The sequence below is a fragment of the Leopardus geoffroyi genome, chromosome C1 (genome assembly GCF_018350155.1).
Source record: "Leopardus geoffroyi isolate Oge1 chromosome C1, O.geoffroyi_Oge1_pat1.0, whole genome shotgun sequence".
Taxonomy (NCBI): domain Eukaryota; kingdom Metazoa; phylum Chordata; class Mammalia; order Carnivora; family Felidae; genus Leopardus; species Leopardus geoffroyi.
In genome coordinates, this window is record NC_059328.1 from 18,133,298 (window position 1) to 18,252,743 (window position 119,446).

Below are 119,446 nucleotides of genomic sequence, written 5' to 3' on the forward strand. Positions count from 1 at the left end.
TGTGTTGTTTTTTTTTTTTTTTTAAATAAAGGCAAAAAAGAAAAAAAAATCCATGATGAACAAGATATCAAAATTTTGAAGCCAGGATCAGCATCACTGATGTTTCCTTTGGCCTCAGCCACCAATATGGCCTGCACGGCACCGCTCAGGGGACCCTGTGGGCATCCGGAGATGCCGTGTCCACTCCCAGCCTCGCCGCTGCTCTGACACCTCCTGAGAAGTGAGAGCAGGATGACGCGTGAGGATGGAAGGACAGAGCGTGTGCGGAGTGCCGGCACATCCACGCATGCCAGAGGTGCTCGGCATCTGTTTGTGTCCTTCCTTCAGAGCTTCCTGCCGGCTCCCCGCCCCCCTCCCAGAAGCAGGCTGGGAAGCAGGCAGGTGGTGCTTCTCGACCTTGGTTTGCACCCTGGAATCACCTGGGCAGCTTTTATCCCTCTCCCCACCGGCCAGACCCCACCCTGGAGCACTTAAATCAGAATTTCTGGGGGTGGACCCAGACCTCAGAACTCGTTAAAGCACCACTCCACCCACCCCCGTGATTACAATGTGCAGTCAAGGTCCAGAACCACTGCTCTAGAGAGGCCATAATTATACAGGCCTTGAACTTGAAGCCTTTGTCATCCTGCAGTGTCTGGCCGAATTAGCACCCGCAAGGAATCAGTACCCGTGCATAGCTTGCTGCAACGTTCGGGAAGGGAGCCGGGCAGCTCCATACCCGCACGTTGGTCAGCAGCCACCAGGGCTCAGTTCTCCTCAGCAAAGCCACCACGTGATGAGACCAGGGCCGTTGGTGCCTAGAAAGGCCGTGGGGACCTCAAAGAGAGCCCTGCAGGGCTTGAGGAAATTCAGCCCTGCCCTCAGAGAAGTCAGGGGGCAAGGGCAGCCCCTGAGCCTGACAGCTGCCATATTCTAGGACTGTCTCTTGCTCCAAAGAGTAAAAGAGGGAAAAGGAGTGAAGGAAAGTCCTTTGCAAACAGGAGTCACTTTGGAAAGGTGGCTGTCAGCCGGTGGGGAGGGCATCCCCTGCCTGGTAGCTCTCCCCTAGATGGCAAGTTGCCAGTGATGGGGGGAAAGGGAATGAATGAATAAGTGACGGAATGAGAAGAAAGGAGGGAGGGAGGGCGCAGGGAGGGAGGAGGGAAAATAGGCAAACAGCGGACGGGCCAACAAATGGCCAGAGTTAAGCAATTAAGTGTATTTAAGACACCCTCGCTACCCTAAGTGTGGTCCACGGGCCAGCAACATCCGCATTACCCGACAGCTTGTTAGAAATGTTTACACCTAAAACGAATACAGTGTGATAAGGTCAATTATATCTCAATTAAAAAAAAAATAAAGAAAATGAAATGCAGGCTCTCAGGCCCCACCCCAGACAGAATCTGCCCTTTAACGAGATATCCAAATGATACGCGTGCCCACTAAAATTTGGAAAATACTTTATTCAGCTATCAGTGTATCCTAGCCCGAACTACACACATTATAATCACGCTGAGAACTTTAAGATTTTAATAATCCCTACACACAATGTGGGGCTCGGACATGCAACCCTGAGATCAAGAGTTGCACGCTCTACCGACTGAGCCGGCCAGGTGCCCCTACTAAGAACTTGAATAAAGATACCAATGCTCAGGGGGCGCCTGGGTGGCTCAGTCAGTTGAGCCTCTGACTGCGGCTCGGGTCACGATCTTGCAGTTGATGAATTCGAGCCCCGCGTCAGGCTCTGTGCCAACAGCCTAGAGCCTGAAGCCTGCTTCAGATTCTGTGTCTCCCTCTCTCTCTGCCCCTCCCCCGCTTGTTCGCACACTCTCTCTCTCTCACTCTCTCTCAAAAATTATACATAAACATTAAAACAGAAAAAAAAGATACCAATGCCCAGGCCCAGACCCTACCTCAGATCAGTTAAATCAGAGCTCTGAGGGTTGGGGCCTGGGCAAGGCTATCTCTGTAACAGCTCCCAAGTGATCCTAACAGCCAGGGTTTGAGAATCCCTGGGCTGGATGGAGCTGTGAGCAGCAAACGACACCTTTAGAGGGACTAGACATGGTCAGGACAGACCCTCTGAGCTCAGGGCCTCACCTCCAGTTGTGTCTTTGACAGAACACAGATTCAGACTGGCCACGAGCAGCCCTGCCACTCTTTTTCCCAGAGTCCCCTCTTCCCTGACCCCACTTGGAGGGGTCTCCTCTGGAGAGACGGTATTCACCTGCCGGTGCTCGGCCCAGCTGCCCAGAGGGAGGAGAGGCCTGTCTCATTTTCCCATACATGTCCCCACGGAGACCCCCGGGCCCACAGAGACCAGACCCCAAGGCCGGCTGCTTCTAGCCCAGCGGTCTGCTAAAAACCAAGGCGCGGGGATCTGGCCCCGTTGTCAAGAGTCTGGGGTCAAAGAAAGGTACAACTTTGAAAGGGTCTTCCAGAACTTCTAGCACCCAAGTGGGCAACTGACGGCCTGCAGAAGTCTCCTTTAGCCCCGGCAAGCAATTCGAAGTTGTCAGTGTGGTTGTCCGTGTCTCAAATCAGGAGATCTGGCATTTAAAAAAAATTTTTTTTCAACGTTTATTTATTTTTTGGGGGGGACAGAGAGAGACAGAGCATGAATGGGGGGAGGGGCAGAGAGAGAGGGAGACACAGAATCGGAAACAGGCTCCAGGCTCCGAGCCATCAGCCCAGAGCCCGACGCGGGGCTCGAACTCCCGGACCGCAGATCGTGACCTGGCTGAAGTCGGACGCTTCACCGACTGCGCCACCCAGGCGCCCCAGACCTGGCATTTTAAATATTCCCCAGACTGTGTCGAAAGTGGGCCGATCTGGCACCAGTGATCTGGAGCCGTGTCGGACGCCCCTTCAGCCCAGCAGCCTCAGCTCCCACACCCCATCCCTGCCCCTCACCGTTTTGCCCCATGTGCCGCCTACCCGGCCCCTGCAAGTGTTGACCTTGAGCCCCGGAATTCGAACCTGACTCTTTACCTTCGAGAAGGAGCTCCGGACCTGACAGGATGGGAGCACGGGGCGTCCCGCCTCGAGGTCCAGGTGGCATCACTCTTAACGAGGTGCCCCAGGCCACCTCCCGCCCGTCCCAACGCAGCGGGCACTTGAGGGAATCTGAGGTTCACAAAAAGGCCAGCTTTGGCGAGACGCAAGAAGTCGGTTTAATTGGATATGGTATTCCACCCTTCTCCCTCCCTCTTCCTCACCCACCCCTCCCCACGGGGGGAGGGGGTGCCAGTCAGCGGCCATTCTGACGGGAAGGCCACTCACCCTCTGGTCACAGAGCAAAGTCAGGGGAGGGGCCCCGGGAGTGAGGGGCCTGGACTCCATGGGGAGCGGGGAGGGGGCTGCATAAGTGCCTTCCGCTTGCAGAAGTGAACGACATCAATATTTGGGAAAGGAGGGGACGTGTGGTTTCTTCTATTCCCCCTTGGTTCTTTGGGAATCTCTCCCTCTTGCCGGGGGAAACGGACGTGGCAGGCCAGAAAAGATTCATCAAAGGCTGTGTCAAACTTGAGCAGGAGGCCTGGGAGGAGACGGAGGCCAGGCCCGGGGATAGGAAAGTCCCAGTAAAAGAAAGAACCCGCAGGGACCAAGCGGTGCCTCCCTGCCCCCTTGCCCCCTCAGAATGCTGTTTCCAGGGCTCTGGCTCCAGCAGCGACCTGCCCACGTGTGCTGTTGAATGCCGGGCCACTCAACGGATGTGGTGGTCTTCTCCTGAAGGTGGGTACCGAGCACAAGTGACCACGGTGACTGGGGCCATGCTCTTCCTGAAGGTGAGGTGCGTAGGCTTAGCTGGGGGCCTGGGCCCAGGCAACCCCCTTGAGTCTGTCACAAGCACCTCTGGGCCTTCCCGGCTCCTGGAAGTCAAGGGTGAAGGATGGGAGTTGTGCCCGGGCCGCAGTCCTGTGCGGTCCACCCAGCAGGTAAAGTCTGGACCTCGAGCCCTGGCCCAGTGTCAGGCTTCTCCCTCGAGCCTGAGCTTCAGGAACCTCTTACATCTGCGGGGAGGACTGCACGTCCCAGCACGGGCAGGTGCATGGCAGGTAACCAAGGAGGGCTCGGTCCACCCCTCATTTCTGCTCAGGGAACCACTGGAGTCAGTGGAGGCGGGTGTCCAATCTCCAGGAGGCAGTTCAAGACAATGACAAACGCAGCCTCCCAGCTCCACGCCAGCCACGGGGACGGGGGGGCAGGGGCAGATCTGCCCTCCAAGTCGTCGTCTGTCACACACGAGATGGGCATTCTCTGAATGAACGTCCTGGGGAGCCTGGGTGAGGTGGCTGGTGGCCAGGGTTCTCCCCGAGCTTGTGTGAGGTCCCTACAACACTGGGATCCATTTGTTGTCCTCGTTGTAGAGAAAGGACTGTTTTCCAGGGAATTCTGGCTTGTACGTGGCTGTGAGGGGAGAGAGAGAAAAAGACGGTATTAAGAGGGAAAAAGCCGGTTGCCCAAGCCCCTGGCATTCTACATCAGAGCTGGCAATGTCGGGGCACCCCTGCCCTGGTCCCTGCAACTTACAAGTGGGGAGGCAGAGAGGGGAAGGGATTGGCCCAGCCGAGGCAGGACTTGAACCCCGGCTTCCAGCCTTTAACTCCCTAACAGGAGAACATTTACAAAAGAGTTTTCGATCAGATTTGATACAAAAAAAAAAAAAAAAAAAGGAGTAAAACAATACTCTTAAAGAAGCAAGGTGTCAGCTTGATAGGGTTTTGTTTTTCTTTAGTCCAGAAATTTCCAGAAGGGCGCCTGGCTGGCTCAGTTCGTAGAGCATGTGACTCTTGGTCTCAGGGTTGTGAGTTCAAGCCCCACACTGGGTGTGGAGCCTAGTTTTAAAAAGGAAAGAAAAAAAAAAAAAAAGAAATTTCCAGAAAAGTGAAAGCCTTGACAACTGCAAGCACTTTCCGTAGGAGACCAGCTGCCAGGACCACACAGGGGTGACTGGAAACTCGCATACTGATGCCGATTCGGCCGACGAGGGTCCAGGCAGATCCGCACCCACGGGAGGCCAAGCAGGCATGTGGCTCACTCCCAGGCCAGTCCTCCGGGAAACCCACCTAGATGCAGGTGGTCACAGCAGCAGGAAGTGGCCTGCACCTGTGTGCCAGGTGCCCCACACCACGTGCAGCGTGGAGCAGACACTCAGAAAAAGCTCCTAGATGCCTGGACCAAACAGGGTCAGACAAGGCTCCTCACCGGTCCCCAGGCCTTCTGGAGCCCGCTGCTTGATTGGAGCGTGAGTACATTTGCCCCACCCTGCTGGGTCCTGCCTGGACTGACCAGGTGACCCCAAGGTCAAACCGCTGCAGTCTTCTTGACTTGGTTATCGTTCCATTTCCAAGGCTGGAGCCATAAGGATGACTCTCCCTGTCCCGTCCACCTTACGATTTACTCACCGGTATGTTTGGAGGGGAAGGTGTCTCTCCTACCAGACTGACACCTCCGGGGGTAACACCAGGCTAAGTCACCGTTGTCCCCCAGGGGAGGAGCGTCATCAGCGCTCCCTGGACGACTGATTTGGACAGACCCAGCAGCCACCCCGGCTCTGCCTTCCTCCTCCCCCACCGCCTGCCCACCAGCACACGCTGTCTAGTCCCCAGCGCCACCAGCTCCGGCCAATGTCAGGGAGGGGCAAAGAGCTAAGGGGCTGCGAGAGAGCTACAAAGAGGTCAGGGAGTCTAGAGACCACGCACTGGAATAGGTCCCTCAGGCTATTAGCTCTCACGAAGGTCCCAGAGGCGACAGGGTCCCACGGCTTCAGCCATCTGCAAAGAGGGCTCGGAACCCGACAGCTCACGGGAGCTGCTCCAGTGAACAGTCCCCGGCTTGTTTCACGACAACAGGGCACAGAGGGGAAACGGCGCGGCGCTCTGCCCTGCCACTCTCTCACTGTGGCTCAGTGCACAACTTGCTCTCCAGGTCTTCCCCAGCTATAAGGTGACTCTGCCAGATCAGGCCAGTGATTTAAGTACTTTCAAGAACGGTGAAATTGTTGACCCATCTGACAAAGTGCTATGGCCCCTTTCTCCAAAATAGTAGTAATAATGACAATAACAATAATGTCTTCATGCTCCAAATCTGCAGGCAGTCTCAGGGTCACAGACCCCTCTGGGGGTCCGGATCCCATCTCCGAGCCTCTCGGACATTCACGGTCATTGGTTGTGAACCCCTGGACGGGACTAACTCCAAGGGTCCTTTCACCTCAAAGAAAATCCTTTCATACTCCAAAAGCGCAGGCCTAAAAGTCTTCTGGATCGACTCTAACCTCTGTAACCTTCTTGGCAAACATCCCATAAATCAGTGACATTTGATGGCCCAGGAATGACAAACACTTCCAGATTTGGTTTTTACAATCATTTAAAACAATCCTCTGACCTGGGCCGGGCAGGCCTGGCTGGGACGGGGCTGCTGTCCACCGGCTGGTGTTGGACGCAAACGATGCGCTGGAGGTGAAGTGTCTGGGGGGCCCCTCGTAGTCCACGATCTCGTACTGACCGGGGCCTGGAAGAGGCGGCTTCGGGGGCAGGGGCGAAGGCTGGGCAGAGAAGTTCAGGAGGGGGTTTCTCCTTCAAAAAGAGACAAAATGTGAAGACAGTGCTCAAGCAGTCTGCTGGGGAAACGGTTGTTTTTAGACGTGGCCAAGACCTGCCCAGCACCGAGTCGTCGGGGCGGCTGGGCAGGGCCGTGGCTCCACTGCCGGGGAGCCGGGGGCCCCCGGGCCTCAGTGTTCTCTTCTGCGCAGTGGCGGTTCTCACAGTACTTTCCTCATAGGCTTACCGCCAGGGTTCAATGGGATGAGGCATCTGTAACACAGAAGTCGGGGCAGCGCCCAGCACAGTGAGAGCGCGGCACGCAGTGTTGCAGATGATGTCGTTGAACTAACCAGAGAGGGCAGACATGTGCCAATTCTGATCACCTGGTGGCGCCCGGCTGGGGCTCCGTGTAGAGAACTCCGGCCTCGCGTGGGCTCTAAGGAAAGAGCATGGGTGATCCCCTTGTGATATCTGCCATGGCCAGGAAGTGGGACGAGCCACCCTGAATTCCAAGGATTTGCCATCCTAAGACTAGTAGATCTCAAGAGACCATTCCAGCACGGACATGCCGAATCCTACTAAGTATCTTCCTGGCGAGGCAGGACGTGGGAGTGGAAATCAAGAGACCTCTGCACAACACTTACCTTTTGCTGACACCTTTGGAAGCAAGGGTATTTAAAAAAAAAAGTTTTTTTTTTAATGTTTGTTCTTGAGAGAGAGAGAGACACACACACACACACACACACACACACAGAGCGTGAGTGGGGGAGGGTCAGAGAGAGAGAAAGAGGGAGATGCAGAAATGAAAGCAGGCTCCAGGCTCTGAGCTGTCAGCACAGAGCCCGACGCGGGGCTCGAACTCACAAGCTGCGAGATCATGACCTGAGCCGAAGTCGGACGCTTGACCGACTGAGCCACCCAGGCGCCCTGGAAGCAAGGGCATTTTAAAACTTGGAGAGCTAGAGGGGACCTAGAGATGTCTTATCCACCCTCCTTACTGTGCTAAAGAAACTGGCACTCAGAGAAAGTATGTCACCCAAAGTCACCGAGCAAATGAGCGGTAACGACAACACCAGAACTTGAGTCTCCGGGGCCTAGCAATTTGGGGAAGGCATCATGGCAGAGGGGGCTTTTTGAGCTTTAGAGTCACGCAGACCTACGTCTGAATTCCTGTCATCCCACTTACTGGCTGTGGGACCTCAGACAAGCCCCTGGACTTCTCTATGCCTGCAGGAGGGAGAAATCGCACCCTCTCTTTATAAGGGAGGTCAAGAATGGAGGAAAGGTATGGAAGGACCGAGCAGAGCCCACAGTAAGTGCTCAATAAAAGTGGCCACTCTTATGATGATGCTCCTGAAAGCCACTGCCTCCTGCTTGGTCTTAGAGGACGAACCAGCCTCAGGAAAGAGACACCAGGGTCCCCTCCACCCCCCACAGACTCACCTGAGGCAGGCCAGCCGGCCAGGGGAGGCCCCTGAAAGTCATGGTAAATCTGCCGGAGGCTCACATCTAATAATGGAGGAACAGCTGGCGTGGATGCTTATATTTAGAACAAAGGCGCCCACAGAAAAAGGAGAGAAAACATTGCCTCTTTCTTCGCCTCCAGCTGACATGGGCGAACTGGTTATAGTGTGTGATCAACCACTTCTCCCCTCGGAGATAAAAGCTGGCTTCTCCTTGTTCTGGCTTCTGTCGCCCCTTCAAAGCACCCCCAGAAATTGGATGAGTGTGTCACTGGCATCCCTGAGAGACAGGCTGGATTCCTGACCGCCGCAGCTGGAACGAGCCAACCATTGCATGAGGTCACCCCATCGGTCTGGCTCACCCCCTCGCCCCGATCTTCGAGAAGGCCGTGAGGTGTGTACGTTCCTAACCAGGAACAGCCTGTAGGAGGCTGGGCCCGTGTCTCATCAGGATTCTTGGCCAGAGGGGTTAGAGCGGTCCCGTGCCCTCCACTCCGTCAGCGTGCCCAGGAGAGGCTCAGCTGTGACAGCTCAGCTGCCCGGACCTTTAAAGAGGGCCAGGGGCACCTGGGTGGCTCAGTCGGTTAAGTGTCCGACTCTTGGTTTCACCTCTGGTCATGATCTCACAGTTCGTGGGTTCGAGCCCCGCCTCGGGCTCTGTGCTGGCAGCATGGAGCCTGCTTGGTTTTCTGTCTCCCTCTCTCTCTCTCTCTCTGCCCCTCCCATACTCTCTCTCTCTCTCCCTCTGTCTCAAAATACATCAATAAACTTAAAAAATAAATAAAGAGTGCCAGCCACGTGTGCAGCTCTGTGCCAGGCACTCTGTGCTAAGACACAGACCCTGAATGCTCCCAAGGGCTTGACAATTCACGGCTAGCGACAGTCGTGACTGGTGACAACTTAAGGAAGTACAGGCTTTGCACCCAAACTTGGGTTTGAATCTGCACTTCCCCACTCACCAGCTGTGTGTCCTTAGAGACGTCTCCTAGCCTCCCTGAGGCTCAGTTTCTTCATCTGTAAAGTGGGGGATAATAATACCTTCCATCCAGGATTGTTATGAAGTTTAACTGGTGCTTTCTTTACTTGTATTATTATGTGTTTTTTTTTTTTTTTAAGCATGAAATGTTAGAATAGAGGTAAAAACACTGCATTGAGAGAGAGAGAGATTCCCACTAAGTGAACCCAGAAATCTACCCTAGAAGAGATAACCTTTGCCCTGAAAAGTAAGCAGGGAATTCTTCAGGTAGAAAAGGTGGGGGAGGGGGCATTTCTAGCAGAGGAAACAGGAGGGGCAAAGGCACGGACAAGGCACGAGCTGTGGCTGCACGTGGCAGGAATTGGGACAGGGAGGCAGAGGCCGAGCCTCCCAGACTGCCTTCAGCCCTCAACGCACCCAGGACTTCTAGGCTGTTCACCTGCTTCTGGCCATCCACCCTCAGAGACCCCGAGAGAAGCCGAAGGAAAAACTCCTAATCCAGCCTAATCCCCTAGGCCCCTTGCTCCCATTTGACCTTCCAGAAACACCCAACACAGATTCAGTCTTCAGCCACTCCACGCCTTGGCCCGTGCTATTCCTTCTGCCAGGAGCACCTACTGTCCCTGCAAACTCTGATCATTCTTCCCTTCTCATGTCCTTCTGGGAAACTTCTGTGGCCACTGCCCTCCCCCTCCCCCTCCCCCTCCCCCACCTCTCTTCCTGTGGCTCCACAGAGGAGCATGGGATCTGGAGGCAGCCGGACCTGCATGCCACTCCCTGCCCCACCAGCTTCATCTGTATTCTACGTGACAGTAGTTAGTGCCCTGCAGGGGCGCCGGGATGGCACTAAGGGACATCCGTCAACGCTCTTAGCTCGGTGTGGCTGAGCCCTCGCGACGTTCTAGCCATTCTTCTTTTCTCCGCACAGAACGTGCTGGGTTTCCTACGCTCCTTATGTGCCCAGCTCTTTATGGCAGGGGACTGCGTGTGACTCATCTCTGAGGCCCCCTCCCTACTCCCAGGACATGTGCTGAACGGTAGGGAAAACAGAGAGGTTGCACCAAGTAGGGGAGCCCAGACATCTGAGCCCCACCTGACAGTTTTATCATCGTCCAGGGCTGCTCCCTCCACGGCGAGGTGGGGCTGGGCAGATCACAAAGGTCCGGCTGGATCAAACCCAGGCCAGCCCTCAGTGCATTGTGACCGGAGCTTTTATGAGCCTCATTGCTCAGTTATAAAAGCCAACTGGGTCCTGCCCCGTAGAAAGAAAACATTTATCAAAGGCTCTGAGTTGGCCACAACTGGATTAAGTATGTTTGCAGCTTCCAATGTGAGCTGTTTGCAAATCGCCCGAGAATAATGAATGTCGCAGAGGACTCAGCAGGTCACTGGGGGAAGGCATCCGAGACCCCTCGGGACACTCCCAGGCACCGGCACGATTCACTCTGCCTCGGGGATTCCCAGGGTCGGGGAGGGATAAAGGGGCAATTTTTTCTCATCATTAAAGGGCAGCTGGTTGCCTCTGGGGTGGAATGCACTCTCTGTTTAACAGGGTAGAGGGTGACAGATTACAGCCGCTTGGGAAGAAGCATCCCATATCTAATTGAAAATCCCAGGGGAACGTTAGGTGGGTCATCGTAATTACCCAGATTGGAGCGGGGCCAACAGGGTTTGATTCTTCAGCTCTGGCTGTGGCAGGACAGCGTGTCTGTGCAAAACCAGTGGCTTAAAAATTCCAGGAAGTAGATCAAGGGTTAGGAAGATGTCAGTGGGCGTTTCCCCTCGTTGCTGACGACAGCACCCGGGAGGGACCGTTTTGATCTCCAAAATAGCCCTTCGCCTGACTCACCCTGATTCACTGAGCCATCACTGTGACACTTCTCTTCTCTCCTAAAGACCCCCCTGGGAGCTGATAAATGCCCTTAGCTTTGAGTCGGCAAGGTGGCCACGGCAAAGAGACACCTGTGCCCTGTTCTTCAGTTAGGGAGCCCAGAAACGGTCATCCTAACACCCTGCCAGCCCTTAGCACAGCATCTGCCTTCCGAGGGCCACCCAAGAAGCACCAGGTGAGCGCAGAGGACCCTCTCACAGACCTCAGTAAAAATGCAAGTTACATGTATGGAAAGCTTACCGTGTGCCAGACCCAGTGAGTTATGTGAGTTATTTTAGCCTTGCAAGCACATTATGAAGTGTTCATTTCACGATCTGCAGGGTTGAATTTGAATTCCTGGGAGTGAGGTGACCCCCTCCCTGCCCCCAGGCCCCCAGAGCTGGCAAGTCGGGAGGCTCGGCGCTGGCCTGACTTGGAGCCTGTGCTTTCCACCAGGCCACATTGCCTCCGCAGCCCATTCTCAGCTCTGCAGGCCGGGCCAGGGGAGTGGAGACAAGACAGGCCCATGCCTGGCCCCCTGCCGGCCTCCCGACCATTCCCAGGACATCACCCAACCCTCCCCTCCCTGGGCTTCACTTTTGTTGGTGGGGAACACGGGACTAACAACTGTAGGGATAAGTAACATCTCCCGATTCTGCGTCCTCAAGAAAGCAGAGCCGAAAGATTATTTTTGCGGTCTAGGACCCTCCCCTCCAGATAGGGAGCCAAGTGTTCGCAATTGTAGACAAATAAGGACAGGCCTCAAATCACGTCACATGGGTGTGACGCCTGTGTTTGTCCAAAAGAAACACGCGAGGTTTCTCAGATGCCCCACGCAGCCCCGGAGAGCTAAATGTGCTCAGGCTTAGCGCAGATAAAGTCCCAACGAAGTCACATAGAGATGGGGAGGAAGCAACGCAGACCTTCTCAGGGCCCTGATGATCCCAGCAGGTGGCCCCCAGTTCCTGTCCCTCTCTTCCCTCCAGGGACACAGGAGAGGAAACAGAACACCAGTTTGAGAGACAGGAGTCTGGGTTCTCCCTCCATACCACGACATCCAGCTGTATCTTTTCCTTATATTAACCCATTTCTTCAGTATTCAACATAAGCAGTTGGACGTTTATTTAGGCTAACCCAAAGCACACTTGAGTTTTATCTTTTTGTTTTTTAAATACAATTACAGATTGTCAGCTTCATCCTTTCCATGTCAATTAAAAATTTATATATTTTGGGGGCGCCTGGGTGGCTCAGGTGGTTAAGCATCCAACTTCGGCTCAGGTCACGATCTCATGGTTCATGAGTTCGAGCCCTGCCTCGTGCTTTGTGCTGACAGCTCAGAGCCTGGAGCCGCTTCGGATTCTGTGTCTCCCTCTCTAGCTCTCTGCCCCTCCCCCACCTGCATGCGCACACACACACACACTCTCTCTCTGTCAAAAATAAACAAACATTAAAAATTTTCATTTTTTAATGTTTATATATTTTGGGCCTCCTTTGGGAGTCCAGGCTGGTTCTACGTTCACTGCCCCCAATATGCTCTCCTGAATGCCATGGTGAGCAAACACAGGGTCGTGGAGTGTTGGAAACGAAGAGACTTCCCCTCTTTTCCCACATGATGAAACGAAGGCCGAGGGAGGTGCTGAGAGCCACCTAGACCATAGGGGCTGTTAACCAAATGTCCTACCCAGGGTACCATCCACTCACCAGGGTGAACCCAAGTTTAAGAGACACTGGGTTTAGTAGGGGTTTGGGTTTTTTTGTTGTTGTTTTTTTTTTTTTAATTTTTTTTTTTTAACATTTATTTATTTTTGAGACAGAGAGAGACAGAGCATGAACGGGGGAGGGTCAGAGAGAGAGGGAGACACAGAATCTGAAACAGGCTCCAGGCTCTGAGCGGTCAGCACAGAGCCCGATGCAGGGCTCGAACTCACGGACCGCGAGATCGTGACCTGAGCCGAAGTCGGACGCTTAACCGGCTGAGCCACCCAGGCGCCCCTGTTGTTGTTGTTGTTTTACGTCGGGACATCTCAGAGCCTTTAATTAGGCCATGCACACAGTGATGCTCCCAGAGGTACAGGGTTCATATGCAGGGCTTCCTAGACGTATTAACCAAAGATCTGTCACTCGCAAAGCCCCAGAGAGAGCCAGTGATCCCCAGACACCCCCAGACACACCAGCACCACTGCACTGCACCTGCTAGAAAGACTGCTCTCGGGATCTGTGTGGCCACACAACCTTGGGGCCATATGCTCCAGCATTCTGCTACCCCTCCTGTGCCTTGCTCTGGAGTTGTTCCCAGGTGAGCCTAGCTAAAGGCGTGTACAGTGCCCTGTTCACCCGAGCACCCCCACAGCCTCCGGCACAGACCCAGAAACCTACAGGGCCTGTTGACTAACAGATGCAAATGCCGTGAGATGGGAATTATCCCGAACCGCTCAAACTTCAGCAAAGGCCACACGGCACTTCTCTGGGGCAAGCGGTTCAACGCTGAGTATTCTCCACTCTCCTTCTCGCCATTTCCTCAAAGAAGCTTCCAGATTCGAGCTAGGAGCCTGAGCGGCTCGCGCCAAGCAACAGCCGTCCCCTGTACGCTCATATGCCTATAGGATACGGAACAGCAGCAGCTCTAACGATAACATTTCTCGTCTAACCCTCACAGAAGCCCTATGAGACGAGACTCTTATCCCCGCTTCATAACAGGGAGACAGGCTCGGAGAGAAGAAAGGGACAGAGCCGTGACTCACGCCCAGGTCTGCTGACTCCGAAGCCTGTCCTCTTACCCACTCTCTTCGTCGGGACAGTAAGGGAAGGTGTGCAGGGGTGCCCTGAGCCAGCCTGGAGGCGGTAAGTCCCTGGTGTTCAGAGAGAGCGTGTTCCTAGAGACTATCCTGCCCTGGTTTTGAGCCCTGGAGCCTGTGAAGGGTCAACCTGCAGAACCCAAGAAGCGAAGGGCAGAAGGGACTTCTCCAGTGGATTCCATCTGAGGTCTGGATCCCTTCTCCAGATCCTAAGTCTGGCACAGAAGGTTCATCTCCTGCTCCTCTCCCCCCACCCCATCTCCTTGTCCTGGACTGATGGTCAGAGTATATGCCCAATGTTGTCAGTCTCCCGGGTTGCCTGGACGTCTGACCCACTGTGGGTATGAGCCTGACCACCTGCCTGACCTCTTTGGAGGGGTCTTCTGCAGGTCAGCCCGCCCAGTGGCCAATCCTGCCTGCAGAGGACTATACCCGGGTGAGGCCTCAGATGGCGACAGGCAGACTGACCTGGCAGTTAGTTCCAGAAGTTCTAGAACCATCTGAGGAATAAGTAAGCCCTGTGAGCCTTCGAACCTGTTAGGTGAAAGTAATATTAAATGCACCGGATATTAAACATGTTAACACAGGGGGGCCTGGGTGGCGCAGTCGGTTAAGCGTCCGACTTCAGCCAGGTCACGATCTCGCGGTCCGTGAGTTCGAGCCCCACGTCAGGCTCTGGGCTGATGGCTCAGAGCCTGGAGCCTGTTTCCGATTCTGTGTCTCCCTCTCTCTGCCCCTCCCCCATTCATGCTCTGTCTCTCTCTGTCCCAAAAATAAATAAACGTTGAAAAAAAAAATTAAACATGTTAACACAAATCCTGGTCTTCACTTTTTAAATTTGTGTGAATATTGTCACCTTCTGCACCTGCTACATGCCAAACATATATTATAAAATCTGAAAGCAACACTATGAGGCATGGACTGTCCCCACTTTGCTTCACAGATGAGGCCTTGGAGGTTCAGAGGGCTTAGTACCATGGCCAAGGTCACACAGCATGAAAACAGCATAGCTGAAGTTCAAATCCAGCAGGTCTGACCAACTCCAAAGTCCGGACTTCCAGCTTATCAGTGCAAAACTCGAACGGCCCCGTGCTGCTGTGTATCCTGCTACCCCAGTAGAGATTTTATGTTATAGAAGTAGAATCATGTCGGGGCGCCTGGGTGGCTCAGTTGGATGAGTGCCCGACTTCGGCTCAGGTCATGATCTCGTGGTTCGTGAGTTCGAGCCCCGCGTCAGGCTCTGTGATGACAGCTCAGAGCCTGGATCCTACTTCCAATTCTGTGTATCCCCCCCTCTCTCTCTCTGCCCCTCTCCCGCTCATACTTTGTCTCTCTCTCTCTCTCTCTCTCTCAAAAATAAATAAGCATCAAAAAATTTTTAAAAAAAATATAGAATAATGTCAGCACCAGGATAAACACAACATCATGAGGAATGCGGAAAGATCCAGACAGTCCTGAGCCTGATTCCTAGCGGCATTTCAAGTTAGCTGTGTGGACTTAGGCAGCTCCTTAGCTGCCCTGAAGCCTAGCTATGAAGTAAGAATAATAATTCTTGTAACCGGGGTACTACGATGGTTGAATAGGATGCTAAGTTCCTGGTGCATAGTAGTTGCTCAATAAATATCATGCATTCAGCAAGTATTTCCTGAGCACCTACTATGTCACAAGGGCCCCTGGAGATGACCTGGCGCCATGTTCTGCCAAGCAGTGACACCCCTTCCTTTTCTGCTCATGTTGGGTCCTTTCCCAGAACCGCCTTTCAAACGAAAGATCAGAATAATCAGGACTCACGGGAAAAGAGCCTTTTTCAGAATTTTGATGTGGTCATTGGGGTTGTAATAAGCAGGTCCTGGGCCTGTTGATGTCAGTTTTAATCCACGTCCAGTTTTTGACTTAAAACAAGATGTCAATACCTTTGGCGACTGCTTCACGAGGGATTCGTTGATATTATAATGCCCTAAGAAGAAAGACATTTTAAAACAGAGTAAGGAACTCGTCCCAAATAAATAAAAAGCAGTACCTTACACCTAAGAATACATTTAATGACTATAAGGTGGTATCACTCCAAGATGGTCAAATGGGAGGGCTGCCTGAAAAATAATACCCTTTATTTTTTATTTTTTTTTTAATGTTTTCATTTATTTTTGAGACAGAGAGAGACAGAGCTTGAGCGGGGGAGGGGCAGAGGAAGACAAAGAATCTGAAGCAGGCTCCAGGCTCCGAGCTGTCAGCACAGAGCCTGACGCAGAGCTCGAACTCACAGAGCGTGAGATCGTGACCTGAGCTGAAGTCAGATGCTTAACCTACTGAGCCACCCAGGCGCCCCGAAAAATAATACCCTTTGGAGAACTTGGGCCATGTGCATCACATACTTAGCTCATTGAATCCTCACAGAAGCCCAGCTACATGGGTAATTGTCACCTCCATTCCAAAAAGGAGGAAATGGAGACTCGGAGATAGTGAATAATTTGCCCCCCACATTTCATTTAACTAGGAAGTAGGCCCAGTTTCCTCCGCTATAAGGTAAGAATAATTCTTCCAACAACAGTAATATTTTAATTCCAGGCGTATAGTCGTTGTTTAGTAACTATTATGCAATCAACAAATATTTATTGAGCACCTACTACATGGGCCCAGGGCCACCTGTCTCCAAAGTCCATGCTTTCCCACTATGCCCTGCGACCCACCACTCAGAAATTAAGGGAATTATTCAACATGCAGGAAAAGCTCTAAGTGTAGAGACTCACGTAACAGCAGTACCTGCAGTGTGAGAAGGGCTAAGTGGCCTGAATGTCCAAGGCCAGGGGTACTGTCGTGGGAACAGCAGCCGGACCCGGTGGAATGTGAGCCTGGACACAACAAATACGGAGACCAGAAGCCACACGGCAATGTTTTGGAAAAATAAAGGTGAGTGAAAAAAAAGTAAAATAATGCCTAAAATTTCCCATACTATGATGATGTCTAGGTACAAATGGATACATCTGGATAAAAATAGGTGGGGGACACCTGGGTGGCTCAGTCAGTCGAGTGTCGTGTCGGAATTCAACTCAGGTCATGATCTCACGGTTCATGGGTTTGAGCCCCACATCGGGCTCGCTGCCGTAAGCAAGGAGCCTGCTTCAGGGATCCTCTCTCTCTGCCTCTCCCCTGCTCTCTCTCTCTCAAAAATAAATAAACCTTAAAAAAAAAAAACGGATGGGAACCCAGAAAAGTGGAAGCGATTACATTAGTGTAATTAGTAATTACAATTACACTATGGGCGGGAAAAATATTTCAAATTTTCTAAACATGGTGAAGTTGACTTTGTTTTCAATAAAAATGTACTTTTCCATTGCAAAAGTACTGAAAACAATATGGTATGTATTAGAAAGATTTTATTTAAATGATAATACCCAGTGGTGGCAAAGGTGAGGAAAAACAGTTACCTCACAGCAGCAGGAGGAAACTAATCCCTCTGCTAAAGAACAATTTGGCCACCAATGTATTAAAAAAAAAAAAAACCTTAACTATTCTACATGCTTCTGACTTAGCAATTCCACTTTAAGTAATTAATATAAGGAAATACTCTTGATTTTACACAAGCTGTGAGCTACAAGGATGTTTGCTGCCTCTCTACTTATATTGGTGATCGGTTTAAAACAACCTAAATTTCCAGTAAGAGGCCATTTGTTCCTTAACTTATGGTACTGCCATGGGATGGAATACCAAACAGCCATTTCAAAACATGATATTCTTAGAAGGGTTTTTAATAGTGTGAAAAGATGTTCCCAATATATGCTAAAGTTTTAAAAAAGTTGCTTCAGATTCTGTCTCACTCTCTCTGGCCCTCCCCTGTTCTCTCTCTCTCTCTCTCTCTCTCTTTCTCTCTAGAAAAATAAACATTAGGGGCCCCTGGGTGGCTCAGTCAGTTAAGCGTCCGACTTCGGCTCAGGTCATGATCTCACAGTCCATGAGTTCGAGCCCCGCGTCGGGCTCTGTGCTGACCGCTCAGAGCCTGGAGCCTGTTTCAGATTCTGTGTCTCCCCCTCTCTCTGCCCCTCCCCCATTCATGCTCTGTCTCTCTCTATCTCAAAAATAAGTAAACGTTAAAAAAAATTTTTTTAAAGAAAAATAAACATTAAAAAAAAATTTTTTTTTTCAACGTTTATTTATTTTTGGGACAGAGAGAGACAGAGCATGAACGGGGGAGGGGCAGAGAGAGAGGGAGACACAGAATCAGAAACAGGCTCCAGGCTCCAAGCCATCAGCCCAGAGCCCGACGCGGGGCTGGAACTCACGGACCGCGAGATCGTGACCTGGCCAAAGTCGGACGCCCAACCGACTGCGCCACCCAGGCGCCCCTAAAAAATTTTTTTTTAAAAAGCAGGGGGGCGCCTGGGTGCTCAGTCGGTTAAGCGCCTGGCTTCTGCTCAGGTCATGATCTCCTGGTTCGTGAGTTTGAGCCCTGCATGGGGCTCTGTGCTGACAGCTCAGAGCCTGGAGCCTGCTTCACATTCTGTGTCTCCTTCTCTGTCTGCCCTGCCCAACTTGAACTTGCTCTCTCTCTCTCTCTCTCTCTCTCAAAAAATAAACATTAAAAGTTGAACCATCGGGGCGCCTGAGTGGCTCAGTGGGTTGAGCGTCCAACTTCAACTCAGGTCATGATCTCACAGTTTGTGAGTTCAAGCCCCGCGTCGGGCTCTGTGCTGACAGCTCGGAGCCTGGAGCCTGCTTCAAATTCTGTGTCCCCCCCTGTCTGCCCCTCTGCCTGCCCCTCTGCCACTCGTGCTCTGCCTCTCACATTGTGTCAAAAATAAATAAACATTAAAAAAAAAAAATTGAAAAAAAAAAAAAAGTTGAACCATCAAAGTCAGGAACCATCTGGGCGCCTGGGTGGCTCAGACAGTTAAGTGTCTGACTTCGGCTCAGGTCATGAACTCACGGTTTGTGAGTCTGAGTCCTGCACCGGGCTCTATGCTAAGAGCTCAGAGCCTGAAGCCCGCTTCAGATTCTGTGCGTGTCTCTCTCTGCCCCTGCCCCACTAATGCTCTGTCTCTGTCTCTCTCTCAAGAATAAACAAACATTAAAAAAAATTTTTTTAAGTAAATGTCCAGTTTGCAGCCTTTATAATATTGGGATATATCTCTCGTATTAGGTTTATTTTTCTCTCATTCATGTGTAAATATGTATACATTTGTATATATGTTGTATAAAATATGTTTTCCCCTCCCACAGAAAGGTTAAAGCAACGCTTGATTATCAAATGCTGAAAAGCAGAAGCAAGAAAAAACAGGTGCCCGTGATCTTACGGCCCAGAGAGAACCCAGTATAAGCTCTGGTGCATTTCCTTGTGGTCTTTTCGTGGTCTTTTCCGGAGTGTGGTTGGAAAACCACTTGCTGCTGAGCCCACTGTGCACGTTCGATTCTGCAACCCCCGTTTTTCAAGTGACGCTTTAACACAGGTGTTTCCCTTAACTGTAAGAAGCTTCTTCTATTTTGAGGAAAAAGAGAGAGGAGGACATTCCTGATGAGCTTGGCAGATGTGAACTTTAGAAAACCCAAGCAGCAAACGTGTGGAGGTGAGCATTTGGCTCAGAATTGAAGGCGGGCGGGTCCTGGCCCTCCGCCCCTGAGGTAGGGGCCCTCAGAGCTGCTGGGACAGGGGCCCGGGCCGGGCCGGGCCGCCAGTCACAGCTCCGCATCTGTTTTCCCCCAGCGGGGGAAGAAGAAACAACCAGAGTTATTTCTGAGAGGTCAGGGCTGATTGTTTCTCCCAGGAGGGCAGCTCCCCCCAGCAGGTTTCTGAGGCAGCAGGCGTCAATCGGGATGGGCCTGGATTCAGATCACCGACGGCCCCTGGGCCTGCTTTCGAGGTGTCATTTTTTTGTCTATAAAACGGGGGTCGATGATCGCAGTGGCTCACACCTTCTGAGCACGTGACGGCATGCTGGCCGAACACCCCGCGGCATCTGGACATCATTGGCTGAGAAATGGAGAACCTGTGGCACCCGGTAGGAGCTTCACAGACATTGGTGCCCACCTCTCCCTCTCCTGCTGGGTTGTGGGCTCATGCGGCTGGCTGAGAAGGTGCCCACGGTGGGGGGGGGGGGCACAATTTGCTGGCAGGGCCTCTGGCCAAACTCCAGGGCTGCCGGCTTTGTTCTGTATAAACAAACAAGGTGGGGCTTTGCCTGTGATGATGCAAGGCCGGGAGCTTTAGCGGGGCTTAGCCTCCTAATTAGGGCTGGTTTTGTTATTCAGCTTCGGACTGATCTTCTCAGCTTTAATCTGGATTTGGTGAAATCTGAAGTGTGCTGCAACTTTATCCACACCCCCCTCCTCCCTGTTCCTCCCCTCAGCTCTGGGGCTCACAGCTCCCTCGGGGCGGGGCGGGGGGGGGGGGGGCAAGTGACAAGGGCTCCCGGAATACCAGTGGCAGCATCACCAGACCTCTCTGTGGAAACCTCTGGCTGAGGCTGGAAGCGGGGAGCGGGTCTGAGAGAACAGACCTCTCCCAGCCCAGGGAGGAAGGCCTGCAGGCCCCGTCTTGGGGCAGTTCCAGAAGTCACGAGGGGCTCACAGGGGCAGCAGCCTCCTCAGTCAGACACCTCTGGACTTAGGCCTGCCATGTGTTAGCTGCGTGACACCAAGCAGGTCACTTCCACTCTCGGAGCCCCCTCTCCTCACCTGAAATGCGGGCCCACGAGGAAGACAGGTGTGTGAGGGCTGCACAGAAAATACTTAGCACCGAGTAGGTGCTCAGTAAACGGAGCTACTGTCCATCAGTCAGTGACTAGTTGATGTCAGCTCTAGGCTCAGGAGGAAAGGAAGGATCTGGACACTCAGTGCATTGAGGGCCCCGTTGGCCCGGGATGGCACCTGGGGCGTGTGAGCGTGCACACTTCTGAGGCGAGAAGCCGCTTCCCCGGCTGGCTGCCCAGGGAAGCTGTGCCCGGTCCTGAAAGCGGAGGCCAGCGAAGCTGCTCTGGGGGTCATTTCTGGAGCAGCCCTTCTCCCCGGAAGGGGGAGACCCCGCCTTCTCCCCAGCCTTCTCCTTTTTGTTCAACACCCGCTCAACATCCCCTTTCCCCCAAAGCCTAACACCTTCCGAAGAGACTCCCTCCGGAGCAGTGGTGCCCTGCGGAGCAGATCTGGTCCATTAACCCTTAGGTCAAGGCCAGTGCAAGGTGGCTGCTTACCTGGGGCAGGTCCTGTGTCAGTGATAGTGAAAAATCCTCTCTGGGTTTTGGACATAAACCCGGCTCGGGCACAGACGTTGTTTCTTTGCTTGCAGCAAGAGACAGAGGCCTGGGGACAGGGGAGAAAACAAGCATGGTGTGCCCAATGCCTTCCCTTTCTTTCTCTTTGTCATCAAGCCCAGACAAGGGGCACACTGGGGTAAAAAAAAAAAAAAAAGAAAAAAAGAAAAGAAAAAGAAAAAAAAATCTGATTTAAGCCTCTCCTCACAAAATGAACTGACGTGAATGGAAAAGGTCCCAGCGCCTTTTCCGTCGCCTCAGCTAGAGTGGTCCGCGAGTTTGTGACCACCCTCAGATGTCTGGTCACCCAACATGGCGCAGAGGACCATGCCTGGAAGAGAACCCGAAGACCTGGCTGCCAGACCCGCGTCTGCCCCACACGGGGTGTGATTCTGCACAAGGTGTTCAATTTCTCTGAACTTGGGTTTTCTCACCTGTAAAGCAGACCCGATAATCCCTGCTCTACTCGATGGAGTTTATGCTGGTGACAGACTTCGTCTATAGGACGGGGATTTTTCTGTAAGTCTGCGACACCACATGCACGTTATTTTCATAATTTTTTCTATGCCTTTCGTTCCTTTCAATACACTTAGTCCTACATATCTCCACCCTGATTCCGTACTGTTCAAACAGCCCTTCTATAAACGCAGGATTTGGGGCACACCAGGGCGTCATGTAATTTAAGATTACGATCAGATTTACAACGCTCCCTTGTCCTGACTTTTCTGGACCGACCAGAAATCAAGCATTTTGACTGATCCATGCAATATACAGTGTGCACAGCACTCTAAAAATAACGGGGGGGGGGAGGGGGGGGAAGAACACTGAGATCATTCTTCTGTGATACGTGAATCATAAATATTTTAAATGCCAATTGGCAGTCAGTCCCCTGTATTCATTAGATAAAGGTGCCATAAAAATTGGATATGCCATGACCGGGCCTATTTACTGAACAAGTGAAACTATTTGCTGGGGCCCCGATGGTTTGATTTTCCGAGATACTCCTTTGTCAAAAAAATGTTTCTCGAGAAATGCAGATGGCATTTTGATTTTGTGTTTACAAAGGCGGAGGAATTTAGCTTTTCCCGGGGTCCTAATGGCTAGAATGCATGCAGGGAGGACAAACAAAAACATCGGGTGGAGAGGCTAATTACTGGACAGAGGGCCAGGAGCCAGGCTGCCTGGAGAGGAAGTAATCACACGGTACCACGAAAAAGGAGTCGAATAGAGAGGTGGGGGGATCGTGGTAAGCAGAGGGGAAGAGAGGCCCCGACAGCCCTCACTGCACCGTGTGGCTAACAGGATTAGTGCATTTCTGCTTCTTGCCAGTTGACTCAACCATTGTTCTCCGGGTCTGAAAAAAGCCTCCTGTAGACAAAACACGATCTCGGCCTTATTCCTCACCCAGACAGAAAAACAACTGAAAAGGGGAGCATTTTTGTCTACCCTGAGTGTGTGTCCCTAGAAGATTTCACCATTAGACGAGGAAAACAGTCCACTCCACTAGCAGGTTGTGGGGGGGCAGGGGGAGGTGGAAATGAAACAGGTTTATTGTATTACCAGGGGGAAAAAAATCCAAGATACAGTGGAGTAGAAAATGCACGTGTACTGTGGACAACGTAATCCTAATGCTGGAAGTCGGGATGGGGGAGGAAGAGAATATGAACGAAACTGCACCCGTTTTGAATGGCGGTTTGCTTCAGAGAGCGGAATCACAAGAGACTTCTACTTTCCTAGCTCAAGCATTTCTATAATGCTCGAATATGTTTCATGAGGAGCATGGATGCTTTTCACAGTCACATTAAAACCATAATCAACAAAAAAACATGCACTTGAAATGGATCCATTGGCAGAAGGTCCGAGCTCTGTCTTGGGAAGCGGTCTTTTCTAGATGAGCAGCTATACGCTACTGGGGGTAATTCCTTCAATGTCATAAACACTTATCGCCAAGTGCTTGGCATGCCAGGCCCTGCACGGGGCACCGGAGATGTGAAGTGAAGGAGCACCCAGTGGGCTGGGGAGGCGGGTGTGTGAAACACTAAGTACCCGTCTCAGGAATGGCAAAGGCATTTTGCGGTGGCCAAGAACCTTTATTACCACTTTCTTGGACCGGGCCTTGACCTCTCTCCTGTTAGTATAAGAGCCTTCTAACTGGTTTTTCAAAAGCCACTCCTCACCCACACCATGGTCCCTTCTCCATATGGCTGCTGGAGGGAGCTTTTTAAAAAAGTACATCAGATGATGTCATCTCACACCCCCTCACCGCCCCCCCTCCAAAGTCTTCCCACAGACAATAAAATTAAAGATCCCTCCCAGGGTCTTTAGGGTCCTGAGTGAACTGGCCCCTGCCTATCTGTCTGGCTTCCCCTTCTCCCCTCTCCTCCTAGCTAATGCTACTCTAGCCACCTTCTTGTAGTTCCCAGAGCTAAGCTGCTTGCTGTCTCAGGACCTTTGCCCATGCTGTTCCCTCAACTCTGTCTCTCCCTTCGGTCCTCGGGTCAGCCTCAGAGCCTTCTCTGACCACCCAATCCAACCCAATCTGAAGTACATGATACTGCCAACCCCTTATATTCTCTACATATTCTCTCCCTCAGGCTCTGTTTGTCTTTCTCAAAGCTGGCCACAATGTGTCATTATTTTGCTTCCCTGTTTCCTAGTTTTGTCTCGAGTTCCCCCACCAGAATCTGAGCTGGATCACTGGTCTGGCACGGAGGAGCCACAGAACCCATGAAGGGAGACCCAGCAGGGCTGGACCATGCTGACTGATCGCCCTCCAGCTGTATACCTCAGTCCTCTCCCTGTGCTCACTGATGTGCAAATGGTCCCTTTCGAGTGGGGTGACTTTGGGCAAATCCCTTCCCCTCTCCGAGCACCAGCTTCCTCTTCTGTGAATTGAAGATAACCCACTTCATGGATTCTTGTGAATATTAAATAAGAATGCATCCATAATGCTTAGAATGGCACATGGGCCTTGAAAAGGATTTCATCATCATCATCATCATTATCATCATTTTCAGGCTCTGATTAACCCAAGGGAAGACTGTCCAGAGCCATACCACCCAACTGGGTAGCCACTGGCTATCAGCACCAAAAACATGGCTGGTCTGGATTAAGATGTGCTGAAAATATAAAATACACACTGAATTATAAAGACTTAGATGGAAAGAATGTAAAACATTAATTATTTTTACTTATAATTATATGTAATTATAATAAAATTTATAATCAGGGATGCCTGGGTGGCTCAGTCGGTTAAGCGTCCGACTTCGGCTCAGGTCATGATCTCGCGGTCCGTGAGTTCGAGCCCCGCGTCGGGCTCTGTGCTGACAGCTCAGAGCCTGGAGCCTGTTTCCGTTTCTGTGTCTCCCTCTCTCTCTGCCCCTCCCCCATTCATGCTCTGTCTCTCTCTGTCTCAAAAATAAATAAACATTAAAAAAATTTTTTTAAATATTTATAAAAAATAAAAATAAAACTTATAATCAATAATTTTATATTGATTTGATGTTGAAATAATGTTTTGAATATACGGAGTTAAATAGAATATGCTATTAAAATTTTTTCACCTATGCCTTTTTACTTTTCAATGCAGCTACTGGGAAAATTTAAATGATGTATGTGGCTCCCATTATATTTCTATTGAACAGTGCTGGCCTCACAGGCATATATTGCTTTGAGCACATTACAATTGATTTGACCACTCACAGAAGGTGGGCAGGGGCCTTGTAGTCAGAAAAACAAATATTACTTGAAAGTGTTATAAAAAAAAAGGAAGGGCGCCTGGGTGGCTCAGTCGGTTAAGCATCGGGCTCTCGATTTCCGCTGAGGTCATGATCTCACCATTTGTGAGACAGAGCCCCTTGGTCAGGCTCTGTGCTGACAGTGGAGAGGAATTCTCTCTCCCTCTCTTTCTGCCCCTCCCTTGCTCTCACTCTCTCTCTCTCTCTCTCTCCCAAAATAAATAAATATTTTAAAAAGGACATTAAAGATGAAGTATTCTAAGACCAAAACATTTTGCAGCATGGCATAGTGATATTAATACCTTACGTGCAATTCACGTCTTATGTTTTCACACTTGCTGTCTCATTTGCTTTTTATAATAACCCCGTAGGGCAAGTATAATTGATTCCATTTTACAGCTGAGGCTCAAGAAGTGATGTGACTTCCCCAGAGACAGTTCTGCTGATCTCTACGTATAGTGGAACCCTGTGCGCCCAGGGCTGTGCCAAGCACTGAGCATCCACGACCTAATTTAACATTTGCATTAATACTATGAAGTGGACATGTGTCCCCATTTTACAGATCAACAAACTGAGTCCCGAAAGCTGAAGGGACTTGCCCAGAGCCACACAGAAAGTGGCAGAGGGGACATTTGAACCTGGTTCCATCTCTGAACCATTAATCATACCGTTCTGCCTCCGTGACTACATAGTGGGGCGTTACTGTTAAAAAAAAAACAATTTCTGATACAGAAATATTAGGTGGAAAATAAGGTGGTAAGTACCCATTGTCACAGATGAGAAAACTGCCCCAGAAAGATTCTAGGGCAGGAGTGATGACCGTGTTTTCCAGGGACTGGTCTTCCCACTGCTCCGCCCTGACCCCCAGGGTTGCTCACATCTTTCTCCAGGTTCTGCAAATTCTCTCTAAAGGCCTTGCCCAGCCTCATGTACCCACTGGGCAGTCACAAATACTAACTGATTTACTAATTGCATTAAAATGATATTTCCCAAAGCGTCGTCCCCCTCCCCTCCCCCCCGCCTTCATTTATTTTAGTAAAGCATTCATTCGATACATATTTAACAAGCATACCCAACATCTTACATTGTAATGGTTTGGTGCAGGAGTTTCAGATTTGAGGGCTTTCGCAAAACTTGGCAACTGAAACATGCTGGAACAGGAATTACTGAAGTCTTTCTTCGAAACAAAATGTGATGGGATAGTGTACGCGTTAGCTGCAGGGTATTTAGAAATGATGGTGTCCAGTCGGGCACGCTGTAAGGGGAAAGCCAAAGGCATCAGCAGTCTTACATACTCTGGGGGCCCCAAAGGACAGACGTCAAGGGGATGATGCCCAGCACTACGTCCAAAAGCAGTTTGTAAAAGCTGAAACTCTAGGCGGTAACAACGATAAACTGACCTCAGGCTTTGAGGATTTGCTCTTGGAGGATGCGAGTTCTGGCCTGTTTTAACTTCTGTAAACTAACTCAAGTTATTCATCTTATATTTGGGACTTGGCAAAAATAATGTTGCCATAAATGCATTGCCACCCAATCCCATTTGAGGCCACTTATACTTGACTCATCAGCTGTTGGGTAATTTATATGATGGGAAGCTTTAGACTTTCTTCCTCCAGCCAAGGCTTTCCTTCTGAGTAAAACCCCACGTCTTACTTCTAAGATTAAGTAATCTGAATTGCTCAAACAACAAGTTTGCTTCTAATGTCTTAAAGGCACAAGGGTCCATGGGACTTGCTGTCCACCTGTGGCCTCCGATCCCTCACCTAATGGCTGATTTCAAAAAACCCTACAATATCTTTCTGTTTCAGTAGAACTGATTCTACTCCTTCCAGGAAGCCACAATAAACTATTTTCAGTTATAAAAAAAAAAAAAAAAAAAAAAAAAAAAAACACAAAAACAAACAGAATCAATGTTTGCCAAATGAAAAGGGGCAAAAGCCATAGAAACTAGGTGATAACATCACTTTACCCTAGGATGGTATGGCAAATATTGGAGTCTGATAAAACAAACGAAAAAATTCTCATTATTTTATGGTTAAAAGCTTGAGAACACTGCTCTGGGTTTTCCTCAGCGGGATAGGGGTCACTACCTATACAAGCACAGCGAGTAGGTGAGGCTGTGGGAAGGCACGAGCCCCCACCCCCACCAACTTCTCGCCCTTGCTCGGTTGCAGTGGGTCCCAACATTCAGTCTATGGACCACCGATGGTACGTGGGTGGATGTGCTCCCAGGGGCAAGAATGTTCTTGTCCAGAGTCCCAGCTGTTCAGAGTCGAGCCTGGGTCCAAGTCCCAAGTCGGCCTCCCCCTGTGTCCGGATTCACTGATGTTCCCAGAAGGAAGGTCACCCCAGCCCTGTATACACTTTGCCTTTGAGTTTTGGGCAATAGTTAACTGAGTACTTTCCACGGGTTGTTGCATTTAATCCTCATGAAAAACCTGGGGAGTGGTTATTGTGATTATCCCGAATTTACAGATGAGGAGACTGGATTTTCTCCATCAGATGAGGAGTGGAACCAACATTATCACCCAGGCAGTCTGCCCCTACTATATGGTATGGATTAGATACCTCATTCTTTTTTTTTTTTTTTTTTTAATGTTTATTTATTTTTTTTTATTTTTATTATTTTTTTTAATGTTTATTTTTGAGACAGAGAGAGACAGAGCATGAACGGGGGAGGGGCAGAGAGAGAGGGAGACACAGAATCTGAAACAGGCTCCAGGCTCTGAGCCGTCAGCCCAGAGCCTGACGCGGGGCTCGAACTCACGGACTGTGAGATCGTGACCTGAGCTGAAGTCGGACGCTTAACCGACTGAGCCACCCAGGCGCCCCACTGTTTATTTATTTTTGAGAAAGAGCAAGTGGGGGAGGGGCAGAGAGAGAGGGAGACAGAGGATCCAAAGTGGACTCTGCGCTGACAGCAAGTCCTACGTGGGGCTCGAACTCACAAACCGTGAGATCATGACCTGCGCCAAAGTCGGACACCCAACCGACAGAGCCACCCAGGCGCCCCTAGATGTCTCATTTTAAAGAGGAATGGGTCAAAAGGAATAAAGCAATACACGTTTTCATTTACAAGCTGGCCGGCTGATAAATGACTGTGGAAGGTTCTAGTTCAAGAAGAATCGCTATGCTCTCTCTCCTCTGCCCACTAGGCTAGACCCATCTTTCCTCTTTCCTCTTCACTCCAAAGGAAGAGGGTGGGAAGGTGAAACCCTCCCTGGTGGTACTGTCTGTAGCATTTCCATCCTGAGTCACTCAACAGATTAGGCAAGAGCGTTTTTCTAAAGCACTATTTCCCAAAGTGTTTCTTGGCATGCGAGGTGCATAAGGTAAGTGAGTGTTGGCGGTCGCAGCAGCAGGGGGAGAGTCCCAGAGCCAAATAAACTTGAGAGGGTCTCACAGCATCTTCCCATTTTGAAGATTCATAATACCCACCGCCATATTAAGTGCCCTGAGAAGTCCTACAATAAAGAAGCCTAACTATATTTAACTAGGCCTTCCAGAACCACTCCTGCCACCATGCAAATACAGAAAGGCCATGGAAGTCTCCTCCCACCAGACTGACTGCTGTGTCATGAATAATTCTGGAACAAAGATTTAGAATATGCTAATGAAGCTCTTTAAATTACTTGGACTTAGAGAGAGCACAGGTCCCCTCCAAAGGTTGGGTGTAGTGGTTCCAACAACCATCAGGAAGTTTCTAGAATTTATAGATCCACAGAGTGTTTTGGTCAGCCTCACCTACAATCCCGCTCCTCCTGGCCAGACCGGGGTCAGTCAGGCAGATCTTTCTCTGACAAGGGCTGCTTTTAATTCCTCCAGAGTCTTCAGATCCGGAAAAGGAGGAGGTAACTAACGAATGTGAAAGTTACCAAGTGGGGGGCAGAGGCACGAAATTGCATCTGTGCAGAAAGCTAGGTGAGATGTGAGATCTCCTAATAGATCTCCCCCAGCCACTGCCGGCTGCTTCCAGGAACCCAAATGTCTATAAAAAGAAATCCCCATATCCATCAAATCGGGGAGGGGAAGCCAGCACCACTCAACGGCCTGCGTTCTTTTTGGGTTTGGTCTGAATGTTTTAAAGACCCGACAGGCGTGATTCGATTCTGTAACACTCCGACCTTCCCTTGGGCCTCTTCTCCTCCAGACGGCCCAGCCTCGTCGTTTGGAAAGTTACCGCACGCAAAGCCTAGTCGGGAGGAATTGACCGGCCACGAATGTCTCAGAGAAAACCTAGGTGTTGCAGGAGCTATTGTTTGTGACTCAGGTGGTAACACTCATGATATTTAGCATGTTTACAATGCTCCCAGTTTCAAAGAGTATTTTGCTCATTGCAATTTGCCCAGCGCCTCCAGGGAGTCTCCACTTTTATGAGGCAACTGGGACACAGAATGGTGACGTGCTTGAGGCCACGTCGAGCATCCACAGCTGAGTCAGGATCAGGTCTTCAGTCTTGTCTCCGGTGCCAGAGCCTCGTGAGGTGGCATTTCTGTTGCAGATTACTTTCAGGTCTCTTTGTTTGCAGGGCGTGGTTCCTCTGTAAGCTCACTGGGGGCATGTGTGACTTCAAGGGCTTTGCTGATGGGGAGCTAGCTCCAAAGTCAACTCGCTCCTTGAGTACTCACCTCTGCCAAACTCAAATTCCAGTAAGTGGCTGCATTCAGTGTGTCTTAAATGGACCCTTTGTGTGGTGTTTTGTTTTTTTTTTTTTTAAATCCATTCCAGTGTCAGGCATTATAATACATCTTTGCAAGAGATAATTTTTTTTTTTAAATTTAATGTTTATTTTTGAGAGAGAGAGAGAGAGGTGGGGAGAGACAGAGCACAAGCAGGGGAGGGGCAGAGAAAGAGGGAGACATAGAATCCGAAGCAGGCTCCAGGCTCTGAGCTGTCAGCACAGAGCCTGACACGGGGCTCAAACCCTCGAACCACGAGATGGTGACCTGAGCTGAAGTCGGATGCTCAACCGACTGGGCCACCCAAGTGCTCCTTGAGGTATTTTAATATTTAAAGGGACAGATGGCATACATGTTTTGTTGATGCAAGTTTGGGTTTGCTTTCTTTTTCACTTTCCTACCTCAGCCGGTCTTACCCTAGTTTGGCCCTTTTCCCTTGCTATATCTATTCTTCCTGCCAATTTACAAAGATTCGAATAAAGAACAAGAAAATCCTGCCCAAGTCTGTTCAGGGACGTTGGCCCTTCATAGAGTTCCTTGATTCTTAGAGCCATCCGCCAACATAAAGACCCTCATTTCACAAAGAAGGGAAATAGGGCGGGGAGGACGATCGCTGCATTTCAGGCCTGCTGCCTGCTTTCTTTTTGCCCCCATCAGATTTCTCAATATCTTGAATAACCCAATGAGACCAAGCGGTGTAAAACCTCATATTAGAGTGAGATCTTTTCCCTGGAACCTAAAAATCTCAGGAAAACATCTGCTTAGTCCACTCCGTGATGACAGAACTGATGGTGGATATTCAGGTCCTGAATCTCCCTCTGGCCTCTCTTCCCACTCTGGCAACGTCTAGCAGGGGAGGGGAATTACTTAAAGACACAGGCTCTAATTTACTTGCGTGACACGTGAGGGGGCAGTTATGCTCCTAATTAGAACCACGGCATTTGGAGAGAAGGGACCAGATGACCAACACATGTTTATGCAAGGAGCAAAGGAAATTACTGATCCCGCTAGTGGCCTCACTCAAGGAGGGGGTTCTCACCATAGAGGGAAAAGTGCACGTCCCTTTCTTGGACAGCGAGACACTGTTGAACACCGGAGATTGGTGAATGACATCGTAGAAGCCAGGACCCGGGATATTATCCTGAAAGGGAGAGAACGTGGTGTCACTGGGATCCACTCATTTCCACTGTGCTCTTCTGCGAGCTTTACACCCACTAAATCCACGCTAAGCCTCAGTGTAATCCTCCAGAATGGCACCACCACTTTCCCGGTGACGGCTCGGCTCTACCGTTTCCTAGCCTGCCCAGTCACTGTCTCAGTGACCAAGCGCTGGGGTTGGAATTCCAGCCCAGGTCTGGGACCCCCAAAGCCCTGACTCTCCCTCCACCATGCTGCCCTGCATTCCAGAAGAATGCTATTGTTTTGTCATGCCATTAGAGAAGTGAGCACAAGACGGGATGCTAAGTCTGGCTGATGCGTGAGTCAGCGTGTGCTGATTGGGTACGCCAAACCCAAGGTGAGGGACCGATGACCGCTGTCACGTTAACCGCACCCACCTGACTCAGCTTCCTCCTCAGCCTTTCAGAGGAGAAATCGGGGAGCGTTTCTGTTTACAGAGCAAAACGAAACAAAAACAACCTTCCTCCCAAACGAGTCCCTTTCTAATTCTCAAACAAAAGGAGGCAGGCTCACGAGGCTCAAATGCTAAACGATGGAGGTATGAGAGAGAGGAATAAACAAACGCTTGATTTCTAAGCTCATTTCTGCTTTTGCAGCTAATTGGACTTTCGGCTCATTTCCCAGGCAAGTTACCAGGGGGAAGTATATGCTGACGGAAGTTGGCCAAGCAAGTGGCATGAAATGAAAAGGATGTTCCGTTGTCTTGAGAGTTTACCGGGTGCCTACTCGATGCCATAAGCTTTTCAAAGGTTGCTTCATTTAATCCTCTGACAAGGAAGAGGCTACTGTCCCCGTTGTACAGATGGAGACACCGAGGCACGTGGGGATGCATTTATCCAACACCCCACTGCTACAAACGGCCGTACCTGAATTCAATGCTAAGGGCACGATGAACGCAAACCCTTTGCAGTGGGGGTGTTAGCAGGCCCATTTTAAGGAAAGGAAGGCCCAGAGGCATTGGGTCCACATTTAGTAAATGGTGAAGCCCAGATTTAAATCCGGGCAGCCTGACTGCAGACTTGCTCTCCGCAACCTCTGTCACCCAGGCTCGTTGTCTCCACCATCCCTACCACTCTCCTCGGGGCAGAAAGAAAGCTTAAGGGGCCACCAGGGCTTTCCAGAACTTTCCAGTCTGGCCTGAGCAGTGTGTGATTAAGGTTTAATATTTGGGATAGGGCCATCAGTCAGTGAGATTAATAGGTTCTTCTGTGCTGAATTTTAAACGCAGGGAATCCTTTGAGCCTCGCTTAAAGCAGGTGGGTGAAGGGGCACTGATTCCCACTTTGTAGGTGATGGTGATCTTGGGTGCAGAGTGGGGGCTGATCACCAGGGAGAATGGGGCAGGCCATGAGACGTGCAGCAGAATCAGGTGCGCCAGCGCCCTAGGCCGAGTCCTGTACGTGGGAGAAGATTCGAGGAGCTACCGAAAACAAGGAAGAGATTTTTCTAGGGCTAGCATTTATTTATTGAGTGGCCACTCACTGTGTGCCAGGCACTGTTCTGAGCACTTTATTTTTTTTTTTAAGTGTATGAGAGAGAGAGAGAGAGAGAGAGAGCAAGTGGGGGGAGAGAGAGAATCCCAAGCAGACTCTACACCATGGAGTCCAACAAGGGGATCAATCTCAAGACTGTGACATCATGACCTGAGCAGAAATCAAGAGTCAGACACTTAACCAACTGAGCCACCCAGGCGCCCCTGAGTACTTTATGATTTTTTTTTAAGTAGGCTCCACCGAGCGTGGAGCCCAACGCAGGGTTTGAACTCACGACCCTGAGATCGAGACTCGGATGCTTAACTGCCTGAGTCACCCAGTTACCTGAAGTAACTCATTTAATCCCCATTTTTTTTTTTAATTTTTTTTTTTCAACGTTTATTTATTTTTGGGACAGAGAGAGACAGAGCATGAACGGGGGAGGGGCAGAGAGAGAGGGAGACAAAGAATCAGAAACAGGCTCCAGGCTCTGAGCCATCAGCCCAGAGCCCGACGCGGGGCTCGAACTCACGGACCGCGAGATCGTGACCTGGCTGAAGTCGGACGCTCAACCGACTGCGCCACCCAGGCGCCCCTAATCCCCATTTTAAAGACAGAAGGACAGGACCAAAAGAGATAAGGCCCAAGGTCACATGGCTAGTAACTGTCAGAGCCCGAATTTGAACCCAGGGGGTCTTAGTAAAAAGTCAACTTTTTTTTATAGATTGAGGGATAACTGACACATAACGTTCTATTAGTTTCATGTATACAGTGTAATGATTCAATATTTTTATACATTGGACAGTGATCACCCGGTAAGTCCAATAAACACCTGTCACCATACAGTTACAGGATTTTTTTCCTGTGATCAGAGCTTTTAAGATCTACTCTCTTAGCAACTTCCCAATATGCAATACAGTGTTATTAACGGTAGTTGCCATGCTGTATGATACGTCCCCGTGACTTTTTTATTTTGTGATTGGAATTTTGTGCCTTTTCATTCCCTTCACCCATTTTGCCCATCTCCATGAAACATACAGAATCCACTACTCTTTTTTTTTTTTAATTTTTTTAACGTTTATTTATTTTTGAGACAGAGGGAGACAGAGCGTGAGTGGGGGAGGGGCAGAGAGAGAGGGAGACACAGAATCTGAAACAGGCTCCAGGCTCTGAGCCATCAGCCCAGAGCCCGATGCGGGGCTCGAACCCACGGACCGCGAGATCGTGACCTGAGCCGAAGTCGGACGCTCGACCGACGGAGCCACCCAGGTACCCCCAGAATCCACTACTCTTAAGCATTAAACCAAATTAATGTTCAAATGCGAAGGTATAGGATAGAAGAAAAACAAAAATCCTCCTGCGTTTTGAATCTGCAAATTCCCGTCTCGGTGCTGCTACACGCACCAACTGACTTTTAGCAAGTCGCCCCTCTGGGCCTCAGTTTCCCTATTTGCAAATCAGAGACATGGGGCCACACGCCTTTTGTTGGGTGCCTCTTAGCTTGGAGAGTCCCTAAGTCCAGGGAAAGCTGAAGCAGGACATGTACTCGCGACTCTTCCAGGTTTAAACAGTGACCGAGGAAGACGCACCCCCCTCGACCCTAGTTTACCGCTACGCTCGACGCCCGCTATCAGTTTCCCACGAATTTTCTGGGCACCTACGTGTCTGAGGAGCTAGAGTTGCCCAATAAAAGCTACTCCGTCCCACCCTGCCCAGGTGAGTTTGAATTTCAGATAGCTACAAACGATCTTAGTGTAAGTACATCCCCTGCAGTTTGGGGGGACATAGTGATACTAAAATAGTTGTTCGCCATTGATCTGAAATTCTACATTAACTAGAAATCCTGCGTTTTTCTTTGCTCGATCTGGCAACCCCACTGGACGGACCTAGCTCATGCTTTCATTCTGCTGTGTTGCAAACTGGTTGCAGGCCAGGCCAAATATGAAGAGGGCTGTCACCTCTTAGCCTGGAGGGACAGAGTGCTGCCTGTTTGCTCTGAAGGAATGTCTGAGAAGAGTTGTCCAGGCAGCAGTCTGCTGGAGCTGGCCCGTGGCAGCTCCAGAGGGGGACTGTTAGAATGTCGGAGGTTTTGCTAGTGGCCCCGGGTGGGGGTATTTACACCACAGAAATTGGCAAATGCTATCAATCGGAACTTCCCCCCTTCGCGGAGGGGACAGCTGGTCTACCAGCCCACCGCTACCTTCACATGACTCCCAGCTAGGTTTCTAAGCTCCTCGGAGGGAAATGTCCAAATGCAGAGCCTTCAGGCCCTCTCCGGCAACTGCTAGAAGTGGTGAATGGCTCTCTGGGCGGGCAATAAAAAGTCAGACCTTTCACCTCTGGGATGACAGTTCACATGACTAACCCTTCGTGGCTTCGGTGAGTTGAGGCCTCTCAGAGCAGATCCCAGAAATAAGAATCCAGACTGCAACTGGGGTGAACTTAGCCGCCTTGGTTTCTTGGCCAAGACCACCCCCAGAGGGCAAAAATAAGCAAAAATGGGTGTGGGGAGGGAGAAGGGAAGAGAACTATCGATCTCAGCCCTACCAACTGCCTATTGAGCACTGAAAGAACTATGTGGATGTCATACCTGTTGTCTCCCCGGCCTGCCCCAAAGTGTGAGGATTAAATGAGTCAATACACGCAGAGGGGTGAGAGCCGGTGCGTGGCCACCCTCGTCCTCGTTTCTACCTCTGCATTGCCCACGCCAGCCTCAATGGAGCCGAACCTTCCCGTGGAGGTTAAAGACCTGGAGAGTGGGATTAAGCAAGAGAGGACTGGCTCATGTGCTCCCATCCCTCCACCCAACACACACGTGGGTGACGTTTGGCTGAAACGCACTTTGAGAGCCCTTCTGAAGGATTAAAGTCCTGGAAGGCAGCCTGTGCGGGTGCCAAGGGTGGGACAAAGATCTCCACTCGCTTGACCCTGGGATAGGGTAGGGAGGTCATGAGGAGCAGGGCACAGACCTCCTCACCCCAGACATGTCCATGGGTTATAGGAAGCTTGGAGTCCCACAGCTTGCAACCAGCTACGCAGCCTGAGCTTTCGAGTGCTGATTTCATAAATTCTGTCCAATTAATACTTTCAAATCAACAGTTCGTCAAACTGCTTCTTGGCCTACAAAACATAGTCTCTGTTGGATCATTGGCTAAAGGCCACACAAGAGGAATGAAAACTGCTGAGGGGTCTGCTGAGGGGCTTAAAAGGACCTAATGGGGAGAGGGGGGCGCCTGGGTGGCTCAGTCAGTTGAGCCTCTGACTCTTGGTTTCAGCTCAGGTCATGGTTTCAGCTCAGGTCATGATCTCGCGGTTCGTGAGTTCGAGCCCCGCACCGAACTTGGGATTCTCTCTCTCCCTCTTTTTCTGTCCCTCCCTTGCTCATGCTCTCTCCCTCTCTCAAAAGGAACAAACTTAAAAAAAAAAAAAAGTATCTAACAGGAGGAGGACGTGCCTGAGGTAGAACCAGAATCCTGTGCTGTGGTTAAGCCCCCAGCAAAATCACACAGGGATGTGAGGCTCCTGGGGAAACAATTTTTCCCCACAAATGCCTCTGGTCTTCAGATCTCAGGACAATGTGTCCAACGACCCTGCTGACTTCATCCAAGCGAGAAAGCTTTTAGTCGGGTTGATGTGGCCAGAGTGAAGAGGACAGCACTGCCTGGACGGCGGGAGAGTCGGCCTCTGTCCCCGGGGCACGGCACCGGCCCTCAGGCCCCTCATCTGTGGGGGCGTCAAGATCTGTGTTTTTCCGGCCACATGCCAGGTGTCCACAGGGAGCCAGGGAAGCTGGCAGCAGCTTGGAGGAGCAGTCGGCCCGTACCTGGCCCACCAGTGGGCTTCAGGACGAGACACTGTCACAGGAAGGGCTGTTCTGCTGAGCCCGGGGTTCAAGGTCACGGAAGCTCTTTCTGGCTCAAACTGTCTCTGACTCTGAGATTTGCCCCTTGGAAGACGCCTTCCTCCTTTCTGCCCTCTCTCCCTCCCTACCCCTCCCCCCCCCCACACACATATGTTTCTGTCTGGCACCAAAGTTTCCACACCTCTGATCACAGCTGCAAAGGGAGAGAGGCCGCGAGCGTACTTCATGCAAGAAAACACTGTTTTGTTCAGAATGGGGGAGGGTGGCAGAATGAAGGGACCCTGGAAGCTCTGGGGGAGCAACCAGGAAAGGGGATGAGGTCTCTTGAGGAGATTGTTTATCTTTGCGGGGGGCGGGGGGGAGGGCATGGCAGGAGGGGCAGAGAGAGAATCCCAGGCAGGCTCCGTGCTCAGTGTGGAGCCTGACACGGGGCTCGAACTCACTACCGTGAGATCACCATCTGAGCTGAAATCAGGAGTTGGATGTTGGGGCGCCTGGGGGGCTCAGTCGGTTGAGCGGCCGGCTTCGGCTCAGGTCATGATCTCGCAGTCTGTGGGTTCGAGTCCCGCGTCGGGCTCTGTGCTGACGGCTCAGAGCCTGGAGGCTGCTTCAGGTTGTGTCTCTGACTCTCTCTCTCTCTCTCTCTGCCCCTGCCCCGCTTGCACTCTGTTTCTGTCTCTCAAAAGATAAATAAACGTTAAAAAAAAGAAAAAATAAGAAAACTACTGTGGACCAGGGCTTGTGCTAAGGTGCAAGGAAGGATACAGCGTGATCTGTTAGCAGTTCACACACTCTAGGAATGGGATGGAGGGGCCGCAGCAAAACAGTGCAAAATGGACAGGGGGTGTTCCGTGACTCAGCGAGCGATGCATAGACTGGAGTTGGGCTCATTCATTCCATGCACTTTTGAGGGGTGTTGGGGTCAGGAAAGGACAGCGATGACCCCAGGAGTTTCCGGACAGGTGAAGGTGAGACGGGCACACCCCCTACCATCAGGTGAAGCAGAAGGTGGACAGGGGCACAAGAGTGGCTGTCCAGAGCTCAGAGGAGGGGTCCCTGCTTCCATCCCGGGGTGACATGGGAAACTGCGTCTGGGAACCAGGAGCTGCCACCTGCATGCATCCTTGCCCCGCCTGACCCTGGCCGTGCAAGTTACTCAACCCTCTTTGTGTCTCAGGGTCATTATCTGAAAAGCAGAGACAACGATGAGACTCAGCTCACAGGGTGATTATGGGAACGAAACCGGTAAATAAATGCAAAAGTCTTCGAGGGGTGCCTGGCATGCGGTCAGTGCCAGCCAAGCGTTTGTTATGTCCGGGAACATATACTGCAGACCCCGTGGGGAGGCGTGCCGCTGACCCTACTGTGGTTCAGACATGCAGCCGAGTGCACACTTGGGGCAATTATCCCCTTGAACATGGTGGCCCCTGCGAACTGAGCTTCCTTTCGTTTAAATATCCCTGACATGTGGGGCGCCTGGGTGGCTCAGCCGGTTGAGCGTCTGACTCTTGATTTCGGCTCAGGTCACGATCCCGGGGTTGTGGGATCGAGCCCTGTGTGGGGCTCTGCACTGAGTGTGGAACCTGGTTGACCTTCTCTTTCTCTCCCTTTGCCCCTCTCCCCAGGTTGCTCGCTCACTCTCTTTCTAATTGAATGAATGAATGAATGAATGAATAAATAAATAAATAACTCGACATGTAAAACATCCCTGATCCAGTGCCTCATCAAGTTAATCAATGAAATGATATTAGCTTTCTACAATTTCACACAAATTAAATACAGGCCTGCTTACCAACTGGGACGGTGGATTTACTGTCAGGCTGTCTATCAAATTAACATGTATGTTTAAATTGAGCCCTTCTAGAGGATACAGTATACGCATGCTACTGGCATTCATTGATTAGAGCCTGGAAGGGACAAGCTGGCTTTAGAATCATGGGGCCTAGCTATTATAACGTCCTTGCTTTTTTTTTTTTTTTTTTAATTTTTTAACGTTTATTTATTTTTGACAGAGAGAGACAGAGCATGAGCGGGGAGGGGCAGAGAGAGAGGGAGACACAGAATGCGAAGCAGGCACCAGGCTCTGAGCTGTCAGCACAGAGCCCGACGCGGGGCTCGAACTCACGGACCGCGAGATCATGACCTGAGCCGAAGTCGGACGCTCCACCGACTGAGCCACCCAGGCGCCCCACATCCTTGTTTTTAAGATGATGCAAAGATATTATTAGTGTTACACAGCCTGGAAGGCAGTGACCACCGTCCAGAGGGAAATAGAGACAGAAACAGGGAGGTGGAGGAAGAAAATGTCCATCAGCCTCCTGGGCTACGTTCTGCCCCAGATTAGGCATGTCTCTTCACGCACACGGAGTCACCAGCACATTTGTAAATAATCGTAAAAATGTGCAGGGAAGCAGACTTCATTTCTAGCAGCCTAAATTGCCAGTCCCGACACCAAGCTCCGTGAAGGATTGATTACAGGGCATATGAGCTGGGCAGTGTTTCCCCACAAAGTTAGACGGACAAGGTGAGTGCACATTTCACAAGGCACCGATGCTCTGTGTCAAAGACGTGCTAAATGGGTCACAGAACTAATGTGAGGATACAACCAAGTTATGAGATCAGGCTCAGGGTATGGATGATTCATGTCCTAAGAAGGGTGGTGAACATCAGAGTTTTAAAATCTGTTTTTAATTTGTATTGCCTCACGAAATTATTGGGTGATCTTACACAAGATCTTTCACTACTCAATGTCCATTTCCCTCAAGAGAAATGAGAATAACGAGCATGGAACAAGAAAAGTTTTTTTCCAGTTTTTATAGCTTGAAGAAGCGAAAAGATTATATAGTCCAAATTGTTTGTGTTTCAGATGAGGAAACCGAAGCCCAGAGAAGTCAAGTGACTTGTCTAAAGGCACACAGCCTCTTAACAGGGCAGAACACAGGGAACCTGGTTTACGGATCCTGTCCGTGCTCTTGCCACAGAATTGCGTACTTTTTTACAGAAGGCTTTCAAATACCTAGATGAAAGTTCCCACGTTGTCAAACCAACGTGACTACATCTGAAAAGTATGAATCAAATTTCTGAGCGATTTCTTTCCGTATCTGATGCTGCTTACAGCTTTGGCTGGTTGCCCCCTTGGTTCCTTGAGCAGAAACGTTTCTGAAAAGTAGTAGTTTGAATGCTAACTCGAAATGCCGGCCTCTTCAGTTTCTGGAAGCGAGTCTGGAGAACCGGATCACATAGAAGGGCGCCTACACTCATGGCCTGACATCCTTCCCTACCTTGTGCTGGGGCTGTTCTGGCGAAGGCCTTTTCAGAAACATACCTGCTGACTTTCATAAATCAAATGCATGGCTCTGGAGGCCACAAAAGGTGTGGTATGTGTGGAAACAACATGAGGCTTTGGAGTGAGCTAGACCTGGGTTTGAGGTCTAATTCTTTCCAGGTTGATTCAGCAAATATTTATGTAGGGCCTCTTATGTGCCAAGCCCTGTGCTGAATGACCTTGGGTGGGTCATTTAACTCCCCTAAGCCTCGATTTCCTCTCCTGTTAAACTAGGACAATGAACCCTTCCTTTTAGCATTGTTCTGAGGATTAGGGACATGGTCTAAAAATGATTTCACACCTAGAAGGGACCAGTAAAATGGTGGCTGCTACTATTTTTATTGGAGGCTGGACTGCAAATATTCTAGAGATGGACAACATATTATTACTGTCTTGACAAACAGGACCCCAAACAGAAGGTACAGAGACCGGTGGACAGTTAAAACACAGACACAGAAACTAGAGGGAGAAGAGAGAAAAGTCCTGAGCAAATATCTTCTTTTTTTTTTTTTTTTTTTTTTTTAAATTTTTTTTTCAACGTTTATTTATTTTGGGGACAGAGAGAGACACAGCATGAACGGGGGAGGGGCAGAGAGAGAGGGAGACACAGAATCGGAAACAGGCTCCAGGCTCTGAGCCATCAGCCCAGAGCCCGACGCGGGGCTCGAACTCACGGACCGCGAGATCGTGACCTGGCTGAAGTCGGACGCTTAACCGACTGAGCCACCCAGGCGCCCCTCTTCTTTATCATCTCTGAGGCAAACCTTCAAGTAATTAAAAATGTGCGTGTGGGTGTGCACGCACACGCGAGCCGATACACACACCCTATATTCTTTATTATTTGCTTTCTTAGAATCCTAAAATGTTAGAAGTGAAAGGAATTTAAACGTCCTCTCATTCAGCGTTCTTGTTTACAAAGGAGGAACAGGCTGAGGGGCAAAGGGGCCTGACGAGGCCCCCCACGTGGCCAAAGGTAACTGAGATGTTGACTCCTTCAAAAGAATGTTATTCTACAGATCTTGGTTAAATGAGTAAAGGAATGAAGATTTTAAAGACTAAGGATGTCTCTGTGAGGTGCTTCGGCCCCCTGCTGGTGAGAGAGGAGACCGTCAGACCCTTGAACCTTTAGCCAATGCAATCCCAAGCTACTTGAGGACCCACGAGGAGCCCGGGGAGCCATGCAGAATCTTCCAGATCAACGAGGAAAAGAGACACAAATATGTGGAGAAACTGGGCGGGAGGGGATACAGCAACAGAAACAACACACTGGTAAAGGAAGTTTGAAAAAAGGGGGGGCCTTTATCACAAAGGTGGTTTTAAGTTTATTCGACCCTTTTATTTTTCCTTTTATGTTATTTGAGGAAAGGTTTGTTATTTCCTCTCCTGTCATAAAGAGTGAACGGGACCAGAGGGAGAGAAAAGGATTTTTACCTTTTACTTCCTATACCTGGGATTCTTGAATTTTATACTTTTATAATAAATTTTAAAATACATTTCTTCTTGGGAACGCAAGCTGGTGCAGCCACTCTGGAAGACAGTATGGAGGTTCCTCAAAAAACTAAAAATAGAACTACCCTACGACCCAGCAATTGCACTACTAGGCATTGATCCACGGGATACGGGTGTGCTGTTTCGAAGGGACACATGCACCCCCGTGTTTATAGCAGCACTATCAACAATAGCCAAAGTATGGAAAGAGCCCAAATGTCCGTCGACGAATGAATGGATAAAGAAGATGTGGGATATAAAGACAATGGAGTATTACTCGGCAATCAAAAAGAATGAAATCTTGCCATTTGCAGCTATGTGGATGGAACTGGAGGGTATTATGCTAAGTGAAATTAGTCAGAGAAAGACAAAAATCATATGGCTTCACTCATATGAGGGCTTTAAGAGACAAAACAGATGAACATAAGGGAAGGGAAACAAAAATAATGTAAAAACAGGGAGGGGGACAAAACAGAAGAGACTTTTAAATATAGAGAACAAACAGAGGGTTGCTGGAGGGGTTGTGGGAGGGGGGATGGGCTAAATGGCTAAGGGGCACTAAGGAATCTACTCCTGAAATCATTGTTGCACTATGTGCTAACTAATTTGGATGTAAATAAAAATAAATAAATAAATAAATAAAACAAGTTAAAACAAAATAAACAATGAAAATAAAATAAAATACATTTCTTCTTTAAAAAAATGTTTGGGGTACAATATGGCACCATGAGTCCAGACGCCATCGTTTCCCTGAAGCTAATAACTTCCCAACTCATTCTTAACCTTCCCGCACGCTGGGAGAGAAGGCTATTGGCTCCTTGGGTGACACTGCCCTCTGTTGGTCATAGGGACAACTGCACCAGCCTGGCTCACACACACCCGTCCCGAGGCTCAAACCCAGATTAAATGCAGAGTTTCTAAGACGATGTTATTACCTTTTTATAATAAAATCTTTTGGCTTGACTATTGAATCCCTTTTTTTCTGATTCTGGAATTGTTGAAGTCTGGTTCTTAAAAGGAATGGAGGAGGATTGTGCTGGATGTGCAGCAGTAAAACCTGAACAACAAAAGCGAAGTAAAAATTGGCATGAAGAATTGACAAAGGCAGAAAACGAAGAGCATTTTAAAGTGTTATTTTATTTTCAATATTTTTACTTTTATTTTTTTAGAGAGCTACAGAGAGAGAGCACGCGAGCAAGGGAGGGGGACAGAGGGAGGGAGAGGGTCTCAAGCAGGCTCCATGCTCAGCAAGGAGCCTGACGCTGGGCTCGATCCCATAACCCTGGGATCATGACCTGAGCCTAAATCAAGAATGGGACGCTCAACTGACTGAGCCACTCAGGCACCCCGAGATTTTATTTTCTTTCTTTATTTTTTAAATGTTTATTTTTGAGAGAGAGCACAAGCAGGGGAGGGATGGACGGGGTGTGGGGGGGACAGAGGATGTGAAGTAGGCTCTGTGCCAACAGCAGCAAGCCTGGTGCGGGGCTCGAACTCACGAACCGTGAGATCATGACCTGAGCTGAAGTTGAAGGCTCAACCCTCTGAGCCGTCTCAGTGCCCAACACCACCCCCCCCCACCCCAAGATTTTATTTTTAGGTAATCTCCACACTCAACGTGGGGCTCAGACTCACAACCCAGAGATCAACAGTCTCATCTTCCACCAACTGAGCCAGCCAGGCACTCCTTAAAGTTTTATTTTATTTTATTTTTTAATTTTTTTTAACATTTATTTTTGAGACAGAGAAAGACAGAGCATGAACAGGGGAGGGTCAGAGAGAGAGGGAGACACAGAATCTGAAACAGGCTCCAGGCTCTGAGCGGTCAGCACAGAGCCCGACGTGGGGCTCGAACCCACGGACCGCGAGATCATGACCTGAGCCGAAGTCGGACGCTTAACCGACTGAGCCACCCAGGCGCCCCCTTAAAGTTTTATCTTAAATGGAATGGGAGAGAAACTTGCCTTTTGATAGGAGGTAAACATGAAACTTTTTTTTTTTAATATTCTCTTTACTTTTTTTCCCTCTTGGTAATCTGGCATTTCCCCACCCCCGGGCAACTAAACTAGTGAGATTTGGTCACATCGCTGAAGCATCATTTATAGAAAATCAACTTAAAATTGTGGATGTCCGGGTTGTGACATACAAATGATATACAAATTCCCTGCTGTCCTCTGCCCGGCCCCACATGTGGGAGAATGTCTCACATGAGAGACAACTGTTAAGGCTCCACGAGGGGCATCTCTCTGCACGGCAGACCGATTCCAAACTCCAACCTGTGAGGGTGATAGAATCTGACTCCGTTTTCGATGTGGGGCTGACTGCTCACAGCTTGTAAGCCTCAGCCCCTGGCTTCCCCTTCTGAGCCACACTGGGTAAACTGAGGAGAAGGCCTGGAGGCTCTCCCCTTTGGTGCCGGCCAGAAGTTCAAACCATACCAACCCTTGCCCTCACTCCAGTCCTACCAACTAACCACAACAAAACCCCAAACGTGTCTTTCTCCTCTGGTTCTCTCGCGCTGTTTTGGGGCCAGATTAGGAAGCCGACCCTGCTCTCCCCAGAAAACCTCACGATGTGAGGAATACCCCTCTTCATGTCCCCTTGGTGCGGCATCACCAATCTTGACTTTCAAGCCAAATTTTGGATGGGGGTCCACCCTGACTCTGCAGGATGCGCACAACATATCTCAACATCCAAGTCCGAACCCTCGTAGAGGAAATGTGTGCCAGAGTCGGAAAAAGCCAGGAGACGAAGGGAGGAGGGATGCGTTAAGAGTGGGGGGTGCGGTTGCCCCGGAGCCGGCTTTAAGGCCCGTTTCTTAGTCTCCAAATTTTTGAAAACACAAAACTGCTTTTCAGACTCAGACACCCAATGCCAACAGGGACCCTTCAGGAGGTGCTGTGACAGATGAGGAAACTGAGGCTTAGACAGATGAAGTCACTCGCCCTTAAGTGAAACACCCGGCTGGGGTTTGAACACAGTTGGCCTAATGAGCCGAGGCTCTTAAGGTCCAAGCTGCACCTCCTCATTCTGAGTCTGGCCCATAGTCAGCTCCCCACACACCAGTGGGTGGAATAATGGGGGGCGATCTAGCCCAATGTGCTCGGCTTGAGGGTGAAGCAAGTAAGAGAAGCAGAAGAAATGTTTGGTTAGAAAACATTTGAGAGAGGAATCGACGATGTATTTATTATTTTCTTCCCTTCTCTCCCCACCCCCATTTAGCAGGTGGATGGCTATGTAATTTTCTTTTAGTGAACTAGACAGCATCAGAAAACAGCAGACGCAAGGCTTCCTAGCTTTTGTTTCTAAAAGTCCATGGAGCGATTTAAAGAGTTTGCAGAGAAGGCAGCAAAGAAAGGGGGATTCTTTTCTTGTCTTTTCTCTTTCTTTCTTTCTTTTTTTTAAGGTAAAAGGAAGGACATTTCCCCCAGGGGAAGGAAAAAACCTTCCTGACTAAAAAAAAGATCACTTTCAGGGCGCCCGGGTGGCTCAGTCGGTTAACTGTTGACTTTGGATTTTGGCTCAGGTCATGATCTCACGGTTCATGGGATCAAGCCCCACGGCGGGCTCTGTGCTGACAAGCATGGTGCCTGCTTGGGATTCTCTCTCCCTCTCTCTGCCCCTCCCCGCCCCCTCAAAATAAATAAACAAACGTTAAAAAATAAAAGTAAAAGATCACTTTCACTTCTGGCTGTGGTAGAACCTCCTGCATGAAAACAACCCTCTTGAGAAGAACCAGAAAAATAAGATTTTTATTATTTTTATTTTTATTTATTTATTTTTGAGCGAGAGAGAGAGAGAGAGAGAGAGGGAGGAAGAACAAATGGGGGAAGGGCAGAGAGAAAGGGGGGACAGAGGATTTGAAGCAGGTTCCGCGGGGACAGCACAGAGCCTGAGGTGGGGCTCGAACCCACAAACCGTGAAATCGTGATTTGAGCCAAAGGCAGCTGCTTAACTGACTGAGCCGTCCAGGTGCCCCGAAAAATAAAGTTTTTTAAAAAAACACTCTGGATAATTTGACCTTCCATTTCCAACCAAAATGGGGCTGGCTTTGCCCTCTGAGCTAGGGAAACAAAAGTTAAACATGGACAAAATATATCAAACGATGGTTTTCAAGACGCTGGACACGAAGCAACAAAGGATGGGGCTGCCCCGAGAAATGGGAAGCAAATGAAAGAGCAGTGGGATTGCCCCCAGCTTACTGCCTGGAGAACTTTCCAGGCCACAGCACAGGATAGAGGAATCCAGGGAGAGCCTGGCTGCCTTCTTGAGTTGAGGAAATGAATCCGAAAGCCCAGAAAGACCAGGTGGCTAGAGCTGACAGAGCAGAGAATCCAAGAAGAGAGCTCCCCAGATAAAGAACTCTGGAGCCCAGCACTGGGTTTCCCCTCAGGTACCTTTCTAAATATTGCTCAGGATACACACGCGAGAAAACTACCCAAGGCTGGGGAAAGAATCAGCCGAAAGATGAATACCTGAACAGCAGTACAGGAATAGCTTACACCAAACCAGGAAGACCCTCCTGTTCCCACGCATCAGAGGGAAAAGCTTTATAATACGGAGGACATAGAGTATGCAGAGTTTTGCCTCCGAAATAGAGCAAAATTACCCCTAGACTTAAGGCCGCTCAGGTCCCAGCTAACACTCAACAGCAAGACTTGAAAAACTCCAACTGTTTCCAAGTAATTTAACTGTATCCCAGAACAAAGCATAAGAATTTATAGGACTGGAAAAGGATCCAGCACCCAACAGGTACAATGAAAAATATATAGTGTTCAGTTAAGAATTAATAGGCATGTAAAGAAAAAAAATGCAATTCATCATGAGAAGATATATAATCAATCAAAACCAAAATTTAATTTATAAAAACAGGCAGCAGATCAGATTTGGCCAAGGGCCAAAGTTTGCCAACCCTTGCTCTAAAGCAGCCATTAAGAAAACATGGTAAAGAGTTATTCCTTTTTTTTTTTTAAGATTTTATTTTTATTAAAAAAAATTTTTTTTAATGTTTATTTATTTTTGAGAAAGAGAGAGACAGAGCGTGAGCAGGGGAGAAGCAGAGAGAGGGAGACACAGAATCTGAAGCAGGCTCCAGGCTCTGAGCTGTCCGCACAGAGCCCGGTGTGGGGCTCGAACTCACAAACTGCGAGATCATGACCTGAGCCAAAGCCAGAGGCTTAACTGACTGAGCCACCCAGGCGCCCTATAAGATTTTGTTTTTAAAGTAATCTCTACTCCAATTCAGGGCTCAAACTCAAAACCCAGAGGTCAAGAGTCATATGCTCCGCCAACTGAGCCAGCCAGGTGCCCCAAGAGTTATTCCTAATAAGCCAACAAAGGAGATAAAATAGAAACAAAAATATACTCAATGCAGAAGATGACAGAAAAAGTAAATAAGGCATAGATACGACAAATAGCAAGCAAATCGCAAGATGGTAAACTTAAACCCACACACCAATGTTCACATTAAATTTCAATAGTCTAAATAGTCCAATCAAAAGACAGAGCTGCTCAACTTGGATAAGAAAGATCTAAGTATATGCTGCCTGCAAGAAATATACTTTAAAGGTAATCCCAGAAATACGTTAAAAATAAAAGAATGGGAAAAGATACACTATACTAACATTAAAAACAATGCTAGATATTAGTATCAGACAAAGCAGATTTCAGAGAAAAAATATTCCCTGCAATAAAGAGGGTCATTTCGTAACCATATAGAGGTCAATTCCTTAAGAGAACATTACAAGCCTAAATACCAATATATCTGATAACAAGAAACTCAAAATACACGAAGCAAAAGCTCATAGTACTGTAAGAAGAAATAGAATATTCCACAATTACAGTTAGATTTAAAAGTTCCTCCCTCTGTACCCCAATGTTTATAGCAGCACTTTCAACAATAGCCAAATTATGGAAAGAGCCTAAATGTCCATCAACTGATGAGTGGATAAAGAAGTTGTGGTTTATATACACAATGGAGTACTATGTGGCAATGAGAAAGAAGGAAATATGGCCCTTTGTAGCAACGTGGATGGAACTGGAGAGTGTGATGCTAAGTGAAATAAGCCATATAGAGAAAGACAGATACCATATGTTTTCACTCTTATGTGGATCCTGAGAAACTTAACAGAAGACCATGGGGGAGGGGAAGGGGGAAAAAAAAGTTAGAGAGGCAAACCATAAGAGATTCTTAAAAACTGAGAATAAACTGAAGGTTGATGGGGGGTGGGAGGGAAGGGAAAGTGGGGGATGGGCATTGAGGGCACCTGTTGGGATGAGCACTGGGTGTTGTACGGAAACCAATTTGACAATAAATTTCATATGTAAAAAAAAAAGTTCCTCCCTCACTAATTTAAACAAGTAGATAGAATATCAGTAAAGATATGTAAGACTTGGGGGCGTCTGGCAGGGTCAGTTGGTAGAGCATGGGACTCTTGATCTTGGGGTTGTGAGTTCAAGCTGCATGTCGGATATAGATATTACTTAAAAATAAAATCTTAAATATATATACATATTATATATATGTATTTATATATATTATATATAAATATATATTTATGTATTCTATATTTTATATTCTATATTATGTATATTTATATATCATATATTATATATTTATATATTATATATTTATATGGATTATATATTTATATAGATTATATACTTATATATAATAAATATATATTTATATATAAATATATATATTTATATAATATATGTTATATAAATATATAAATATATATGACATGAATAATACTATTACCTAACTTGACCTAACATTTATAGAACACTGCACCTATCAATTCTATATAATCTATCCCAGAAAATTCAAGAGGAAAAGACATTTCCCAATCTATTCTAGGTGGTCAGCATCACCCTAATATCAAAATGAGACAGTGTCATGGTGGGGTGGGAGGGGAACCACTACAAATCAATAATCCTCATAAACCTACACACAGAAATTGTTAGAAAATTTGGGGGCCCCTGGGTGGCTCAGTCGATGAAGTGTCTGACTTCAGCTCAGGTCATGATCTCACAACTAGTGAGTTCAAGTTCCGTGTCAGGCCTGGAGCCTGCATAGGATTCTGTGTCTCCCTCTCTCTGCCCCTCCCCCACTCATGCTCTGTCTCTCTCTCTCTCTCTCTCTCTCTCTCTCTCTGTCAAAAATAAATAAACATTAAAAAAATTTTTTTAAAGAAAATTTTTAGTAAATTAAATCCAACAGTATATAAACAAAGACAATACATCATGACCAAGTGGAGTTTATCTCAGTAATGCAAAGATAGGTTAACATTTGAAAGTCAATGTCATTCACCATACTGACCAACGAAAGAGAAAAACCATATGATCATCTCAGTAGATGCGGAACAGAATCATTGAGTATGTATTCGTTTTTGCCTGTCTTCGTTCATTTAACATAATTATTTTGAGATTCATCCATGTTGTTGAAATATCAATGGTTCATTGATTTTATTGCTGAGTAGCATTTCATTATATAGAAATGTGACAATTATTAATACCTTGCGGATGGAAATTTGAGGTGCTGACAGTTTGGGAGTACTACACATAAAAGCTCTTCTCTCCATTCCACTACAAGTTCTCATACAAATGAAAGAGTGGGCATACATTTTCATTTCTCCTGGGTAAATACTCAGGAGTGGAATGGCTGGATAAGATGTTGAACTTTCAAAGAAACTGCCAGGGGCAGTTGGGTGGCCCAGTTGGTTGAGCCTCTGACATCGGCTCAGGTTATGACCTCACAGTTTGGGAGTTCGAGCCCCATATCCAGCTCGCTGCTGTCAGTCCAGAGCCTCCCCCCTCCACCCGCCCCTCCCCTGTTCACGCTCTCTCTCTCAAAAATAAATAAACATTAAAAATAATAAAAATAAACTGCCGAACTCTTTCCCAAAGTTGTGCTTTCGTAAGTCTCCACTATTAATGTATGAGAGTGATTGTGCCTTCACGTCCTCAACAACAATGGGCAATCTTTTTAATTTCTGCCATCCTGTGGGATGTGTAGTATCTCACTGTGGTCTTCATTTGCATATTTGTGATGACTAATGATGCTGAGCATCTCTTTATATGCTATTTGCCATCTGCGTATCTTTTTTTGGTGGTTATCTGTTGAGTACATAGAGAAAGCATTTCATAAAATCTAGCATCCTTTTAGGATAAAAAAAAAAAAAACCAACCTAGCCAACTAGGCCTAGAAGCAAATTTCCTTAATCGCATAAAAGCTATCTATCACAAAAGCCTATAGTAAACATGATACTGAATAATTAAATATTAAAAGCTTTCTCCTGAGACAGACAATGAAGCCAGGCGACTGCTGTCATAGCATAAGAGCCAAGAGAAATAAATAAATATGGATCAGAAAGGAAGAAATAAACATATCATTATCTACAGATGACTAGATTATATGTGGGAAAATTTGAGAGGAATCTATAGATAACCTATAAGGGGTAATCACTGAATTCAGTAAGGTTACTAGAATCAAGGTCAATATACAAAAGTCAATTTGTTTTATTTCTACACCAGGATACAATTAGAAAATGAAATCAAAATATTACCATTTATAACAGTATAAATATCAAATGCCTAAGGGAAACCAAAGCAAAAACGAACTATTGGGATCTCATCAAAATAAAAAGCTGCACAGCGAAGGAAACAATCAGCAAAACTAAAAGGCAACCGATGGAATGGGAGAAGACATTTGCAAACGACATATCAGATAAAGGGTTACTATCCAAAATCTATAAAGAACTTACCAAACTCAACACCCAAAAAAACAAAATAATCCAGTGAAGAAATGGGCCAAAGACGTGAATAGACACTTCTCCAAAGAAGACATCCAGATGGCCTACCGACACATGAAAAAATGCTCAACATCACTCATCACCAGGGAAATACAAATCAAAACCACAGTGAGATACCACCTCACACCTGTCAGAATGGCAAACATTAACAACTCAGGCAACAACAGATGTTGGCGAGGATGTGGAGAAAGAGGATCTCTTTTGCATTGCTGGTGGAAATGCAAACTGGTGCAGCCACTCTGGAAAACAGTATGGAGGTTCCTCAAAACACTAAAAATAGAACTACCCTACGACCCAGCAATTGCACTATTAGGCGTTTATCCATGGGATACAGGTATGCTGTTTTGAAGGGGCACATGCAACCCCATGTTTATAGCAGCACTATCAACAATAGCCAAAGTATGGAAAGAGCCCAAATGTTCATCCATGGATGAATGGATAAAGAAGATGTGGGATATATATATACAATGGAATATTACTCGGCAATCAAAAAGAATGAAATCTTGCCATTCGCAACTATGTGGATGGAACTAGAGGGTATTATGCTAAGCGAAATTAGTCAGTCAGAGAAAGACAAATATCATAGAACTTCACTCATATGAGGACTTTAAGACACAGAACAGATGAACATAGGGAAGGGAGGCAAAAATAATATAAACAGGGAGGGGGACAAAACATAAGAGACTCTTAAATATGGAGAACAAACAGAAGGTTACTGGAAGGGGTGTGGGAGGGGGGATGGGCTAAATGGGTAAGGGGCATTAAGGAATCTACTCCTGAAATCACTGTTGCACTATATGCTAACTTAGATGTAAATTAAAAAATAAATTAAATTAAAATTAAAAAAAAAAACATCAAATGCCTAGAAGGCATAAAGGAGATATACATAACCTCTACACAGAGAGCCGTGAAACGCTTTAAGATTTTATTTTTAAGTAATATCCACACCCATTGTGGGGCTCAAACTCACAGCCCCACATTCAAGAGTCTCATGCTCTGCCAGCTGAGCCAGCCAGGTGCCCCTCTGTAAAACATTTTTGAAAAAAATTTAAGAAGACCTAAAAGAAATGCACATGGATGGGAGAAATCAACATTATAGACATGTAAGTTATCCCTAAATTGATTGCTAGAATCAATGCAATCCAAACCAAAATGGCAGTAAGGATTTTTATTCTTAGGACATTAATGAGTTGATTCTAAAATTAATATGGAAATGCAATGGGGCCAAGAGTCACCAAGATAAAATACAAGGTTGAAAGATTTATACTACTACATTAAAGACTTATTATAGGGGCCCCTAGGTGGCTCAGTCGTCTAACCATCTGACTCTTGATTTTGGCTGAGGTCATGATCTCTCAGTTTGTGGGAAGGAACCCCACGTGAGGCTCTGTGCATAGAGTCTGCTTGAGATCCTCCCCCTGCCCCTCTCCCACTCATGCTCCTTCTCTCTCTCTCTCTCTCTCTCTCTCTCTCTCTCTTAAAATAAAAAAAACATTTAGGAAAAAAGACTTGTGTAGGTGCCTGGGCGGCTCAGTCAGTTAAGCTCAGGTCATGATCTCGCAGTCTGTGAGTTCAAGCCCTGCATTGAGCTCTGTGCTGAAAGCTCAGAGCCTGGAGCCTGCTTTGGAGTCTGTGTCTCCCTCTCTCTCTCTTCCCCTCCCCTGCTCATGCTCTCTCAAAAAATGAATAAATGTTAAAAAAAAATTTTAAGAATATATATAAAAAAAAGATGTTATAAAGTTACAATAATTAAGACTGTGTTGAGTAATTGACCAGAATAAAGAATCTAGAAGTAGACCTGCATATACATGGACACCTGATTTATAGCAAAGATAGAGCAGCAGAGCAGTAGAAAAAGAATGGCCTTTCTTTTTTTTTTTAAAGTGTATTTATTCATTTTTGAGAGAGAGAGAGAGAGAGAGAGCGTGCACCCGTGCGCAAGCAGGGAAGGAGCAGAGAAAAGAGGGACAGAATCCCAAGCAGGCTCCGCAGTGCCAGCACAGAGCCAGAGATGGGACTCAAACTCATGAACCGTGAGAGCATAACCCGAGCCGAAATCAAGAGTCAGAGGCTCAACTGACTGAGCAACCCAGGTACCCCGAGAATGGCCTTTCAATAAATGGTCCTGGTTCACTTGGATATGGATATTGAAAACACCAAACTTGTACATCCACCTCATACCATACACAAAAACAATTCCACTGAATTGTAGGTCTAGACACGAAAAGTAAAATCATACAATTTCTAGAAGAAATTATTTGGGGCCAGGCAAAGATTTCTCAAGTAGGACAGATTATACACAGTAACTAAAAAGGAAAGGATTGATAAATTGGGCTATATTAAAATTAAGAGCGGAAAGGAAAATCACAGATGGAAAGATATTTACTCCACCTGTAGGTGACAAATTGACTCATTTCTAGAATGGTTTAAAGACCTCTTAAAAATATGAAGAATCCAGGGGCTCCTGGGTGGCTCAGTCGGTTGAGCATCTGACCTTGGCTCATAGTTCATGGGTTTGAGCTCCGCATCAGGCTCTGTGTCGACAGCTTGGAGCCTGGAGCCTGTTTGGGATTCTGTGTTTCCCTCTCTCTCTGCCCCTCCCTCACTCCTGCTCTGTCTGCCGGTCTCTCTCCCAAAAATAAATAAACATTAAAAAAAAAAATTTTTTTTAAGAAGAAAACTCCAATAGAAAACAAATGGGCAAAAAACTTGAACAATCACTCTTCCAAAAAGAATATTCTAAAGGTCAACCAAGGTATGAAAAGTTGCTCAATTTCATCAATCAAAGGGCAACGCAAATTAAAACCACTCTGTGTGAAAGATGTTGGCGATGACGTAGAGCAACTGGAATTCTCATACGTTGCTTGTAAAGAAGTAAAACTGGCAAAACCGCTCTGGAAAAATGGCGATATTGACTAGGCTGATCATAAACACATCTTAGGACCCAGCAATTCTACTCTGAGGTAGAGACAACATATATACACATATGTCCCCAAAACATGTACAAGCATAGGTTAAGTATCTTATATTCATAGTAGCCCCAAACTGGAAACGACCCAAATGTCCTTCAATGGTAGAATGGATAAATAAATTGTGATGTGTTCCAACCACGAAAAACTTTATAACAACGAAAATGAACTCATCACTGATACAGGAAACATGGAGTGAAATCCCTCAAACATGAGTGAGAAAAGCCTGAGAGCAAAAAGTTCACGTCGTATGATTCCAATGTATATGAAGTGCAAAAACAGGCTAAAGTAGTTAATGCCATTAGAAGTCAGGATAGCTGTAATGTTTACTTTTGCAGAGATGGGGGAAGGGACAAGAGGGGACTTTTGGGTTACTTGTTGCGATTTCCCGTCTTAGCCTGAAGAGCGATTCCATAGGCGGTGTTTTCATTATGAACATCCATTAAGCTGTATAACTATGACTGGTGTACTTTTTCTGAATATGTATTATGCTTCGATTTAAAGAAGTATTGAAGAAAAAGAGAGCACAAAGTCAAAGGATGGGAGGAAGAAAGAGAGTTCTGGCTGGGGTTGGAGAGCATCAGGGACTCTAGAAGCCCACCAGGGAGATGGAAATACCCCAAACAACCCAACAGAAGGGGGGCTTGCATTAATTTTAGGAATATATAAAGTAAGATCTCTTTATACATCTAAATGTGAGGGCTGATATTCTTACCAGATACATGGAAATAACAAGTGTGTTGAATTGACTTCCTCCTCCTTCCCCCCTCATCCTTTCTTTTCATAGTTTCTTCCCAGTCACCACATTAGAAAGCAGTGAGGAACCATCAACGCAATCTATCTGATGTCCCTTAAGCCTTGAGGGTATAACCCAGGATTTACTATATTCCTCTAGAATGTGTTCTTATGTGCCAAAAAGAACATATGTCAAGAGCTCTCTTGCCCCTCAAAGACACCTTAAATTCACAAGACCTTTCTGTACTTTGTGGGCCTTGCTGGAATGTTTTTTGCCAGGGTGTTGGTCTTTGTGTGTTGAGTCATCCATCTTAGCAAAGTTCTGCGACATGTTCCATTTGTTTGATGAACAACTCTATCACGTGTTCTTCTAAGCACCTGAAACAGCAAAATACAGCACGTGTAGGGATCACTTCACCTTCTTGTTAACCATGTTGATTGGGTTCTGGTCTATCTGCAGAAGACACTGGGGAATCTTGTGGGCAGAGGCTGAGATTTACCAAGTTCGAGGACCCTAACTCCCAAGCACATCGCACTGCCTGTAACAGGAACTCCGAACGTGTTCACTGTTGACGTTGCTTACAGAGCTACCGAAGGCTTGAACTTTATAATTTATCCACGCTCAGGTAGTTGACATGCAATCTAATTCATCAGTTCTAAGTGTACAGTTCAAAGTTTTGGCAAAGGTTTACAATTGTGTCAAATACATCACAACGAAGACATAAGTATACCCATCATCCCCAAATGTTTCCCGTGTTCCTTTGCCATCAGTTCCCTCCCAACCCTGCATCCGGCAACCACTGCTCTGCTCTCTGTCACAAGAGTTGCCTTTTCTAGAATGTCATATAGATGTAATCATGACTATCTTTTTTCACATAGCACAATGCTTTTAAGATTCTTCCATTTGTTGCCTGTACCAGTAAGTTGTTCCAATTGCTACACATTCTGACCACGGTCATCACGAATCAAATACTTGAGAAGAAACTTCTTCCTATTTCTTTTTTTCTTTAATTTTTTTTAATGTTTATTTTGAGAGAGAGAGAGAGAGAGAGAGAGAGCACAAGCGGGTGAGGGACAGAGAGAGAGGGAGACAGAGAATCTGAAGCAGGCCCCAGGCTCTGAACTGTCAGCACAGAGCCCGGCGCGGGGCTCGAACTCACGAACCGGGCGATCATGACCTGAGCTGAAGTCGGACGCTCAACCGACGGAGCCACCCAGGCGCTCCCTTTCTTCCTGTTTCCGAACTTTACCTGTGCAGGTCCCCCCTCCTCTGTGGTATTCTACCCTATAAATTCCAGCCTCTCCGGTCTTCCTAAACTCTGATTTCTATCTCCCCAATCCAGAAAGCTGGGCTTTTTTGAGGGTACCCTCCTCCCCCCCCCCCCCCACTAAACTGTGGCCCGGAAACTGCCCCCAGCACTAACCTTGGGCAATTGCAGGGCTCACCTTATTTCCCTTCTCTCAGGAATTGCCACGCTAAGCTACCTCTTGTCTTACGTCTAAAACCAGTTGCCTCATGTCTGTCTCTATTTTAGTTGTTAACAGCAGGAGCATGACTCAATTTCCATTGCAGTTCATCTTTCTTGGACAGACTTCAGTTCTATTTTGCTCATCTTTTTTTCCCCCAAAGAACTTAGACCATTTCCGAACAAATGGAGGACTGAATGAATGATGGCGTGCTCAACCAATCCTTTTCACCTTCAGTATTTGTTCCCCACTTGTCTCTTAGCAGCAATTCTCAATCTTTTTTGGTTGATAAGCTACACTGAAACTTTAATCTTTAATAGAGCTATTGGCAGTGCACTCCAAGAAATTAAGAGATTCAAAGCAACAGAAATCAATAATGCTCACAGCAAAACCACCTACTCCAGTATAAAAATGTCTTCTAGGATCTATAAAAGCAGCCACCATTCACTCACCACCCCAGAGTGCTGTGTTGTCTTAGTCCTCCTACTGAGTACTTAGTACTTCTACCATCTATTTCCCTAGCCACAAGAAAACTCTTATTTTTAAAATGCACTAATGGGAGGGGCGCCTGGATGACTCAGTCGGTTAAGCGTCCGACTTCGGCTCAGGTCATGATCTCGTAATTTGTGAGTTTGAGCCCTACACTGGGCTCTGTGCTGACAGCTGGGAGCCTGGAGCCTACTTCGGATTCTGTGTCTCCCTCTCTCTCTGCCCCTCCCCTGCTAGCGCTCTGTCCCTCTCTCCCAAAAATAAATATTTAAAAAAGATTTTTAAATAAAATAAAAATGCACTAATGGGGTGAGCACAGCATGATGGGATCCCTGTGGGATCCCTGTGTTGTACATCTGAAACTAATGAAACATCGTGTGTCAACTACACTCAAATATAAAGGTTAATTAAGAAATAAATAAATGATAAAAAATAAAAATGCACTAATGTATAGAATTACAGGTGTTTAGAAAAAGAATTAAGCTTCCTATTATAATGGTGATATGGGCACCTTATCAAATTTTTGAAATATATAAAAAATTAAAGAGACTTTCTAAAACAATCCATAAAGTCACCTAAAGTCAACACTGGCAATAATGCTTTCGAGCCTTGTCGCTGCATACCTGCGAAGCCAGGATGAGAGCAGATGCAGCCCAGGTCTGAACGGAGCGCTGTCCAGATGTACCTTACTGGTGCACGTCCTTGTAGAACTGTTCATGACAGGATGTCATGGGCCTAGAATCTCAAAAAAGAGTAATGAAGATATACCACCTTCCTAATCGGTGGTACGTGTTTAAGCAAGTCCCAGGTGAGCACCAGCACAGTAATCAAGAGTATCCAGTCCTGGGTTCAAGGTTGTACTCTGCCGCTTACTAGTTCTGATTCTAGACAAGCCACTTAATCTTTTGAGCCCACTGCCCCCTCCGGAAAGTGAGAATGATAAAGGTACTTTCCTCTCAACGTGCTCGTGGATTAAATACAATGATCCACGTGATGAAAGAGATGATGCTGCCAGGCCTATGGCAGGCTTTTATTAATACTAGGTTTTGACCTGTGCACAGGGATAATATATTAACAGCTTAAAATAAGAACTATCACTTATTGAGCCCTTACAGTCCTAAATACCTTGAATGGAATACTTCATGCTGTCCTTACAATAATCCAGTGAGGTATTATCCTCATTCTATAGATAAGAAAACGGCAGTTTAGAGAGAGGGGTTAGGTGACTTACTCAAGGTCACACCAGAGTAAGAGGTGGAATCAGGCTTTGAACCTAGAAAGTCTGACTTCTGCTCACTCTTAACCACTACAGCAACCTCTAAGGCAGAACCCACTGAATGTGAACCTGCTAAATTTTGACATTTAGCAGCCTTGAGTGGGTATGGTTGGATTTTTTAAAACGAGGATACTACAAATAGTTTTCAAAAGCAAACATTTGAGACTGTTGCCCTTTCCCAGAATGCTGGGCTCTCCCAGGACTCAGTTTGAGAATTCCCGAGGCAGTTCACTGTTAGGTAGTTCTAATTACTAGAAAGCTCCTGCCTGTGTCAAAGCTGATTCCTTTTTCTCCCCCTTCACTCATCCTCATTCCGCACCTTGGAATCAGCCTGGAATCAATCCCACTCTCTTTTCAACGTTTTTGTTTTGTTTTGTTTTGTTTTGGGGGGGGGGGGGACAGAGAGAGACAGAGCATGAACGGGGGAGGGGCAGAGAGAGAGGGAGACACAGAATCAGAAACAGGCTCCAGGCTCTGAGCCATCAGCCCAGAACCTGACGCGGGGCTCGAACTCATGGACCGCGAGATCGTGACCTGGCTGAAGTCGGACGCTTAACCGACTGCGCCACCCAGGCGCCCCTATTCCACTCTCTTTTCACGTCGGTGATTTTCAAAATGCAGGGCACAGCCTGCAGTTTTTTGTGAGCTTTTTGTTTGTCATGTGCATGTGTGAGTGCTGGATGGCAACATAAAATGCATTTCTAGCATGGATCACATTCCAAAAGTTTGAAAGCCACTGTTCTTTGGGACTATTCTTCAAGTATTTGAAGGCAGTTGTCATATCCCACTACCTAAAGGCATTGGACCTTTTCAGCCTCTGCAATACCTCCTTGTAGTATGGGGATTCCTCCCTTCCCTCTTCTGGGTATTGTCTTCCGGCCCGGTCACCAGATTCGTCTGGGTCTCTCCTCCAAGTTTCTTAGGGATGTCTTCCTTAATCACTCTCTCCTACAGAATACCACCCCTCTCTCTCCAGCCCAACACTGCCTTATGTTTCTCAATGCACTTTTCACCACCAAGCATCATATTTTATATGTATTTCTTTGTTTATGGTCTTCCCCAATAGAACGTTCATCACTGAATCCCCAGTGTGTTTCCTAGCACATAGTAGTTGCTCGATAATATTTGTGGAATGAATGGATACTAGGGGTAGACGTATTCTAGCCATAGTCGATATAGATGTATTCATAATACAACTCTTTCCTTTCGGAGCCACATTCTATAAGGTTTTAACTCACCTGACTATAAATACAGGCATATCTTCACTCAACTACATGTTAGAGAGAAAAAAAAAAAACCCTTTATCATTTATGTTATAGTATTATCACATATTTTATACATCTATACATGCATATTAATGTGCGGCATGTATCAGTATATACTAAATCATATATACTGTTACTGTATGTGGAACTTTATAGTATTTGAGGGAGCAGTTTTGACTATATGAGATTTTTACGGATTCAGTCATATATAATGCTAAAGGTGCATCTTGAAAGTATTTTACACTTTTCAAAGCCCTCTCGGGGGAAATAATCCATTTAATATTTTTCATGAACTGAGAAGGCATGTCAGAGAGCAGGAAGGAGCTTTAGCAGCCGGCTAGTGACTGCCAAATTCCAATCTCACCCTTTCACTTTACAGATGGATAAACTGAGGCCCAAAGGAGGGGAGACTTCGCTGAGGGACACCCAAGTTGCTGGGGAGGACCTGGGGTTAGAACTCAGCTCTTCGTCGTCCACCCACTGCCCAGCACGGAGCCCCCAACCGTTTGTACACTCCCAGAGGCAGAGGCAGGGGGCCAGAGGCCCACGCCCTTCATAGGACCTCCGTGGGGGAGGGCAGGCCGTGGTTATCATCACCGCTTTAGCTGGGGGCACACCATCAGGAGGGAGCACCTCCGACCTTGGCTTTTTCTCGCCCTGGGGCACCACCCAGCTCCGCAGAAGAATTCCGCACGCACCCAGAAGGCCGGGGATCTCAGTGGTGTCCCATGGGGTGCGCCAGGCCCTCCTCCCCACCACCCCGCGACCCGTTCCCAGACAAGAACTGCCTCCTACCTCGTCGGGTTCCCTGGGGCTGACTCTGGCCAGCGCAGCCTCCCCGTCGCTATGGCAACCAACCGCCTAACATTCTAGAGTCCTTCCTCAGCCCGCCTCTTGAGTAACTAGCCAATGGTTTCCTCTGTTTCTTTAAGGTGAAAAGTTGTTGGCCAATCGCCAGAGGCTTTTCAAAAAAAAAAAAAAAACCGCAGGGAGTTTGCCAGAATTTTAAGGGTTCAGGTTAATTAAGTCAGAACGGGTTGGGAAATTTAATAGGGGATTATCTAAGTGATCCCTCAAATGTCTTGTGATAGACCAAGAGCCTTAGAATTTTACCTACCCAGAAATCTTAGTTAAAAGAATAAACCTAAGACAACATTCCTCCAAGCCCTATGTATAAAAGAAAAAAGATTGCTATGGACAACGATCCAATGGTAGACAGACATATAGTGTTCCTTGAGCCCCTCTTTACAAGCTTCAGAACAGTCCCTGTGATCTTGTCACTCGCCAGCTCAGAACCCTCAATGGCCCCCCCTTAAATTTAGGATGAAATCCAAAGGTTTTATTAAGCCGTCCCTGGCCGGGTCCTCTGATTGCGGCTCCTACCACCCACTTCCCAGAAAAATCTTGCTCGAGTCACGCTTTCCTATGGGCAGTTCCTACGAAATGCCAACCTCGTTCTGCTCTCGGGTGTTCCCTCTGAGTCTCTCTGCCTCCAGATCTGAACCAAATCTGGCTACTTTCTCCTCCTTGGGGGTTTCTGCCCAAATGCCATTTCTTCATCTGTAAAATGGGTATGAGCTCCACGTCCCTCTCAGGGGGTTGTTGCGAGGATCTGAAATGAGATGCATGTATGAAGAAATGTAAGCTCCATGCACGTGTTGATTATATTTATTGCCTACTGTACTTACGGTTGTACATTACAAGTGCTAGGCTCACTGGAGGACCTTAAGCATTGCGGAGCTGCGGACGCACTGGGAGCGTCGGTATATAGCTCAGCCAACAGGTGTTAGGGGAGGGCCCGCAAAGGAAGACGTATATGGCCCCCAGTACTAAGGAAGGCTTTGGGGGTAGCCGGGTCTCGAGGGATGTGAAGGATTTGAATAGATGGTGAGAGCATATAGTGCAGCAACAGCAGGAGCAAAGCCCAGGAAGCAGCGCTAAGAATTGGAAGGCAGGACTCCTGGCAGGCTGACCACCTGTCGGGCAGGGGGAGGTGAGCAGTCACCTGAGCCCTCCGGAGAGCGAGAGCGGGGTTTGTTCCAACGTTCTTGGTGCGGCCGCTAGAGGGGACCCCCTCCAGGTGAGCGCGAAGCCGGAGGAGGGCGCCGCCTCCCCAAGTCTCTCCCCCTACGCTTCAAGCAAGCTTTGCGGCACAGCCAATAGCCGGGGGCTGTCCCGCCCATCCCTTCCTCGCAGCCACTCGCCCGCACGAAATCGCCGCCAGCCTCTGACTGGCAGGCGCCCTGGCAAATCACATCGCGGCCTTTGAAAGCAAAACACTGCAGCACCCTGGCCGCTCTTGAGTTGGGGAAGGAATTAAGGAGGCTGTGCCTCCGGGTTGCGCGAAGAGTCCAAGTCATTTCTCAGAAACCTCCGATAGGTGGTCCTTAGAGAAAACGCCGCCGGTGAGTAGTGATTAAGCCTGAGAGAGGGGGGGACTTGAAATCAGCCTTTGTTTTTTTCAGGAAAGGGAATGCATTTGGAATCATTTAACGCCCCCTAGTACAAATACCCTTCCTTCTTGCTGTCATCAGCCTTGCAGGTCTGGGTCTCGCTGCCTCGGAATGCTTTTTTCCCCCATTTTTGCAGGGGGCATGGGTTTGCCTTAATATAGATGATGGCAGGCTTTACCAAATCAGGAAGTGAAATGCGGTAACTTTGCCAAAATTATCCCTCTACACGCCGGCTCGGGCTTCCTGGCAGTAGCAGATGGTGGAGTTAGCAGGTGGAATGAGGGGAGGTATTCTTGATGTATACTGGCTGCTGGAAGTTGTAGTTTCCAGCTCAATGGGAGGGCAATGAAGAGTGTAACCCTTTAGTGAGCCAAAGCCCAGGAAAGGGAAAGGGCTTGGCGTAACTGGCACTCAACCAGCCGGAAGGCGAATCGTCAGGTGGTGGGAAAGAGCGTATTTTATTTATTTTTTTCAGATAAAGCCAAATCCTAATGCAAACTCTACTCTTAGCAGCCATGAACTCTGGTCCTGTCATCTGTCTGACCTGCTCTGTGGGTTGGTGAAATAATTCATTGAGATAAGGGGGGGAGGAATGGAAGCAAGCACCTAGAATTATATTTCCTTTCTTGAGTCAGTGACCCTGTGCTCACTGCTGGCTGTGACGGCCTCAAAATTAAGGGGTGGCTGGGAACACAGAGTTGGCCACTTGCCTCTTGGGCATATGTCAGTCCTGGAAAAGTGCTTTGAAGGCAGAAAAGGAGAATCATCCAGGCAAAGAATGTGCGCCTTACAAGGGAGGGCAACTGGCAAAGAGTTCCTCCAGAGCTTTTATTTTCTTTTTTGAATGCTTATTTATTTATGAGAGAGAGCATGTGAGCAGGGGAGGGGCAGAGAGAGAGGGAGACAGAATCCCAAGCAGGCTCCGCACTGTCAGTGCAGAGCCAGATTCAAGGCTGGAACCCTCGAACTGTGAGATCATGACCTGAGCCAAAATCAAGTCAGATGCTTAACCTATTGAGCTACTCAAGCAGCAACCCCCCCCCCCCCCTCCATCTGAGGCCTTTAGACTCCTCCCGAGCTGAGGGAGAGTTTCCTGTCTTTACAGGTGATGCCTCAGAGGCCTGAGCGTTTCTGAGGCAGAGAGAAGAGCTGCTTTTTAAAAGCGAATTAAATGACAGTCACAACACCACCACAAACAAAAACAAACACAGAAACCCACCTGAGCAAAGTAGCTGGTCCAAAGAAGGTTAGGAGGCCTAGGTTTCCATCACCCCATTGGCATGTCCCCAAGGCCTGTTTGCTTTCTCTGACATCCTGTGGGCGGGGCTGGAGTTGTATCTCTGGAGTTGTGGTTGATGAGGCCTGAGTAAGCCATTCCATTCTTGATTGCGATCTGCATCAGGTGCTTAACAGGCCTGCCTTTAGCCAGTCAGGAGGTATAGATGGAGGTCACCATGCCAGGCCCTGGGCCGGATCTTGGCAAGGGATGAACAGGGGATTCAGCAAACGCCTTCCCAGAGTTTGTGCCCCAGTGCCTCTCCGGCTCCAGCTTGCAAGCCTCTAAGGGTCTCTCGGAGGTCTGTCCCTGGGCCCCTCTTCCTTCCTAAGGCTACTATATTCAAAACATTAAAATACATAAATTTAACCCAATAATGCTTTTCACCCACACATGAAAGTATCGTGAAGAATAATTATGCTTTTCACAAGATTGCAAATACTTTACAGTCAGGGAGGTTTGATTATGGGATGTGAGTTATAAAATTGATGAGTGTACCCTGTACGTATTGTATATATATGGCATGTATATCTATGTAATTAAGGTATTGACTATATACTGAATGTGTAACCTCATCTGGAGATAGCAACAAGGATTTAATTTTGAGGCCCTTCAACAAAGTGAGACCTGGGCTAAATGGTCTTTGTGGCTGCCCCTGTGCCAAGCCCTGCGTCTCGTGTCTCCTAGATGCTGGACGCAGTGTTAGCCCTGTGACATATGACTGTGCTGCTCCTACCAGGAACCAGAATTCCTGGGGAGAGGGCTAGATAACAGAAGGAACTGGAAGTCACAGGACAAAGAGCAACTTTGTCCTCAAGCCTGAAGCCTTGAGGCATAGCAGAGGCTGTGTCTGTTTGGCATATAGTAAGCCCTCAATAAATGTAGCATGAATGCATGAAAGAAAGGAATATTTGTGGGTAAATTAAATAATTAAACTGATAAGAATAAAATTAATAATAGCTGCCATCCATTGGCCATTTGTTATGCATCGCATTTTACATGCATTATCTCATCAAATTCTCGCAACAGCCCTGTGGGGGTAGAAATGTTATTATCTGATTATCTGTATTTTCCAGCAGAGAAAACTGCCTGGAAAGTTAAATGACTTGGCCAAGGCAAACAGGTAGCATATAACAGATCAAAAGCTATTTATAACATTTTTTAAATTGAAATGAGCATGTCGTATGCATACAAATTTGTATGGTTGATTTTTTTCTTTCTTTTCTACTATAAGAAGACTTCAAAGAACCCTTAGCGTTGTGGTAAGGTGTTTTTGGCCAGGCCTTCCAGAACCCTAGGAGCATACTTCATCTTTCTTCTCCATTTGGTAGAAAAGCTTGACATGCATTGAAAATATCAGTCCGATAAAGTCAACGGGAATTACTGTCATTGACGATCTTACTTGAAGCCACATTATTACCCCCACTTTACAGATGAGGCACCTGAGTCTCCCAGAGGTGGTATGATCCGGTCACACAGGCCTTCTCCCAGGGTCCAGTGTTACCTCACCTGTGCTAGACTGACTTTCGGGTAGCAGCCCAGTTCTTCCACCATTCGTGAAGATAGCTTTTCTTCTCGTTCTTTCATTCCGATATCGAACACAGGTGGTTCCTTTATTATGACAGCAGGATATTTTTTGGAGGCCTGGAGAGGGAGACAAGACAATCTTCTACTTCTTTTGTAGGGGAGCCTATGGAAAAGGTAGGATTTCAGTTAGGATATGACGGGAAGAAGGAAGCCGGGGGGGAGCAAAAAGGCGATTAGAAAAAAAATTTTTTTAACTGTTTAATTAATTTTTTTAATGTTTATTTATTTTTGAGAGGTTAAGAGAGAGTGAGCACAAGTGGGGTCGGGGCAGAGAAAGAGGGGGACAGAGTATCCAAAGTGGGTTGTGCACTGACAACAGAGAGCCCCTTGTGGGTCTCAAGCTCTTAAACTGTGAGATCATGACCTGAGCCGAAGTCAGACGCATAACCCACTGAGCCACCCAGATGCCCCTAATTATTTTTGAGAGAGAGAGAGAGAGAGAGAGAGAATCCCAAGCAGGCTCCATGCTGTCAGTGCAGAGCCTAACGTGGGGCTCGATCCCATGAACCTTGAGATCACGACCTGAGCCGAAGTCAAGAGTCAAACACTTGGGGAGCCTGGGTGGCTCAGTTGGCAAAGCGCCTGACTTCGGCTCAGGTCATGATCTCATGGTCGGTGAGTTCGAGCCCTGCGTCGGGCTCTGGGCTGACAGCTCAGCGCCTGGGCCTCCTTTGGATTCTGTGTCTCCCTCTCTCTCTCTCTGGTCCTCCCCTACTCACACTCTGTCTCTCTCTCAAAAATAAACATTAAAAAAAAATATATTCTAAAAGAGTCAGATGCTTAACCAACTGAGCCACCAGGTGCCCTGAGGAAAGGTAATTTTTAAGGGCCAGGAAAAAGGTTTTGAGGTAGATGAGCCATGTCTTTATTATTATTTATTTATTTTTATTACTTTTTTAATGTTTATTTTTTTAATTTTTTGTTTACCTTTTATTTATATTTGAGAGAGAGAGAGACAAAGCACAAGTGGGGGAGGGGCAGAGAGAGGGAGACACAGAATCTGAAGCAGGCTCCAGGCTCCCAGCTGTCAGCACAGAGCCTGATGCGGGACTTGAACCCAGGAACCGTGAGATCATGACCTGAGCTGAAGTCGGACGCTCAACGGACTGAGCCACCCAGGCGCCCCTTTAATGTTTATTTTTGAGAGAGAGACAGAGTGTGAGCAGGGGAGGCACAGAGAGAGAGGGAGACACAGAATCTGAAACAGTCTCCAGGCTCCAAGCTGTCAGCACAGAGCCCGGCCAGGGGCTGGAACTCACAAACCGTGAGACCCTGACCTGAGCTGAAGTCAGCTCCTTAATCCGCTGAGCCACCCAGGCATCCTGAGCCATGTCTTTATTAGGGGAGGCCAAAGGCATGATATAATTTTGTAAATGACTTCACTTCTCATGACGGCTTGCGTTTTGTCCTCAAAGTATATCTCCCCTTGGGTGATCAAGCTGGGCTCACTGTACTTGCATTGTTCATGTTCCTCCCCACCACCCTAGGGCGCCGCCAGGATAAGGAATCGCACCCTCGCCTGCCTGCTTGGGAGAGACAGAACCTGGCACTTCTCGGGGTGAAGGTGAGGGAAAGACTGTAAATCAGCCAGAAGAGCCTCGAAGTCCTCCAACGGCCCCCGTGAAAGGAGGTGACCCCCGCCAGGAGAGATGGTCTCCGGGTTCGGCCCCGCCTAGCGGCAGCTCCAGCTTCCCAGGGAATGTTCCACTAGCGCCATGGACCGAGCCCGCGGTGCGGCCCTGCAGCTGCGCCCGCTCCCGCCCACAAGCAGCGCAGACCCCGGCGGCAGCGAGGCTTCCTTCTCCTACAAGGCAAGAGCTTTCTTTCTGGTTTTGAAATGCGGTGTTTTTCTAACCTGAGAGTAACACAGCATAGCCCTGGCTAACACATATTTCCGGGGTCTGCGTGCCTGTTAGCGGCAGAAACAGGCACAAATGTAGGAGAACGGGTAATCCAGAAGAAAGAAACACTCATTGAAGTACATTAAAGACAGGGGGTTAGAGAAAAACATAAAAAGAGAAAGAGAAATATTTTTTTAAAGTTTTTAAGGTTTACTTATTTTTGAGAGAGACAGAGCATGAGTGGGGGAGGGGCAGAGAGAGGAAGACCTAGAATCCGAAGCAGGCTCCAGGCTCCGAGCTGTCAGCACAGAGCCGGACGCGGGGCTCAAACTCACAGACCGTGAGATCGTGACCTGAGCCAAAGTCAGGCGCTTCACGGACTGAGCCATCACCCAGGTGCCCTGAGAAATATTTTTAAAGGGAGGTATTCCCACTTAGAAGATTTGTTTGTTTGTTTTAAATCACCTACTCTATTACTCAGAGACAAGCCTTGTTCATATTTCTCCTTCCTGTCTTTTTTTGGTGTTACGCTTTTGGGATCAGACTACACAGAAAGTTTCGTATCTTGGTTGTTTCACGTAGCCCTATTTGTGGGTTATTTCCCCATGTCATTGAGTCGTGATTTAACGCATACTTTTTGAACGGATTGCCCAGTAATCTGTTGAGCTGCTCTATCAAAACTTTCTGGACACATCCCCTACTGTTAGATGTTCAGGTTGTTTCTACTGCGGGGTGAGTGTAAACAGGGCTGCAGTGAGCATCCCAGAGTGCTGCTTGCGTCCCTGCTGTCTCTAAGAATTGGCTAGCCCTGGGAGAGGTGTTCTCTGCCCGGTGAGTGAGGCCACAAATGCCAGAGCATCAAGAACAGAGAACACAAGAAAATACAGTTAATGCAGTTGGCTGTGATGAATGTGTGCCAAACAAACAGATACAGAATCTAAGAAAACACAGAACACTCTCCCAGGTGAGATTTCTAATAAGTTTCCATTTCAATTACAAATTATCTCTGTTACTTATTGTAGAAGTACCTTCCGGGTGCCGGAGCAAAGGTAAATCAATCATGGTGACTCTACCAACAAGCTTAGGAGTTGAGTTGAGGTGGGAGACACGGACATGCATAGTTATGAGCGAACTGAAGTTCCAGGGGGGATCAAGGGAAAGAAGACGCGTCCTCGAATCCCTATTCTGCTCCTTCCCAGCTAAGTGCCCTTGGACATATGGCTTAGCCCCTCAGAGCTTCTCTTATGAGTAGAATGGTGGTAGTGATCCCTCCCTCCATCCCTCCTCCCTCCAGCCATGTGGATCAATGAAAAAGCACCTAGCCCACGCAGGAGGCAGGAGGCATGCGGGAGGTGCTTGACTCACAAGTGCCTGGGGTTTACAAAGAGGAACAGAGGCAGGTGCCCAAAGCGGAGGAGCGTGTAGTTAATTGTGCCTAGGGAGAGAGACAAAAGGGAAAACTATTATAATAAGACTACAAGGTAGCTCCTGCCACCAGAGGTAAGAAGGGCAAGAAGGAGATTAGAACAAATTGGAACTCCTCCCCCGCCTTTGACAGAGGGAAGACCCGATTGGCCAGTTTGGGTCAGGTGTCTACCCTGGTCCAATCTGTGGTGGGCAGGTGGGTGGAGTCTCACACAGCAGACAGGTTTCTGGGGCTCCCTCCTTGTACGGGGCTCTCAGAGAAAAGTGGTTATGTGGGCTGGGTAGGCTGCCCCCAAATCATCTCTTATCTTCGGGGCAAGGAAAACGTTAAGAGGGCCCAAGTGCAACTTCATCAATGAGGTGAAGTTAGCAGCACGCCGTTTGAATTGCAGCGCTGCTCTCTGCCCTGGTTGTTGGGGCGCAGGGGGGGGGGGGGGCGGGGGGAGGGGGGGTTCTGTGAAAGGGAGCCCAAGAGGCCAGCTGCCCAGAAGGCAGCATCGCAAGGGGTTGCTGGCACTGGAGGCTTGGCCTCAGCCTGGAAGAGTCAGGCCTCAGTTTCTTGTGTTTAGCGAATAGGCATTTCAGCTGAGCACCTGCTCTCCCTGCCTGTGTGGGGTGGGCGGGGCTGTATAAACCATTGAGCTCTCTCTTCCCTGAAGGAGTTTGCAGTCTGGGAGGGAGGTGGGGGAAGCTATTTTTATCAGTGCCTTAGCCTTCAGGACAAATTTGATACAAAAGTAGAGCTAGGAGGGGTGTTACCAGCATGGCCTTTAGACTCAGAGACACCTGTCTTCAAGGCCCAGCTGTCTCACTGTCTGTCATTGTAACTTGGGGGAAAGGCATGCAACTTCTCTGCAGGTCAGTTTTAACGTTTTTTATTTATTTTTTGGGGACAGAGAGAGACAGAGCATGAACGGGGGAGGGGAGAGAGAGAGGGAGACACAGAATCGGAAACAGGCTCCAGGCTCTGAGCCATCAGCCCAGAGCCTGACACGGGGCTCGAACTCACGGACCGCGAGATCGTGACCTGGCTGAAGTCGGACGCTTAACCGACTGCGCCACCCAGGTGCCCCTCTGCAGGTCAGTTTTAAATCCACCCTACATGGCGGTTGTGACCATGACCTGAACTTGCAGATGTAGGAAACTGAAGCTGCCTGCATCCTCCCCTGTCTCTACTGATAGAAATCCCACGTATTCTTCCAGCTCCAGGTCAGGTATCACCTTTGGCAGTTTTCCTGGCAGGAAAATATAGGTCCTTTATCACACTTCCATAGCCCATTCCCAGTTCCTGTAGTAATCATCACGATCATAGCAGCAGCTAACTTGTGTTGACTGTTTACTATATGACAGGGACTGTGCTAATCCTTACAGGGCCCCTCAAGGTAGGTATTATTATAATCCCCTTTTACGTATTAGGAAACTGGCACAGAGCGGTTAATTAACTTGCCCAAGGACACACAGTCATTAGGTAGTAAAGCTGGGATTCGAATTGAGTGTGTGCATTGCCAAGGCCCTTGCTTTTATCCATGGCTCCCTGCTGCCTGCATTGGGCCCACCACTCTGCCAGGCCCCTTCTCTCCCTGACACTGGTTAGTAAGTATTGAAATGGCAATCCTGGGGAAGATAATGCCTCCCCTGCTGGAGAAGGTAAGCTTCAGGGAACTGGCCTGAAGCCAGGTTACAGAAGTAGCAGAGCCTGGATAGCCAGGCAGCTGCCTCTCTTGTATTTGAATATGAGTAACCCTCAGAGCAAGCCAGAATGCAATTCATACTGAATTGTTGGCAGTTTTAAGCCCAAGGGATTGTGGGAGGTGAGTTTAAATAGCAAGTAATGACTGGTCTTGTCACTGTGATATTTAAATAGAGGCTCTTGTTGGCAGATGTAAAGCAGATGTTAGAACGGGAGATCTGAGCTGAGGTTTCACTCGGCAAGGTTTCCTACCTCTGGGACCTTTGGCTGCTTTTCTGGAAACCGTTCACTTTTTTTCCAGAGTCGTAGCTGGTGCCAAAAAGGTCCTTAGAGCTATTGCTAAGAATAGTGATAATAAAAATAAAAATGATCAAAAATAATGATAGTAACAAGCTAGAATTGTTTTAGTACTTTTTTTATGTGCCAGGTGATGTTTCAACATGTACGTTATTTCATGTGACATTCCCAACATGTATGTTATTTCATGTAACATGACAATCCCATGAGGGTTTACAGTCCTACATTTTTCAGAGGGGAAGCCAAAGCTCAGAGAGTTAAGGTAATTCTCCTGAAGTCATACAGCAGTAAGTGGCATAGGCAGGACCCAGCCCAGGACTTCTGGTCTTCAAAATCCACACAGGGAAGCTGAAGCAGAGAGAGAAGTGACCTTGATTTTGCTGCCCCACCCTTGACATTGAGGTCTGTTGAAGCCACGCCAAGAAAGCAGCTGGGTTTGAAACCTTGCTGTCTGCTTGTAGTGTGGCCCTCACCCTCCTTCCCTCTCCAGCAGCCCTTCCCATTCAGAGGCTGCACTATGAGTACAGGGACCAAAAGTCCTGGCTTGTGCCTCACGGCCACGTATATTAATAGAGCCCCCTTTCGTTTTCAAAGCGTCCCAGTTGGGTCGACCTGTGTCCTCAATATAAGGTTCCTGATAGTTGGGAGGCCTCACTCCTTCCTCACCTGTATATATGGGACCAAAGTGCTGGGGACACCTGTTAAGGTCCGGCCCTGCCACTTGCTCACTCTGACTTTGGCCATGTCTTGGTCTTTCTCGGGCAGTTGAAATTCTCCACTGGCAGGAGCCCCCATGGAGGTATTTGCCTCCAAATGAGGCTGGCCCTTGCCTCTTTCCTCCCTTCTCTTCCACCTCAGTGGACTCTGCCCAATGAAGTCGAGAGCCAGTTGGGAGCCAATTAGGTGTTGCCTCAGCGGCATCGTCCCCATCTGACATCGTGTGCGGAGGAACTCAGGATCCAAAGATATGGCAGGTGAAGATGCTGGCCTGAGGCCACCACCAGGCAGTTCTCCCAACCTGCCCCTCAGTGGGGCAGGAATCTGTTTTAGTCTTGAGACAGAGTCACTGAGTCCAAGGTCAAATCCCTGTTCTGGGTTAGCCATCCACGTGGACTTGTTGAACACTTCCCCCTTTAAATAACTTCTGTGAACACACCTGGTGTGGTTCCTCTGCAAAAAGAGGAAGTCGGTGGCTCGTCCAGAGGCGGAAGCCACCCAGGCCCCACCCCTCGTTCCCTCCCTGCCAGCAGACCCAGACACCCCCATTTTGCAGTTTTCCAGCTCTGAGGTTTGGGGGCGGAGCTTAACGTCAGGAGTTCTGCCGGTTGTCACCTCGACTCTGAATCGCCTCTCGCCACACACTTGAGGGCTGCTAATAGGTGTACGTTCAAACTGTGTAACCCCTGGGCCGGTGGCATCGCCTTTGCCTGACTTTCAGTGCTCACAAAATTGAATCAAGCACCACTTCACAAGGGCTTGGGGCATAATTAACGTTGATGAAGCCCTTTGAAATGCCTGGATGAAAGGGCATTTAATTATATTGCGCTGTTACTAACCAGGTCTGTCTGTAGCCAGTTATTATGCGTGGAGATTGATATACTTGTGGAAATGGCTTTTAAAAGAAACCCCAGCTGCCTGTGTCACTAGTGGGAATGTAGCACTCCCGAGGCAGGGTTGTCTTTTTTTCCCAATTTACCTGGGCCGCCTTTGAAGGGCACCTCAGAGAACACAGTTGGGAGACAGCCCGGAGGAATAGTGACCGTCGGGAGACTGGAAGTCAGACCTGGAGCGACACAGAGCCTCCCGTCCCCACCTGTGCCAAGTTGTTACATTTCTTTGGGCCTTACTTTGTTCACGTGTAAAGTCCTTCCAACCCGTGTGCCGAACCTAGGACTCCTGACAGTACACACTTCGTAGGTGGGTTATGGCCCAAAGGCAACGCATGGAAAGGGTTTCACGCCACACCTAATGTGTATATATAAAAACACTCCGTAAATACCGTCCTTGATTATCATAGTAACCTTTTAACCTTGTTTTTCTGCTGCTTAGCCTGCTTATAATTTTTTTTTAAAGTTTATTTATTTATTCTGAGAGAGAGAGAGGGAGACAGAATCCCAAGCAGGCTCCACGCTCAGAGCCTGACATGGGGCTCAAACCCGCAAACCCACGACATCACGACCTGAGCCGAAATCAAGAGCCGGAGCCACCCAGGAGCCCCTACAGTTTTTATTTCTAGGTTTGGGCCCTCACCATCCTCCTCCCCGAAATAGTATTGACTTGTCTACATGGCCACAGGGGCTCATTTCCCTTCTTGATCTCTTTACTTCCACCTGGGAGTTGTTAGCACACTCTCGGGCAGCCTTGTGGACCTCATCGGCATTGCATTCTGAGGACAGCTTAGTCTCTTGCAGTAAAAATAAAATAGCTACCAGTTATAGGTTGAACCATATGAAACTACCATTTTGTATGGGTCCAAGTGGCAAAATAGTGGCAGTTTCCTCCAGCTCACCCTAGTTCCAAGTTACCGAGGTAAGTGCTTTCTCCCAACTATCTCAGGAGGTCCACGCACCAGCTCTGAGAGAGGGGCACTGCTGACCCAGCTAGCGAGGAGGTGAAGCAAATCCCCCCGCCCGCCCTTGAACCTGCAGCCGCGTGATCCCCACGTGCCCTCTGAAAAGCCCTCGCTGTGGTCTCCGCTTTCTGCACAACTCCCAGAGCCTGGTTCCAGCTCCCCTTGGTCCCCCATAAAAGAAATAAGGCAGCTGTGAGGTGTTGTGGGAGCCAGAACCAGGGTCCTTCTGTCTCCTCTCTGCCCAAGGCAGTCGCTGTAGAATCACTGCCAGTTAACTCTTTGAACCATTAATCATTAGCGTAGATAAACTGACTTTCTGCGCAGAGTGCCTGCCTGGCCCCCAGATCTCTGCCTCCTTGAGGATGAGTTCCTTGCTCTGTAGCCTTAATGAGCTACACTTAATGAAGGGCTTCCTTTGGGGTCTTCAGACTTGACCCTCTAAAGAAACACCTTGTGTTTCCTCATTCATTCCTTTGGTTGACATCTAAGACATAAAACTTGTGTCACAAATTTATATTTGCAAAGTATGTCGTTTCTAGCACATTTTAATACGAGTATTTTTTTTATAGCCCCTGAGATATAAAGCCCACGTGATATCTACCATCAGCCTTTGGAACAAACTCCTTTTTATTTTATTTTTTTATTTTGAGAGAGAGAGAGAGAGAGTGCGCGCGCACACGAGTGGGGGAGAGGGAGAGGCGGGGAGAGAGAGAGAGAGAGAGAGAGGGAGAGGGAGAGGGAGGGAGGGAATCTTAAGCAGGCTCCACGCTCAGTGTGGAGCCTGACAGACTCCATCCCCTGACCCTGGGATCGTGACCTGAGCCAAAACCAAGAGTCAGGCACTCAACCAACTGAGCCCCCCCAGGAGCCCCTGAAAAAGCTCTTCCTTAGCAGTCGGAAATTTTTACGTCATTCCTGTTTCTCCCTAACTTTGTATTTTCCCGACCTTTCCCCCACAGAATTTTGTCCCCAAACAGTGTCTGTGTTTTAACACTTAAAAATTATATGGACGCATATCATACTGTGTACAAGAAAGGATGTAAAATAGGCGATCGAATTTCACTTTGTTAATATTTCCTTTGGCATAAGGTTTGTGAAATAACAAAAATTCAACCAAGTAAATTTTGTAGATCTAATTGGCTTTATTTTTTTTTTTAATTTTTTTTTTCAACGTTTATTTATTTTTGGGACAGAGAGAGACAGAGCATGAACGGGGGAGGGGCAGAGAGAGAGGGAGACACAGAATCAGAAACAGGCTCCAGGCTCTGAGCCATCAGCCCAGAGCCCGACGCGGGGCTCGAACTCACGGACCGCGAGATCGTGACCTGGCTGAAGTCGGACGCTTAACCGACTGCGCCACCCAGGCGCCCCTAATTGGCTTTATTAATTGATTCATGAATCAGGCAGCATCACATCCAGCAAGTAGAGGGGAGCTCCAAAGGGCTACAGAAAGGGAAGGGGTTTTAAAAGCAAGACAAGAAAGTTATAAACAGAAAAAAGGACTATTTCAGGTGAGATGACCTTTGGGGACAAACGGGTCTTATTAGGTGGATTGTGTCATCTTCCTTTGGGGGATAGAGACAGTCCATGTGACAGAGTACTTTACTGGTGTTGACCAGAAGCTTCCTGACTGACCAGTTAAGACTACATTTCTGGGGGAGGTTAGAACTTCAGTTAGGGGAGGTATTAAGCCCCAGTTTGGTGAGTTGGCCTAAGTGAGGCCATTTTGGGCCTCTGGCTTTCTTTTTAACATGTTCAGAAATAACTGATTCAACCCAGAAGCTTTTTATTGATACAATTGAATAAAAGCAATTGATTAATGTAATATAAAGTTTTATAATAATTATCAAGCATAAAATAACATATGAAGAATGAATATCTGGGGGTACCTGGGTGGCTCAGTCAGTTAAGCGTCTGACTTCAGCTCAGATCATAAATTCACAGACCATGAATTTGAGCCCTGCATCAGGCTCTGTGCTGACAGCTCAGAGCCTGGAGCCTGCTTTAATTTCTGTGTTTCCCTCTCTCTCTGCCCCTCCTGCCCCTCACTTTCTCTCTCTTTTTCTCTCTCTCATAAATAAATAAACAATTCAAAAAAGTTAAAAAAAAATTTTTTTAAATGAATATCTGAATGAGAATGGGACTTTGTTTTTAATATTCAAGACAAATATTACTGATGGCTAGAATGGGACAGATTTTAGCATCAGTTCTGTTGCAGGTTTGGGGTTTTATAGCTAGAGGTGCTGAGAACGTGTTCACAGAAGTACCTGGAATGGAAGGAATGTTGTTATGGCAGCATCCCTAAATTCTTTCAATTCCTCCTAAGTTTCGTGCTAAAAATCACATAGTGATAAACTATTTTTATTGACTTATCAGCTAACGATATGAGGAGAGCCTCTTTCAGCCTCATTCAAAACAAAGTACTATATACATTTCATTTACCACAGTATTTGTTTGGCTTTCACAGTGTAGGTTCCCTCTCCTTGTAGATTCTTTGGCTGGTCTAATAATTAAATTGACATAAGATAGATTCCACAAGAGAAAAATTTAATGTCATACATATGGAGGCCCCAAAGAAGTAACCAAAGCTGGTAACTTTCATACCTTTTAGACAATAAATTTGTGAAGAATTGATTAGACAAAAGGGGTTGGGCTTTGGGTAGTAAATTAGTGAAGTAGTAGCAAGTTTTGTTTATACAGGCTTCTTGGCCTTAAATTTCCTATCTCTGGTGATAAGAATGTCTTTCTTCCTTCTGGTACATACTGGGAAGGTACCTTTCACATGGAGACTTATTTCCCACTTTCAGGGGGACAAATGGGGCCTCAGAGTATCCTTCTTGTACTGGCTGTTTCTTAAGTAACTTTAATTCAAAATAACCAGTATGCCAAAGTGACATATTTTGGGGTGACCTATTTTGTTCCTCCTCAATAAGTTCTGTGACATTGACCAAAAAGGCATTATCAATTATGCTGATAAGTTTTCACTTAGAGGCACATTGGGTTAACCTGATATATCCAGAAAGGGTTGGGGAAATTGAAATCTTATTAATTTTACTACATCTTTGCCTATACTGTATTTCAATACATGTATTTTAATTATAGTATGTGATACAAATATTTACTATTTACTAAATACTAAATTTACTATTATATGTACTATAATATTTGTACATATAATTGCAATTATGAATGCCTTATCACATGCTTGAATATGGCAATTATAATCCCTAACACAATCACTAAGAAAATAACTCAAAAATAGTCAAAGAAATTATAAGGGAATTAAAATGGTACACTAAGAAATATATCTCTTTAACACAAAAGAAGGCAGTAATGGAGAAACTGAGGAACAAAAAAAAAGAGACATGACATATAGAAAACAAAACAGTAGAAATCCTTCTTTATCGGTAATTACATTAAATGTAAATGAACTAAACTCTCCAATTAAAGGGGACAGATTGGCAGAATAGATTTTTTAAAAAACACAATCCAAGTATATGCTATTTACAAGATACTCACTTTAGATTCAAAGACAAAAAAAGATTGAAAATAAAAAAGTGGGAGAAGATAGTCCATGCAAACAATAACCAAAAGACAGCTGAACTAGCTAAACTAACATCAGACAAAATAGACTTTAAGATGAAAATTATTACGAGTGACAAAGAAGAACATTACATAATGGTAAAAGAGTCAATCTATCAAGAAGATATAACAATAATAAAATATATACACCAAAATACATGAAGCAAAAATTGACAGAATGGAAAGAAGAAACAGGTAGTCCAGCAGTTATCATTGGATACTTCAGGACCTCACTAGCAGTACCTCACTGTCAAGAAAATGGAAGACTTGGGGGCACCTGGGTGGCTCAGTCGGTTGAGCGAACGACTCCAGCTCAGGTCACGATCTCGCAGTCCATGAGTTCGAGCCCCTCATTGGGCTCTGTGCTGACAGCTCAGAGCCTGGAGCCTGTTTCAGATTCTGTCTCCCTCTCTCTGACCCTCCCCCGTTCATGCTCTGTCTCTCTCTGTCTCAAAAATAAATAAACGTTAAAAAAAATTTTTTTAATAATAAAAAATAATAATAAAATAAAATAAAAAAAGAAAATGGAAGACTTGAACAACAACCAACCAGACTCAACCAACATCTATAGAACATCTCACTCAGTTGTAACAAAATATCCATTATTCTCAAGTGCATATGGAACATATGGCATAGAGCATATATTCTCTGGGATAGAGCATATATTAAGCCATAGAACAAATGTCAATAAATGTAAAAGACTGAAATCATATAAAGTATGTTCTCTGATCACAGTGGAATAAAGTGAGAAATCAATAGCAAAAGGAAATTCATAACAATAAAGTAGGAAGTTCACATATGTGGAATTTAAACAACACATTCCTAAGTAACCAGTGAGTTAGTGAAGACGTTACAGGGGAAATTAGAAAATACCTTGAGGGGCCCCTGGGTGACTCAGTCGGTTAAGCATCCAGCTTCAATTCAAGTCATGATTTCACGGTTCATGAGTTCGAGCCCCACATCAGGCTCTGTGCTGACAGCTCAGAGCTTGGAGCCTGCTTCAGAGTCTGTGTCTCCCTCTCCCTCTCCCTCTGCCCATCCCCTGCTCGTGCTCTGTCTCTCTCAAAAATAAATAAACATTTTTAAAAATTTTTAAATAAAAAAATACCTTGAGGCAATCTCATCCTAAAATTCATATGCAGACATGAGGAACCCCAATTAGCCAAAACAGTCTTGGAAAAAGAAGAACAAAGTTGGAGGATTTCAGCTTCTTGATTTCAGAACTTACTGCAAAGCTACAGCAATCAAAACCATGTGATAGTGACCGAAGGATAGACTCACATATCGATACAGAGTCCAAATATAAACTGACACATCTATGGCCAACATATTTTTGACAAGGGTGCTAAGACTACTTCTGTGAGGAATGAATAGTGTTTTAAGCAAATGAGACAGAGACAACTGGATATCCACATGTGAAAGAATGAAGTTGGGTTCCTTCTTCCCATCATATACAAAAAATAACTCGAAATGGATCAAACACCTAAATGTAAGAGCCAAGACTATAAACCCCTTAGAAACATAGGTGTAGGCACACATTGGAGACATTGCAAATTTGGTTCTAGACAACCTACAACAAAGTAAATACTGCAGTAAAGTGAGTCAAATGAATTTTTTGTTTCTAGTGCATATAAAATTATGTTTACACTATACTGTAGTCTATTAAATGTGCAGTAGCGTTATGTCTAAAAAACAATGTCGTGCCTTAATTTTAAAAGACTTTATTGCTTAAAAATGCTAATCATCATCTGAGCTTCAAGTCAGAATCTTTTTGCTGGTGGAGGCTCTTGCCTCCATATTGATGGCTGCTGACTGATCAGGGTGGTGGGTGTTGAAGGCTGGGGTGGCTGGGGCAATTTCTTAAAATAAGACAGTAGTGACATTTGCTGCTCTGATGGACTCTTTCTTTCACAGACAATTCCTCAATAGCCTGTGTCGCTGTTTGATAGCATTTTACCCACAGTAGGACTTCTTTCAAAATTGGGGTCACTTCTCTCAAACCCTGCTGCTGCTTTATAACTTAGTTTATGTAATATTGCAAATCCTTTGTTGTCATTTCAATAATCTTCACAGCATCTTCACCAGGAGTAGATTCTCCATCCACCATTGTCTTACTTTCTTTGCTCGTCTATGGGAAACAACTCCTCATCCATTCAAGTGTATCATGAGATCGCAACAATTCCGGCACATCTTCAGGCTCCCCTTCTGGTTCTACTTCACTTGCTGTTGCCACCACATCCACAGTGATTTCGTCCACTGAAGTCTTGAACCCCTCACAGTCATCCATGATTGTGGGAATCAACTTCTTCCAAACTCCTGTTAATGTTGATATTCTGATCTCTTTGTATGAATCACAAATATTCTTAACAGCATCTAGAATGGTGAATCCTTTCTTGAAGGTTTTCAGTTTACTTTGCCCAGATCCATCAGAGAAATCACTCTCTCTGGCAGCTATAGCCTTAGGAAATGTATTTCTTGGGGGCGCCTGGGTGGCTTAGTTGGTTAAGCATCCAACTTCGGCTTGGATCGTGATCTCGTGGTTCACGAGTTCAAGCCCCGCATCAGGCTCTGTGCTGACAGCTTGGAGCCCGGATTGGATTCTGTGTCTCCCTTTCTTTCTGCCCCTTCCCTACTTGTTCATTCTCTCTCTCTCTCTCTCTCTCTCTCTTTCTCTCTCTCTCTCAAAAATAAACAAACGTCAAAATTTTTTTTGAAAAAAAGAAATGTATTTCTTAGAAAATAAGACTTGAAAGTTGAAATTACTCTTTGATCCATGGGCTGAAGTCGGACTTGTCACCGACTGAACCACCCAGGTGCCCCATCATCAACTTTTGAAAAAGAAAGATAACAAGTGTTGGCCAGGATGTGGAGAAATTGGAGTCCTCAGCCAGTGGGAATGTAAACAGGCGTAGCCACTATGGAAAACAGTTTGACCATTCGCCCAAAAGTTAAAATAGTCACCATAGATACCCAAGAGACTCGAAAATATACGTTGGTACAAAAACTTGTACAAGGATGTTAGTTATCTGTAATAGAAAGTGGCGATAACTCAGATGTGACTGGTGATTGGATAAACAAAATGTGTTATATCCACATAATGGAATATTATTTGACCATAAAGGGGAATGAAGTATTGGTACGTGTTATAACATACGAACCTTAAAACATTATGCTCGAGGAAAGAAACCAGACACAAAAGACCACATACTGTAGGATTCCATTTATATGAAATGTCCAGAATAGGACAGGTCCAGAAACAGGAAGTAGATTAGTGGTTGCTGGGGGGCTGGGGTGACGGGGAACGGAGAGGGACTGCTGATGGGTTTGGGGTTTCTTTTGGGGGGAGATGGTGGAAATGCTTGGGATTTAGAGAGTCGCATGGTTGTACAACACTGATGAAAAGTGGACATTTCCAATATTGTGTTGCAACTGTAGAAATCAGATGTGCACCCCTCCCCCGTTTGCTGTCGTTGCTTGCTGTGTTTTGTTAGTGTTTGTTTGTTTTCGTGATTTTTCTAAATTCTTTTCATAAAGTCCATGTGACCGCTGTTGTATCCAGCCTGATGAAGTCTGTTCCTGTTGGGTGGTCACCTTGTGTTTTGACAGTTTCCTTAACCACGTAGATCCAAAAAAGGAAAAAAAGAGAAAAAAAAGAACCTCCCCCACTTCTCCCAGTCTAAGCACATTGGCTGTGTGTCGGGCCCTCCGATGCTTGGCCGGGCCATTTATACCCCTGTGCCTTAGCCCTTGCTCCCTGCTTGCATCCAGCCTGCAGGCCAGCCAGAGGTGAAGGCTAGTGTTTAATCAGGCCTTTTTGGAGCATGCATCCAGCCCTGGCTACATGCATGGCCTTTTTGATTCCCCGGTATACATGGAGACTTTAGAAAGCCCTTATCCTCTGTGTATCTCCTTTCCCAGACTCTTCCTGCCAGGCTTTTCTTTCTGTCTGTTGCTCCTCCTGAGTGCTGTCCCTTGCCCCAAGCTGTTACACAGCCATTACTTGTACCTTTAAAGGCTTTAAAGTCAGACAGAACAAAGACAAGCCCTGTGCCAACCCTTCAGGGATCACCAGACAGGTCAGAATCCACAACCACAGTTTTTAAAAAAAATAAGGTTCATGTATCACTCTCTCTGTGTCTTCATGGCTGTCACAGATCTGGGGTGTAAGGGATGGGAGGCAGGCAATTTAAAATGCCACAGTGCTCTCTTACCGTAAAGCAACAGCTTCTCTCTTCACCATGCCTTCCTCTGATTGTTACATGTTTTTGGCTAGACCCTAGGGTTGTATAAACAAAGTGATTCTGATAGGTTTTGTCAGCTCATTAGCTGTTTTTCTGGAGAGATGGGTCCCTGGAATTCTCTATTCCACCATTTTCAATGGTGTCACTCATAACATTGTGAATAGACCAAAAACCACTGTGTGGGATACTTTTAAAAGGTCAAAATGGTGAATTTTATGATTTGTGAATTTTACCTCAATAAAAAAGGTAATGATGGGTTAAATAAAGATATGCTAGGTCTATAGAATGGCCTTAAAGAGCATCTCAAGTCAGGCATTACAATGGGAAGACATTACCTGGGCAAAGAAAGGGGGTGGGGAAATCAAGCAGGAGAATCATACACACTCAAGTCGGATGAAAGATGAAAGCTACCTGTTAGTGAATATCTGGGATAGAGTCAGATCTTGAGTCCCAGACAGAAACTGCTGGATCATTCATCAACCTTGGTTTACTAAGGAAGTGTATCAGTTAGCTACTACCGAGTAACAAACCACCTAGAAACCTAAATTTACAAACCACAACCATTTTACTGCTTGCAATTCTACAGGTCAAGAATCTGAACAGGATCCAAAAGAGTTGAAGTCAGGATGTAAAAGAGATAATAGGACATGAGTATTGATTGCAGTACTATCCACAATAGTCAAGGTGTGGAAATAACCTAAATGTCCATTGAAGATGAATGAAGAAAGAAAACGTGATGTATCCATACAATGGAATATTGTGAATATTATGCAGCCTTGAGAAAGAAAAACTTCTTTCTGAAAAAGGAAAACAGTCTGTGTCAACAGAGATGAAACTTGAGGACAAAATGTGAAGTTAAATAAGTGCTACGGGCTACATGTTTGTCATCCTCCCACCCACCCCCACCCCCCCTGCCAAAATTTATATGTTAAAGCCCCAATCCCCAATGTGATGTTTTGGAGGTGAGACCTTTGGGAGATAATGAGGTCATGAATGGGGAGCCCTCGTGAATGGGATTAGTGCCCCTGTAAGAAGAGACACAGAAGGATCATTTCTCTCTCTCTGTCTCTCTGACATGTGAGGATATAGCAAGAAGGTGTCCATCTGCAAACCAGGAAGAGACCTCTAAGCAGGAACAGAATCAACCAAAATCTTGATCTTGGACTTGCTAGCCTTTAGAACTGTGAAAAATATTGTTGAAGCTACCCAGTCTGTGGTATTTGCTAGAGCAGCTAACACTCACTGAGACAGTAAGCCAATCACAGACCGACAAATACTACATGATTCCACCTAGATGAGCTGTAGACCATAGTCAAACTCACAGAATCAGAGAGTAGAATGGTGGTTGTGGGGTTGGCGGGGAGGGGAAATGGGAGTTGCTAATCAACAGGCATAGAGTCTCAATTACGGAAGATGAATAAATTCCAGAGATCTTTGTGCCTATATTTAACAGTACTGCATTATACACTTAAATTGTTCTTAAGAGGGCAAATTTGGGCTATAGTATCATCTGGAGTGCTGGACCGGGGCTGGAGAATCCAAAATGGCATCACTCGTGTCTGGAGCCTCAGCTGGGGTGGCTGACTCAGCTGGCAGTTGGCAGAGATGGCTGGGCCTTTCTCTTCTCTTGCTGTTGACTGGGCCCACTCATGTATCTATTTGGTCTTCCACATGACCCCTGTCTCTCCTTACGAATAGGCTGGACTTCTTTATAGGTGGTTGAATTCCCTCTGTACAAAAGTAGAAGGTATAAGGCCTGAGCCCAGAAGTCCCAGAGCCTCATTTCCACCTCATTCACAAGGCCTACCCAGATTTGAATGGTGGGGAGAAAAATTCCCACCTCTTGAGGGCATACAGAGATGAGAGAGATGTTTGGCAGGCATCATTCCACTTTTATTTACCAGAAATGGTAACCCCAACTCGGACAGTATAATTGTGAAAGTGTCATGGTAAAAGTCCTGCCTCTCCACTAGGCCTCCACTGACACTACCCAGTAGGAGAAGGGGACTTCACTGCTGCCAGCTGGGGTTCGAAGTCCACGCTCCTCATGTGGGCTCTTCTCACTCTGTGGGGTGGGGAGGTGCCTCATCACTGGACCCCAGATCCCTCCTGGGCCTTCTCTGATAATCCCAGCATGAGGGTTAAGGTGCCTTGTTATAACTGTGAAAGGTTGGAAATCTAGGCTCCCTCCTTGGCCTATGCTGGTGTTGGGGATTGGGTCGGGGGGAGCTATTTTTTTTTTTTTCCTGTGACATTTGGAACACCAGCAGTTGTCTAAAAGTTTTCTGTCTTGGGGCGCCTGGGTGGCTCAGTTGGTTAGGCATCCGACTTCAGCTTGGGTCATGATCTCACAGTTCATGGGTTCAAGCCCCACATCGGGCTCTGTGTTGACAGCTCAGAGCCCGGAGCTGCTTTGGATTCTGCGTCTCCCCCTCTCTCTCTGCCCTTCCCCCACTCGCGCTCTGCCTCTCTCTCTCAAAAATAGATAAACATTAAAAAAAAAATTGTTTTTTAATAAAAACAATAAAAGATTTCTGTCTTGCTTGACTGCTCATCTTCTGGTCTTTTGGCTAGAGAGCACAGGCTTTTCTTAGAGCTTTTTTGTCTATACCCATTATTATTCCCAGGTTGCTCGTTTCTTCAGCTTCGAGTCTGAGCGACGTGAGGTGAGGAGAAAACCCAGGGAACCCACTGCCGTGTCGTTCCTCGGGCCCCCAGCTCCCCAGCCTGTCTGCCTTCTCCCCTCCACCTTTCAGAGTTGTCTCATGTTTGCTTTGTATACAACATCCAGGGTTTCCTGTTGTACACAGCAGGAAGCATAGGAAAAAGTGAGTCTCCTCCATCTCCCTGGAAGCAGAAGTTCTGTCATTTGCTTTTTAAACTGGAAGGAATAACAGAATTTATTGTATGTAAACGGCATTGGAATATTTAAGACGTATGTTTGTTATATTCTTAAGTGCAGTTTATTAGACTTACAAGCATTTCTTAGTTCCTTGGTAAGATTTTATGTAAAAGAAACTAAATTTGTGAATCTGTTTTTTTATAGCAAACATAATTTTTTTTAAGTTTATTTATTTTGAGAGAGAGAATGAGCACAGCAGGGGCAGAAAGAGAAGAGGACAGAGGATCTGAAGCAGGCTCTGTGCCGACAACAGAGAGCCCGACACGGGGCTCAAACTCACGAACCAGGAGAAAGCCGAACTCAAGCCAAAGTCAGATATTTAACCAACTGAGCCGCCCAGGCATCCCTAGCAAATATAATTAAAAAAAAAAAAAAAAAAAATCAATGTAATACAGATAGGCGCTTTTTTTTTTTTTTTTTTTTTTTGGTCTGCAAAAGCCATCCTTCGAAGAAATGAACACTCAGGTTTACTAGGAGTTGGACTCATTATAAACACATACCCGAACTGCATCCCATAAAGCATGGACTCAGGCTCTGTGGGGCAAACAATAGAAACCAACTCCAGCAAAAAAGACTGGGGCTGCTCCCAGAATGGAAGGAAGGGCTAGAGAAGGAGGTCTGGGGAAGTCCCAGGCACCAGGATGGCCCCTGGGGCCTGACTTGCCCAGGCCTGGCCTTGGGCAGCAGTGAGCCCAGCCTTCTTTCAGGCCTCCATGCTTCTCTGTTCAAGATTTATACCCCAGAGAGAGGTTCTGACCTGCCTGTTTGGCTCAAGCTTGAGTCTAGGCCCATCTTTGTCCAGGGAGGACAGAGCACTTGGAATAACAGTCCCAATGAGACTTTGCAAGGGGGAGAGGGGGCAAGAGGGAGCCTTCCACAGTAAAATCAGGGTGCTGTTACCAGACCAAAAGGAATGGGATTAAAATGACAGGTGGGTGAGCATCACAGATGTCTGCAGACTACGAGTTCTAGAGCCAAGGAGGTTTGGGATACCTGGGATGGCCGAGGAGGAACTGCCCGTGAGGCCCTCCGACCTGCCAGTGCACTGTGGCCTCCAAGCAGTGCACCCAGGATCCAGTGTTTCCCAAACTTACTTAACTATGTGGTGCTTTTTGCCTCAGAATCCCATTGACGTCTCTAGGAACTCAGGGAAACCCTGGCCTGGTTGATCTCCAGTGACCTTTTTAGCTCTGAGATCTTGTGATCCCACAGGAAGGACATGGTTTCTGCTTAAGTCTGTTTAAGAAGAGACAGACAGCAGGGGCACATGGGTGGCTCAGTCTGTTGAGCGTCCGACTTTGGCTCAGGTCATGATCTTGCCGTCCGTGAGTTCGAGCCCCGCGTCGGGCTCTGGGCTGACAGCTCAGAGCCTGGAGCCTGCTTCGGATTCTGTCTCCCTCTCTCTCTGCCCTTCCCCCGTTCATGCTCTGTCTCTCTCTCTCTCTCTCTGTCTGTCAAAAATAAATAAACATTTAAAAAAAAAAGAGAGAGAGAGACAGCAAAAACACATCAACAGAGATGGAGAAGGACCAAGAAAGTGCAGCTCAAGCAGTGAGAGCCTTCTGGGGAAGAAGTGGAAGCCAGCTCCCTTGGGTCCATGAGATGCCCTCAATGACCTTCTATTAAGGAGGTGTTTTCTAAAGTGAAATGAACGAAAGTCAGGTTCCCGTCTGGCCTGCTCATTCACTTGGTTTCTGTTGGCAGTCTGGCTTAGGTGACCAGAGGCTTAGGTGGGGGCTGGAAGGATCCTTAGAGGTTATCTGGGCTGGCATTTACATTTTCCAGACGGGGACACACAAGCCTGATGAGGGGAAGGGACTCCCCCAAGGCCATGTAATGACGAGGCAGGAGAGCTATAACTAGAACCCAGGTCTCCTGGCTCCCAGCTCAGCATCTTTCCTTTATTTTGCAATGCTGCACCTTGCTGGGGACAAAGTCAAGGACAGGCCATGGTGGTTTCTGTCAGTGAAAACACCCCCTCCCTCCTCCTCTTCCACAACCAACTACCTTCTTAGCTGTCTAGGCCCTCAGCATTCCAGGAAAGAGGGGAGGAGAGAGGGACAGAGGCTTGACTTCCTGCCTTACCAAAATTTGCTGATTAGATCTTCCAGATGAATTGCAAGACCGTGTTTGTCTCATTCACCACTGATTTCCTAGGGCCCAGCCATATTTCACAGGCATATTTCACAGGGAGGTGGGCTGGGTGGGAGGAACCTCTTGAGCTTAGGGGGAGTTGGAAAAGGCCCATCCTGGGGAGGGAGGATGCATATTTGGCTAAGATAGAACATTTCTTGGTGTTTAGTGGTGAAATAACCCCGGAGGGTGTGTTGGCAACATAGTATAGTGTGGTTTAAATGCTGAGGCAAGTACCCTTTGACCCAGCAGTCCCCCTTCTAAGAATTTATCCCAAGGAGGTAATCCTCATAAATGCACAAAAATGCATGTACTAGGATATTCAGTTAGAGCAGTGTTTTGAAAAAAGGAAACAGCCTCAATACCCAATAATGGAGAAGCAATGATAAAAAATACGTACATCGAAATGACGAGTTATTTGATATTTATTAAAAATGATGAATTAAATATGCTTGACAGGGGAATGTGTTTATAATATCTTAAGTAAAAATGGGTTATAAAAAGATTATAGTCTTATTTTTATCAAATGAACTAACATTGTCATTCATATCTGAATTATGGATGGAAAAAAGTTTACAAGAACAAAATGTTTGCAGGAGTTGTCTCTGGGTTTTAGAATTACAGGTGGCTTTTCTATTATGTCATAATTGTTACTGTTCCTGTCATTTATTTGTATTTTCTGATTGAAAATATATATTTTCTATATATTCTGAATGAATATATATTTGGTAGTCATCTTTTAAGGTTAAAAGAAAGTGCCATGCCAAGAAATCTGAACCTTATTCTTAAGGTGATAGAAATTAAATGTTTATACATGAAATGATTAAAAATTAAGCACATTAGCCAGTTTAAAGAGTCTCACTGAGGGGCTCCTGGGTGGCTCAGTCGGTTAAGTGTTCGACTTCGACTTCGGCTCAGGCCTGATCTCATGGTTCGTGGGTTCGAGCCCCGCGTCGGGCTCTGTGCTGACAGCTCAGAGCCTGGACCCCACCTCAGATTCTGTGTCCCCCTCTCTCTCTGAACTTCCCCCACTCACACTCTTTGTGTGTCTCTCTCTGTCAAAAATAAATATTAAAAACTTAAAAAAAAAGAGTCTCATTGAGACCCCTCTGGCAACATGACGAATCCACTGATAAAATGTCAAGTTGTATTCCTGCCTTTGTTTCTCTTGTAAATTCTGATTTCTGATGTTGCTTTCCTGCACAAGACTGCGGGGAGTCGACCCATTAAGGGAATAGCAGAGCAGATTCAGGCCTTACCAGGTCTTTATGACCGGTGGACAAAGGACGTTGCTTTCTGGAAGTATCCAGCTCAGGGCAATGTTTTGTAAACCAGCAAAGCAGCCGCGTTGACCATGAGTAGTAAAACTCCAATAGAAGGTCAGGGGTGTGGCTTTGTGGCAGATGTTTTCCTGGTTTGGTTTGGGGACAGCAAACAGTGGGACCTCAGATGTGCCCTGGGGCCCTTTAGCTTCGGCCCAGTTCACATCTTCTCCTGTGAATTTTCCTTACAGGAAAACCTGATCGGCGCCCTTTTGGCGATTTTCGGGCACCTTGTGGTCAGCATCGCGCTTAACCTGCAGGTAAGTATCAGTCACCAGCACCGTCTACAGTGGAGACACAGCTCTGATCAGCCGGGGCATCTGGTGCGGGCCCCGCTGCCTCCTCACCGTGGGATGCTGTCTACTCCATTCCTGGGCTGGGCCTACAATATCTTGTGGGTTTTTCCAGGATCTCCTTCGCCCCCATGTCATCCCCCCCATCACCCCTCCGCTCTGAGGACAGCACTCGCCATTACTTAGAATCCCTGGGGGCCCTGGAGCAGCTGCTCTGGAAGCCGGCCCCCTTGGCCCATCCCAGCTGGCAAGCAGCTACCCGCTCCCACACCCTGCCTCGGAGGTTGCTTTGGGGACACCCGTGGACAGGATACGTCCCACAGCACACGGGCTGGCTCTGCTCTGCCAGTGCTTACTCAGCTTCTAGATGCGGTGAACCCGGAGCAGGGACATGAACACACATGGGCACCGGGTGCATCTCGGCTCCCACGCACACGCGTGTGCGGGAGTGTTTCTGTGTGTTTTTGGTCTCGTAGCCACTTGTTTGGTTCAGGCTCTTCTTTCTGCAGACCGGCATCCCTGCCTCCACATCTGCTCCTCTGGAGCCCGCCTCACGGTCCCCCCTAAGGAGCCCCGTCTGCCTGGCTCTCTTCAGTCACCACCCCACTTTCTCTGCCCCGAGTCTGCACTTCCAGAACAAAGGCTGTTGGCCATACTTGGGCCAAGTATCCACCCAAGGGAAGGCAGCGTCCACGGATACCCCCGGGGCTGCCCCAGCGCGTCTACAGAAGGGACTGAGGGCCGAGCAGGCACCCCGAGGTGCCCATGAGGAGTCCTGGGCATTGCAGTTAGAGGGAGACACTCAGGCCAAGGCCGGGCTAACATGGGGGTCCTAGACCACGGCTCCCACTCCAGACTGTGACGTGCATTAGAAATGCACCTTTCCAGGCCTCCCCCACACCTCCCCTGAAGTCGAGATGTTTGTATTTTCAGAACTTCCCCGGGAGTTTTTGAGGCTTTCCAGCCAGTTTGAGAACTTCTGTCTTAGAGTGACAGTCGGGTATTGAGAGCCCTACTGCTTGCCTCCCGTCTGAACAAGGACTCCAGAACCTGACGAACCTTCCTAAATGAAAAGGCGGGGGCGGGGGGTGGGGGGAGACTTAGGATACATACATCGCAGCATCTTTCCCCAAACATCTGGGCAAGTCACATTCTTTCTCGGATTTCTAGAAGTACTGCCACATCCGCCTGGCAGGCTCCAAGGATCCCCGGGCCTACTTCAAGACCAAAACATGGTGGCTGGGCCTGTTCCTGATGCTGCTGGGCGAGCTGGGTGTGTTCGCCTCCTATGCCTTCGCTCCGCTGTCACTGATCGTGCCCCTCAGCGCCGTCTCCGTGATTGGTAAGCCCGGGCTCCCTGCACCACTCCCCTGGGACCCACCTGCCTGTGCCTCCACCGTCCTAGTGAAACACAACACCGTTTTGCTTGGCCACACAGCTAACACTTACAAAGGGCTTCATACACACCGGTCCTGCATTTAGCACTTTACAGATACTAATCCTTCTAATCCTCCTTTTTGAGGTACTGTCATTATCCCCATTTTACAGAAACGGGGGCACTGAGCGGTGAAGTGCCTTCCTCCAAATCACAACAGCTAGTGAGTGGCGGGCCTGGGGTATAGATAGATGGGGGGCTGTCTGGCTCCCTAATCTGTTTAAAAATGATTCAGAAAGTGTATCAGAATTGCCTTTTATTTCCACTGAAGAAGGAAGGTAGAAACTTGGACCCTTTCATCAAGATAATCCAAGCTTGTATAGGGTTCAGGTGTCTCACACCTCTAAAAACTGCACATTCAACTTATTCTCTGATCTTTTTACATCCACTGATACCATCTTTAAAACATTGTTCTCTTTCTCGGGGCGCCTGGGTGGCTCAGTTGGTTAAGCGTCCGACTCTTGATCTCGGCTCGGGTCATGATCTCATGGTTCATGAGTTTGAGGCCTGCGTCGGGCTCTGCTCTGACAACGTGGAGCCTGCTTAGGATTCTCTCTCTCTCTGCCTCCCTCCCCCACTCACTCACTCTCTCCCTCAAAATAAATAAACAAAAAAATATATTGTTCATTTTCTCACGTGCCATTTTTCTGTCATTTTTGTAATCACTGAGCCAGGGTTTCAGAACATTTGAACCAATGAAAAGATAAAAGAAAAAGACGCTCAAGCCAAGCCACGAGACACTTGAGGTGTTCACACATGCTCTGTTCCTTTTTCACACAGTATTATTCTAAAATATAATCTGGGGGCAGCTGGGTGGCTCAGTCAGTTAAGCATCTGACTCTTGATTTCGGCTCAGGTCATGATCTCATGGTTGGTGAGATTGAGCCCTGGTGGTGCTCTGAATTGACATCATGGAGCCTGTGTAGGATTCTCTCTCTCCCTCTTTCTCTGCCCCTCTTCTGCTCGCATGCTCTCTCTCCCTCCCTCCCTCTCTCTTTCTCTCTCTCTCTCTCCCTCCCTCCCTTTCCCTCTTTCTCTCTCTCTCTCAAAATATATAAATAAGCATTTAAAAAATAAAATGTAATCTGAATGCCTTTAGTTGTGGCAGAGGTCACCCCAGTCCTTGCCTTTCCTTGCCGTCTTATCTGGCCCACTTTCTATGTTTATTTTATTACACAGCCCCTACGGGTATTGACGTTTGTCTTCTGCCCGTTGCTGATCTGAAAAGGACTTCAGAACCTTTACTTAGAATGAGACATAGGTGACCAAGTGCTTTAAATATTTGCCTTTGAATTTTAATAATTTAGTAATTCAATAATCAAATTCTTAACAATAAGAATCTGAATTGTAATGATGGGTTCTCAGGTATCAGCCACTAGAAAGTAAGGGGCTCTCAGAGCTTCTTAAGTCACCCAGTAAAAAATAATATTAAAAACAAATAAACATTAAAATAACTACAGTTTCTTGGGCACCTATTACTTAACAGTCACTATTCCAGGCACTTTAATAGTAATAATAGCTCAGTTATTGAGCATTTACTGTGTAACAAATTATCTACATGTATTATCTCATTTAATTGCCCTTATAACTCAGAGAAGTAGGTATTTTCATTGGTATGCTGATGAAGCAACATTCAGAGAGAGAAAATGAGAGAAGGAAAAGGAGGATGCGGAAGTGGGGGGAAGGAATTCCAATTTATATGGAGCAAACACCCCCACCGTGGCTGATTTCACAGCCCACCATGGCTGAAACCACAGTGGTTTCCTGCATATTTAACAAGCAGCGAGCTGGTGTGAGCTGAATCCAGACTGAGACTCCCATGTAGTGACTTACCCACCGGTACACAGCCAGAAGAGGCAGCACTGAGAATGGCCACCCGGGTCTGTTCACGGTGAATGCCAGCCCCACCCTTCCGAGCAGTAACCTGCAAGTTTGAGAGGGAGAGAGAAGGGGCACCTGGGTGGCGCAGTCAGTTAAGCGTCCGACTTCAGCCAGGTCACGATCTCGCGGTCCGTGAGTTCGAGCCCCGCGTCGGGCTCTGGGCTGATGGCTCAGAGCCTGGAGCCTGCTTCCGATTCTGTGTCTCCCTCTCTCTCTGACCCTCCCCCGTTCATGCTCTGTCTCTCTCTGTCTCAAAAATAAATAAAAACATTAAAAAAAAAAAAAAAAAAAAGAGAGGGAGAGAGAAGAACCAGGGGAAAGTGTCAGAGGTAGTCATGGCGGTGGAAGGAGCAGGAGCCCTGGCCTCCGACAGCCCTTCCCAGCTGCACGGTCCTGAGTGGGTCCTTCACCTCTCGTAGCCTCAGTGTCCCGTTTTTCAGATGGGAATAATAGCACCCACCTCGGAGGGTAGATGTGCCAGAAACGACTTGGGCAAATCACCTGTCACACTGCAAGTACTCAACCCCAGCGCCCCTGGGCCTGTGGGAAATCCTCAGGAAGGCTCAGAGAGGAGCCTCCCTTTCCGAGATGGAATAACAGAGGAACCAGAAGGACTGAGTTTTGGGGAGGGGAGCATGAGGGAGAGGTACCAAGGGAGTACCAAGTTCCAAGGCAAACGAGTCAACCCCAGGGCCTGGGCAAAGGGACTCCGTTGGGCTGATGGCAACCTCAATTTTCTTTTCCCTGTGATTTTACTTTTTTTTTTTTTTTTTTTTTATAGCTAGCGCCATCATAGGAATCATATTCATCAAAGAAAAATGGAAACCTAAAGACTTCCTGAGTAAGTTCACTGATTTGAGTCCCCGTTCTTAATGTTACGCTTGTGCTGTTCGTTCATTATAAAGCCAGCTCACCCCAATTTAGAGATCATCTGTCTCCTGCTCCCTTCTCTGCTTCTATATTCTACCCTCATCAGGCTCCTGAGAGCTGGGTTTTTTAATCAGTGGTTCCCAAATCTGGCTGCACAACAAAATCATCTGCGAGACTTTTTAAAAAGGGCTTTCATTCATTCCACTCAATCTATATTTACTGAGCATCTATTGTAGGGATTTTAGGAGGCCTGATAAAAGGCACCCTCTTTCCCTAAATGAGTTCTAAAGCAATGGGAAACAAACATGGAGGTCAAAGACAAGCGGTCACAAGTTATGCTTTATTGCTTCTACAAACTAGATTAGAGCGTGCAGCCAAATGAACTTGCTCACGTGGCCAAGTTTGGGAACAACTGTTCTGAATCGTTGGTGCCGGATAAGAGCAAGACAGGGCCAGAAGGCTTGAAAAAGAAAAGAATCTGACACTGCTCAGCAAACATACGATGCCTAGAGTCTTTTGCTCAGAGTGATCTGCCGTAGAGTCCCGATGACAGAGGAAGGGTACAGGGGTAGCTGGACTGGTTCTGAGACCAGTGTAGAGTTTTATGTCCCTTCCAGGCTCACTCTAGGTGGTCCTGGTATAAGAGACACGCTAGTCCAGGCAGTGCCCTATGTAAATTGGAAAAAGATGGCCCCTCTGGACATCTGTAGGTCTATGGGTACATGACCTGGTGAGCAGAGCATGGGCTAGATTTTAGCCCTCATCACCTCTTCAGCTAGGTGCTCTTAGGCAGTGAGCAATTTATACAACTGTACATGGCTGTCCTGCATAAAGTTCCATTAAATTCAGCAAACGTTCACCCAATGCTAGACCTGTGCTGTTCACCACAGGCATGGAACTAAGTAAGACCTTTCCCTGCCTGAAGAAAACTTAAGACAACAGACTTGTATATCTTAGCACAGAACTCATTATTGAATTTAACCATGGCTCATTCATTCATTGAACAAATGAACAACTGGTTTTTGAGCGCCTTATGAGGCCTAGAATGAAAATTAAAGACATGTGATGTGGTATCACATTTTTTTTGGAGACCATGGAATGAAATATATAGTTAGTTCCATCCCACAAAAATCCAGAGGCCTGTGGTAACCAGGCATAGGTCAGAACTCACAGCCCTTTTCAAAGCTTGCCTGGGTCTGGGCTGGACTTCCAGAGGTTTTTCACAAAATCCCCAGGGTGCAACTGGAGTGTGACAGGACCCAGGGGAAGAGGCAGGAGACTCCCCACCCCTCTAACGGCCTCTGACAGGTCTGTGGAATAGAATATTGACAGTATTTGGACCGATCTCTTGGGATTAGGTTAACCAGCCGACGGGAAAGGATAAGGTCATTTTTAAAAGGTACACGGTAGGCTCTGTAGGTTTGCTTATGAGGTTTTGTTATGTTTGGTTTTTTATGTTGCCCATAAAGTGATCCGAGCTTTCAAATGTTCCCCCCTGTAACATGCCCATTAAAACCACAGTGCATTATCAGAATGGCTACCAGGAAGGAAAAAAAAGAGGCAGTCTTACTCTAATACTCTCCCAGTGGGAGTGGCAATTGGTGCGACCAGTTTGGGAGACCATTTGACAGTAACTACTGGGCTGACCGTCCGTGTATCCCCTGACCTGGGAATCGGCACTCCTCTTTTTACACCCAACAAGAAATACGGACGATATGTTTTCCAAATGACACGCTCAAGGATGTTCCTAGCTGGTTATTTGTTATCACCCAACAACTGGAGAGCCCTCAAACACCCATCAGCCGCAGAATGGTTACACCGTACAGCCCTACACCCCACACCAGGATACAGATGAATCTCACGAGCTCCCAAACCTTAATGTTGCACGAACCCAAACACAAGGAAACGTAGTGTGTGAGCCCGCGTAGATAGAGTACAAAACCAGGCAAACTGTCGGCACCTGTTAGAAGTCAAAGTTTTCTCCTGAGGCCGTGGTCTAGTGATTCAAAGGAGACGCAAGGGAGGATGTTGGGGTCCTGCTAACGTTCCCTTTCTTGATCTGGGTGCTGGTTACGTGGGTGTGTTCACTTTGTGAGAATTCATCGAGCACTTTTTTGTATACATGCCCCACCTCACTAAAATGTTTTCAACATTACATGTTATTTTTTTTAAATAACAATAAGGAAGGGGTGCCTGGGTGGCTCAGTCGGTTCAGTGTCCAACTTCGGCTCAGGTCACGATCTCGCGGTCCGTGAGTTCGGGCCCCGCGTCGGGCTCTGTGCTGACAGCTCAGAGCCTGGAGCCTGTTTCAGATTCTGTGTCTCCCTCTCTCTGACCCTCCCCCGTTCATGCTCTGTCTCTCTCTGTCTCAAAAATAAATAAACATTAAAAAAAATTTTTTTAAATAACAATAAGGAAGATAAGATAAACCAAAAACAACAACCACAACAGCAGGTACCAGAAGCACGTGCTGGCCTGAGGCCCAACCTGCCGCCAGCCCTGCTGCCTGACAGCCTCCCTTTCTCTGCAGGGCGCTACGTCTTGTCCTTTGTTGGCTGCGGTTTGGCCATCGTGGGCACCTACTTGCTGGTGACATTCGCACCCAACAGTCACGAGAAGATGACAGGCGAGAACATCACCAGGCACCTCGTGAGCTGGCCTTTTCTCTTGTACATGGTAAGAGAAGCCATTGTGCCTTCCACCCAAGATGGCAGGAGGGAGCATCAAGTCCTAGACCCTGGGCACCTGAATATCCAGCAATAGGGGATTCAAGTGAATCATGACGTATTTCACAGCACCAAAGACCGTGCTTGTGGCAAGGATGTACTCCATGGGAAATGCCTTTTTCACTCATATCCTGGGTAATGTCTAAATCTGCACATATAATATGATAATTCTAGTTTTTTGTTTTTTTTTTTCAACGTTTATTTTATTTTTGGGACAGAGAGAGACAGAGCATGAACGGGGGAGGGGCAGAGAGAGAGGGAGACACAGAATCGGAAACAGGCTCCAGGCTCTGAGCCATCAGCCCAGAGCCCGACGCGGGGCTCGAACTCCCGGACCGCGAGATCGTGACCTGGCTGAAGTCGGACGCTTAACCGACTGCGCCACCCAGGCGCCCCGATAATTCTAGTTTTTAGAGATAGTGTAGGTGTGTGTGTACAATGTATATGTGAAGGACTAGATGGAGAAAAAGAAACTCTATCTATAATTGTCTCCGAGAGCTGGAATTATGATTGAGTGTTCACTTCACCTGTGTCTTTATGCATCATCCAAAATTTCTCCAGTGATCATTTAAGACTTTTAAGGTAAGAAAAACACTTAACATTTTAAACATAGAAATGTTACCTATTTATTTTTTCCCGGTATCACACAGCTGCTAGAAGCTGATAGAAACTCCAGAGACACTGGAAACTGTCTCTTAAACCCCTAGCCCCGATTACGTCCCACGTTAGGTCTACAAATAAACTGATGGAGGAAGCACGTAAGGTATTTAATAAGCTGCCGGTATATATTCCTGTTCTATGCCAGGCAGGCACTGAGCTAAACACTTTCTTGCGTATCATCTCAAATTCTCCCAGAACCCTATAAGGTTTTTCTCCCCATTTTATGGAGGAGAAAACTGAAGCGTCGGGAGGTTAGCCGACTGCTCAGAGTCCCACGAGGGCAGAGCTGGATTCGAAGTCGGGCCTGCCTGGCTTCACGGACCACCTTCCTTCGCCACGGCCCACTGATGAAGGTGTTGACTGTTTTGCCTCTGACACGAGCAGCCTAGGACTGCTCTACAGGCCTGAAACGTCCTTTTTACTTAGTTTGCTCCCAAGGCAGAGGATAGATGTCCCCCAGATTGGGACTGTTTCATCTCCCTGCCGTCAGCCAGCCCCAGCGTGTAGCTGGTGGGCGTGGAGACTGCCACTTCTCCACACCCTGTCTCTGGCAGGACAGAGCCAAAGAACACCCCTCTTCAGGAAAAGCTTAACCCCAGAACACAGTTTTCTCTTAGGGAGTCCTGGGCTTGAATCTGTCATGTGCTGTGTGACCTTGGCCAGGTCACCTAACCGGAAGCTCTGCCTCCTTCTGTGTAAGCTTGGTGGGAGTCACTGGCCCGGGGCTGGTGGTTGGGGGACGTGAGGTGGTGCGGCAATCACCCAGCCCTTGGCAGATGCCCAGTGACCTACTCTGTTTGTCTCCTTGTGTCTCCAAGGCATTGCCGCTGTAACCGAACTCAAGGGGTCGTTGCTTGGGGCGCATCCAGTTGAACACAACCCGAGGAAGTGTTGAAAGCAAAGACCTTTTATTACTTGTCACAAGTAAGGAGACAGGGAGATAGCTCTCAAAGCACTGTCTCCCCGTGGGGTTAGGGCAGGAAACTTTTATGCAGTGTGCTGGAGGGCAAGGGCAGGGAGCTGGGCACATTAAGGAACTGATGCATTTTCTGTGTCTTGGGCACTTTGGTTCAACTGCACATGCTTATGAGCATGTCGACGTGCTAGTCCATACATTGTATATTCACAAAAAATGGCAGAAAACCCCACCCATAGGAGACCTTGGCATTAGAATGAGTGAAAGGTAACGTTAGGGCAGCTCATAGGGCTTCTGTGCAGGCCCCGACCTCCAGCGTGGCTCCAACTGGCTCACTCAAGGGGTGTCTCTCTAGTGGGGTACCTGGCCTTGACCTCTCCTTGACGGGAGCTGTTTGTTTCCCTGCCTTTGCCCCTGCCCCCTCTCCCTCCCGCTGATAGATCTCAGTCCCCTGACGTGAGTACGTCTCTGTTGTGACCTAACACTGCCAGCTAGAGAGATGTGGCCCGATTCGGTCAACATTCACGGAGTATCTGCTGTGTGCCAGACACGGTGCACGTGAGACTGACGGCAGGTGCACTTGTGAGCAGAGCATGATACACAGAGTTGATAGAGTTGTCCAGTCGCTGTGTTGTACGCCTGACACTAACGTGACGTGGTGTGTCAACTATACTTCGGTAAAAAGAAAGGAAGAGACGGGGCGCCTGGGTGGCGCAGTCGGTTAAGCGTCCGACTTCAGCCAGGTCACGATCTCGCGGTCCGTGAGTTCGAGCCCCGCGTCAGGCTCTGGGCTGATGGCTCAGAGCCTGGAGCCTGCTTCCAGTTCTGTGTCTCCCTCTCTCTCTGCCCCTCCCCGGTTCATGCTCTGTCTCTCTCTGTCCCAAAAATAAATAAACGTTGAGAAAAAAAATTAAAAAAAAAAAAAAAAAAAGAAAGGAAGAGAAGAGACATGCTCCCGGGACTCAAGGTCACGTACGCAGCAGCACCAAGCCTATGCCAGCACGCATTTAAGCCTCGTGAAGAGTGGCTAGAAAACCGGGCCCCTGAGAGCACGCACGATGGTTAGCAATGTTGATGAGCAACTGCATCTGCTTGATGGTGTATGTTGCAGCAATTAAAGATAATTATGACAACTTCAGAAAATACGAGAGTTGTTTTTGGTAACTAAAAACAGCCCAGGACAAAACTGCGCACAGACTGTGATGACAAGTAGATCAAATATGTATTCACTGCAACAAAGGCAGGAAGAAACAGGAAAATGAAAACAGCTGGGGTTTTGTTTTTTTTTATGGTCTCCAATTATGAGGAATTTAAAAATTTTTCAAAATGCCCGTTAATGTTTCTGCGTTGCTTTTTATGAGTGCCTTCTACACCCTAGGCCCTGGGCCTCTCGCATCCGGGCAGCGTAGCCTAGTGGGAAAGTTCACGGGCCCTGGAGCCAGACTGCCCAGGTTCGGATCCCGGCTCTGCCATTTCATTAGCTAGCACTGTGACAGTGCCTACTTCACAGAATTATTGTGCTGATTTAACGACCTTAGTCTAGACACAGTGTTTACAAGGTGCCTGGCGCCTTTATGAGTTCGTTACGCGTTAGCGATGATTATGGCCTTACAAAGTAAGAATCGTAATCCCTATTTCACAGATGAGGTCATCGAGGCTTAGCGATGTTAAGTGACTTGCCCACGGCCACACAACCATTGTAGAAGCAGATCCAATTTCAAACTTGGGCCTCGCTGCCTCCAAATGTCCTTTCTTTCGACCCCACCAAGCCGCGCACATTGAAGGCTTGGTTAGGGGACAGGGGCACGTATACTTAAGCCAAAGGTTCTACTTCAACCAAAGAGCTCTTCTCCTCAGTGAACAGTGTCTCCCTCTTTTTTCTTTTTCATTTATTTTTTAAAACTTTTTTTATGTTTATTTATTTTTGAGAAAGAGAGTGCGAGACAGGGAGGGGCAGAGAGAGGGGGGAGGCACAGAATCTGAAGCAGGCTCTAGGCTCCGAGCTGTCAGCATAGAGCCTGATGCCGGGCTCGAACGTACAAACTGTGAGATCATGACCTGAGTCGAAGTCGGTTGCTTAACCAACTGAGCCACCCAGGCGCCCCTAGTGTCTCCCTCTTTGACCCACCTCCAGTTTTAATGGGGTTACCCACGGAGCAGTGAGGTGGGGAGAAACCTCAGCCTGATGAATCCCGGCCATGTAAGACAGGGCGTGTGTGAGGCCAGCGCACCCCCATCAAAGCCCTGAGCGAACTCCTCATCAGTGTTACCCAGAGGGTAGAGATTCACTCAGAGTTTACTCAGAGCCCCTCCCGTTTCCACGGGAGAGTTTGGGAAATGCTGGGTGCTTCAATTCCCTGTCAACTCTGAGGGACTTGAGTCCTTCCATGACTTTCAACTCCGTGGCTTTAGTGACACCAGCAGCATCAACTCCAGCCCAGCCCAGCAGGGCCTCCCAGGCTTGCCCACACCCGCGGCCACCACTGACCTCCCCGCCTGCTGACTTCCACAGCTTGTCGAGATCATTCTGTTCTGCTTGCTGCTGTATTTCTACAAGGAGAAGAACGCCAACAACATCATCGTGATTCTTCTCCTCGTGGCCTTACTCGGTGAGTGGGGGTCTGGGTGGTTGAGTTTTGCCACCATCGGGCAGCACCACAAGGTCCCTGCCGAGTGGAGGTGGCTTCCGTCAGTTCTGTCACTCTGCTGACTGCGTTCAGTGTCCTTGCTCCGATACCAAGAGTCCCCTAAGTGGCAGGAACGGTGCCGGAGAGAGAGCCACAGCGGTGGACAAGACAGACAAACCCCTGCCCTAGGGAGGCCTCCATTCCAAAGGGAGGAAGTGTTAATAAACAAGCAGACAAATGCAGAGATCCTGGAGAAGTTTGGGCCGTGGTGATTACAGTGAAGAAGAGGACAGCAGGGTAAGGGTGAGGGGGGTAGGAGTTTATTTCAGAGAAGTCCGCGGTGGGGCAGGCTCCAACAACTGCCTCCTTAAGGCTTCATGGAAGCCTGTCGGGCTGGGAAGGAGTGCTGGATTCAAAAGCAGGAATCGATTTTGCTCTGTCACCTGTTTTTTCTTTCCTTTGGGAGGGATGGGCGCGATGTGGGAAATGGCCCCCGAATCAGACTGGGGCAAGGCCTGACCCCACATAGAGTGTGATATACTAATCGGGCTGTGAGATGTGCCCGGACTTCCAGGGGAAGGAGAAGGGGGAGGGGGGGGGGGCCTCCTGCTGCCTCCTGGGGCCTCTGTAGCCTGGGGCAGGTGACTCCCTCCTGTTGAAGCCTTGCTGTCCTCTAAAAATAGGCCTGGGAGAACACCCAAATCTCAGGGGGGGTGAGCAGGGGTAAATGAGACCGGCACAAGTGCCCGAGACGTGTTGCCGCCCTTCTGTCCTTCCCACACCGAGCCTCCACACCAGTCACAGGCCGTCAGCCACACACAGGAGCCAAGGTTGCAGCATTTTGATTTTTTAAAAACAGCTTTATTGAGATATAATTTACCCACCATAACATTCACCTGTTTGAAGTATACAATATAAACGGAATCCTCTAATAATGGGGCTTTTTGTGACTGGCGTCTTTCACTGAGCATATTTTAGAGGTTTGTCCGTGCAGTAACTTATAGTGGCTGTCCCTTCCTTGGTGATCTTGTTTGCAAAGCAGTTTGGAAGGTCAGGATCCCTCTGATGAGCAGGAAGGCCAGAAGGCCCTAAGGCACATTGGCTGCTCTCCCTGTGTCCCCTTCTCACCAGCAAGGACACCCTCACGAAAGTGCCTGTCTTCACTGGCTGCTGCTGTTTGACAACCGTCATCTAGGTAGCCGAGGGGCCCAAAAGCCGCTGTGTGTGGTGGGTTGTTAGCAAGAGGGAAAAGGAGCAGAAGCCAAGAAAAATGGGAAAGCAGAGCACCTCAGCCAGAATAAAGGGCTTCATTTGTACCCATACTTGGCAGTGGTTTCTTTTCACTCCTCCTCTGGCAGGGGGATCGGACAGTTTAGGCTTAGCAGTCATATCTGCACCACTGGATAAAGCAGTGGTCTCCATAGTGAGGTGAGCAATGATCTCTCCTGCAGCTGTTTTATAATGTAAGTACCATAGAAGCACAGTGGTACATGGGTATCACTTTAAAATACACAAACATGTATTATCGGAAAAGTATGTGCAGGCACATAGATAGGAGTAGGATTCCAAAACATCCAGGGACCTCTAACAAAATGTTTGTTTTTTTTTTTAATACAAGTGAATAAGCATTAAAAAAAAAAATAGAGCTCCTTGCACACCAGGTTTTTTTTCCCTGTGATTGCCATGAGAATGATACTCAAAAGAAGTTCATTTATCCATTCAAAGATCGTCTTGACCTCCTACTGCGTTCCAGGCACAACGCTGCCACTCGCGTTCAGAGACTTAGACTCAATGCCCTTTCTTGCTGGAGTCTGGAAATGGCATTTGGAGACGCCTGTTGGTATTTTGCTTTCTTCTCTTCTTGGACGTAGCAGCACAGATAGGGCAGCTCATGGAAGGGGCGTTAAGAGAGCCGAGGCAAACGGCTTCTTCTCGCCACGTCGGTCACTGGGTTGGCTCTGCCAGTGCTCCATATTTTTCATCAAGTCCTTTGGGGTCATAAACTGACTTTCAGGGGGCGACTCCCTGCATCCGTCCCTCCTGTTCACCTTCTGCAGGCTCAATGACGGTGGTGACGGTGAAGGCCGTGGCTGGCATGCTGGTCCTGTCCATCCAGGGGAACCTGCAGCTCGACTACCCCATCTTCTACGTGATGTTCGTGTGCATGGTGGCCACTGCTGTCTACCAAGCCGCGTGAGTCGCAGACCCTTTTCCGGCCGGGCCTCTGCACGCAGGTCTCTTCCGGGCGCTGGGCCCGATCTGCTTTGTTTCGGAAGCTGTAGGGAAGGCAGAACGATCGATCGATCGCACCACACAGCCTGCCGCCAAGGTTCGGCAGCCGCTGTGGGGAGAGGGGTCGCTCATTGGCCGAGCTGTCACGTGGTGGGGCGGGGCTCTGTGCCGCCGGAAAGACGAAGCCCGGAAGGGACGTTGTTTTTCCCGCCGCCTCAAAATGGGAGAAATGTGTGATCACCGGCAGCCTCGCCTCCCATCTCCTCCCAGGCAGTCGTCTGCTTCGTGGACTCTTGAAGCTGTGCGGCCCCCAGAAGCCACCTGTTAGGTGGAAAACAGAAAGTTGCCATTTCTTGCCCCCAAGAAATCTTCCCCGTAGAGCGAGGTGATCGTTTCTCTCTCGGAAGCGGTGGTCCTAAGGGTAGGCCTGGGCCTTGTCCACGTCTGAGACCCGGAGCTCGGCAGAGGGCCCCCGACGGCCTGGGACCGGATTGAGTGTTGGGCTCTAGAGCCTCTCCCCTCCAGGCCTTTCCCTCAGCTTCCCTGGGATCAGATTCCTTGTCCGCAAGTGAGAACAACAACGGCCCCGACCTAAGAGAATCACATAAAGCGCTCAGTATCGTCCCCAGAGTAATGTCCACAACATCTCAGCCTCTTTTTGATTATGATGACTATTATTATGGCGATTATTTTTTAAACGTTTATTTATTTTGAGAGAGAGGGAGAGAGCGAACGAGCAGGGGAGGGACAGAGAGAGAGAGAGAATCCCAAGCAGGCTCCACGCCATCAGCACGGAGCCCAAAGTGGGGCTCGAACCCAGGGAACTGTGAGATCATGACCTGAGCGCAAACCAAGAGTCAGATGCTTAACCCGCTGAGCCACCCAGGCACCCCTATTATGTGGATTATTAGTGGCTTTAGTCCTACTACAGAGATTCTGGTCATCACCCCTGAGCCGACCCAGCACCAGGCTCTGTGCTGAGCACCCCACGGTTCCAGAGATGAATCCGATGCCCACTCCCCCTTCTCACTCACCCAGTTAGCACACTTCCAGCGAGGGCCCGCTGTGTGCCGGGCCGGTCTGCCCACACAGGCCTGAGCAATAGTCGCTGTCCCCAGGACACTCACAGCCCTGGGGTAGGGGGAAGGGCAGCCACACTAAGGGAAGAGAGTGAGTGGGATGTATGTCATGGTGTAGGCAACTAGGTAGTACTAACTAAATGCTGTGCGGAGAACGGACAAAGAATATATTCCAAGATGAGGGAGTGTTCATCCTAGATGGAGAGATTAGGAATGATTCTAATTTCTCTCTCTCTCTCTCTCTCTCTTTCCCGTACTTACTGCAGCGAGCACATTATTTTTGCATCAAGAAGAAAATTTGTTTTAAAAAAATAATTTACAGGAGCACCTGAGTAACTCAGTCAGTTGAGCGGCCGACTTCGGCTCAGGTCATGATCTCGTGGCTTATGGATTCGAGCCCCGTGTCGGGCTCTGTGCCGACAGCTCAGAGCCTCGAACCTGCTGCTGATTCTGTCTCCCTCTCTCCCTGCCCCTCCCCCCACTTGTTCACTGTCTCCCCCCCCAAATATAAACATTAAAAAAGTTTTGTTTTTTTTTTTTAAATAATTACAGCAATAGGCAGAATGTGCTAAGTGCTGTAAGTTTCTTGGACTATATACAAGGACAGAAGTGGCTCTTTTTAGTGGGCTGGGGATGCTGGCGACAGTGACGGGAGGAGCGTGAGAAGGGCGTTTCGGGTGACGAGGACCGTGTGGCCAGAGAGGTATGAGACCAGGAAGGCATGGCCCGCGTGGGGAACAGGATTGTCCAGGGGACAAATGGGAACAAAAGCGTGGACCCCAGACCGAGAGGGGCACAGGGGTGGCATCTTTGTAAACCCAAGGGATGTTCCTTCATGTGCCATCTTCATTTTTCAAACTGAGCCTACTGTCATCAGCTCTCACCTCGGCCTTCCTGACATGCCCGCTGACCACAGTGCTCTTGTGTTTAAGGTTTTTAAGTCAAGCCTCGCAGATGTACGACTCCTCTTTGATTGCCAGCGTGGGCTACATTCTGTCCACTACCATTGCTATCACAGCAGGTAAGGGTGGCGATCGCTAGATTCCTGTCTCCCACCTGCGCAGCAGGGACATTAGCCCAGTGTGGAGGGACGGGGCTCTGCCTCTCTCAAAAGGCCAGTTCTGCTGACTTGTCCTACCTCTCAGAGTCGTGTATGACGTCATAGAGAAAGTGCAGGATTTCGGGCCACAGGGACCCGGGTTTGCACCCTAGCACAGACACAGAGCCGTGTGACCCTAGGAAAATCACCTAACCTCTCTGAGCCGCAGTTCCACATTCATAAAATGGGAATAACACTCGCGTCCTAGAATTGAAACACACACGAGATGTGCTTTGTACAACTGGCACAAAGTTTCTCCAGCAATTTTTGCCATCATCTGCTAGCTCCACTAAATGATCACAGATTTCCTCTCTATAATTTTTAGAGATTATGTCCGGATGAAGCATCTGTAATGTAATAGGTGCTGAGTAAGCCGTCATCAGTTTGGCAGGCCCCCTTTCTTCTACTCCAGCCCTACTTTTTCTTCTGGGGTGGCTTCGGAGGCTGCAAGCATATCAGAGTGTGTTTGTTTTTAAGGGTCAATGAAGATGAAAATCTCCGAGGTAATACGGCCAATAAGAACAGCGTGCCTCCCTTTGAGGAAGGCCCGGCCGTAAAGCCAGATGTTTTGCACTGCCCTTTAGGCAAGCGTGCCAAATCCTGCTCACAGAGGTGGGAACAAGGTAGGCACGCGTCCTGCCAGAGCCTGTGCTGAGAGCAGGACCCGGGATCCCGGGAGGCGTTGACCCAGAGCAGCCAGAAAGTGAGCCCGCTGCACAGACTTAAGTCATGATCCAGAACTTGGGTCCAGTCAGGGTTGAAAGGAAGAGCCAACAGCATGATCAGAAGCTGGGCAGGAATCAGGGGCTCAGGGACACAACATGAAGCCCCGGGAGGTAGAATGAGTCCAGACAGACGCAGGCTGCAGGGCGGGTGAGGGCGGCAGGCCCATGTGGCTCCCGGTGCAGAGCGGGCCTGCAGGCCTGCCATCTGCTGGCCACGCGAGGTTAGAGAGCTCTGACAGTTCAACACCAAGCCTTGCCTTGGTGATTTGAAAACAGCTCACCCATATTTCCTATTTTCTGCTGTTCCAGGCGCAGTATTTTACCTGGACTTCATCGGGGAGGATGCGCTACACATCTGTATGTTTGCACTGGGGTGAGTTACGTCCTGCTGTCTGGCCTGGGGCATTGCCTGGGGCCAGAGAACTCCAGGCAGGTTGCCTCTCTGGCCCCACTATTGCTTCTGCCTCTCAGGCAATCCTTTAGATCCCAGGGAGCAGCCAGGATTTAAAGCTTTGTCCTCCAGAGGGTGAGGCTTTTCCTCCCAAAGGGCTTTATCTCCTTCCCCCTTCTTCTCTTGTGGGCTCTAATCTCCTTGTCATTTTGAAAAGATCCCATTTTGACACATGAAAAGACTCTCAGCCTCACCCCAGATCACAAAAATGCATTTTTTTTAAGTTTATTTTTTGAGAGGAGGGGGAGGGGAGGAAACAGGGGGAGGGGAGCAGAGAGAGGGAGAGAGAGAGAGAATCCCAAGCAGGCTCCACTCAGTGCAGAGCCTGACACTGAGCTCGATCCCACAACCATGAGATCGTGACCTGAGCCTCTATCAAAAATCAGATGCTTGGGGCGCCTGGGTGGCGCAGTCGGTTAAGCGTCCGACTTCAGCCAGGTCACGATCTCGCGGTCCGTGAGTTCGAGCCCCGCGTCGGGCTCTGGGCTGATGGCTCAGAGCCTGGAGCCTGTTTCCGATTCTGTGTCTCCCTCTCTCTCTGCCCCTCCACCGTTCATGCTCTGTCTCTCTCTGTCCCAAAAATAAATAAACGTTGAAAAAAAAAAAAAATTTAAAAAAAAAAATAAAAATCAGATGCTTAACTGACTGAGCCACCCAGGTCCCCCCCAGAAATGCATTTTGAAGCCAAATGAGATGCCATCATTTTGCAAAAAGTAACAGGATTAATAAGCCATGTTGGCAAGAGGAGAGGACGAGGAGACCAGCTCTCTGCCACACCGAGAGGATGTTTAATGCCAGAGGACAATTTGGCAATGTCAATAAAAATTGTAAGTGAGCGATGTTCGATGCAACATTCCATTTCTAATCACTTCTCTTGGAAAAATCATTGAAATGGGACGCAAAGACACATGTATGAGGCTGTTTTTTAGTTAAAAAGTTAATTGTGCAAGCAAAAAATTGGAAGTAGCCTAAATACCCAGCAATAGAATACAGGCTAAATAGATCGTGGTATGTCCATATAATAAAGTACCATGCTGCCATTTTGAAAAATTGAGCTCAGGGGCGCCTGGGTGGCGCAGTCGGTTAAGCGTCCGACTTCAGCCAGGTCACGATCTCGCAGTCCGTGAGTTCGAGCCCCGCGTCAGGCTCTGGGCTGATGGCTCAGAGCCTGGAGCCTGTTTCCGATTCTGTGTCTCCCTCTCTCTCTGCCCCTCCCCCGTTCATGCTCTGTCTCTCTCTGTCCCAAAAATAAATAAACGTTGAAAAAAAAAAAAAATTTAAAAAAAAAAAAAGAAAAATTGAGCTCAGTCTATAGGTACTGACATAGAACCATGTCTAGGATATATTTAATGGAAAAAAATACATTTTTTAAAAATGTACAGTCTACCCTATGATCTAGCAACTCCACGTCTAGATATATACCCAAAACAAATAAGTACACATTGACAAAATGACTTGTACCTGAATATTTATAGTAGCTTTATTCATCATATGTCCAAATGGGTACAACCCAAATGTCTATACACAGGAGAGTAGAAAGAAAATGATACAGTATATTAAGACAGTGGATTCAATATAACATTTAAAACCAATGAACTACTAATATATACAATAAGGTGAATGAACCTTAAAAGCATTTATCAAGTAGGGGCACCTAGGTGGCTCAGTCAGTTGAGCATCTGACTCTTGATTTTGGCTCGGGTCATGATCCAAGGGTCGTGGGATCAAGTCTCACTTCGAGTTCCATGCTGAGCGTGAAGTGAAACCTACTTATCCTCTCTCTCTCTCTCTCTCTCTCTCTCTCTCTCTCTCTCCCCCCCTCCCTCTCCCTCTCTCCCTCTCCCTCTCTCCCCCCCACCCCACCCCGCCCCCTGCCTCTGCCCTGCTCACACTCTCTCTCTCTAAAATTAATTTAAAAAGCAGGGTGCCCAGGTAGCTTAGTCAGTTGAGCATCTGACTTTGGCTCAGGTCATGATCTCACAGTTTCTGGGCTCTAGCCCTGCGTCAGGCTCTGTGCTGACAGCTCAGAGCCTGGAGCCTGCTTCGTACTCTGTGTTTCCCTCTCTCTCTGCCCCTCCCTCCTGTGCTCTGTCTCTCCTTCTCTCAAAAACAAACAAACAAACAATAAAGAAATAAGTAAATAATGAAAAGTTTATTAAGTGGAAGAAACTAGACAGAGTATATACATGCTGTATGATTTCACTTATAAGAAGTTCAAGAACAGGCAAATCAAGTTTTGGGTGATAGAGGAGGTCAGAACAGTGGCTTCCTCTGGGGCAGGGTTAGCATGGATTGGAAGGGGCGTGAGGAAACTTTCTGGGGTGGAGGGGATGCAAATGTCTCCTCTGTGGACCTGTGTGGCGATCACACGAGTGTCCACACGGACCAAATTCATTGAGCGCTACATTTAGGGTTTGTGCATTTTACCGCATGTAAATCACACCTCAGATTTTAGAAAGCGTGTTTATTTATCTAAACTCTAGGGAAAAAGGAAAAGACTCTAGAAGAATGTACACCTGCGGGGGGAGGGGGGTGGGATTAGGGGGCAATCAGGGACTTTTTCACTTTTTCTTTCTCTCCTGTATTGATTGAATTTAGGCCACAAAGAATTTTTTTGATTTAAACAAAATATTTTGGGGGGCACCTGAGTGGCTCAGTCGGCTAAGCGTCCGAACTTCAGCTCAGGTCATGATCTCTCAGTTCGTGGGTTTGAGCCCCGCATCGGGCTCTGTGCTGACAGTTCAGAGCCTGGAGCCTGCTTTGGATTCTATGTCTCCCTCTCTCTCTGCCTCTCCCCCATTCATTTCTCTCTCTCTCTCTCTCTCTCTCTCTCTCTCTCTCTCTGTCTCAAAAATAAATAAACATTAAAAAAATATTTTTTAAGGGGAGGTTCTGAAGACACAGGCCAAATGGAAGGGAAGACATTTTGCCCAGGAAGAGTCTAATTTATCCTGATTAACGCAGTGCCGAGCGGAAGGGTGTGTGAGGCCGTCGTTTATCTCTAGTCTGCTCCCTGCCCATCTCAGGCCCCCCAGCCTCCCCGGGGCTGTTCAGCAGCAAACCCCCTCCCTGTGGCCTGTGACCCTCTTTTCCCCCTCACCTGGGCTTGAAAGTAGCCCTCCCAACCTCACTCTGGCCTTTTTTCTCTCCCTCCCTTGCCCCTGTTCTCAGGTGCCTCATTGCATTCTTGGGTGTCTTCTTAATCACCCGTAACAGGAAGAAGGCCATTCCATTTGAGCCCTATATTTCCATGGATGCCATGCCAGGTAACGTTAAAACCCCATGTGTCCAGCTGCCAGCCCATCCATATAGAATGGCTGCTACTTCCTGTTTAAAAAGAGACGGCTCTCTGCTGGGTTTGGTACAGGGAAGGTGTGCTGTGCCGTTATGGTGTGACTGTCTCTCTCTCTCTCTCTCTCTCTCTCTTTTTTTAAATCTCACTGTGCCAGATAGGAGGCAATGGTTGAGGCACCTCAGTTGGTTTTGAGCCCATCTCGCCAGTTCCCGTGTGTATTTTGGGATCTCTTAAAGACAATCCTGATTCACAATGGATAGAATTATGATCTGTCCATCAGGCTTCGTACCTGTGAAAGGAAAACTCCACTCATCCAGTTGGAATAGAATGACCAGAGAGGGGAAAGAATATAGGACGAATGAAATTCAAATACTATAACCTCACTCCTTAGATTCCACGAGGGAGTGGATTGTTCTGGAAAGCCTAGTTTCCCAGGGAGCTGGGGGTTCACACTGAGCAGCACAGGCTCAGATGTGTTTCGTCCTTGACAGTCACAAATGCGTGAATCAGCAGAGCACTGCACAGAAGGAAGCCGTGAGGGCTGTGGAGAACTGGGGCGTGCCCGCCCAGCCTCTCCAGGGACCCAGATGAGAAAAGTTAAGACACTGGGCCAGCCCCATCCAGGTTTGCCCACCTAAGTTCTGTGGGTTGCCGGTGACCACCTGCTTTCACTTTTTAGCTCAAAATTAATTTTTATTTTAGATATAACGGCGGAACTCTCTCCAGATCATAATCCCCACCCTGCATTAAGACAGCCTAATGAAGGGGCACCTGAGTGGCTCAGTCGGTTAAGCGTCCGACTCTTGATCTTGGCTCAGGTCGTGATCTCACGGTTCATAGGATCAAGCCCCAAGTTGAGTTCTGTGCTGACAGCTCGGAGCCTGTGTGAGACTCTCTCTCTCCCCTGGCTCGCATGCTCTATCTCTCAAAATGAATAAGCATTAAAAAAAAAAAAAAAAACTTCAGGGGCGCCTGGGTGGCGCAGTCGGTTAAGCGTCCGACTTCAGCCAGGTCACGATCTCGCGGTCCGTGAGTTCGAGCCCCGCGTCGGGCTCTGGACTGATGGCTCAGAGCCTGGAGCCTGTTTCCGATTCTGTGTCTCCCTCTCTCTCTGCCCCTCCACCGTTCATGCTCTGTCTCTCTCTGTCCCAAAAATAAATAAACGTTGAAAAAAAAAAAAAAAAAAAAAAACTTCCTAAAAAGCCTAGTGAGCAAACTATAACCACACTGAAGGCATCCGGTAGTCCTTAATAAAGGATGCTGGGATACAGCTGTGTTCTCAGGGCTGACTGAGGTGCCCCTGCTTTAAATGGCCCTATGGTTTGTGTGTCTTCTTTTATATTATTTCCTCATCTTGCTCTCAAGCTGTCGTCTGTCATCCGTGCTGTTACCAGCCTGCCTGTGTACAGCAACTCCAGGTCCAACTTCTCATTTGACCCAACGTGCTCGAATTGTATATAAAATTAAGATAAACAAGCTCTCAGTTGGGGCCTTACGGTTTCTCCTAGGAGTTAAGTGCATGAGCTTTAGTGCATGGACTTCGAGAACATCTAATCTGGCTGCTCAGATGCCTTTTTTGCTTACTTCCTTGTTTCTCGGCTGTGTCCCGGATAGATGAGGGCGCTGGATAGCTGAATTCCAGATAGGTGAGGTGTCAACTCTGTGTGTGTGCAAGTATGTGTATGTATATGTGTGTTTGTGTGTTCACAAACTGTGTATGTGTATATATCTATATGAGTACTTGTATATGCATATATACAGATGTATTTTCCAGTGGAAAATAGAAGGTAACCTAAGGTAATCTTAGATATCAACATCCTGTGGTCTGTTTGTGGATGTGGCTCTGGGCTTCCTCTTTGTACCTTGTGACGGGTGGGAAGTCAGAGGTTGATGAAAGGAGACCCTGCCCTGTTGCCGTGGCGCGTCAGACACTTCCGAGTGGACGTGTCCCGTGCCACGTGGGCTTGGAGTTCGGGTGCCCTGGATTCCGATCCCAGCTCTATGTCCACCCGCTCTGTGACCTTGGGCATGTCCTTGGACAGGCCAAGGCCTCTGACCTTGTAAATTGGGATTCCTTCTCTCAGGGTAGTGGGATAATATGTGAAAGGCTCCCTTGCACAGTGTCTGCGACTTGGTAGATGCCTGGTTCAGTTTGGTTTCACTTCCCTTTTGCTTTAAAAAAAAAATCTTTGAAAATTTCAAACACGTGTTCAACCTGATGCCAGGTAGAACATGAAAAATAGGAAAAGAAAAAAAAAGAAAAAAGGAGGGGGACGCTGGCTGGCTCAGTTGGTGGAGCACAGCATTCTTGATCTCGGGGTCATGAGTTCAAGCCCCACATGGGGTGTAAGAATTACTTAAATTTTTAAAACTTTAAAAATAAATTAGTTAATTCATTAAATTAAAAAATAATAATACAACTGTTTAAAGCCAGTGCCTTTCCTACTACCTGTATTCCCTGGTCAGCATTAGAGCCTTGCATTTGGCCTACCTAGATTGACCTTCACAACCGACCAGTAGCTACAGTTCAAGAGGCATTCAGTTTCTAAAAAAAAAGGAAAAAGCAGGGGCACCTGGGTGGCTCCCCGTCGGTTAAGCACCCGACTTCAGCTTAGGTCATGATCTCACAGTTTGTGGGTTCCCCACATCGGGCTCCGTGCTGACAGCCTGGAGCCTGCCTCAGATTCTGTGTCTCCCTCTCTCTCTCTCTCTCCCCCCTTCCCTCTGTCTCTCAAAAATGAAAAAACGTTAAAAGAAAAACAAATTTCTTTTTTTAAAGGAAAAAGCAGCCCGATAGCTGGGAGCTGCCTTGGCAGCCACTGCTGGACCTTAGCACTCCCTGCCTGAAAATAAACAATTTCACAGCACATCAACATCAGACAAGGTCCCTCCAAATCGGTAGATCAAAATACAGACAGGACCACTCCACTGTCATGTATGAACACAGACAAAACACGCACATTGTCCCATCCACAGAGGACTGACCATCCACCTAACACAAGTGACTGCTGCCTCCTTACCAATCACAACATTAGTCTCAGTACAGTCTTCTCCCCGTCTAGATAAGAATTATTCAGATCCCCAAGTACAGAATTAGTTCCGCTTCCCAACAGTATCGAATCCAAAGCAAAGCCCTGCTTCCTGAAAACTCCTCCCCCAAATCACCTAACACAAATCCAAATCCTGGAAGTCTTTTCTAACACCCTCTGACTGAGAGGTCTCACAGTCCCCCCACGGTGCACATCGCCCTCATTTTCCATAAATCAGTTAACCCATAATTGTTAGACTGTGGGTGTAGTCCTGCTGCTTAAGAACTTTGGAAACATCCAACAGCTAAGCCGTGCCCGGTAAGCGCACCCTTTTCCCGAAGGAACAGGCACCCCCCTCAGCTTTTGTAACTTCACCCCTTGGAATCTGTGTCCTCATCCGGATAATGAGGCTCGGATTGGGGGGGTGGGGGGGGGTATTAAGTGGAAGTGAGCAGGGCGGCCACACGGCATTCCTGTTAAGAGTGTGGGCTTCAGCGCTCAGACCACCCAAGTTTAAACTCTAACGCTGCCACTTGCGGGCTTTGGGACCTCGGACCTCAAGCAAGTTCTATAACCTCTAACCGCCTCGTTCTCCTCCTCATCAGTAGTTGTGAGGATCAGATGAGATCAAGCTTTTCAGCTGTCTGCCAGGAGCTCAACAGTACCGGTTAGCTGTCCTCATGCTCCCTGTGGTTACCATTGTGATGTAGAGCGCTTAGCCCTGAGCCTGGGCGGAGTCGGGAGGCTGGCACCTGCTGTTATTGCCTTAATAGTTTCCTGGAGGACACTTTGAGTTCAGTTTCCTACAATAGCCTAGCGGCAAGAGAATTTGAAGTCTCAATTCCCAGGCCAGGAAGAGAGTTGCCCTCCAAGGTCAGGTCCTGCCTGATGGGGAAAGTGTAGAACAAGGCTAACGGAATTCAGGAGTAAAGTCCCTGTTCTCAACTGTAAGAAGAAATCCAACATCAGTATGTGCCCAGGAGCGGTAGGCAGAATGGCACCTGCCCTCTATGCGGATCAGGGATGTTAAATGTTAAAGGTCAAACTCGCCTTCTGAGTGTCCTGATGCGTCTGGCACCACCGCGCGTGTCCATGACACGAAAGTTACCCTCCCTCTTCTCCCAGGGGGATAATGAAATGTGCTGGATCCTGATTTAATTCCGCAGCAAAGTATTGGCATCTACCACGCTCGAAGCACGGTGCTGGTTCTGCTCCCCCTGGGGCCCAAACACGCGTTCCCACCTCGTGCTAGGCCAACCCATGGTCTCTCTTGACAATGGCTGGTCTGTGTGCATTATTTCCTGAAGATTCGTCCCCGGTTGCTTAGCAACCGTAATATTTCTAGCACATATTTCTGGATGTTCTTTTTTCGATCGAAAGCATTCAGGAAATTGGCAATGCACGTGATCAGCGCCCCCAGCACTATAATTAGCCTGCGATGGGGTGGAGGAAGACGCAGTCTTCTGTGCCCCACCCCCACCCCTTACCACGTAATGATGTGGAGAAAATGGATTTCATTTCAGGTATGCAAAACATGCATGACAAGGGAATGACGGTTCAGCCCGACCTCAAAGCTTCTTTTTCCTATGGGGCCCTGGAAAACAACGACAACATTTCTGAGATCTGCGCTCCTGCCACGCTTCCGGTCATGCAAGAAGAACACAGCTCCGGGGCTGCCCCCGGGGTTCCCTACCGAGTCCTGGAACACACCAAGAAGGAATGAGCCCACCTTGCTCCCTTTATAACTGCTCAAGCCCTGCCGATAGTGATTCAACCCTGAATTCTGAAGTTTGCCTTTCGAGTCTTTTTTTTTTTTTTTTTTTTTAACCGAGAACTCTCCGGAAGGGGATCTGGAAGAGCCTTTGTCTCTGGCAAAGAATATATTATCTTGGCTTGGAGATTCCGGATGACCAGGGTGGTGGTGGGGTGGGGGAGGATGAAAGCAGTATTCCGGGGTGGGTGGGGCGAGGGGTGGGTGGGGCGAGTGCGGGATTCAGACCCCGCCCAGTTCCACCCCACCCCCGTCCCCCAGGTTGGGAGAGCCCCCATCATCCCCGAGGATGGTAACTGAACATCCCCCGTCGGTGACCGCAAGCTGCCACATTCCTCGCAGCTGAAACAACACAGATCCTGCCGTCTCCTTTCCACATTGAGGGAGAGGCTGGGGACCCCTGAATCCAGTCTTCCCCTTGCCTGATCCTCCCCATCTCGCTCGCGATTCCATATTTTCACGTAACGTTTGCGTTGTCTTCACATGGCATAGCGGGCCAGCCCCGGGACCCTTCTGTCATTCACCTGCAGAAAACGCACGTGTGCCCTTTCCGGTTGTCTGTGCCTTTCTAGCGAAAACGTGCTTGATGTGTTCATATTCCACCCGCGCTTGAAAGCTAATTTGTTTTTGGTTCTGTGAACTGTATGATTGCCTTTTTTTTTTTTTTTAACCCCCCCAAAAGGAACGGAGAAGTTAAGAGAAGGAGGGAAATAACGTTCAGGAGCATCGGTAATGATACGTTAGCCTGAAAAGGAAGAAACATCCCTTCCCATCTTACAAAAGGCGGTCGCATCACTTACAAAAGGATAGACAGAAAATCTGGCTCTTTTATTATGGGTATTTTCCTGCACACCAATGCCCTCTGGGAGGCCTGGGGGCTCTTATTTCAGAGACAGCCTCCATCATTCTCCCTCCATCCTCTTCTTTGTAGATCAACAAACCAGACTTCAATTATTAGTTAATTAACTTGGAGCTGATAGAGACGCTGGGTCCTCCTTTCATACGGTCCCACATATTTCTGGAAAAGCGGGCATTCTCGGTAAGGGTTGCTGCTTTCTTTCAGGCTACACACGTGATTGTCTTCCCCGAGACGGACTATACTTTTGAGGACGGCAAGAGTTTGCAAATCTTAGCATAAGGATCCCCGAAGGAGTTTATTTAAAATGCAGATTCCTACACCCCAAGCGCGGATATCCTAAGTGGGAATGGCCCAGAAGTCTGCGTTAAGTCTGCGTTCTTAATTGGCAGTACAGGTCCTTCTGATGCATGTAATCCAAGAATCCCACACCTCAAAAGCCTAATAATGGCGAGAGACGGTCTGCTACAACCCCCGGGGGGCCGACACACTCCTGCCTGGAAAGTCGGAATTAGCATTCCTTGTTTCCCGTCTAGGGTTCACTTGGCAGGTCAAATAATTCCCATAGGATCTGTGGCATTCATCCATCCAATGATAACTACTTAGAACTACACTTGACGTTTCCCTAGGCAGTCTTTAACTAATAGGCAAGATAACAGTGTTACTAGACCAGTGTTGATAGATCATTAACCTTTATGGATTGTGCTTAATACCGATTTAGTACCTTGACTTCAAAACCCGGCATCTGTCGCCTGTGATAACCACTTCTGTATTGTGTCTTAACCACTTCTGTATTGCGTCTTCCATGCCTAACAAGGCAGCAGACGGTGACCTTTTTTCTTTAGGATACGTGTCCACTCAGTTCAACAATATTTGTGAGGCATTACCTGTGTGTTAATAAGCATTTGGATGGTGAAGGCTACAAAGAATGACCATGGTTCCTGCCTCCCCAGACCAGCAGAGGAAGACACATACCCAGGAAACCGTGGCAGGGCAGGCCTGGAGAGGTGCACCTTGCAACAGTGGGCCACGGAAAAGGACAGTTTGAGGGAGGGGGCGCTGCCAAAGGTCAGACCCCAAGCCTGGAACAGGGTACTCAGAATCGAAGGTGATTTGGGGGTGCCGGGTTGGCTTAGTAGAGCACGCAACTCTTGATCTCAGGGTTGTGAGTTTGAGCCTCATGTGTGCTGTAGAGTGTACTTAGAATAAAAATTAAAATTTCCGAAACTATTCAGTTTCAATTAATTTTATTTATTTTTTAAAGTTTATTTATATTTGACAGAGAGAGAGAGACAGAGAGAGACAGAGCATGAGTGGGGGAGGGGCAGAGAGAGAGGGAGACACAGAATCTGAAACAGGCTCCAGGCTCTGAGCTGTCAGCACAGAGCCTGACGCGGGGCTCGAACCCACGGACCGCAAGATCATGACCTGAGCCGAAGTCGGACGCTCAACCGACTGAGCCACCCAGGCGCCCCATCAATTAATTTTAAAAATAAAAAGAATTGGAGATGTTTGGGGCCTCACTCATTGATGGGGGCAAATCTTACTAAGGTTTGAGCAAAGCATAGAAGTTAGGGCTGACCAGCAACACCCCCCCCCTCACACACACACACACACACACACACACACACACACCCCAGGTAGAGGGGCCAGCATTTGCAAAGGCACAGTGATAGGGAGTGGGTGTTGACAAAGAAAGGAGAGGCAGAGAAGGTGGTGGGAGATGAACCTGGAAAGATAACCAGTGGAGGGGCGCCTGGGTGGCTCAGTCGGTTAAGCATCCGACTTCAGCTCAGGTTGTGATCTCGCGGTCTGTGGGTTCGAGCCCCACGTCGGGCTCTGTGCTGACAGCTCAGAGCCTGGAGCCTGTTTCAGATTCTGTGTCTCCCTCTCTCTGACCCTTCCCCGTTCATGCTCTGTCTCTCTCTGTCTCAAAAATAAATAAAGGTTAAAAAAAAAAAAAAAAAAAAAGATAACCAGTGGAGGCCAAATCATGGAGGCCTTGAATACCTGACAGAAGAGACTAAGGTGCATCTTAGTGGGCATGGGAGCCATTGATGATCCATGAGGAAGAGAACGGCAGGATCAACGCTGATTGGAAAGGAGGCCTTATGCAGAGTGTAAGAGAAAGAATCTGAAGGGATACTAAAAGTCACTTTTCAAGGTCAAGCTGCAAAGCCTGCAAGAACAAAACACAAAAGGGAATTAAAATCTGGTTTTGCTGCTGTTCAGATTTTCCAAGGGATTTTTCTGAGGTGGGCAGGGATGAGGTGGGAGGGCAGAGCGGATAAATGGAAGGTGAGCAGGGAAGCCATTTAAATGTGTCAAACCCAGGTGATCGTTTTGGTGTATTATATGCTCCCAACCTTACTCTGCCCCTTCCCTGTTTGGGTTATGGGCCTTTTAGTCCCAATCCAGGCAAGAATGAGATGAGTGGGTAAAAGTGCCTTATAGTTTCCGGTCAGCTGACGGTCATGGTTTCAGTGCCACTCAGGCATTGCCCCCGGGGCCTGGGCCTCCCCTGCCTTCAGGTTGGGGGTGATGGCATAGCTGAGCTCCAGGAAGGCTGAGCAGAGAGTGCGTGGCAGCTTCCTGAGGGGAAGCCAGGGGCAGGTAGGTACCCGGGTATTCTGGAAGAACAGCTGATGTGGATCCAGAGTTCTGAATCTGCCTTGGACTATCGTCTCCCAGCCTTTCTCCCCAGATGTCAACTGTTAGCCGGTGACACTTGCTGTTGCGGGACGGGGGTGGGGGGCAAGCAGACATCAACTTTCCGCTCACATATTCCCGATTCTTTATTTTTTTCTCTCGGCTCTGACATCCCCCAAGCCCTCTTGAATGCTCCAAGCAACGTTAAGTCTCCCACCTCTCTCTCCTTCCTAGCGGCCAGTGCCTACGCCAGGGTCACCAGACCTGGGTTTAAACTGTCCGTTGTTCTCTGGTCTTCCCCTCTCCACTCCACTCTGCCCCCCTCTTCTCAAGGCTGGGACTCTGGGTTCTCTAACCAGACAGCTCAAACCCAGGTGCCTGTGGGCTTTGTCGAGAGCTCAGCCCCTCCCCGCACCCCTCCCTTGAAGCGATGATGCCGGGTCACCGGGGTTCCTGCACCATGGAGCCGATTGCTGGGTAGGAAGGGAGGACTGATATGTCCATTGCCTTCCTGGTGGAAACCAGCCACCTCGATGGTACTGTGCACACAAGACAGCCATCAGGGTGGTTCGTGTTGGAGCAACTCCAGCCTGCACGCGTATGAACTCCAAATCTGGTCCAGCAGTGGCCGGTAGGCAAAAAAATACACTGCGTGCTTCTCTGAGAAGCTGTGTAAGTGAAGTCGCCTTAGAATATATTCTGCGTGGATGCTTATATTTTGTGAACTTCATGACTGATACGACATGTCGTATGTCTCAAAAAAATAGGTGTGTTAGCTGCAAATAACATTACGAAGTGGTGTTTCGTTAAAAAAAAAAAAAAACCCACGTGATACCTGTTGAGTTTGAGTCTTATGTTTGGCTAGTACTTTCTAAAGTTATCTAGAACGGTGCTGCGCCATAGAACTTTCTGCGAGGGTGGGATTGTTCTATGTCTGTGCCGCGAGGTACAGCAGCCACTAACCAGATGTGGCTATTGAGCCCTTTAAATGTGGCAAGTGCAACCTAGGCACTAGGTTTTTAATTTTATTTAAACTTAATTAAAGTTAAATACCCACATATAGCTAGAGTATGGCTGCTGTAGTAACAGTGCAGTTCTAGAAAGGCCCGTGATGGCAGTTAAGGCTGAATTAAGCACCCCCCTGCCTTTTTTTTTGTTTTGTTTTTCCTGCAGTGGTTAAGAGTATAGACTCTGTGGCCAACTGCTTAGGTTTGATTCCTAGCTCCCCACTTAGTAGCTGTGTGACATCGACAAGTTACTTAAACTCTCTGAGCCCCATCTGTGACAGGCACAGTAACAGTGTCCACCTGAAGATTCTTATGAGGATCGGATAAGCTCATAGTTACAAAGTCTGGCAACTATGTCCAGCATTCCATCAGGATGTTATATTATATTGAAGCAATGGGGAAGCCCTGAGCGCAGAAGCTTCTGTCCCCAAGGAGTTCGGGCCCATGAACCTCCCTTTATGGATGTTTGCCCACTTCCCCTGTATCCTTGGGATTTTATGGAGGCTACCTGCGTAGGCCTGAGCAATGAGTAACTCCGTTTCCAACCCCTCTCTCCTCTCCAGGGGAGGGAGGGTAGGGCTGAGAATTCCCATCTTCCATTCAGGCTGACCAGCCCCCATCCAGGACCCCCGCCAGTGTTGCCTCATTAGCATAAAAGATGCTCCTGGGGCCCCTGGGTGGGCAGTCCATTAAGGGTCCGTCCTGGGCTCACGTCATGATCTCACAGTTTGCGGATTCGAGCCCCGTGTCGGGCTCTGTGCTGACAGCTCGGAGCCTGGAACCTGCTTCGGATCCTCTGTCTTTCTCGCTCTCTGCCCTTCCCCCGCTCGTGCTGTCTCTTGGTGTCTCAAAAATAAACATTAGGGGCGCCTGGGTGGCTCAGTTGGTTGAGCGTCGGACTTCAGCTCAGGTCACGATCTCGCGGTCCCTGAGTTCGAGCCCCGCGTCGGGCTCTGGGCTGATGGCTCAGAGCCTGGAGCCTGCTTCCGATTCTGTGTCTCCCTCTCTCTCTGCCCCTCCGCCGTTCATGATCTGTCTCTCTCTGTCTCAAAAATAAATAAATGTTAAAAAAAAAATTAAAAATAAAAATAAACATGAAAAAAAAAGAAGAAGAAGAAAAGAAGCTCCCAGTGCTCTTATCACTCACAAATTTACAAGGTTTAGGAGCCCTGAGTCAGAGACAAGGTCAAAGACAAATATGAGAGCCAGAGATATTCTCGATGTTCTTACCACTGAGGAGACTACAAGGGTTTTAGGAGCTCTGTGCCAGGGACAAGGTGCAGAGACCAATACGTATATTTTCTTTGATCTCATAGTGCCCTCGTTAAACAAGCTCCCTCGCCCCTTCTGCTCAAGTGAGGACACAGCGAGAAAGACTATGAACCAGGAACGGGTTCTCACCAGACTGAATCTGCTGGCACTTTGGTCTTGGAAGTCCTGGCCTCCAGCACTGCGAGAAATAAATGCTTGTTTGTTTAAGCCACCCAGTCTACGGATGTTTTAGTTACAGGACCCTGGATGCGCTAAGAGACCAGTGCGATGAGAGAAGATTCTCACGGCAGGGCAAACGGTGCCCGCTGCCTTCTCACCTTGACACTGGAATGTGAATCTTCACCGTTGCTCCCTAGAAACGTTCGTGAACTTATTCCTCAGGATTGTTTTGTAAGTTAAAGAACAGCAACAGCAACAATCCACAAAGCCCATCTTTGACTCTCCAAAAGCCTGTTTGTCATGAAAACAACAGCCCCAGAAATACACCTTTGCAGATGTCAGTCGCACTCTGATCCTTGTAAGCATCCCAGACGGATTCAGGAAATTAGATAGCTGTCATATAATGTCTTCTACTTTTACCAAAATGTCATCTTCTACCAAAACGTTCAAGTCACAGACATTTATTTCTCTTCACATGAATGACGCTGAGTATCTTTATGGGCATTTGTGTATCCTTTTCTGCCAACTGTCCAGTCTTTGCCCACATTCTCCGGCCTTATTGGTCTCATTGATTTGAACGTGCTATTTGTATTTTGCATCAATTAACCCTTCCTCTGTGATGTGAATTTCAAGTATTCCCCAGTGTATTTGCTTTTTGATTAGCTTATGTGGCTTTTTTTTTTTTTTTTGCTATGAGAAAATCTTTTTGTGTGTTTTGTTTTACATATAATCCAATTATTTCTATCAAATATATTTTTATACATAAGTATCTTATAAACATAATGGAATTGAGATGACATTTCTATAATACGCTAACTTTCTAAATTTTCTGGACTCTCTGCTCTGCCCACTGATATGTCTGCCTATTCATTCACCATTAACATACTGTTTAAATTATCTTTATTTTTTTATTTTTAAAAAAAAATTTAATGTTTATTCATTTTTGAAAGACAGAGAGAGACAGAGCACAAGCAGGGGTGGGGTGGAGAGAGAGGGGGACACAGAATCTGAAACAGACTCCAAGCTCCGAGCTGTCAGCACAGAGCCCGACACGGGGCTCGAACTCACAGACTGTGAGATCATGACCTGAGCTGAAGTCGGACACTTAACAGACTAAGCCACCCAGGCGCCCCTATACTATCATTTCAATAAACAGGACATTCATATCCAAATAGTAAACAGGCAAAATCTCACCATAAAGGCTAGTCCTTTAAGCTGAATAATTTAGTGTTATGAAAAATGTAGGACAGTGTTATTATTTGCCTCATCTTGCCACAGACCCATAAGAAGACACTTTGGTTCCGGCATTCGGGAACCAAACGTGGCTTGATGTGACTCAAACATGGTGTTTCACGTGTCAGGAGAGGGGGGCCCCGCAGAGGGGTCCATTGGCTAGTTACCTGCGGACCCAGGACTAGAACCCAGGTCTTGGGATCTCCAGTCTTTTCCTCCCCCACTGCACCAAGTCCTGCCACAGCCTATGTTCCACATCCACCACTAGCTTCTGAGCTCTTCCTCCTACTGTGTCATTTCCCTCCCTTCTCACAACAGCTCTGCAAGGAGGCTGCTCTGTCTTCCTTTTATAAGCACAGAAACTGAGGCTCAAAGAAGTTCAGTAATTTACTCAGGGCCACTTGGTGTGTAAGTTACAGAGCCTGGATTCAAACCCAGATATAACTGACTCCAAAGTTTCTCTCTCTCTCTCTCTCTATGTATGTACACATATACATGTGTGTATAGATATATGTATATACACATATATATGTGTATATACATATACATATGTATATGTGTATATATGTACATATATGTATGTATGTGTATACATATGTACATATATAACTTTTAAAGTTTATTTTTTAGTAATCTCTACACCCAACAAACTCACAACCCTGAGATCAAGAGTCACATGCCCCTCTGACTAAACCAGCCAGGTGCCCGCCCCCTCTATATATTTTAAATCCAGTCTTTTTTTTTTTTTTAACCTTTATTTTTGAGACAGAGAGAGACAGAGCATGAACGGGGGAGGGGCAGAGAGAGAGGGAGACACAGAATCGGAAACAGGCTCCAGGCTCCGAGCCATCAGCCCAGAGCCCGACGCGGGGCTCGAACTCACGGACCGCGAGATCGTGACCTGAGCCGAAGTCGGACGCTTAACCGACTGCGCCACCCAGGCGCCCCATTAAATCCAGTCTTTGATATGTCAGTAGACAAGAATTCTTTTACTTTTAAATTCTTTATTCATTTTTTTAGCACAGAATGTAACTTTCTCTGAGTCTGGAGTAGCCTAAGAGCGTAAGTTTTGGTTTTTTTTTTTTAAGTTTTTATTTATTTATTTATTTAGAAAGAGAGAGAGAGAGAACAAGCATGAGTGGAGGAGGGGCAGAGAGGGAGGGGCAGAGAGAATCCCAAGCAGGCTCTGCACGGTCAGTCGGGGTGGAGCCGGAAAGCGGGGCTCGAACTCACGGTTTCATGAGATCATGACCTGAGCCGAAATCAAGAATCAGACGCTTAGGCGACTGAGCCGCCCAGGCGCCCTACTTAGAACATAATTTCTTAGGCAGCTATTGAGTCAATCAGGGTCCTGTCAGGAGACAGAAACCATACCAGTTACTGGAACGGAAAATGTAATATAAGGAATTGGTAACTAGGTAGAAAGCTGTTTACTGGGCAACTGAAAGGGTAGGAGAGAATGCTGAAGTCTCATAGAGACAGCGGCGGTAAGAAGCAGCCCCCACCCGAGGGCTGGGCGAAGACAGGGAAGAAGCTGGATGTGGGGGGAAAGCTTAGGAATTCCCTGAGCCTGCACTGATGGGTTAACAAGGCAGACAGAATTAGAAAGACTTAGGATGTTCACACCCCAGTCTGGCTAAACAAGATTAGGTAAATAGGTATAGAGAGAGAGAGGCAAAGGCCCCAGTCCAGATAGTTATGGGCAAAGCCCCAATATAAAACAAAGGCAGAAGAGGTAAACAAGATTAGGTATTCAGGGTGGAAACACCCCCAATTTAGTACAATAGCAGAAAGCTGCTTTCACAGGAAGGAAGAACCAAATTAGGTAAACAGGGCTGCAAGGTGAAGTTGCCCAAAGCAGAGCGAATTAGCGAAAGGAAGGTTGTTTGACCCTTGTGGACCCTGAGGTAGCACGCTATTTCTTGTCCCCTAGACTAGTTCAGATTAACAGAGGTGGTGCCTCAAGTCCTCTGTAAACAACCCTCCGCCTGGGTGCCAGGATTTTGTTTTGATTTTTTTTTTTTCAACGTTTATTTATTTTTGGGACAGAGAGAGACAGAGCATGAACGGGGGAGGGGCAGAGAGAGAGGGAGACACAGAATCGGAAACAGGCTCCAGGCTCTGAGCCATCAGCCCAGAGCCTGACGCGGGGCTCGAACTCACGGACCGCGAGATCGTGACCTGGCTGAAGTCGGACGCTTAACCGACTGCGCCACCCAGGCGCCCCAGGATTTT

The 119,446-nt window shown here is 47.7% G+C and overlaps 2 protein-coding genes and 1 long non-coding RNA gene across 19 annotated transcripts; 1 reads left to right on the forward strand and 2 right to left on the reverse strand.

Annotated features, from left to right (window-relative positions):
• Nucleotides 1–3,947: 3,947 nt before the first annotated feature.
• STPG1 (sperm tail PG-rich repeat containing 1) lies at nucleotides 3,948–59,732 on the reverse strand. 15 transcript variants are annotated; one of them, XM_045482187.1, is made up of 11 exons: nucleotides 59,631–59,728; nucleotides 59,077–59,237; nucleotides 53,366–53,506; nucleotides 41,544–41,665; nucleotides 30,322–30,423; nucleotides 25,688–25,858; nucleotides 20,807–20,915; nucleotides 15,420–15,585; nucleotides 13,995–14,162; nucleotides 6,367–6,557; nucleotides 3,948–4,389 (listed from the first exon to the last, which is right to left on the reverse strand). In XM_045482187.1, exons 3-11 carry the CDS (start codon nucleotides 53,457–53,459, stop codon nucleotides 4,313–4,315), a joined length of 1,200 nt encoding a protein of 399 aa, XP_045338143.1. In that variant the 5' UTR covers nucleotides 53,460–53,506; nucleotides 59,077–59,237; nucleotides 59,631–59,728; the 3' UTR covers nucleotides 3,948–4,312. The 15 variants fall into 15 exon arrangements, with proteins under 15 accessions (XP_045338143.1, XP_045338139.1, XP_045338141.1 ...); XM_045482183.1 differs by lacking the exons at nucleotides 59,077–59,237; nucleotides 59,631–59,728 and adding exons at nucleotides 55,708–55,826; nucleotides 58,421–58,493; XM_045482185.1 differs by lacking the exons at nucleotides 59,077–59,237; nucleotides 59,631–59,728 and adding exons at nucleotides 55,708–55,819; nucleotides 58,421–58,450.
• Nucleotides 59,733–59,878: 146 nt separating this feature from the next.
• Nucleotides 59,879–112,121, forward strand: NIPAL3 (NIPA like domain containing 3). Of its 2 annotated transcripts, XM_045482182.1 has the most exons (13): nucleotides 59,899–60,030; nucleotides 64,429–64,752; nucleotides 85,138–85,206; nucleotides 86,410–86,581; nucleotides 89,337–89,396; nucleotides 91,956–92,101; nucleotides 96,240–96,336; nucleotides 98,412–98,547; nucleotides 100,598–100,686; nucleotides 101,799–101,862; nucleotides 105,112–105,206; nucleotides 106,850–106,881; nucleotides 109,788–109,899. In XM_045482182.1, the coding sequence occupies exons 2-12, from the start codon at nucleotides 64,657–64,659 to the stop codon at nucleotides 106,864–106,866; spliced, it is 1,041 nt and encodes a 346-aa protein (XP_045338138.1). In that variant the 5' UTR covers nucleotides 59,899–60,030; nucleotides 64,429–64,656; the 3' UTR covers nucleotides 106,867–106,881; nucleotides 109,788–109,899. The 2 variants fall into 2 exon arrangements, with proteins under 2 accessions (XP_045338137.1, XP_045338138.1); XM_045482181.1 differs by lacking the exon at nucleotides 106,850–106,881 and having other exon boundaries at nucleotides 59,879–60,030; nucleotides 109,788–112,121.
• LOC123599841 lies at nucleotides 79,998–88,618 on the reverse strand. 2 transcript variants are annotated; one of them, XR_006713315.1, is made up of 2 exons: nucleotides 88,508–88,618; nucleotides 79,998–80,319 (listed from the first exon to the last, which is right to left on the reverse strand). It is a non-coding gene; the product is annotated as an uncharacterized LOC123599841 (long non-coding RNA). The 2 variants fall into 2 exon arrangements; XR_006713314.1 differs by lacking the exon at nucleotides 88,508–88,618 and adding an exon at nucleotides 81,339–81,598.
• Nucleotides 112,122–119,446: the final 7,325 nt, after the last annotated feature.

Coding starts and splice junctions, on each gene's coding strand:
- NIPAL3 (XM_045482181.1), top strand. CDS start 64,657: ATGGACCGAGCCCGCGGTGCGGCCCTGCAGCTGCGCCCGCTCCCGCCC. Junction 64,753..85,137: donor AGGCTTCCTTCTCCTACAAG/GCAAGAGCTTTC, acceptor TTTTCCTTACAG/GAAAACCTGATCGGCGCCCT. Junction 96,337..98,411: donor TCTCCTCGTGGCCTTACTCG/GTGAGTGGGGGT, acceptor CACCTTCTGCAG/GCTCAATGACGGTGGTGACG.
- STPG1 (XM_045482187.1), bottom strand. CDS start 53,459: ATGTCGCAGAACTTTGCTAAGATGGATGACTCAACACACAAAGACCAA. Junction 20,916..25,687: donor CTGCACCAAACCATTACAAT/GTAAGATGTTGG, acceptor CCCTGTCCCCAG/GCCTCTGTCTCTTGCTGCAA. Junction 6,558..13,994: donor CAGAAGACCCCTCCAAAGAG/GTCAGGCAGGTG, acceptor CTCTTTTTGAAG/GAGAAACCCCCTCCTGAACT.